This window comes from Paramormyrops kingsleyae, chromosome 24 (assembly GCF_048594095.1).
Source record: "Paramormyrops kingsleyae isolate MSU_618 chromosome 24, PKINGS_0.4, whole genome shotgun sequence".
Lineage (NCBI taxonomy): Eukaryota > Metazoa > Chordata > Actinopteri > Osteoglossiformes > Mormyridae > Paramormyrops > Paramormyrops kingsleyae.
Genome location: NC_132820.1, coordinates 3,015,941 through 3,125,379, shown reverse-complemented (window position 1 = coordinate 3,125,379; position 109,439 = coordinate 3,015,941). Strand labels below are relative to the sequence as shown.

Here is a 109,439-nt window from a genome sequence, read left to right as displayed (position 1 = left end):
ACTGTACTGAGCAGGAGGGAGATGTTTAAAGTTATTTATCTGTGTAAAAACACAGTTCAACGTTAGAATACGTGCAGATTAAGAGTAATTAGCTGGAATAAAATCACTTTCTTTCCTAAACCTCTCCCCAGTCATTCTGGTTCTGCGTTAAATTTCACCACCAGCTCATTTCATTCGTTAATTTTATTCGTTAAATGACTCAGTGGGGTATTAATTAGCCAAACAAAGTGTGCAAGTGGTCAAGTCAAAAGGCTAATTGGCGTGTTGGGTGATTGCAGCATGTACTGGGGTGATATTAGGAGGGGTATGGAAATGGAAGTTGACACAGTTTTATAGACAAAATATGTTAGTTTTACACCAACGGAAGTATCATTTAAACACAATTTCCTGTGACTGCCTATGACTTTTGCACTGTGCTGTACATTAAGGGGAGTTCCCATGTTATGTGATACAGTGTGTCCTAGGACAGTATGGTGGCGCCCCCTGCTGTACATTATGCACCCTGCGCCGGATTGGCCCCCCACCCTTGATGTCCCCCCACCCTTGATGTCCCCCCACCCTTGATGTCCCCCCACCCTTGATGTCCCCCCACCCTTGTGCCACATTCTGCTTGAGGTAGGTTCCAGTCCTGGGTAAGCACACAGATGGCTTATTCATTGCAATTTTAAGAAACACAAACATTTTAATAATTGTAAACCTAAAAATGACCAAAAAAATAATATGCCTCAATGATATTTTAGGGAGCAGATTGTAATGGGACAAAGAGAGCTGAACATATTCTATACTGTAACAACACGACGTATCTTCACTGTCCAGAGACATGTGGGTAGGCGAACTGGTGACTCTGAGCAGCACATGGTGGGTGAGGGTGGGTCCCCTGAGAGGAACTGGAATCGTTTTGGGGGGGAGCCCCAACCCCAAGCCCAGCTCTGTCCGGGACTGTACCCAGGTTTCCCCTGGACCCTGTATAGGACTAAATATTTGAAGGTAAATGGATGGATGTCTCCCTCCATCTTTTCTGTTTCCAGTGTGGTTATTTTGTCATTTTTGAATAATTGATGCGCCGAGTTTCAGCAGAAAGGCTGAATGTCTTTGAGGACTATAAATGATTTATTTTTCCACGGTGTTTTACCTGCGAGATTCAGCAAAGACATTCTCATGTTGCTGCCCGGTGCAAACAAACCGGGGACTGTCAGCACAAACACGTGCGTGTCACACGGAAACATGCCATGACGATTATTGTATTAAACGGGGATTTAATGGCCGGAAATTCCTAGCGATGTTCTAATGAGATGTTTCTATCAGAAGCAGAGAATTTCAGCCATGGTAGGGTATGCCTCTGCTCTCCCAGAGGACCCGGCAGCCCAAAATGTAATACTTACCCTGAGGTTTATTTCCAGCAGATGCAAATTCCACCGATTTTGTTAAAGTTACTGCAGTGAAACAGAAAACTGTCCCTTAAAATGTACATCCATTTAATGAAAGTGAAAAACTTTGACACAAGTACATGTCTCAGAGAAAACTTCCATAAACTTATGGTTCACCCTGCACTTTAATAGGCCAAATTTAAAAAAAGAAGAAAATAAAATGTAACAAATATAATAATGTTCCAAAATTTTTGTATTATTTTAACGGGTCAATTGTTTCTGCTGTCATGGATAATTTTTCTCTTGTGTCTTATTTTTGCGTATAATTTGCCAATTGACTTTAACGAATTCTTCAACCCCTCGTCCGTTCCATTGGGGACCGTTTCTTTATTAAGACCATGTGCGGAGGAAGGATGTCTTTGGTAGAGGGAATGAGAGGAGCTGAAGGGACAGCAGGCGGCACCTGATGGCCTTGGGTGGGAGGGATAGCCGGGGTCATGCTGCCGGGTCCTTCACCACTGAACATCAGCCTCCAACAGCCAGCCGGCTCACCGACCTGCACCCCCAGCTGAGAGCCGGTAAATTCCCCGCTAACACAATAAAGGGCGGCTTGTTGTCTGGCTTTGATGCTTTGATCTGACTTGAGTGTTTGTTCCCAGGCGCCGGTGTGATAGCTGGGGATGCAAGGCACTCGTTTGTCAAACGATGTTCGGAGAAACGCTGCCGTACCTCATATTAATAATGTATTCATTTAATAATTCAATACTCCAGGGAAGCTGATTGATAAAAAAAACTATTAATTATTAGTAAGATGAATAAGATACACAGAAAATATAATAACCTAGGTTTCGATAATTTAGTCTGTCACTCCTGGAATCACACCAGGAGCTGACTGTGGAAACCAGACTCTTTGTAATCTAAACAGCTTTGCTAATTATCTGTTGTAATTAGTGGGGGTGGGTGGAATATGTAAAAACATATGTCGCGGTCGCCTGGAAGGGCGATGACGAGCTGTGCTGTGTTTACTCACTCGGGCCGATGTCGGGGCAAACAGGCTCCGTTTGCGCACTTTAAGTGAAACTACGCTGAAGTACCGTCATGAATGTTCCGCACCTGCAGGATCCTGCTTCCTCTCCTGATTGCCACCACGTGTCACTGCCCCCGCCCCTACTCACTACCGTCCTCGTTTACCAGGCTGCAGTCTGGAAAGTGCTTTTGCTGTCCCTCACTGAGCACCGAGAGGTTCAGTAGGAGCTTCTGCCCTCAGGCCATCGCATTACTTAGCACGTAATTGGCCAGTTGTAATTTAACAGTCTGCGCCATGCACCGTATTGGGGCTATGATGCACACCTCTGGTTTTTCAGCGAAGCTGACCACCTTGCATTTGACTGCAGTTTACAGCTGTAACGTCCTGTCTCCTGCGGCCCTGTCCTGCAGCCGTTTGGCCACCAGGGGTCTCCCCTAGTAGCCATCCCGCATGCCAAATAGTCACCTCTGCCCCTCATGTAGCCCGTGTCGGATGTAATTGCAACCCTCACTTTCCTTGATTATCACTTGTCTGTTGTGATGTCTTATACCTGTCTGTCCTCGGTGCGTTTTTGTGCCCCCTGTCCTGTGCTCCTCAGTCCGGTCATTGTTTCCCTGTAACTCATCCAATCTGCTGGTAGGTCCTAGTAGGGACCTCCTACAAGCCATAATCCCCGCAATAAAGTCCCCTTTGAGGTTTAACCATCCCCCCTAAGCTGCTTTGCGGTCTCTTTGCGCCTCCAGATGCATTGTGGGCGAGACAAAAGTCAGACCATTTCCCTTGCGACTGAGAATCCGAATCCTTGAATCCGTGAATCCTAGTCTAGACCTTAAACCTCAAAGTAGCAAGCAAAAAGAAGGCCAGACACTCAAAGGCTCCACCTGACTGGGCAGAAGGTCAGCAGATCAACACCCCAGGGGTGAATAAGCCCAGTTTGGGCCAAGATCCATGCTTCACAAAGAAGATCATCCTTGATTTCTCTCCTTGAAATGTTATTTTATTATAACACATTTTTGCTTTCACTAGTGTACAAAAAAAGCATTTCAGTTTTTCTAACTATATATAGCTTATATAACTATATCTTGGGGACTTGCCAAGCATTTCTTGCTGTTGTCAATAACACTTTTATTATATGATGCTCCTTTTGTTCTGATTATTCATCTATTGTGAGAAAAAAAAAAAACCTTGGCAACAAACCGGAGACACTGCATGCTGGAGACAACCCATATAGATGCCGTTGCCATGGAGAGAAGAGAAGGATGCAGGAACGAGAGGAAAATAGTGAGGGGATTTAAGAGCAGACCTTGCTGTTCCGGAAGCTGAGACTCGGGGAGCGGAGGGAAGCTCTCCGCTCTCACTGCTCCCGTCTCCACGGTGCACCTGCACACATGTGGTAGGGTCTCATATTCTCTAGCCCCTTTGGCTCAGCACCTAGAGCACCGGAGCGACAATGGTTGTGGGTTTGAATCCCATGGAGCGCGCAAATGCTGTATGATCTTCATGTTGGTGTAGAAATATTATATCCTGTCCGTGGGATTTGAAGTGTGTCAGCCTAGCCGTTTCAAAACGTGACCACGGCACGGCATCAACCATCCAATACACCCATGGATTTTTTGACTTGACCGCTAACACACTTCCTATGGCTAATCGATACCTCACTGACTTTTGTTAACTAATTAAATAAACAAATTACGTCGGCTGGTAGTGAACTCTGATGAATACTTGGAATGGCTGAGGTGGCCCTGAGGAGAGGTTTGGGAACTGAAGCGCTGTTCATCTAGCCATCCAGCAAGATATGGTCCCATCAGGGATCGTCAGCCTGACCATACATGGACAAATGTGTTCGTGGTCAGACTCGTCTCTGCTGTGGCTGTTTTTAAATACCATGTTCATGGTGAAAATTGCATTTTGATCACAGTGTCCGTCAGAATTTCCCACAGCATTGATTCCTCTGTCCTGCTCCTTGACCCTCGAAAGTTAAACGCGCAATCCACAGATCTGTTACCGTAATCCACTCGTGGGCCTGATCCTTTTTTAAGAGATTATTTTTTTACTATTAATACCATCTGCTCCCCTTTGTGACTGGTGGCAATAAGCACAATCCGGCACACCTAAGAAAGGCAATAATCTGGGTGCGTAATTGCGAAAGCCATCAAACACTCCCAGCTGGATAAAAATTACGGTTTGGAAAATGAGATCTTCTAATGTGGTGTGAAAATCTGCAGAACAATCACGTTATTATTTTGATGACGGCTAGGTTGTTATAGAATGGGGGGTGGCAATACAGGCAGATGGGATTTCCAACTGCATTTTCAGCGGGAGCTGGGGGAGGACAAAGAGGTGGGGAGATCCGCGAGGAGGAGACTTCATTAGGATCTAATCATATTGTTACCACTGTGACTGAAGAGGAAGAAAATGTTAATGCAAAATGGTGGAAGAATATTGGAAATATCAGCCAAGGGACGCTCTGCTAAGCTCTGTGATTGAACAAGTCAGGCTATTACCAAGCCAAATGCCTCTTGCTAATGGTGTGTGTGTGTGTGTGTGTGTGTGTGTGTGTGTATCAGTATGATGAGTGTACCCTGCGATGGGTCAGCGCCCCATCCTGGGTTGTTCCCTACCCTGCATCCATAGCTTCTGGGACAGGTTCCAAGCTGCCATGGCCGTTCATTGGACCAGGTGTCAGGGGCACCGGAGGGACAAGGAGACCCCGGCAGATTCAGGGGACCCAGCACTTTATAGGGGCCTCAAAATGCACCGTTGTGGGTCCCCTAACCTGGTTCAGAAAAATCTAGCAGGGGGCCCAAGGAGACATTACACACACAATATACAGCACACACACAATATACAGTACACACACAATATACAGCACACACACAATATACAACACACACACAATATACAGTACACACAATATACAGTAAATACACAATATACAGTACAAACAATATACAGCACACACACAATATACAGTACACACAATATACAGCACACACACAATATACAGTACACACAATATACAGTAAATACACAATATACAGTACAAACAATATACAGTAAACACACAATATACAGCACACATACAATATACAGTACACACACAAATACAGTACCCACACAATATACAGTACACACACGCAGTTCTTTATAAAGAATCATGTATTTTTGTGAGATTCATAGATGAATGACTAAAAATATATAATATATAAAAATATATATATATATATTTCAAAATATATAATTCGTTGATTAGTACCGTATGAGGGTCGCAACCTTAGGGACCCATTGGGTCGCTAACCGAACCGAACCGAACCTCATATCCCAGCATGCACATCAGATCAAGGTTCAAAGGTGCAAATCGGGACTCATGTGCATTTTATCAAGGGCGTTATTTCTACAGTGCAATCACTGATCCCTTTTCCAGCGTTGAGATATGACTTCAGAAGGGAAGGGTGCTGCTGATGGCGAATTATTGCGTTTGATTTACCTGCACTTAAAGGAAAATGGTTACAAGAAAGCCGCAAACGTGCTCAAGAAACAAGGCATCAAGGTGGATTTTACGCAATAAAAACTTAATAGGCGCTGCCGACGCAGAACGTTCCTGATGGTTTTTTGTAGATGGTGAAAAATCTTAATACTTCGCAAGATAAAGCTAACCTAGCAATTTATATTCTCTGATGAAAAATACAAAAATGCATAACGGCATGTTTGGTGTTTATAATACTGTTAGCCTGGCTAAAATGTGCAGTTAGCCTTGTTGATGAATGTGATTATGCACTTTGGAGTCGGGACAGTGCTGAAAGAATTCAGTCTAGTTAAGTAATATGCATGAATGGTAAAGTAGTTTAACTTGCAGGACTGTGATTTTATACAAGATATAAATGTACAGCGTTAGTTACATTTGTAATTAAATTTGTTTCGAAGAATTTTTATCTGCTTAGCTACGTGGTTTTGCGGTCGCCCGCTTTCCAGAAGGTTCGATCGAAGGATAGAACTTTAATTTTCCCAAGGATTAATTGTATGTTTCGCTTTTATACAGAAAGAAATTGAAGTGCAAACAACACTGTTCGAAATATACGTGGCCTGGATAAAGTAAGTAGTTAAACTGTGGAATAAATTGTGCTTTTGGCGGGATTTTACGCACTGCTTTGTGCACGTGACTTGCAGAAGACCCACGTGAGAAAATCTGACTTAATCTGATCTAATCGCTCCAATCTGAACTAACTGCTCCAAGCAGGACGAAGCGGGAGCCTAAGTTGGATGTGACCCCTGCGAGGAAGGCCAGGCCACCAGGATGCACGAGAGAGGCTGAAGCTGAGACTAAGTGTGAAACAGGTATAATGGGTTGTATTAAGTTACATGCGTATTACGTCACGATTTGTGCTTAGCGGCCATTTTACCAGGGAATCTCGGAGACGTCCGTCACACAGAAGCATACATTTCTGTATTTCTTTTCAATGTTAAAGAAAGTTTTATATAAACTAAATGTATTGCGAGTGCTCAGGACTATGAAAAGCTGTATTTTGTTAAGTCAAATGCTGGCAATTCACTCATTATGATCATTTAAGAAAGCGTTAGCGCTTTCTTAAATGATCATAATGCGTGAATTTCCAGCTTTGTCTTACAGTAGGGTGCCGAACATGAACTCAAAGAAACTCTTATTTAGATATACACTCAAAAAATACAAACGGGACCAGCGACTGCGACGCAGATGATATGCAATGTCAAGTTCACCAGTCGGTTCTCCCTTTTACACAAGCTCGGTGGCTATAAAAACGCCCACGTTTAGATGATAGAAATTAACATTGTCCTTAGGAACAAAACTGGCCTGATTTATCGCTAATGAAGGTTTCCATATATGACAAACCACAATTAGATGCCACTGCCTGAGCATGTCTGTTGAAATTAACTTAATTTAGAATGCCACTAAGCTTAGGAGGCTAGCGAGTTCATTTACAAGTTCTAGAGCACAGCACTGCTGTTTGCTAATCGTCCTATACTGACATTCAGTCAGCAATATATGCCTATTTTACTGCATATACTAATAGGCAATTTGCACCGATCACCAAAGCAGCTTCTTTCCTTGGAATAATGCGAAGGATGGTGATAGGCTGTATTTAAAAGTCTGTAAGCCTAGTGATGAACGTTCTTAATGGCATTTTATTAAGTATTTTAAATACACACAATACAATCTCTCAATCTATTTTGTTACAAATTAGCCTACATCTGATTCTTTCCGTCCAGGAAAATACAAATTACAAAATGCTCAAAAGGAAATGAATGCGCATTTTTAATGCATTTAACTGAAATTCTGCCCATTCTCAGAACACAGAACGTGCCACTTCTTGACAGTCTCGTCGTTCGAGTTCTTTCGATCGATGGACCTTAGCCAAGTTTTCTGTAGCCTTCCGACAGCTCTTCGGTCTCTTTGCCTTGATTTGTACGATCCGAAGGTATACAGAAGAAACTTAGATTCGGGGTTTTCTTGCTGCTGTTGTCACTCACACCCCGGTAAAATGGCCGCCGCCTCGTTTTCGTTTATGCGTACCTTGGACAATGACGTCAATTTAATACGACCCATTGGACTAATCAGAGCTGCCAGCTCTCACGCATCTGGCATAACAATGGCGCTTTCAGACCGAGAAATCTTACGGCAAATCTATATAATTCCATTACAAACCTAATTTAGCTACATCAAAAGCTTTGGGCAGTTTGTAAATCTTACAGACTATTTACAAGGTAATAAAACTGTTACATACACGTAAATGCGTGTGCATGTGTGTGCAGACTCGTCTCAAATTGAAAATGTCACACCGGCCGGCTGGCCGAAGTTGGTGACCCTGGCTTATGGTGTAGCTGGTTATTTGGGAGAGTTCAGATTGAATTCTTCCGGGTATGTGACCGCTGCTCTCTTCCTATGAAGGTGCAGCGTTTCAGCAGGTTGTAGGATCAGACGCGGCAAGCCGACGCCCAGTGGTGACCAGCGAGACGAGGTCATCGGACGGTGACAGCGAGGAGGACACCGCTGTCCAGGTTTGTCACACCCGAGAAAGGAAGACTCCTCTTCGGTATGGTTTTCCCTCAAAAACTGCTAGTCAGTCTGGCTTCAGCTTCTCAGGTTCCAGCTGATGGTTTTCACTGGGGTCACTGGGCTGAAATGACAGTATAACTGTAGTTCCTGAACACAGGCAGCATGAGGATCTGAATCAGCCACCATCAGCTTACACTAAACACCAGCTTCGGTGGGCTTCGGAAAAGCTGTTATTTCACCAACTTTAACGTTTGATACAATCGAATCGATTGGTTACTTAAAGGGAAGAGCAGAGGCAGAGAAAGCAGTTATCTGCTGATCCCAGGTCAGGCGTGTCGACTAATGCAGTGACGGTTCTTATTCGTGCATGCTGGGTCTCCTTCATTGAATGAATGACATACAGTTCGCTGCTTTCATCACATGTTTGAGAAATATATTTAATTTTCTGTGTAAATTTGAGGGCTGGAAAATCAGCTCTCCCAGTCTCCTGGTGCAGAAAATGCAAAAATTGCATATCAGACTACATTTTTTACAGAACTGGCCCTGTTGTAGAGTAGCGAAAATTTCTGAAGTTACACCCCTGGACAATATAGAGAAATTACCGCAGTGAGTGAGATGGCCACAGTGCCAGAGGCCCCCAAGGCTGCAGCCATACCTCTCTGGTAAAAATAGCAATAATAATTTTATTTTAGAAAGCAGCTGAAACAGCAAAACCTACATTTACCAAGCCGGCTGTAGTAGGTGCCCCTGACAGCTTAGTGAAGCTGAAGGTCCTCCAGATTGAAGGTGCAGCCGGAGCGCTGGCTGTGGAGAGGCCAGCCGAGGGCGCAGAGACCGACAGCGGTGATGTGTCAGGCAGTGAAGGCCGGGGGCGCAGAGATCGACAGCGGTGATGTGTCAGGCAGTGAAGGCCGAGGGCGCAGAGACTGACAGCGGTGATGTGTCAGGCAGTGAAGGCCGAGAGCGCAGAGATCGACAGCGGCGATGTGTCAGGCAGTGAAGGCCGAGGGCGCAGAGACCGACAGCGGTGATGTGTCAGGCAGTGAAGGCCGAGGGCGCAGGGACCGACAGCGGTGATGTGTCAGGCAGTGAAGGCCGAGGGCGCAGGGACCGACAGCGGTGATGTGTCAGGCAGTGAAGGCCGAGAGCGCAGAGACCGACAGCGGTGATGTGTCAGGCAGTGAAGGCCGGGGCGCAGAGACCGACAGTGGTGATGTGTCAGGCAGTGAAGGCCGAGGGCGCAGATACCGACAGCGGTGATGTGTCAGGCAGTGAAGGCCGACAGCAGCGATATGTCAGGCAGTGAAGGCCGAGGGCGCAGAGACCGACAGCGGCGATGTGTCAGGCAGTGAAGGCACAGAAGTGCGATTTAGCGTAGAAGTGCGATTTAACATAGAAAATCTTACTAGAGTGACCATGAGCGAACATGACCGTGAACGCTTTCTTGGCCCATTATAAACCTGGCTCCCCACCAGCACTGGTCACTTTATCCAGTGGACAGCGGTGATGTGTCAGGCAGTGAAGGCAGAGAGCGCAGAGATCGACAGCGGCAATGTGTCAGGCAGTGAAGGCCGAGGGCGCAGAGACCGACAGCAGTGATGTGTCAGGCAGTGAAGGCCGGGGGCGCAGAGATCGACAGCGGTGATGTGTCAGGCAGTGAAGGGCGAGGGCGCAGAGACCGACAGCGGTGATGTGTCAGGCAGTGAAGGCCGAGAGCGCAGAGACCGACAGCGGTGATGTGTCAGACAGTGAAGGCCGAGGGCGCAGAGACCGACAGCGGTGATGTGTCAGGCAGTGAAGGCCGGGGGCGCAGAGATCGACAGCGGTGATGTGTCAGGCAGTGAAGGGCGAGGGCGCAGAGACCGACAGCGGTGATGTGTCAGGCAGTGAAGGCCGAGAGCGCAGAGACCGACAGCGGTGATGTGTCAGACAGTGAAGGCCGAGGGCGCAGAGACCGACAGCGGTGATGTGTCAGGCAGTGAAGGCCGACAGCGGCGATATGTCAGGCAGTGAAGGCCGAGGGCGCAGAGACCGACAGCGGCGATGTATCAGGCAGTGAAGGCACAGAAGTGCGATTTAGCATAGAAGTGCGATTTAACATAGAAAATCTTCCTAGAGTGACCATGAGCGAACATGACCGTGAACGCTTTCTCGGCCCATTATAAACCTGGCTCCCCACCAGCACTGGTCACTTTATCCAGTGGACACTGCCCAGCACTGTTCCTACATCTGCGCCATATCTGTTTATTACTTCTACGGCAGCCACCATATCTGTTGTGCTGTGTGGGTACCCCTAGCTCTCCTGTATGTCAGTGTATACATTCTCTATTTTTATCTATTAGCTATTATTCTCCTCTTCCCCCTCCCTCATGTGTTGCACCTGTCCTGCTTACAGTCTCTGCACTTTATGTATATATCCTGCACCGCGGCCCTGGGGAACGTTGTTTTGTGCCACTGTAAGCTGTGGATTGTACATAGATGGTATGAGAGTAATGATGCACTTGGTAATATTTGACTTGATAGTAAAGCTGATAAGCAGTAACGGTGTAGCCTCAGATCGTCCCCTCGTGACTGAGCTCACAGCTGTGGATATAATCATTGTTATCTGCTGGTCTGCCCGTGTTCGCATCACCGGGTCCGTTGACCGTATGCACTGAACGCTACCTCTACCCTCCTTCGTGGTAACTCGGCATGCACCGATGGACCCTCTCTGGAATACAGAAATCTAGTCTGACAGCCCAGGCCAAACCCAAGTCTGCCGGTCCGAGCAAGGCTGAAACGTCGACGGCCGCAGCAACAGCCAAGCCCATCAGCAGCACCACCGGTCCGGAAGCAGCAGAAAGCACCAGTGAATCGGATAGTGAAGATGGGCTTCCACCAACTCAGGTTTAGTAGTGTCTGAAGTGGCTGCGTATGTTTTGACGGTTGATGACTCATAAACAAGGTTTAATAAACATACCTAGGTCTCAATTTCATGTGAAGCATCCATTATACGCTGCTGCTATTACTAGGGTTATGAATCGATTTTAAAAAGTAACTAATTAACTGCATAGTTTTCTGTGATTAATCACGATTAATTGCAACTATAGTTAAAATTCATAATCGCAACTATACATTTAATCCCCAAATTAATGTAGAATTATCGCAAAGTTGAGTATATGGCGTACCACCATTTTCAGTGTGGCATAGGTGCACTGAAACCTTCAGGTACCACCAGAGGGTACCTTAGTTTGAGAACCGCTGCCCTAGAAGAAAAGCATAGTCACCAAAAAAACGTGTCAAAAACAATAATTCTTAAACTCCATGTTCATAAGTTGTAGCCATAGTGATAATTGTTGTAGTGTTTTTTTTTTTGGCGTGGTGTCCTGACCTGGCAATAAAGCAGATGGAGTTGTTAAGGCCATATTTACACTTGGTTTTAGAATGTTCCTTCGGCAGTCCGATCACAAGCGGACGGCACCAAACACAAGTGTAAACGACCACCAAGGCACATTGTGACCTGATCACGCAGAGCACTAGCTGAGGTGGTCCGGGACACATTTCACCATGAATCTTTTGTAGAGTAATCGTTAAGGTGTTCTGATGCGTCGTCCACAAGGACGTCACAATAACTGTCCACGGACCCATTTGACCTTCTTGCGGAAGTAACGCAATCTGAACACGAGTGATCGACTTAACACCTTGGAAACACACGACAGACACAGGTGTAAACAGTAATGTGCCTCAGCTGTGAACTTGTGATCCAGTCGTGCAAAAAGTGGAAACGATCATCAGTGTGCCTAACACTGCTAATCCATTCTCCAGCATCCAGTTTTTATTGCATGATCCCGTTTAGATAGCAGTCGTGACTTCGGTGACGGCCGGAGCTGTGACCAGGACTCCCGCTGTAGAGAGGGAGGCCGAGAGCTCGCAGATGGGGAGCAGCGCAGCTGAAGCTGGCCTGCAGGTGAGCCGCTATGGTGTGTCATCGTGATTCACCAGAAAGATCCCTAATTCATTAGCCGCCTGCGACTGTGAGGGCGTCGCATGTCTGATCTGTGAAGCGATTTTCATGGAAATTAATGTCTATTTTTGTTGTTTTTTTGTTTGTTTATAAATTGGACTGAATATAAACAGCTCCGCAGCCTCCTCCATCTGCTCATTTCTTTGGAAACTCCTGCATTTTGAAGGTGGAGGATTTACTGGGAACATGCAGTTTCATTTGTTGGGTCAGACTTTGAATTATATTATTGATAGTACCATCATGCCGTACAGCCCTGACCAGGATAAGCGATGGATGGATGGAATTTTAGAGTATTAGAATCATCACATTTGAACACATTTGTCATTTCAGTATGAGCTGGTATCCGAACTGATTCCCAAATTATTGTGGTTTTCTCATCATAAGGTATATATATGTATATATTTGTTTAATTGTATTACAGAAGGGTGACTCCATCCGTTCAAACTGACCTGTTTTGTCTGCAGAAAGTGTGAAGTATTCTTTATGTTTCACTCCCACGTTTTTGTCTGCGATGCAGGAACCAGCAAACACCCCCAGAGGCACCCCTGCCAGACGGCCGATCACCAAGATGAACCCTGCTGTCCCCGTGAAGGACAGCCTCTGTACCCCCCTCCTGCCTGAAGCTACAGCCTGGGCCCCTGCAGAGGGGGAGGCCAGGACCTCGGATGCCGGGAGCAGCGCCGGATCGGCGAGCGAAGGCCCGGCTACGCTGCAGGTGGGCTTTTTGTTATCCTTGAGTGTGTCTTTGCCTTCCTGCCGCTGAATCTCTTCAATCGTCCCCTGCAGTGTCTGCAAACATATTGGCTAATTTTTGTTGTCAGACTTGTAATGGTGATGTCAGTAACTGCTCTCATACAATTCCCTCTCGCAGCCATTTGTGTTTACAAATCCATGGAGGTCCTTTTGCGTCTTGCGTTACTAAATACCAAGGCGGCGGGATACCGCTAACCGGTCATCAGGCCTGGTATGTGCCAGCGCTTTTAGTGACATTCCCTCCCGTGGCGCAGAAATCCGTAGCGAGATCCAAAGCTAAATTGGTATCTCCAGCTCCCGGCGAGATCGACGCTGTAATTACTGCAGCTCCAGCGAAAGCTAGCATCACCTCTGCCATACATGTGGCCCCCTTCAAGAGAGGAAAGAGCTCAGACGGTGACAGCCAATCAGAGCGCAACGATGTCATCCCGCCAACGCAGTCCAGTCATCTGTGTTACTGGAGCAAAGATCGTCTCACCGCTCATTAGCTGTCATGTTGCTGTAGCAGTGTGATGTCATTTATAGATATCACTGGAACGACACAATAATTTAATATCTGTACGTCTTCAGACCATTTTGGCAATGCCACCCTAAATCAAACTGTAATCATTTAGCTTTCATTGTGAATCTGCCTAAAATCAAGCTCCAATTAGAAGGTTGTATTTCTGATTTGTATTGAAACAACTGTTTTGCTTTAGCTGAAAAGGACTTTTAAATTTTAAAATGAACCAGATGTTTTGTCATCAGATAATTGATTCTGAAACTGAGATGCTCAAGCCTGTTTTTATTTGTTTGTTTTTTTTTTTTGTTTGGGGAATAGGTATACATTAGCCAGCCTTCAGCGACCCCAGAAGTGACTGGCATAGGGGAGACTTCAGACAGTGACTGTGGCAACAGTGACCGTGGCAACGCTGATGCGAGGGAGGATGCAGCTGTCCAGGTTAGTCTCACCCGACTGCTGTCCTCAGTCTGCTACCCAATTATCACTGAGCCTCAGACTGGATTTTAGACACAAATTCATGAAGACTCGTCATGTTTTGACGTAGGCTGGACGAGATGACATTTTGGTAAATTACTACTTTCCGGAAGAAATATTTGAAAGACATATCCTGATGGTGTTGAAATTTTATACGGTACCAGTCAAAAGTTTGGGTCAGGTGGGCAGGTCATGTGATGCGACATGCTATCACTCTCCTCTGTAGGCGGCTTGGCGTGTCTAAACTTATGACTGCTACTTAATACAAGTCCAGCTCCTCAACCACCACCTGAATTCGGCCTCATGTCTTGCATTATATGAAATTGCTTTGGGGTCTGTAAGCATTAATTTCTATTTCCTTTCAACTGTACCTTCTGCAGGTCCAATCCAAAATCTGTGTCTCATACTGTATTTCCCTCCTTTTGTCTTTTGGTATAATCGATATCCGTGCTTTACAAACCTGCCAAGCAGACTCCATCCACCGGGGGCACTGTTGCTCCAGTGAAACAACTGTGTGCTTTTCCTGATGGAACAAGCAACTAATCATGCATCTATGGCTTTATCATGCCATTCGCACCAGGATGCTTTTATCAAAAAATAATTTTTATTATAAATTGAAAACTCTTGTCTTGTTTTGATATATATTCCATTGTGAATCATCCTTTTCAATTGTTCTTTGATACAGAAAACTTTGGTGGCACCCAAAGCTAAACCCTTGCCTGCTGCTCCGAAAGCGGCTGTGAGATCGACCTCCCCACCACTAGAACAGCACCCCAGCAGCAACCCTGGTCCGAGCAGAGCCCCTGCAGAAGCAGCAGGGGGCAACAGTGAGTCGCAAAGTGAAGACGGGCTCCCACTGACACAGGTGACATCATGTAATGCTTGCAGTCGGCTTGGTGCCGTTTTTGCGTTTCTTGTTCATTAATCGAGGTGGGGGGGGGGGGTTTGTTGAACAGCTGCTGTTCACCAAGGCCGCGGGCTGCGAGCCCCCTGAGAAGCCCATCGAGTGGGGGACTTTGGACAGTGACCCGGTCATGGCTGTCTTGGTCGGTCACACCTGAGTGGACAGATGATTCATTTATCATCTGTAATGTCAGAAAAGTGGCATTTCCTCTGCGTAAAATCGTTGAAAGCTAACATGTGAAAGATACGTGTTACAACGGTTTTTCTAAATCACACTGCACAGCTGTGCCCTGTACAATGTTTCTTGCCCAGTGTCTGTTTAAGGTACTTATAAACACCCCATAATGTTAATTGTCTTACACTGACTTTCCTTGGAAAATACACCACATCCAATTACAATATAAAATCAAAGTAAACCTTTGGTTTATGGCACTCACTCACTCATCACTCACTCACCCATCACTCACTCATCACTCACTCACCCATCACTCACTCATCACCCACTCACTCATCACTCACTCACCCATCACTCACTCATCACTCACTCACCCATCACTCACTCACTCACTCATCACTCACTCACCCATCACTCACTCACCCATCACTCACTCACTCATCACTCACCCATCCATCCATCTTCTAACCTTCTTCACTGATCTTAATTTTTCATTTCCAGGAAGCACCACTGACCCCCAATCCTCAGCCAGTGGGCCTGACATCCAGCAGTTCGGCCTCATCCTCTTCTATATCCACCCAAAAATCATCGGCATTCACCAAAAAGGAAGAGAGGGGGAGTGAAGATTCATCGGGCGGTGAGGATGGGGCCAAAGCAGAGTCTGCACGCCCGCTGAGGACCAGCAAGCCCACCGCCACGCTGGCTGGAGCCACACGCAGCACCCCCGCTGTAGGGAGGGGGCCCGGGTGCTGGGACACGGAGAGCAGCGCCGAGTCAGGGGCCAAAGACCGATCCGCGCAGCAGGTGACGGTTTCATTTGTTTTGCGGAATTCAAGATTCAAGAGATTACTGACATATGCGCAGTAATCCGTCAGCTATTATGCAGTGACAGTGTCTGCCTGTCCACCCAGTCACTGGTAAACACAGATTAAAAACAATAGAATTATGACAATAAATATGGTACAATGGGAACATAGTGTGTGGCTCAGTGGGTTAGGAGGGATGGGCCTGTGATCGGAATGTTGCAGGTTCAAATCCCAAGGTCAGCAGAGTGATTTCATCATTGGGATTTTATTGTTGGAAGCAAAAACGTGGTCTGTCTGGGGGTCCTTGTGGACTGATATTGAGAAGCTGCTGTAGATGATAAGGATCAGGTCTCAGGTGCTTTAAGGAGGGAGGGTCGTTTGGGATCCTTTACTTCGTTTGCTCTCTGACTCTGCAGCAGGTTATGGGGTCTCGGGTGCTTTGAGGAGGGAGGGTCGTTTGGGATCCTTTACTTCGTTTGCTCTCTGACTCTGCAGCAGGTTATGGGGTCTCGGGTGCTTTGAGGAGGGAGGATCGTTTGGGATCCTTTACTTCGTTTGCTCTCTGACTCTGCAGCAGGTTATGGGGTCTCGGGTGCTTTGAGGAGGGAGGGTCGTTTGGGATCCTTTACTTCGTTTGCTCTCTGACTGCAGCAGGTTATGGGGTCTCGGGTGCTTTGAGGAGGGAGGGTCGTTTGGGATCCTTTACTTCGTTTGCTCTCTGACTCTGCAGCAGGTTATGGGGTCTCGGGTGCTTTGAGGAGGGAGGGTCGTTTAGGATCCTTTACTTCGTTTGCTTTCTGACTCTGCAGCAGGTTATGGGGTCTCGGGTGCTTTGAGGAGGGAGGATCGTTTAGGATCATTTACTTCGTTTGCTCTCTGACTCTGCAGCTGGTTATGGGGTCTCGGGTGCTTTGACGAGGGAGGGTCATTTGGGATCCTTTACTTCGTTTGCTCTCTGACTCTGCAGCAGGTTATGGGGTCTCGGGTGCTTTGAGGAGGGAGGATCGTTTGGGATCCTTTACTTCGTTTGCTCTCTGACTCTGCAGCTGGTTATGGGGTCTCGGGTGCTTTGACGAGGGAGGGTCATTTGGGATCCTTTACTTCGTTTGCTCTCTGACTCTGCAGCAGGTTATGGGGTCTCGGGTGCTTTGAGGAGGGAGGATCGTTTCGGATCCTTTACTTCGTTTGCTCTCTGACTCTGCAGCAAGTTATGGGGTCTCGGGTGCTTTGAGGAGGGAGGGTCGTTTCGGATCCTTTACTTCGTTTGCTCTCTGACTCTGCAGCAGGTTATGGGATCTCGGGTGCTTTGAGGAGGGAGGGTCGTTTGGGATCCTTTACTTCGTTTGCTCTCTGACTGCAGCAGGTTATGGGGTCTCGGGTGCTTTGAGGAGGGAGGGTCATTTGGGATCCTTTACTTCGTTTGCTCTCTGACTCTGCAGCAGGTTATGGGGTCTCGGGTGCTTTGAGGAGGGAGGATCGTTTAGGATCATTTACTTCGTTTGCTCTCTGACTCTGCAGCTGGTTATGGGGTCTCGGGTGCTTTGACGAGGGAGGGTCATTTGGGATCCTTTACTTCGTTTGCTCTCTGACTCTGCAGCTGGTTATGGGGTCTCGGGTGCTTTGAGGAGGGAGGGTCGTTTGGGATCCTTTACTTCATTTGCTCTCTGACTCTGCAGCTGGTTATGGGGTCTCGGGTGCTTTGACGAGGGAGGGTCATTTGGGATCCTTTACTTCGTTTGCTCTCTGACTCTGCAGCAGGTTATGGGGTCTCGGGTGCTTTGAGGAGGGAGGATCGTTTGGGATCCTTTACTTCGTTTGCTCTCTGACTCTGCAGCTGGTTATGGGGTCTCGGGTGCTTTGACGAGGGAGGGTCATTTGGGATCCTTTACTTCGTTTGCTCTCTGACTCTGCAGCTGGTTATGGGGTCTCGGGTGCTTTGAGGAGGGAGGGTCGTTTGGGATCCTTTACTTTGTTTGCTCTCTGACTCTGCAGCTGGTTATGGGGTCTCGGGTGCTTTGAGGAGGGAGGGTCGTTTGGGATCCTTTACTTCGTTTGCTCTCTGACTCTGCAGCAGGTTATGGGATCTCGGGTGCTTTGAGGAGGGAGGGTCGTTTGGGATCCTTTACTTCGTTTGCTCTCTGACTCTGCAGCTGGTTATGGGGTCTCGGGTGCTTTGAGGAGGGAGGGTCGTTTGGGATCCTTTACTTCGTTTGCTCTCTAACTCTGCAGCTGGTTATGGGGTCTCGGGTGCTTTGAGGAGGGAGGGTCGTTTGGGATCCTTTACTTCGTTTGCTCTCTGACTCTGCAGCAGGTTATGGGGTCTCGGGTGCTTTGAGGAGGGAGGGTCGTTTAGGATCCTTTACTTCGTTTGCTCTCAGGTTAGTCTTTTCTCCGGGTCGTGTTTGATTTACACGTGTGCGCTGTGTTTTACTTTGCAGTCGTTCCAGAAAGCATGTTAGAGGAAATGAGGTCTGTGCTTTAATCCATGGCCGTTTCAGTCTCTTTTACCCTCATAACCAAATCTTCATTCAGACAGTCACAGCTGCCTCAAAAGTCCGTTCCAAGAGGACTTTGACAACTAGAACCAGGAACCTACTGCAGATTATTGATAGGATCTGTGGTGGTCCAGTGTCCTCGGGGAGAAATGAGACACTTCTTGCAGGTAACTGTTCTTCACAGTTTTATTTGTCATATTAATGTGTGAGCATAACGATGTCGTGACACAGTGACAGTGACATTGATAGTTATGTAACCACATTGATCTTTACGGGAAGGCCAGACATTGATGCTGACATACCTGACACTATTGTGAAGGCTTAGTCTAACCTCCCTGCAGTTTCTCCAAAAGTTTCATCATCTAAGAGCAAGAGCAGACTCACCAAGGATGAAGAGGGAACCGCATGCGTTACCGTTAAGGTAAAACACTAAGCAGGTTAAGGCGAATTATGCTACATGTATGTTTGTCTTCTGAAAAATCATGGTGATTGCTTTGACTGTGATCGACATTTTCTCCATAATTATGTTGCCTACCCATCTTCTACCGCAGTGTTTCTCAACCCAGTCCTCAGCGAACCCCAGCCAGTCCACGTTTTTGCTCCCTCCCAGCTCCCAGCCAATCAGGAACACCGAATAGCTGGTACAGGTGCGCTGGGAGCTGAGAGGAAGCAAAAACGTGGACTGGCTGGGGTTCGCTGAGGACTGGGTTGAGAAACACTGTTCTCCCGGCTTGTCCTGGTCAGAGTCATTGTGGATCTGGAGCCTGTCCAGGACCCAGCATGGGGTGTTAGTCTGTATGATGAATGCTGCATTTTTATTTGCCATTTGTATAAGTGCAGGTATACTTTGAGCACTGATTTGTGCATGATATCCCATCATGCACTGCTTTGGGACACACACACACTCATACAGGTGAGAGTGGGGTTTGGGGTTTGGGGCGTCAGTGCAGAGTTAACAAGTTACTCTGGTTTACAAGACTTTTATTTCCTTGATAATTTTTAGGTGTCAGATAGATTTACAGTAAAATAGCATGCAATAATGTTTAATAATGGGCAGTTATGTCGAGTGGTGATTTCTTTATTTTAAACAACACAATCCTAACAGTGCTTCTCAAAATGAGACACTCGTTGCTGCAAAAGGTAAACTTAAAACATTAAAAGTAGTCTTGCAGCTAAGCCTGAACAATGTCAGGGAATTTGCATTTCAATGTTTGAAATCATCGCAATAAAAATCACAAGATTTATAAAATAGAAACTGAGTTGAAAATTTACACAAGCACTATAGCCAAACAGAACTTATCTACCAATAGTCTGTATTTACTGGGAAAGACGAGTCAGTAATTCACATTTTGGTTAACTGGCCAAACTGGTACACTGACAGTTTACTCTTATTTAAGATTTCATTGAGAACGAATTTCACAAACATGAATTTGAAGAACCTTGATAACAACCATGACAATCTAAATGTAGATGAAAATGAACAGCAGCAGCCGACTCACATTCTCTCACACTCATTGCAGCAAGTTGTGCCAATAGACACAAAGCAGAGCCAACAAATTGCATATTTCCAGTCAATGAATTACAATCAGGTCGTGTTCGTCTGGCTCACGATTGTCCCAAACGCGCCGCACTAAAACAGCACATGCAGAACTAACACTAAAACAGCACGTGCAGAACTAACACTAAAACAGCACGTGCAGAACTAACACTAAAACAGCACGTGCAGAACTAACACTAAAACAGCACGTGCAGAACTAACACTAAAACAGCACGTGCAGAACCAACACTAAAACAGCACGTGCAGAACTAACACTAAAACAGCACGTGCAGAACTAACATTAAAACAGCACGTGCAGAACTAACACTAAAACAGCACGTGCAGAACTAACACTAAAACAGCACGTGCAGAACTAACACTAAAACAGCACGTGCAGAACTAACACTAAAACAGCACGTGCAGAACTAACACTAAAACAGCACGTGCAGAACTAACACTAAAACAGAAGAACGAAAAGAATGAAAAAAATCACAGTTAATGCGGACTCATCCCTAATAATTACTTAACATCTCTTTGCTTAATCCCTGCAGTACTGCTTTGTACTTTGTAAACATCATCCTCTTTTGTGTTCCTCCTGAACTGGTCATAAAATTACCTAAATTCTGACGTGTCTGATGCAACTTGCATTTTGTATCAGGCCTGTGCATGTCTGATTGGATATACGTGTGTCCCAGTGCAGTTTAAACACTGCTTTGTGTGACGACTGCGAGTGTAACGTCTGATGCTTTTTCTGATGATAACATCTGCTGCTTTTTTTTTAAATTCAAAATAAAGGTAACTGCTGTATATTTCCCTTAACAGGGCCTTTCAGCTGGGTGCAGTCCTACTTCTGGTGAGCCACCGATGTTTAGAACGTCAAAAGGTACCTTTATTTTCAGCAGTTAAAAAAGTGCAATGACCATAAGGGTTTTATACTGAGGTCATATTATATAGCTGCTTGTAATTATCCAACTAATCGATCACAGATTAAATTATACATTTAAGATGGGACATACTGTATATATAGGCTTGTTTGATGACAACCATAAAGGCTCCTTATAATGTTGGTCTGTGCTTCCTCTATATACAGTGTGATCATGTTAACTTGTCTGTAGACGGCCCATATGCATGAACACTACATGGACTTCATACAGACAAAGCAATATGAAAGAATGAATGCAGTATTTCCCCTAGGTTTACAGCTTTGGGGGGGGGGGGGGCAGACGCAATACAATACAATATACTTCTGAATAATAAAGTATTTTTAATACCAAGTACTCCAGTACTTTAACTTAAAGTAAAAGTTTGACTGAATTGAACAGCTCTTATATTGGAGTCATATTTAACCAGGAGCAACTTTATCTTTGACTCGAGTTCTATCCTTTACCCACCTGCGCATAATAATGCATAGCAAGCAGTAGCAGGTGCAGAACATTTCAGTTGCTTTGGTGATTGAAGCCTGTCAGCTCCATAGCTGTAAAATCCTCGTGATTTCAGTGAATTCAGGTTTTTGATTTGCGGTGTCTTACTGAGATACGATGCGCTAGTTTGTTACACCTTTCAAACATTACTGGCATTATGTTGTGAATACAGCCCCCTCTCATCCAAATAAAAAGACCATTCTCTCCATCTTTTAGCACTTTATTGATAAATTATAAATATTACTCATGGTTAATATATTCAGCTTCCATCTCCACTTCCTTCATGTCCTCCTGCATCATCTCTGCCTTTGCCTTAATCTGGTCCTCCACTGCTTTTTCCGCCACTTCTTCCTGCAGCACCACTCATATGTCTCCTCCACTGTCTGTTCCACCCAAAAGGTCCACCAAGATTGCCTCGATCTCAGCTTCTGTCTTCTCAATTCCTGCTTGCATCTCGTCTGTGTCCTCCGAGACCGCCAAGATCTCAGCTTCTAAGTCCTCCACCCTTGCCTTATTATCTTCCACCTGCGGCTCGCTCACTTTGATCAACTCTACTGCTGTCATTTCTCCATCTATCTCTCCCTCCACCTCAGCGTGGTTTTCGTCTCGCTCCTTGACACTAGCTTTTGATTTTTCTTGTTTTATTCCTTTCTTTTTTTTGGCAAAGGAAAACATCTTCACCCAGAATTTCTTTCTTTCTTTCTTTTATTTTCTGGGGCATTCTCTTGCTTTTATCCACAAAGTCTGCAGCTTTTGTCACTGCAGTGAATCTTTCTGGGCTTCTGGAAGAACATTTCTAGAACCTCTTGATATGGGAAGTCAGAAACGTCTGGCCCATTTATCGAGAAACAGGAAAAACTTTTTCAGGATAACGAGTCAGAATTCCGTCTAATTTCTCGCATATATACAGTGCTGGAAACTAATCTCAAGCAGGGACTGCACACTATTGGTTGTTCTCTTCATCAAAACGAATTACCTTTTCGAGCAGTTTTTAAGTACCTTGATGGCAGCAGTAAGAGTCCCACAACCTTCAGCGGCCCATTGGGTAAATTATGTGTGATTGATCACCAGGATCTGCCACAGATCAAGTTCAGAACCCTTAATGGTCCACTTGATGATATCCAGTTTCCAGATGAAACTGACTGATCTTAGCACCGACCAGAGTTGGAGTATATTCGAGGAATTTCCATTGGCAGAGTTGACCTCAGATTTGCTGCATGGAAAATTGGACCCCTCAATCATGCCAGATGGCTGACTCTAGCAATCAGGTTGATGTGTGTTTGGACGAGACTTGTTTGTCCACCAGAACTGCAAGACAAGTTGTACCACGCGGTCAAGTTCATAGTTGAGGTGTATGCAGTCAGCTGGTTTGAGGTCAAGAGGGATAACAAGTTCAGCAACCAGCAGCAATACATCTACAACATGATCCAAAGGATCAAGAACCAATCAGAAGACGTTAAAGGTGTGGCTCTCAAGAACCTGGAGCACAAGGCCTTTGCTACCGTAGAAGATGCTCTACTCCATGCTGAAGTCCATCGACCTGGCAGTGAGACAGGCTGGTCTGCAGAAAATCCTCTCAATCAGAGCTGATATCCCTCCAAAGAAGAGACTGAAGACGATCACAGCCATCAACATGAACGCAACCCACTGGTCTGACCTGATCAGTCTGTCACATCCTGGCATCTGTGAATCTGACTGAACACTTCACCGACAGCGATCGTCACGATGCGCTGGAGAACGGCACACAGCTGAAGCTACCAGATCTACCCTCACATTCTCAGAGTGTTGAGAGGGCAGTAAAGCTGACATCTGAAGCTTCTGGAATCAAGACATAGACACATTCTTGCAAAGGTTGCAAGCCGTCAGATGAGACCCGCATTTGCTTCGAAGGGGTCTTATGCTGAAAGTTTTGATGACATTTGTGGTTAGATAATAGATGTTAGACATGCGTTTAAGACTGCAAACATTTATTTCTCTGGTGTAATTGTGAAAACTTTGATTATCTTTGCCAATATTTGTGTTCTGTTTAGTAATTTGATAAATATCGGTGATTAACATGAATAATATTAGCAAATTATAGTGCACTATAATGACCCAGCCTAGCGCGCATCAGGCGGAACTCCGCTACGCGCAACACAGAGAGCAGAGGAGAATTGTAAACGCGTGACCTTGTAGAGACAAAAATGACAAGCTGTTGTGTAAATAAGATAAATAACATACGGCTATTTGGTTTGTTTAATAAAAGGACAATATACAGACCCGTTCTATAGGAAAGGTTAACTTAAATTACTTTTTGATCTGGCGCTATATAGAAAATAATACTAAATAAAATTAACTTGACCTTCAAGGGAGGGTGGGCGGGGCACCCCCCTAATATAGTGGTTGGAGAAACACTGAATGGTTTTGATATTTTTCAACACACTCAAAGCACTTTTGCAAAAGTCACAGGGAGCGGCTTCAACCCCCACCTGGATGATACAACAGTAGCCTTTCTGCACCAGAACTCTCACCACACAGTGGCTAAGGGGCAGGAGAGAATTCACCAGTTAGATACTGGGGATTATTACAAGGCCAGATCGCCCCACAGGGGGCAATTATAGTCAGAACATCTTTTATGACCTCAGAGAGTCAGGACCTCAGTTTTACTTCTTATCCAGAGGACAGCACCATTTTTACAGCCCAGTGTCCCCATCACTGCACTGGGATGCACACAGACCACATGATGGGCTAACCTACTGGTCACACCACAAGCCACTTCCAGCAGCAGCCCACTTTCCTCAATGGTCTCTCATTCAAGTACTGGTCAGGCCCAAACCTGCTTAGTTTCAGGTACATTACCTGATCTGACCTGCAGGGCACATGACTACACAGTGTTGCTAGGTGAGAATCTTACTGTGACGTCTCTGTCTCCTGCTGTTTCAGACCTGACTTGCGCCGTGGCCACAAACCTGGAGGGCAGTGGGACTGCTGAAGAGGAGCCCTCTCAGGTCAGGGAGCGACTGCAGCATCTGCCATAACCATACTAACATCATACCTCTCATGCAGGTATTTTGGTAAAGTGCAGCTGATTTTGTTTTGTAAACTCAAGAACCGACATTACACTCTGTGTTCAGTCTCTGTTGGACTCCAAGGAAGCTCCTGTGAAAAGTGGAGAGAAAAGGAAAAGAAAAGGAAGGAAACAGACCACCTTCCCGGCTGAGAAGCAGAAGAGCGGGGGTATGTCCCTCCCCAGCCCCCCAAATGCAGCGGCATGCGAAGGTGCCCCCATGAGCCCTGGGAGAGATATGATTAGATATGGGGATTTGTTATATGGGCATGTTCAGCCACTCACATTTCTGTGTGCTCATTCCTGACATGCTGAATGCGTCCTCTGTTCTCTGTGAATCTGCATCTCTTGTTCAGCAGCTAAGACCACAACAATCGGCAAGGACATCAGCCTTGAGGACTCAAAACGCTTGCAGGTTGTGACTTGCTCTTGTTCTGGTTTTTACAGGGGTGGAAAAAAATGCACAAAGTACAATTCTGAACTGCAATATATGTGTAAAAAAAATGGCATCCAATGCCTCCGATATTAAAGCACAATGTAGGTATATATTTTGTTAATGTTTCTAGCTTTTCTCTGGAACTGGGTGCCTTGATGCTGGGCGTCTCCCTTGCTCCTCTGACCTGCAGGCCTCTGAAGTGGCGCCACCTACTGAGCGGGAGGCCATTTGCACTCTGAAAACCTCAACAGGGGAGACCAAGAGGAAGAGACGGGCAGATAAAATGGACCCGCCGGCAAAGAAGAAAAAGAAGAAGAGAGCAAGATGCTCAGAGGTCGCGCCAGAGGGGCGAGGCGGAGGTGCTAAATCTGATCGCTCCCGGGATGTAGAGAAACAGAAGGAGACATGGGCATTGATTCTTTCAGGTAAGGTGTCTACAAGCTGTACAACCACAGACTGATAATGCTGCGCAGAGTCTCTGATACACATGGGTGAGCTTGCATATGGACTGATGACCTGAGACATGGGTAAACAAGACAAGCAACTGAGTCATGATCCCATCGAAACCATTGGTTTTCATTCTGCGTTAAACTAATAATTCATTCTGTATGATCAGATAGTGACACCTCAAAGGAACATCCGATGGCTTCTGTGAATACCGCTCCCACCATCATCACCCTATCCGGAGAAAAGAAGTGGAGGAGGATGAACAAAAAGAAAAAGAAGGTAAAAGTGGAGGATGCGGAGAATGGAATGAGCGAGAGCACTTGGAAGATGGAGAAGGTTACACCTGGTAAGGCAAAGAGAGACTACCCCTCTGAGGCTAGCCAGGAGCTAGTCACCGTCTCCAGGAAGATCGTGAGGAAGTCCTCATCCCTCAAGAGGGCGCTCTTCACTCTCGACACAACCAGCCAGAGCTCCAAGAAAAGGAAGAAGTCCGATGAAGGCGTCGCCTCAAAACCGGGGCCAGGAAACAAAACCAAGGTGCTTAAAAAGAAAGTCAAGAAGGATAAGCAAGCTGAAGCTGGAAGAAAGGGGGCGAAGACTGCAGGAAGTTGTGAGCCGGTCACTCCAGCTGGGAGCCTGAGTGCACTCCTCGGAGTGAAGAGGAGGGAAAAGAGTGAGTATTAGATTCCCCAGAGAGGGAAACCTATGGTTTTAGGACCGGTCGGCCACTGCCGACATTTTTCTCACTAGCATGATAACTCAAAAAGTATTTTTTGGATCTTTTTTCAACTTTGGTGACATATTATATGCATGAAGTTTAGAGCTGATTAAATTTTAAGACAAGTTGCACCAAAACTGAAACAGCGCCACGTAGTGGTAGCACAAAGGACAGCCTCAGATGCCAATCTGGTGAACCTGGTTACATTGAGATAAGTCACACAAAGCTGGGCTTTTAGTAAAGACTTTATGAAGGGGCGGGGGGTGTTCCATCTAATTTTGTTACTGCACAGTGTTATGCTTGTGTAGTATATTAACTATTAGCTAGCTCATTCGGTCCCAGTGCTCATGAAGCTGTTGACGTCTTTCATAGATCAAATCAAACAGAAGAACAGAAAACGGAAGAAGATGAAGGCAACTCCTTACAGGTTTCTGCTGGACACACTTTCACCCATGAGGACCAGTCCAGAGCCAGATTAGGCCACTGAGTGAAAGGAGTGAAATGGGGAAAACCAGCCCTTGATTGGTGATCCTTAAAATGGCAGACAACAGATCACCTATGTTCATGTTTAACATACAGGTTGTTATAAAACGTTCTCAATAAGAAAATCTACAAGCAGCACTGTGTAGTTTAATATCTGCAGAAGTTCTGTTATTCTTGTTACATTTTCTAATGTTACTAGATTTAGTTGCTATGTAAAAGAAATAAAGTTTATACAAACCCCTAATCTTACTTGTAGAGCCCTAAATATGGGGGGGATCCCGAAGGTAACACTTTAAAGACTTAGATTTCTTGATTCTCTGCCACGTTTAGTGATAATCTACCCATCCCTCATAACTGCTTAGCCAGCACAGGTCACTCTGAGCCTGGAATCGATACCGGGGAGCACATGGGGACTGGGGCTGCCCAGAATGGGGGCTAATCCCTGGCTGGACATGATTTCAAACAATAGACACTTTATTGATCCTTTCGGGCAGTTTTTCTTTTTGCCTGCCCCATCTTGCTCTCCGTGACACACATGTAGGTGAGAGCGAGCTTGGTAGTGAAGGGCAGCCACCCAAAGCGGCGCCCATGGAGCTGGGTGTTAAGGGCCTTGCTTAAGGGCCCACAAACATCACTATTCTGCCGAGGCCAGGCTCAAGCCAGCGACATTCCAGCCACAGGCACGGAAGCTTTGCCCATTGAGCCACACGCTGCCCCAAATACATTCGGCCAGGAAGCTGCAAAATGCAGTTACACAAATAAAAAGCTTCAGCTGTGTGACAAAAATGCTGACCTAAGAGCACAACATGTCACCAACTGTACAGATATGAACCAGTAGTCACCATGCTGCTAATTCACTCCTGTTTCCAGGTCACTTGCACATCTCTTGCAAAGAACAGTGCCACACTTTTTCTGGCTGCTTGTGTAACTCATGAAATTTTGAGGTTACATCAGTGAATTATAATGCAAAGAATGGACTATCAAGAAACGATGTGATATACCAGCAGATTTATTACACAGGAGAGGAGATTAAGAAATTTCACATTGTGATACAAATATCTTTAATCTTTGACATACAATGTCACGTGGTCGAGATCATCTTATGCAGTATGACCTGTCATGCTTTGACCTTAACAAGCCCCTCTAATGCCTTTGCCACCTGGTCCATGTTCATATTGTCCAGTGCCACACTGCTTTCTTTACCAAACTCTGAAAATATACAAGCAATTTAAGCATTAACATACACTTATATAAGTCCAAACTGAAATCATGTTACGATTCTGAACAATGCGTTACATTAGATACTGTCATAGTTACTCTTACCAAACCGAGCCCAGAGTTTAGGCTTGACTCCTGAACATTCCCTGATCAAAACGGGAAACTCGGGATTTGCTTTCTTTAAAGTCACGTAATGCTGTTCCACGAAGTCCCTGTTAAAGGAAATCATTAAGTAAATTTCACTAAATCATAATTTATGACCTTACACTAATTATTTATTTAGCTCTTAAACTATTTTAAGTAAAACCATATCCATTTTAAATGTGCGTTTAACTATGTTTAAATAGTTGTTATGGGTTCTGAAAAACATTAAAGCCATTGTTATTGTAACATTGCATCCAAACGGATAAGCCTAGCCACACAGAGAGATGTAATTCAGTTAATTCATCGCGCTTCAGCATACATAAAATCCATTACTCAAGGATATGCTACCTTGCCCCTTGACTCGCTGGCGACGTCTGACAAAAATGTAAGCGAACCTCCCGAAGATTTCTGCCAAGGTTAGATCCGATAGCTCTGACAACTGCGGCAGCCATGATTTTCACCTTTAGTGCAGACTGCAGAAGATGTTGTGAGCAACGCCCCTTTCTATTATAAACCAATAAAAGTTCGAGTTGCTTCTCGGTTATAAACCAATTATAGTCAGAGATTCAGAGTGACGATAAAATTACCCAATCGACAGAGCTTTTGTTTTGTCTATTGACCAATCGACGTTAGGTAGGCTTTTAAGGCTAAAGTAATCAATTTCATTGCTCGGAAAAAAAATCCTGCGCAACTACACTGTCTGTCATTTCCGTTTGAGGAATGTAGGTTAGTGATGGTTTGGTGTTGACGAGGCCTAGTATGTAAACCACGTCCAAAATCATTAAGAATTTTACTTTAATCGTTGGGGAATCGGCTTCTCTTTAGCGAATAATTAAAACGGACCATATCGAGTAGCTAACCAACGGGCAAACTCCTTTTCTCAACATGCCGGAACGAGAAAGTAAGTTGAGTTGTTTTGTTGCCCAGCCTCTGGTAGTGTGAACTACGTATGCAGTTAGCTGACCTGACAGCCCTATAATCTTTATTTGTTAAGCTTTTAATGCTATTCAGTTTGCTGATACCTAAATTTGTTAGCAGTTTATTTTTTTAGTGCACTATTATTAAGCATACGAGGCATGCTGCCTCTGTGCACTGACTCCATTCGTTTTATTTTATATGTTGTTTTGTTAAACTACATGAGCTGTACTGTATCTTTTACATTATCTTCGCAGTGAACTACAACTTTGCGTTTGGTGGAGAATCCCGTCTTTGTTTGCGATAGGAGATTATCTGCAAGGAAAATGTGTAATTCGTTGGGTGTCTTTAACAACCAGAATATAGGCTGAACCTTTAAAAGGAATAGGTCCGCATTTTCAAAACTGCGTCAGATACTTAATATTTAATATTTCAGTAATATATGAATAGAAGTAAACGGGGATGCTGTGGGAGTGGGTGGGGCGTCCGCTAGCGATCGGAGTGTCGGCGCACGTCGGGCACCGATTGTGATCATGGCAGCCGGGATGGACGGTCACTCTGTCCGATTGCTCTCCTCAGCTGAGCTCTACTCCAACCCCCTCGCCCCGGATAACCATGAGGTGGAAGATCACCGGTCAGCGCTACAGTGAGTTCCAATTGCTGTTTCAAATATCGTTGACAATTAGTAATATTTAATGCGATTTTTGATGTTGTCAGACTAGTCTGTTTGCATCTGTACAGTGAAAGTTGGTTGTGACTAACTCGTAAATCCTCAGAGCTTTAAGGTGGAATGTGTGCTGTATTTAAAAGTTAAACAGGGATAACAAAATATTGATTACTATTGATGCCCGCTGTTTATTGGGCTTATTAACAGGATTCTGGCTATTTCTCTCTAAATTCATGCCAAGTTTAGTTGAACTAGTGTTAAGATAATTTATGGTAATATGAGAAGTTGCCAGTAACGGTCCGGACCAGATTCAGTGTCCTGGTTTTCTGGTATAATGAGCAGCCTTCTTCAGTGGGATTAATAAAAGCAGTAAACTGTGAAAAATGCAGAATAAATTGAGCTCCGCATTCTGGTCATGCATTTAACAAGGGTTGTGTGCCATGCAGTTTAATCATTTGTCTTGGTATCCCTAGAATGAGTTTGCTTTATCTCTCCTCAGATCTAAGCTGACCAATGAGGACTTCAGGAAGCTTTTAATGACCCCTCGGGCTGCGCCTTCATCCGCTCCCCCATCGAAATCCAGGCACCATGAGTGAGTGACGCTTCTTTTTCTGCATCCTGCAAACATATACTGACGTCCTAAAAATGTCATACGGTAGAGTGAACAGTGCGTAAGCCCAGGTGCAGGTCTGCGCAATGAGCCCGACCGTCCCCTCATGCTTCGTGTCCCAATTTCCCCAGGATGCCGAGGGAGTATAACGAGGACGAAGACCCAGCAGCTCGCAGACGGAAAAAGAAAAGGTGCCTTGATGCGGTTGGGCCTCTCTGCTGAACTCTAACTGCAAATAAGTCGGCTGCCGTGTGCTTCTGACGTGACGCAGTAGAAACACGATACTCACATTTGGTCGTTTTCTGTAGTGTTAAGCACAGCAGACTGAAGTGCAAGTCCATATTTAATGTTTATAAACATGTAATCTGCTTAAATCACCTTTCAGTGACCGTATCAACACTAAAAATGTCACAATCTGGCATCCCGCTGTCTCCTTTGTTTGATCTTACGCAAAAATGTTCTGACGGCAAAACAAAAAATGATTGTTTCAGAGAGATAACCAATCAGGTTGTAGAGGAGGTGGGATCAACCAATCATATCTTAGCTGCACGTCCATCCCTTGTGACCTTTGACCCCCTCCCGCCTCAGTTACTATGCCAAGCTGAGGCAGCAAGAGCTGGAACGCGAGCGGGAGCTGGCTGAGAAGTACCGTGACCGTGCCCGTGAGCGTCGCGATGGCGTCAACAAGGACTACGAGGAGACGGAGCTCATCAGCACCACGGCCAACTACAGGGCGGTGGGGCCGACAGCCGAGGCGTGAGTGCCCTTGCGTCGCAGTCGCCCCCTTGTGGCTGTCGAGGCCTCGACATTCCGTTCACTGCTCATATTCTACGTCCCCAGGGATAAGTCGGCGGCGGAGAAGAGGCGTCAGTTGATCCAGGAGTCCAAGTTCTTGGGTGGTGACATGGAGCACACTCACTTGGTGAAAGGGTTGGATTTCGCCCTGCTGCAGAAGGTCAGCCTCTGCCTTTCCGTCGCATGCTTCATGCCCACCGTGAGGCACCGGTGTCTAAAGATGGCAGGATAGTAGGGCGCCCTGTTCCCGAAGCTCCTCCGGGAGAGGAACCAGGGAGCTGGGAATACCGCACTGCACAGATCAGCCAAGGGTCTTACTGGTGTCCTTGGTGTGTCGTCAGGTGAGAGCAGAAATCACCAGCAAAGAGAAGGAGGAGGAGGACATGATGGAGAAAGCGCAGAAGGAAGTGAAGTATGTACCCCCCCCCCCCACCACGCTGTGCCCGTCCTGGTTTGATGTGTGATACGGCACACTTGCACTCCATTTCCTAACTTTAGAAGAAACCTAATTTTGCAAAGGTCTGTGTCCCTACCCCAGATTTAAAAATATTTTCTGATCTCCCCCAGGAAAGATGAAGATCCAGAACAGAAAATTGAGTTTAAGACCCGTCTGGGTGAGCTCTCTCTTTTTTTTTTTGGGGGGGGAACCTAATTTTAATTAATCAAATCCCTTCCTAAAAGGGATAAAGTACACAAGCCCGTAACATAGGGAGAGGGTTGGCGGCCATTGTGCTGTCCCACCTGCTGTGTGGACATACGAAGGTGTCCTTACTGCCCCCCCCCCAGGGAGGAACATCTACCGCATCCTGTTTAAGGGCCGTCAGATGGAGCGTAACGAGCTCTTCCTGCCGGGCCGCATGGCCTACGTGGTCGACCTGGAGGACGAGTATGCAGACACGGACATCCCCACCACGCTCATCCGCAGCAAGGCCGACTGCCCCACCATGGAGGTGCGTGACCGGCCCCCCCCTGCCCGGCTCGCTCGCCCGCCCCACCGTCCGTCTCACGCCAATGTCCCCTCTCCCCAGGCCCAAACCACTCTCACCACCAACGACATCGTCATCAGCAAGCTGACCCAGATCCTGTCCTACCTGCGCCAAGGGACGCGCAACAAGAAGATGAAGAAGAAGGAGAAAGGTAGACGGGCTGCGTAACCCGGGCACACGGGCCATCTTACCGCCAGCCCGTTAGCTTCACCCGCATACGAGAGACAGTGAGCGCGATGCGTCTTAAAGGCGCGGCGTTACCGGATTCACAGACGCTGCGATTTTATCTCCTTAGGGAAGCTGGATGAGAAAAAAGCACCGGAGGCAGATATAAAGTAAGCGGCCCGTGGAGTCACTGCATCCCGTCAGTCGGGCTGATCCGACCCGTGGAGTCACTGCTTCCCGTCAGTCGGGCTGATCCGACCCGTGGAGTCACTGCTTCCCGTCAGTCGGGCTGATCCGACCCGTGGAGTCACTGCTTCCCGTCAGTCGGGCTGATCCGACCCGTGGAGTCACTGCTTCCCGTCAGTCGGGCTGATCCGGCCCGTGGAGTCACTGCTTCCCGTCAGTCGGGCTGATCCGGCCCGTGGAGTCACTGCTTCCCGTCAGTCGGGCTGATCCGGCCCGTGGAGTCACTGCTTCCCGTCAGTCGGGCTGATCCGACCCGTGGAGTCACTGCTTCCCGTCAGTCGGGCTGATCCGACCCGTGGAGTCACTGCTTCCCGTCATTCCTGCTGATACTGATTTTCTTTTAACTCATGCAAGCGTTTATTTTACTACCTTTAAAAGATGATCACTGCATGTTGTTCTTTATATGAAGGTACGGTGCTGAGCAAAAGTCTTAGGCAGTCAAAGGAAGCTATTTATCCCATTCGTATATGTCTTCTGAGCACAATTTAAGTTTAGAACATGTAAAAATTAAGAGTAACACAACAAAGGCTTACAAGAATGTCCTCCGTTCTCTAAAAAGATGCCTTGCTGGACGGCTAGATGAACACCGCTTCAGTTCCCAAACCTCTCCTCAGGGCCACCTCAGCCATTCCTTGCATTCGTTACATCTCACATCCAGCTTAATTAGTCAAAGTTAATCAAGTTAAAACGTGGGTGAGGTGTTGATTAGCTGTTCGAGGTTCGGTATCGGTTGAGTCTAAAAACTCCATGGGTGTATTGGATGGTTGCTGTGGCGACATCAGGAGCGGTTTTGAAGCGGCTAAGCTGACACACTTTGACAGACAGTTTTTCCTGCATCAAAAACACCATCTGAACGCCGTTTTCTTAGACTGCCTAAAACTTTCTCACAGTTGCTGTATGTTTCTGCATTTCTATAGTTTTTAGTTCTAGATGGTTCTGTCTCAAGCTCTTTTAAAAATTGTCTAAGGCGGGGGAGTGAAACCTGATCCATGGAGGGCCGGTGTGGGTTCGGGTTTCTGGGATGACCTCACAATCAGCCAATAAGAAAGCAGTTTTTCTCTGCTCCAGTCCTGAGGACCCACTGTTATTGGCTGACTGAGAGGTCACCCCAAAAACCCGCGTGGATCAGGGTCCCCACCCCTGTTCTAAAGCTGGTTTGCGCGTGAAACATACCCTTTGCTCTGCCCTGCAGCATATTCGACGACATCGGCGATTACATCCCGTCTACGTCCAAGAATAACCGTGACCGGGAGAAGGAGCGGTACCGCGAGAAGGACAGGGAGCGGGACAGGGAGAGGGAGAGGGAGAGGGAGAGGGAGAGAGAGAGGGAGCGAGAGCGGGACAGGGACCGCGAGGAGGAGAAAAGGAGGCACAGCTACTTTGAGAAGCCCAGGGCCGACGAGGAGGTGACCTTCCTTACGGGACATAGACCCAACGCCGTCAGCTGCTCTGTCGCTTTTCTGAATTGCTCGTTTTGTCAGTCACGGGAGATGACTCACTTCCCTTTTCTTCCCCCCATGGCAGGCTCTGGAGATCGAGAAAGGTAATTACCCCGTAGATGCATGATAAATCGACGCGGTGGTGCTGTGCGTGGGGGTGTTTGGTGTTTGTGGCTGACTTATAGCAGCCCTGATTGCGCTGCTCTTCCTCTGTACTCTCAGGGCCCGGATCGGTGAAGGACCAGATCAAGCTGATCAACGAGAAGTTCGCTGGTGCCGCGGCCGGCCAGTGGCAGGTCCAGGAGAAATATCCTTTCTGTAGAACCTTCTGGGCAGGGAGCTTGAAGGCCCAAACTGTGGCCTGAGCAGGACCGTCTTTTCGGGTTGGCGGTTGGGGGTTTGCCCGCCCCTTTATTTATGCGTTTGCCCGCCTGGTGTTGGCGTAGTGTTCCTTGACCCCCTGGCACTGCCCCGTCCCGCCGCGAGGAGAAGAAGCACGTCGGGGATTTCTTTGGGATGTCCAACAGCTACGCTGAGTGTTACCCTGCCACGTGAGTGATCCGTCTAACCATAGGGCGGGGCTTCATGTGGCCACGGCAACGGGCCCGTGTCTAGGAACGCCAGACGACGGTGCTCTTCAGGTGCACCTGGGGGGCTAAATCTCTCATCCTGTAATCAGAAGGTCGCCAGTTCTAGCCCCAGCCTCAGCAGAACAGTCACATGTCTGTGGACCCTTGAGCAAGGCCCTTAGTCCCCCACTGTTATATGGGGCCAGATTCGATGTTCGTGATCCTTTGAGCAGTCAGCGTTGTCGTTTGAAAGTGGGCCGTGTTTCACCAGCACATCCCACGTTTCGGTCACTTGGCCAGTGTTCCGAAATGGCTGCCTCTTCCCCATTGGCCCAACTCGCCTCACTCTGTCCTCTTGCCTCTTCCCCATTGGCCCAGCTCGCCTCACTCTGTCCTCTTGCCTCTTCCCCATTGGCCCAGCTCGCCTCACACTGTCCTCTTGCCTCTTCCCCATTGGCCCAGCTCGCCTCACTCTGTCCTCTTGCCTCTTCCCCATTGGCCCAGCTCGCCTCACTCTGTCCTCTTGCCTCTTCCCCAGGATGGACGACCTTGCAGTGGACAGTGATGAGGAAGTGGACTACAGCAAAATGGACCAGGTGTGCTGCCCGTGACCGCTGAGCCGCGGTTGTGGTCGTTACTCGTCACTGAAAGAGCGGATGATTAGACGTATGGGGATTGGGGCACGATGTCAGATTGACACAGCCTTTGCATGACGTGATTGGTCGATTTTTGATTGATCTTGCTCTGTCTCCAGGGTAACAAGAAGGGCCCCCTTGGTCGCTGGGATTTCGACACCCAAGAGGAATACAGCGACTACATGAATAACAAGGAGGCTCTGCCCAAGTACGTTCCCGACCAGCTTGGCTCATGGCGACATCGCTCGTGCCAAACTCTGTCATTTGGCTTCTGACTGTGCTTTCAGTTTATTAATAGATTCTCACTGTTTCTTTATTCAGGGCTGCATTCCAGTACGGAATAAAGATGTCAGAGGGACGAAAGACCCGTCGATTTAAGGAGACCAATGAGAAAGCTGAGCTGGACAGGCAGTGGAAGAAGATCAGTGCGGTGAGTGGGCAGAGGGAAGCAAGGGGCGGGGCTTCGGTTATGCGGTCACCCATGTGCTATAGGTAAGTAGGGAGGTTAATGGAAGAGGCATCTTAATGAAGTCATTAAGTGATGGCCAACACTGTGAAGGAGACTGTGCTGTAGTAAATCTCAGGAAGCGTACAGATCAGACCAACACTGTGAAGGAGACAGTATGTGCTGTGGTAATTCTCAGGAAGCGTACAGATCAGACCAGCACTGTGAAGGAGACAGTATGTGCTGTAGTAATTCTCAGGAAGCGTACAGATCAGACCAATATTGTGAAGGAGACAGTATGTGCTGCAGTAAATCTCAGGAAGCGTACAGATCAGACCAACACTGTGAAGGAGACAGTATGTGCTGTAGTAATTCTCAGGAAGCGTACAGATCAGACCAACACTGTGAAGGAGACAGTATGTGCTGTAGTAATTCTCAGGAAGCGTACAGATCAGACCAACACTGTGAAGGAGACAGTATGTGCTGCAGTAAATCTCAGGAAGCGTACAGATCAGACCAACACTGTGAAGGAGACAGTATGTGCTGCAGTAAATCTCAGGAAGCGTACAGATCAGACCAACACTGTGAAGGAGACAGTATGTGCTGTAGTAATTCTCAGGAAGCGTACAGATCAGACCAACACTGTGAAGGAGACAGTATGTGCTGCAGTAATTCTCAGGAAGCGTACAGATCAGACCAACACTGTGAAGGAGACAGTATGTGCTGCAGTAAATCTCAGGAAGCGTACAGATCAGACCAACACTGTGAAGGAGACAGTATGTGCTGTAGTAAATCTCAGGAAGCGTACAGATCAGACCAACACTGTGAAGGAGACAGTATGTGCTGCAGTAAATCTCAGGAAGCGTACAGATCAGACCAACACTGTGAAGGAGACAGTATGTGCTGTAGTAAATCTCAGGAAGCGTACAGATCAGACCAGCACTGTGAAGGAGACAGTATGTGCTGTAGTAATTCTCAGGAAGCGTACAGATCAGACCAGCACTGTGAAGGAGACAGTATGTGCTGTAGTAATTCTCAGGAAGCGTACAGATCAGACCAACACTGTGAAGGAGACAGTATGTGCTGCAGTAAATCTCAGGAAGCGTACAGATCAGACCAACACTGTGAAGGAGACAGTATGTGCTGCAGTAAATCTCAGGAAGCGTACAGATCAGACCAACACTGTGAAGGAGACAGTATGTGCTGCAGTAAATCTCAGGAAGCGTACAGATCAGACCAACACTGTGAAGGAGACAGTATGTGCTGCAGTAAATCTCAGGAAGCGTACAGATCAGACCAGCACTGTGAAGGAGACAGTATGTGCTGCAGTAAATCTCAGGAAGCGTACAGATCAGACCAGCACTGTGAAGGAGACAGTATGTGCTGCAGTAAATCTCAGGAAGCGTACAGATCAGACCAGCACTGTGAAGGAGACAGTATGTGCTGTAGTAAATCTCAGGAAGCGTACAGATCAGACCAACACTGTGAAGGAGACAGTATGTGCTGCAGTAAATCTCAGGAAGCGTACAGATCAGACCAACACTGTGAAGGAGACAGTATGTGCTGCAGTAAATCTCAGGAAGCGTACAGATCAGACCAACACTGTGAAGGAGACAGTATGTGCTGCAGTAAATCTCAGGAAGCGTACAGATCAGACCAGCACTGTGAAGGAGACAGTATGTGCTGCAGTAAATCTCAGGAAGCGTACAGATCAGTGAATAGGGCGATGGGATGGTCAGGAGTGAATAAATACTAAAGTTACTTTGTGTTTTTATTTCAGATCATTGAAAAAAGGAAGAAGATGGAAGCTGATGGGTTGGTCATGCTTTCTGTTAAACTTTCTGTGTGGTGTTTGACTGTAGAATGGCCTTTCTGCTTTTCTGATTCGGTGCCACTCATCTTGTATTGCTGTGGTAAAACCTGTGCATAAAACTATCAAGAGTAACACTGTTTTAAGCAGCAAGGTAATAGCAAAACTGGAAATGACCATTTTCAGTGGTCAACTTATTGTAGTCTAGTGGCCAGGCAAGTTAAGTATGCATTTCAGCAGTTCACTGATGCCCTTGTTTAAACTGATATCAGTTTCTTGTCTTCCCCTCCAGGGTTGAAGTGAAGAGGCCTAAATACTGAAGGATGATGGGAATTTTAACGCAGCTTTATATAACAATTGCTTCCATGCCAATAGAAACGATTTGCGTTTTGATTCCTTGTATGATAGCATTCTGTGTGTCTCCGGAGGATCTCAGTTTCATAATTGTAAGAGAAATGTTAGTGTGTCAGGAGAGACCGTGTTTTACAGCCTTGTACATAAGTCATATTCTGGCAATTGTTGGTTGTGGGAAATCCAATAAATTAAGAGCGATGTGCCCATTTCCTTGTCGTCATACTTAAAAGAAGAATTTTTGAAATCATGCCTTTCTGTCATCTTAATGTGTTGAAGCTAGTACATTGAACTGACTGCTTCCAGATTCTTAGATGGACAGTAGACTGTCTCTTAAGGCAAAGCTTCCCAATCCGGTACTTCGAGGACCTGCAGACAGTCACATGACACCCCATTCTAAATCATAGGCATCAGTATGGAGTGCCCCCCCCCCCTTTGCAGATATAACAGCTGGCACTCTTCTGGGGAGGCTTTCCACAACATTCTGCAGTGTGTCTGTGGGGGTTTCTGCCCATTCATCCAGAAGAGCATTGGTGAGGTCAGGCACTGATGTTGGACATGAAGGCCTGGCTCTCAATCTCCATTCTAGTTCATCTCAAAGGTGTCCGCTGGGGTTGAGGTCAGGGCTCTGTGTGGGCCAGTCAAGTTCTTACATACCAAACTAACCCAATCATGTGTCTGTGGACCTTGCTTTGTGCACTGGGGCACAGTCATGCTGGAACAGAAAAGGACTCCCCACAAAATTGGGAGCTTAAAAATGTCCAAAATATCTTAGTGTGCTGAAGCATTGAGTTCCTTTCACGGGGGGGGGGGCTAGCCCAATCTCTGAAAAACAACCCCATACCATTATCCCTCCCCAACCAAACTTTACGGTTGTCACAATGCAGTCTGACGTTGTGTGATTGGTTGCTATTGGATGCTTGATTTTTCTGTGTCTTTGGACCGTGAAGGAAAAAAATTCTGCACAGGCAGAATTCGAACCCCCAGTCCTGGTGGTGTGAGGCAAGTATGCTGATCTGCTACAGGAAATGATAATGTCAATAGTCCTGATCAGCTATTGGTGAGCAGTTTGCTGGTGCCTTGTTAGCGCAGTAGGTAGGGTGTCAGTTGCATAGGTCGTGAGCTCGAGCCTCACCCGGGGCAGTACTTTTTTTCTATGTTTCTGTGCAGTTATGTTAAGAACAGCATGATAAATGTAAGCATGTATAAATTTTAAATTACAACCATGGTAGTTATTTATGGTTAAATAATCTTAGGAAAAAATAAAGAGCAGTAGCCTCGTTAGCGCAGTAGGTAGCGCGTCAGTCTCATAATCTGAAGGTCGTGAGTTCGATCCTCACACGGGGCACTTGAATATTTTTCCATGTCTCTCTGCAGCTCGCACGTCAGTAACATAATAAATACAAATGGTGGTTATTTGTGGCGATGTAATACTAAGAGAACAGTTATGCATCAGCTCAGTAGAGCAGTGGTCATTTATGGTGACGTAATCGTATTTTCTATGTTCCTGTGAAGTTCACATGTCACATGCCGTGTTAAATGCAAGCATGCGACCCCGTTCTTAAAAGGAGACAATGGTAGTTATTTACGGTGATGTCATCGTAACGGAAGGGGCGTGCATCAGCCTCGTTAGCGCAGTAGGTAGCGCGTCAGTCTCATAATCTGAAGGTCGTGAGTTCGATCCTCACACGGGGCAGTGACGTACTTTTCTATGTTTCTGTCAGGGGTACCATGTTAAATGCAGACATGCAACACTTTTCTTAAATGGAGACAATGGTTATTTATGATGATTTAACCTTAAGGAAAAGCACATGTATGACGCCTCGTTAGCGCAGTAGGTAGCGCGTCAGTCTCATAATCTGAAGGTCGTGAGTTCGATCCTCACACGGGGCAGTGCTGTTTTTGCTTGGATCGTAATCAAACACACTTTAATATTCAAACTAAATATTCTTGCTTAGTGGGCTCCACAGTATTGGAGCGGTACAGAACCTGCGCTTCCGCCGCTAGACACGTCAATCTGATAATCTGAAGTAGCATGGTAAGTGTAAGCACGCTCTTATGAAGACCATAGTAGTTATTTACGGTGATGTATATCTTACGAAAAGCAGTGTGTATCTGCCTCATTAGCGCCTGCCGCAAGCCATAAATCGAGGTAACTCTTGGTAGCAACAGCCAGTCTCGTCGATTTCTGCTACCAAAATTCAAGATCTCAAATCGTGGTAGCGACAACCAATCATATTTGCCTCTCCTACCAAGTCTCGAGCCAAGGGGTTAGCCGTTAGCGCGTCGGTGGTGAGTCCGAGCCTCACACGGGGTTGTGCATTTTGATAAAATGTGCAAATTCCATTTTAATTAAATTGTTCTATTTACAAGACCAAGCAAAACGTTGTTCAAATAAGTTCTATAAACTTGCAAGAAATTTACACTGCGCATGTCTTGCAACGAAGATCCATCCTGAAAGCCAAAATACATATAGAGTTCCAGAAAAAAATACTTACACTGGTGTCATCCCTAGCATCAGTGAAGGATTATGTTTGCTTGTATATAATGTAATGCATAAAGACGCAACGTTACATAAGTATTTAAATGTTATTCTTACTAGTGTATTTATCTTTAAGCTTTCATGACCTAGATTGACTCAAGATGGCAGCCTCCACGGTAGTAACACGAGTGCATGTAATTTCGGAGGTTGTTGGCAATCTCCTCGTACCTTTTGGTTACCTGTAGACTCGTTTTATTTAACCATGTGTATGTTTCAGGAAGATCTTGATGCTTCTGTGCTGTCGGATAAATCTGATGCTGAAAACGAAAGCGACGAGGTGAGTGTCCAACGAGGGGCTAAATTGATCGCATCGTGGTTTACGATTTTCTTCGCGTTGCTTGCGGAATGTAAGATGTCACTGCAGTGTGTGATTAGCCAAGTGTTATTATTAGGAAGATGGGGCAGAGGAATCTCCAGAGCCCAGGATTAGGGAGACTCCCGAAGATATCAAATTCGATGCCATCGTGAACACCCTGGCTTTTCACCCGACGCGGGACATCCTTGCCGCCGGTGACATCGATGGTGATATCTATGTGTGAGACTCATATCCTAAGTGTATTTCTGACACCTTAATCAAAAACACATAGCGCCATAAAGTAACCAAGGATATAGTTAAACGTATGGCGACCATACGTCCTCTTCAGTGTTACCAACCGTTTGTAGATTTACGGACAGTCCGTAAAAAAAGTTTGGAACTCAGCCTGTCCGTAAATACGTAAAATCATTTCGAAGACTTCGAGAGATAAATATAGGGTAAGAAATATGGCTTGTCAGTATAAAAAAAATCTGTCTTCTAAGTAAAAATAGCAAATTTAAGGTTTGCAATCCTGGTCCCCAGACCTGTCCCATTTTTTTGTACCTAAAAATACATTAAATTTCTAGGATTTGCTTTGCTCTATGTTGACATTTGCTTTCTACACCCAAAATACTTTCTGTGTGCATATGTGAGCTGCTCTGACGCCGTCCTTTGCATCTTGCCCTCCGTGTTGTCTTTTCTGCAAAGCAAGATACGGTCACGCTAATTAAACCGTGGAACTGTTTCGATTGTGTGTTTGTGCGCTTTTGTGATGGCAAGAGCCCGTGTGTTGCTGCAGATACTCCTACTCCTGCACAGAAGGGGGAAATAAGGAGCTCTGGTCATCAGGACACCACCTTAAGTCGTGCAGGGAGGTAGCCTTTTCCCAAGATGGGCTGAGTGAGTTGATGGACACCTACACAGACATAACATTTGTTTATTGCTTTTCTATTTCACTTATCCATTTACAGAATATGGTACAATATCTGAAAAATCTTTCCTCTACAGCAATCTGCATCAGTCTCACCTTTTCTCGCATTTGCAGAACTGTTTAGCGTGTCTAAGGACAAATCCGTTCATATTATGGATGTTGAGGAGGGAAAGCTTGTCACCCGCATCCCAAAGGCTCACAGGTGAGACATTAGTAACTTTAGTCAGTTTTAAACGTATGCTTTTACAACTAAAAATCCTTAAGAGTTCTGTCCTGTCATGTTACTGTTAACTGATTGAATTTTGATTTATGTTGGCTGATGGCGTTATTTAGTCATTAATTTCCCTCTCTTACAACGTCTAGTGTTCCCATCAACTCCTTGCTGGTAATCGATGAGAACCTGTTGGCAACTGGGGATGATTGTGGCGCCTTGAAGGTGTGGGATATGCGAAAGGGGACGGCATTCATGGACATGAAACACCATGAGGATTACATAAGTGGCATCACCATTGACCAGGCCAAGAAGATCCTGTTAACCTCAAGGCAAGAACTGGAAGAGTGGAGGAATATGAATGAAGGTGTCACTGGGTGTTACAAGAGTTTATTCACACGTTTGTTTGTTTTGTTTGTTTGTTTGTTTACAGCGGTGATGGGACTATGGGTGTGTTCAACATCAAGAGGAGGCGTTTTGAGTTGCTCTCTGAGTTCCAGGATGGGGACCTCACTTCTGTGGCCATCATGAAGGTCTGTCCTGGTGGTCTCTGCTCCCTAAATCTCTAACTTTAAAGGCATACTCTAAACTTTGTTTTATCAGTCACCATGTTTGTTTGTTTGTTTGGTTTGAACACTCCAGCAGAAAATTCTATAAACAAACATTTTATTTTTGAGTTATTCATCTTTTCTGGGAGCTGACTAGAAAAATGCAAGTTCTTTTGAAGTCTTTTAGGTCAAAATACTGACTCTTGTCATTAAAAAAAAAAAAAAACGTATCTAGTCCAAGATTCTGGGCTTGTATTTTAAGAAGTCTTGTGTAATCAATTAATCATCAATTGTATTGAATTAAACTAAATCCAGTGGCTCTGTTTTTGTCTTCCCCTCCTGTTCTGCAGCGTGGGCGAAAGGTTGTTTGTGGTTCTAGCGAAGGCATGATCTACCTCTTCAACTGGAATGGCTTTGGTGCCACTAGTGACCGCTTTGCGATCAAGGCAGAGTCGGTGGATTGCATCGTCCCCGTCACCGACAGCATTTTGTGTATCGCATCCATGGATGGCGTAGTCAGGTCAGAGGTGTCGCCGCTCCGCATGCGTGCTCATCGGGGAACAGGGCTAGTACCTGACTGAGATTATCTTTGGAATAAAAAGCTACCTGAGAAATCACGTTTTCTTTCACTTCTAGCAATATTAGTGTTTTCTCACACTATGATTTTTAGAAATATAGAACTAAGTTTAGGATCAAGTTTGGTATTTTCTCAAGACACCGTTGGTTCTTGTGTTTCTCCATCTGCCAGAAAAGTGACTTATTTTGATATTTTCCTGAAATCCAGGGGGGGATTGACTACAATTTTGATGTGAAAGGAAGTTGACAGGGTCACACCCCACACATGTGAAGTCTTCTTGAAGCTCTAACTGTCCTCTTTAAGTAACAACAGGACATATATAGTATAGTATAGGAGATATGAGTAAAAACATATCCTTTTGCAGAGAACAAAAATGCATTGCTGGATATCAGGAGGGTATACAGCTATTCCTATATTTTCCACTAGAGGGATTATGGACACTACAAAAATTTTTTGTGTGATGGTGGGGAAAGGAATGATATTTGGAAATATTTAAGTATTTTCTCTTTAATATATGGCATTTTATTTGTGCAAACTTCCTTGTTTGTACTTTCAGGGCGATCAATCTTCTGCCGAACCGGGTTCTGGGAAGTGTGGGCCAGCACATCGGGGAGCCCATTGAGCAGATTGCCCGTTCACGTGACGCACGCTTCTTGGCCAGCTGCGCCCACGACCAGCAGGTCAAATTCTGGGATATCTCTGGCCTTCCCGCCATGATGGTGAGCGATTACCGGCAGAAGAAGAAGAAAAGCGGCAACCTCAAGTCCCTGAGCAAGAAGGCCTTTGGCGTGGGGGACGATTTTTTCTCTGGGCTCGCGGAGGAGACGGAAGTGAAAAAAGAAGAAAAGGAGGACGAGAGCGAAGAAGAGAGTGACAGCGATAGCGACAGCGACTGAGACAGCGACTGAGACAGCGACAGTGACTGAGACAGTGACAGCAACAGTGACAGCACTGAGGCCTCGCTGCAGATGAACACAGGCCGTCTGTACGGGACTGGATTGTTAGAGTAACCGGAGAAATTCAGCAGGATCTGCAGAAAATCAGAGGAGCAAAGTCTATAAAGAGAGATCAACAGATTTCAGAAGCTCAAACTGCTGGGAAGTTTGGTACAGCCACAGTGGCTGATCTTCCTGCATTTTCTAAAATTTGTTTCACAAACATCTTCCCCAAATGGCTGGGAATAAAAACCTCTAAGTTGTGGAGTAATGATGTTTTGCAGACGTGTGTGTATAGGGGCTGATAGATCTTCTTCACAACACTGGTTTTCATTAGGTCTTTCCATCAAAAACAAAGGTTTCTGGAATGGTTTTCCAGAAGATCGAGTAAATGCAGCATGAAAAGTGCAGCAAGTTCCGCTAATTATCAGTGGCAGTGCACACCGATAGTCCTTCAAAACCATTTCCGACTTTTTTTTGCGTTTTTTTTTTTTTTGGGCAGTATTTCAGTCTGAGGGGGGAAAAGGCTCATCAATCAGAAGTTCATCTGGAGGTAAATCAGGAGGGCCAGCACCTCTTGGAGACCAGGGCTAAGAAAGCTGGTGGAGTGAGGAGATGCCAGCCCAAAGGAGCGGGGCAACATTTAGCCCTGTGTGGCGTGTCTCAGGGGTCAGAACCTGCATATCAGCTTGGAGGAACAAATTTACTAAATCTGTTTGCTGTCACTGTCAATTGAGGATAAATATTTTTAATTGTTGTTGGGTAAATATCAGTGAAGTAATCCCCCAGAATTAAAATGTCTCTTCTTAAGAAGCTTACGTATTATTCTTTTTGAGTTTGCGCTAGACTACTGGATTGATACAAACAATCTATAGCTAGTAAAGAGTAATTATTACAGCAAGCGAACATTTTACAATAAACACTATGGCTTTATGTGCTGGTGACAATAAAAATGTATCCCAAAGCTACAGGGAGGGTAACAGTGTGGTTTTTGTGTACAGTGATGAAACTGTCCCTGTCCTGAGCTATTTCCAGTGAGTCGTGATGGTGGACAGCTGCTTTTCATCAAAGCAAATACTAAATCAGCGTGGCTTTTTAAACCATGCCTTGCTGTAATTTTGTGAAGCATCGCTCGATAACCAGAGTAGAATGACTAGTTTAAATTACCCCGTTCACGTGTGTGTATGTGCCCCGTGATGGAATTGACGTCTCAGCCGTGGGTTTCCCGTGGAACTCCAGAGGGTAATCATTACCGTTTGTTTGGCTGTAGTTCAGTGCAGTGTGGCAGCTACGCTGCTTGAATCCATCTGGAACTGGGATCTCCTTACGTTTTGGGCCATGAGGCCATGAAGAGCAGGTAAGCAGGTCAGCCGAAGAACGTCCATGGAAGGGGTGTGCGTCTGTCTTTAAAAGTCTTGGTGTAAATATTATATCTTGAGTTTAAAGAACCATAAATGACACTAGAAATGGTTTAAGAGCCTCATGACGGTGATACTGCAAGAAATATAGTAAAACTACCAGCATGAATGTTTTAACCCTTTGTGGTTTCAATGGATTTCAAAAACTTAAATCCTGAACTGAAAAAGTCTTGTGGAATAATTATATATGCGTCACTGCTGATTTGTTTAAATGCTTAATTTAATGTAAGCCAGTGAGTCCTATTAAGACGGATCAGCGAGGCTGCCTGGTTTTTAATTTGGCATCATGAACCTGTACGGGATTTGAGGAGGGGGGGCCTTAGTGACATTTCATAAGAACAGACACCCCCACGCCTTCCCCCGCCGTGGAGACCGCAGTTCATATGCGTGCCGTGCGGGCGGGCTGAGGAGCAGCACGACACTGGGTGAGCTGCCGGATTCCGACGTCACCCACACTCCGGTGTCTGGCGCGTCAAATGGCTGTGGGTAATTATAACCACCTCAGTAAGACTGCGTGTGACCGGCGCGGCACATTAATGCCCTGAACAAAACAAAAGGCGCTGATGCTTGCATAATACACAGGTATGCAAAGATGCAAAAGGCCCTTCGTTCTCTCAGTCAATCACGCTCTTCGCGTGGCTCATGAAGAAAATGCAGAACTGATTAAAGACATGATTACTAGTTCAAGAAGCAAGTGGGACTTACCACGGTAATACCACTGAATACAGCGGAAATCTATCCATCTATCTCTGTGAAACTCAGGGGCCGATCTACGGGGATCTTAGTAAATGCGTGGACCCTTGGTATATTTTGCTCGTGACGAGGGGGGATTTGGTTTAAAATGTATGATTTTACAGTATATACCATCCATCCATTTTTCCAACCCACTTATCCTTCTGGGTTGTGGGGGGGGGGGTCCGGAGCCTATCCTGGAAGCTATGGGCACAAGACGGGGAACAACCCAGGACAGAGGGCCAGCCCATTGCAGGGCACACTCACACACCATTCACAATTTAGTTACTCCAATTAGCCTCAGCATGTCTTTGGACTGTGGGGGGAAACCGGAGTACCCAGAGGAAACCCCATGACAACATGGGGAGAACATGCAAACTCCACACACATGTAACCCAGGCGGAGACTCAAACCCGGGTCCCAGAGGTGTGAGGCAATATAGGTATATACCAACAACTAATATAATCCTTATAAACATTAGGTGAATATTGCATTTATGTTCAATCAATGAACTGTACACTAAGCATATCAAGCAAACGGTAAACTTAGGGTTGTCCTTATGATGACATGAAAGGCAGAATCGCAGCTGGTATAGGGATGGAAGACAGGCAGACGGGTTTAACCCCTTTGGCACCAAATTCGGTTACTTACTGTGCATTTTCATCTCACCCACATTTATACAAGGACCCTGTATAAATATCATAGTTTTCAAAACTGACCATAAAGGCAGAAATGTGTAACAAAGATGGCCACAACATAATACCAATTCCTTTTAGATACTGATATTCTGCATGTCCTTAATTACAAAGAGAAAAGGTCTCTTGTAGTACTGCTTGCTCTGCAGGAACCCCAATGGCCTCCTAAGCCAGGGATTGTGGGTTCAAGTCCTATCTGAGGTGTAATGTTTTTTAAAAAAAGTGTTTCCTTTCATATATTCGGAGAATTCAGTAAAATTCTTGTGCCACAGAACCCCTTCTGGAAGCAGAGACGTAGCACGAGATGCAACAGATCGACAAATTGTTGTTCATTGTCCCCGTATAAACTCACACTGTTAATGCTTTAGCCTTATCCAACCTCCAGCCATCTTATTTGTGCCTTCAGAGCACAGCTCACTTGCAACATTTTTTTGCTCACTTGCAAAAATCGTGTTCTTTCCTTTCTGCTTTCTGACTATACCAAACACAACGGCAAAGTTACCCTGAACACGATGCTCTTGGATTACTTGTGCTTGGTGCTTGTCTGAGATAAGATTAGGCACATTAATCGGTTCTTGATTAATAACTTTTACTTGGAGCGTCACACATCCCAGTGTTCTGAGGCCGGACCATTCTCTGGAGCTTCCGCAACAGATAATTAATTCCCTTTTTGGGCATGGCGATGATTGACGTTTAGTTTATCCAATTGAGGTGCTCGGTTCTGCGTCTGCGGAAGTGACGCATGCAATTTCCGCCGTTTCTGTTGGCTGTTTTTTGGCGAGAAATTTAAAATCTTTTAAATGGCAACATTACAAGAAGGAGTCCGAGTTACAAAGAATTGTAAGTGCGATTCTTTACTTTGAGCTAAGCATTCCAAAAATAACACTGTCTGTCTTTGAAATTAAACAGCATTTGCAGCTCGCTGACTTTTTGTTGAATTGTAAAATGATTTTTAATTTGCGATGCAGAAAATTTAGTCTCAGCCCTGACGTCTGTAGCAACATAGAACCGCATTGTTAATATAATGTAATGTATCTGGAACAGCATAATGTTTCATTAAAAAATACTGTGTTCGCTGTAGAAGTGCATGCAAATTATAATTTTTTACAGCTTGTAGATAGAGAGGGCGTTTGTGTTGATCACAGGTACGATACTTTAGAATGAAATATTTGTATATGTGCACCTTAGTAATCATTTGATCATACCCGTTACTTGTATCCATGTACCATATAAACTTAGGGCGGTTCTCCTGACAGCCATGGCAGACCCCCCCGCGGTATGCTTTGGCCTCTCCCTTGCAGGAGCCCCTTCCCCGGACGGATTTCCCTCCCCGGTCACCGAGCTGACACAGTGCTTCACGGGGCTCAGAGCCTTTCAAACTGGGTAAACAGCTGGCGATGTTGCATTTACGTTACATAGGCGCAGTGTGGGGGACACATGAGCTAATGCCTTAGATAGCAGGCTGCGGTTTTCCAGTTTCGGTACAGACTCTATGTGGACCAGGTTACAAAGCTAATGATAAAAGGCTCAATGGGATGAAACACGAGGCCCTTCATGGCAAGATGTCCTCTTCCCATCTCCCTAGATCAGTGTTTCTCAAACCTGTCCTCAGGCATCCCCAGACTTAGGGAACTGGAAGAGAGCAAACATGTGGGCCATCTGGAGGTCCCCAAGGACTGGTTTGAGAATCACTGCCCTAGATCATGAAATGCCAATCCGCACTTCAGCAATCCTGACGTAACTCATTTCCTGCATCCACAGCTGTTTGCTGTACACTTGTGTATTTTAAAGTCGGGTCTGATTTGAATTGGCTCTTTTCCCGCTCAGCGACACCCCGTGTCGGCGCCTGGACCTCTCCAACATCAGTAACGAGAGTGTGGACGTAGCCGTGCTTTTGACGTCCCCGAAAAGCGAAGCCCACGCAGGTTTGCACACCATCGCTTCGGCAACCATCATCATTACAGACCGGTCACTTGAAACATCGGGCTGCGCTTCACGGAGAGTTCCGGGGGAGGGTGGGGGCATTTGTATCTGGGCACAGATCTGAAGCTAAAGACAACAAGCGATCTCCGTTGATGGTCTTTGTCACACCTACCTGTGAGCTGTTATTCATTATCAGAGGTGTGGGAGCCTGTTTGAGGGAACAAGTAGCTCATGTAAATTTTGCATAGAAATTAAAGCACAATGTCTCTCTTTCCCTGCGACCTCTTTTCCACGTGTCTCCAGATCAGCCTGAGTCACTGCCTGTGCCTAAGGACTCTCCAGCTGTCAGGTACCTCCTCCTAGCCTTAGAGTCATGTAATGTAAATTACAGAGTGCAGACTAACATTTATAGAGTGAGCTGTCTGAAGGTGTAATATCTTTGTGTCTTTAGGATGAGTCGCTTGAAGCAGTTTAAGCCGTTTCTGGTAAGACCATAATTCGGGAGGTGTGAACATGTTGAGGGCGTGTTGGGAGGGAGATCAGGCTGTGTGAGAGGGGTGTTTTGGGGGGGGGGTCGGGCTGTGTGTGAGAGGTGTGTGGGGGGGGGGGTCGGGCTGTGTGTTGGGGGGGTCGGGCTGTGTGTGATGTGTGGGGGGGAGGTCGGGTTGTGTGTGAGGTGTGGGGGGGAGGTCGGGTTGTGTGAGAGGTGTGGGGGGGGTCGGGTTGTGTGAGAGGTGTGGGGGGGGTCGGGTTGTGTGAGAGGTGGGGGGGGGGGGTCGGGCTGTGTGAGAGGTGTGGGGGGGGGGTCGGGCTGTGTGAGAGGTGTGGGGGGGGGGGTCGGGCTGTGTGAGAGGTGTGGGGGGGGGGGTCGGGTTATGTGAGAGGTGTGGGGGGGGGTCGGGCTGTATGAGAGGTGTGGGGGGGGGGGTCGGATTGTGTGAGAGTTGTGGGGGGGGGGGTCGGGTTGTGTGAGAGGTGTGGGGGGGGGTCAGGCTGTGTGAGAGGTGTGGGGGGGGGGGGTCCAGGCTGTGTGAGAGGGGTGTGTCACAGGGGATTGTACAGTGTTGGTGAGGTTGGGGAGCATGTCAGGGGTTTGGGCTGCCTGGTGGTGACGTAGGGGGTGTTTCACAGCAGTTAAACACTTCATTCCCACCCCCCCAAGCCCCGGCTGCTGTGCAGCAGCCCAAAGCAGCAGCTGGACAGACGAGCAGAGCAGGAGCCCCTGAAGAGCAACAAGGAGAATGTGAGTGAGACATGGCTCTGGGCCCCGAGGATCCAAGCAGCTGCTGCAGACGCTCTGACTCACATGCAGAGTCATGTAACCAAAGTAACTGTGCTGGATACAGGAGCCACCAGATGGTGATGCAGACTAGATTTTGTGTATTTAACCCTGTTAAAAAGTGCCGTGTCTGCAGTTGTCAGAATGCTGCCCCCCCCCGCTCTTCTCGCTGCTGTTCTAGCTGTACGTCTCTTTTCCATTTATAATTTCCTTTGGATGACCTTAAGTTCTCTGCATTTCATCCCTGGAGTCATTATTTTGATTCAGTTACTGAAGAGTATAATTTACATATGTATTCCCCATATATACATACACACATAAATAGTTCATCCTCTTGAGAATGCGAAGGATGACTCATGTTTCTTATTTATGTTTCTTTGAGAGTATCGTCACTAAGAGGGCAAACCGTGAGGTAGCCCCGCCCAGGAGAAGACCGGCCCTCCCTAGGCGTAGTGAGGGAGTTATTCTCCATTGGTGCGCCGGACTACTTATAGACTTGTGTATTAGTCTTAGTAGGGCTGTGACAAAAGCTTCCCTTTCATTACTGTACGCTACTGTCCAAACACGGCGTTCATTCAGTTCAGAGTGGATCGCCTGGTTTCCATGGTGACCTGGGTGTTTGCGTAGGGGTCCTGTTTATCTGGCTGCAGGTCTCCTGTTTTGTCATACGTGGCGTGAGTTTATGGGTTCTTTGAGCAAGACGGGGTTTTGTTTACGCGCGGGAATCTGATCCTCAGGTGGCCAGTTGGGGGCAGCGCAGTCGAGGCGAAGATGCATTCCAGGCAGCAGACTCGCTCCCGCCAGGCGGTGCTGAGCCCTTTGCCCTCGGCAGCCCCATCTCCCCGGCCCCCGCCCACCTCCCGGTGGACTTCCTGGGCGACAGAGATGCCAGCGACTTCATGGAGGCCTTTGCGGAGCAGGAGGAGGTAGCCAGGGCTGTTCTGGGGGTGGGAACCGCTCTGTCCCTATCTGGGCCGCTACACCACGTACTCAGAGAGAGCGGCTTTGTTCGGCTGAGCCGCTGTTCTGTCTGCGCTCTTTCTGTGACATCACTCTGGAGGTCGAGTGCCCTCCCTCTCATCTGCCGTGCTATTTACGGGAAGCAGGTCGGCACAGACGGAACGGCACAATCCGGTGTTCAGCGTGAGCCTATTCATCCTCCTTTCCTTCCCCTTTCTTTCTCGGTACTCGTCTTGTTCCTGTTATTATGTGATCGTCTTGTTTTTCCGTTGCCTCTTTCCCGTCTGCTCACCGCTACTGTTCTTTAAATCCCCCTCCCTCGCCACAGAGTTCAGTTGCGGTCCACATGTCCTCCAGCATGGCCCAGCTGTTGTCCGACCCCCTGATGAATCAGGAAGTGGATTTCTCCTCCGTGAGTGTGCCGTGTGCAGACACGTGCTGAAATGCTCTGAATGTAAAATCTCCATGTGCAAGTATGATGTCCGTCCATTCCTTTTTGCATGAACTGTTTATCAAACGCAAGGGTTGCGTCGAAACTATCCGATGAACCACAAGGCATGAGAGAAAACTCAACAGGATCACAGTTCATCACAGGATACACACTCATGCAAACTCTATAAGCCAGTGTTTCCCAACCCAGTCCTCAGGAACCCTCAGACAGTGCACATTTTTGCTCCATCCCAGCTCCCCTATTCCAGGTATCCGCTATTCTTGATTGGCTGGGAGCTGGAAGGAAGCAAAAATGTGCACTGTCTGGAGGTCCCTGAAGACTGGGTTGGAAAACACTGCTATAGACTATTTGGAGACGCCAATCAACATAAATCGTATACGGAGTGGACAAAGTAACAAACGCATAGAGATGCATTTTCATTGAAGATCTTATAGGGCTTTAGATTCACAGCCACGTTTGTGTATCTTGGAATCATACAAGCCATGAACTGTGTGCATTTTTTTTTTTAAAACTAGCTACTGTCATTGGACTAGTTAAGTGGGGGATTAAGGATGAGGAAATGCGCTTCTCACTCTGTATTCAGATCTAATCATTGGGGAGGCCGTGGAAGGGATTTATTAATCTACTCTTGAATTTATTTAGTGGTGCATATGAGGATTATATTATGCTGGAATATGGGGAGGACGTGTTAAGGGTGATGTGGGCTGGTCGTGTGAAATGGCCTCATATTCCTCGGCCATGCACAGCATGTCATTGGGCCTGATGGCTCCCAGGAGATGGCCCCCCCCCTACCGACAGAAATTGTTGGTTGGAGGTATATTTTTACTTTCTCAAACATAAACCCATTTGGATGTAGAAAGGGAGGGTATAAGATGACTCATCAGACCTTATTACTTTTCTCACTCATCAGGGATTCAACTTCTCTGTCCATTATACCAGGTTATGCGTCTTTGGGCACTGGACTCGGATAGAACTGGGTTGTAAATGGCAGCTGTGCCGGAAATGGCAGCTTTCTGCAGCTCGGAGACGTGCTGTTTCAGATCTGTACCTATTTTTGAAGCCCCTAATTTTATGTTTAACTCTCCTGTTAAGTGTAACTGCTGTCCCTTTTTACAGATGCAGTTTGTCGGCTTTTGGCGTATGCTGTCATGATTTTTGAGACCATTTCCTTTGACACCTTAAATAATCTGGTGTTTTTTTTTGTGGCCACCTGGCCTCTTTGGAACTCTTGCCTCATGTTGCTTTTAAAACTCACATATCAAAGTGCTGATTGTCTGACCCCTTATATCTGACATTCAGCGTGATATGGTTCAGCTTTGAGGGTGATTTAGTTGCTTCAAAGTGAAAGACTGTCTGCATGCAGTGTCTGTGTTATATTGCCCACCCTTTGCACCATGAGATGAAACCCACTGAGAAAACCCAAGAAGAATATGCAAACTCCATTAACACGAGGCTGGTACCAGAGCCAGACCCACGATCCCTTAATACCATAACAGCCACACCACAGAATTATCCCGGCATTAGCTGCTGTGTTAAACCTGTAACATGGTTCTGACTTTGAACATACCTCCCATAACCTTCTGTTCCTGTGGGATACCTCTGCTTACGATGGGCTTCTTTGAGGTCCGAATGCGAGAGCAGTCCCACTGACTCCCATTTGTGTAATCAGGTTCCAATAAGTCGCCAAGGAGGTCGGCACCTCTTCCGCTCCCCTTCCATGCCCCTGCGACTCAACCGGGCAGTTCTGAAACGTCCCCCTGAGTCTCCTGCCTCCAACATACCTCTGAAGCGGCACCGGACGCTGCCCGGTTTCACCGAGGATGAAAAGGACGGCCAGGGACGTGACCAGGCGTCGGCAAACCGCAAGAGTCGGAGGGTGAGTGGGTGGGGTCCCATTAGGTCGACTCGCCGAGGTAGAGGTGTCGCTCTAGTGTTTTGAGGCCTGAACCAACACTGGTGTTAATCTCATCCTCCCCAGTGTCTCCTGAAGAAGACTCTGTCACTCTGTGAGGTGGCCAATCATTTAGGAGGAGACCGCGTCAATGCAGAACTCATCGGGGACTTCAGCAAGGTCTGACATGCCGTGAATTTGAACCAAAGATTAGTTGGCATGTATCGCTCTGTCTGAAGTATTTGAGGTGGGTATGCAGCACTGGGAGAAGACCAAAAGTGTATCTTCGGTGCCTCTTCTAGGTGTTTGCACTGCCTACAGTAACTGGAAGACACCAGGATTTGAAGTATATCACCGTTGAGACAGTAAGCATTATGTCGTCATTCTCAAGCCGTTTCTGTGAAATGCGAAATGTCTAGACAGGTTTCTGTAGATCTTCTCCTCTTCCTGTCTCCAGATCAGAGTTTCACTGCCTTGGTGGTGTTTTCTCTCTGTCAGTAGTGCCTTGTGGTGACAGGCACCTCGGGAGATGTTCAGATAGCTGGCGAACATGGCGTTATGGCCGTGATTAATTCCGCAAAATTGACTGACTCATCATGCTTTTCAAGCACCTGTGACTCATTTAATGTCTTTTCCATTCTAATTGGTCCAGTCTGAGGTCCATCAAGAGGTTCACCAAGTGCCCTCAAGGCCAGGAACCTCAGGCTCCAGAACTGTCAAGTACCCAAGATTGAGTGTTGCTGAGGAAATGTCTGATCGGGGGGGGGGCATGGGGGTGCAGTAGTTAGCACTGCTTCCTCACACGTCTAGACCCCGGATTCTCTGTCAGGGTTCCATGTGTGTGGAGTTTGCATGTTCTCCCTGTGTCGTCGTGGGGTTTCCTCTGGGTTCTCCGGTTTCCCCCCACAGTCCAAAAACAAACTGACACCGACTGGAGTTACCAAATTGCCCGTAGGTGTGCGTGTGTGAGTGAATGGTGTGTGAGTGAATGGTGTGTGAGTGAATGGTGTGTGAGTGAATGGTGTGTGAGTGAATGGTGTGTGAGTGAATGGTGTGTGAGTGTGCCTGATTAATGTGTCCGATTGTGGGGGATAGGGGGTTTTTATAGTGAATTTCATGGGTACTGTACTGAATAAATGAGTGTTGTGCATCACTCTTATGTACCAGAGCATGCTCTTGCTACGCAGCATTTGGAAAAGAATTCCGACTGGTATTAACTTGAATTTTCGGGTAGGAGCTGGCTGGAATTATGTGAGATTATTGCCCAGTGAGTGTTTTGCCAAAATGTGGATCTGCAGGACTTAGGTACGATCTGTTTGTACTTTGACCTTCTGCAGTTTAGTCCAAAGACTGAAATTACTTCTGAACCGGAGTTCTCGTTATCCACCCCCCACCCCCCCCCCCCCCCCATGTAGATGTGTGCTCTCTTAAATGGCGACTTCAGCAGTCTGGTGGAGTCGTTTGTTGTGGTGGATTGCCGTTACCCCTACGAGTACGAAGGCGGCCATATTAAGGTGAGTCTCTTGCGGTTGTCTGAAGAGTCGTGGCGTTTCTATGCGTCGCCTTATTTTTTTGGTATAACTGCACATCTGCGTCCTCAGGGAGCCCTGAACTTGCCCAATAGCGATGAAGCCGTAGAGTATCTCCTACAGCAGCGACTGCGCCCCCGCCACCCCGACAAACGGCTGGTGTTGGTGTTCCACTGCGAGTTCTCCTCCGAGAGGGCGCCCAGAACGTGAGGAGGCTACCGCCGTCCCAAAGCTTGTCCGGTTCTCTCACACTTCGCCTCCTAGCTCCTCTGACCCGCTCACACTCTGCCTTCCAGGTGCCGACTGCTGCGTAGGGACGACCGCAGCGTGAACGAGTACCCAGCGCTCTACTACCCTGAACTCTACATCCTCAAGGGTGGCTACAGGGACTTCTTCCACGCCTCCAAGGTGGGCGACAAAGGACAACAGTGCTGTGAATTCTATGCCAGCGACAAAATGCGTAGCTAACCTGAGACGCTCGTGGCTGGATCCGGCGGTTCGAGGAGTCACGTCTGCTGCACTTGCGCTTTTGCTGTAAACGTGTGATTTTACTAAATAAACAACATAGCCAATAGATACTGGTGTTTGCTAAGATGATGGATATCGACGTCCGCTAAGTAAAATTATTCGATGGGCGCCAACATCCACTAATTGTTCGTAACCGACGGATACCGGTGTTCACTAAGTGGTCACGGCCAATAGACTCCAACGACCATTTAGTGGATGTTACAGATGGATACCAGTGTCCAGTAAGTGATAAAAGCCGACGGGACCCGACATCCGCTAATTGAAATTAGCCTATGGACACCAATGTCCGCTAATTGGTCGTAGCCGACAGATGCCGGCATCCATTGAACGTCATAGCCAAGTGGTCGTAGCTGAGACACTGGTGTCTACTAGGTGTTTGCAGACGGATATCGATGTCCGTTAAGTAATCATAGACAACGGGTACCAATTGTGAACGTAGGGAACAGACAGCAGCGTCGGCTAAGTTAGAGGCCGACAGGCAGCGACATCTGCTACGCGCTCATAGCCGCGTCTGCTACATGAACGAGGATCAGCTGAAAGAGCTCGTTGGCTTCCTTTCTCTCCCGTCCGCACAGGAGCACTGTGAACCCCAGGCGTACTGCCCCATGCACCATGAAGACCACCGAGACGAGCTGCTGCAGTTCCGCTCTCACGGCCGGGCGTCCGCCAAGGAGCGGCGCCGGCACCAGCATGCGACGCGGCTCATCAAGCTCTGAGCGGCTCGCCGCAGCCCGGCACCGCGTCTACAGCGGCCTCCTTCACCAGCCAGTCAAGACACTGCCTGCGTGGACTGGCTGCTGATGCAGCCCGTCCATCCACGAGATGGTAGCCGGTGTGATCAGCGATCTTTGATCCTCAAATATGTCGTCACGTGACTCAGCTGTGAGGATGAATGAAGTGGAGCCCAAGGACCCAACTCTACTATATCAAAATCATGCAAGATTAACCAGATCTTAAGTCGACTATGAAACTGCCTGCTTTATTAATTTGAAATATGTCGGGGTTTTTTTGGGTTTTTTTGTGGTTCTGCACATAAAGCCGTGATTGTAATTGGGGCTAAGGGGTTGGGGTGCCCGCGGCTCACTGCCAACCACGCTCACGACGCCTTCTGACAGCACCGCCGATGGCTCATTGTACACCATGACAGTCCCGATCCGGTTCTCTTTGACTGGTGTAAAGTCCCCTTCGTTATGACCACATGTCTCAGATGATCATAAAGCCCCACCAATCATCAGCCCCCGATGTCCGCTCTGCTCACCGTGCGCCGGGCACCACACAGGCTGTTCTTCACTGTCACATGGCCTCAGACACAACAATGGCACCTTCCTCTCCTTTAATGCCTATACGCATAGGTAATTACAGACGTATCCCAGTCTGTCAGCCTCCATCATGGTATCCTCAGATTTTCCATTGTGGTGATTTATCACCGTTTCACTACTGCTTGTCGGCTCTTTGCATTGTGCGTTTTTTTTTTCTTTCACCATTTTAGCGAGTTAGCGAGCCGCGGAAACTCGGGTGTGCGGCAGTCACTTTTTTTTAACGTACAGCCCCGTGATGTATTGTGGGGTCTCTAGCGCTCGAAGGCAGTGTCATCGTTTACAATGAAAACAAAAGGAATTTTGCTTGAAAAGGTGTATTTCATGTGCTGCATTATGCATAAGCTTTTAAAAATAAAAGGTAAATTGTAATGCTGAGTTGTATGCATGTATTACTGGAAATGTGAATATGCAGATTTTGGGAATTTCTTGAGGAACAAATTCCTGTTTGCATAGTTAAAATATTTTACATTTTTCTGTTTTTTTTTTTTGTACTGGCTCAATTAAAAAAAAAATTAATAAATTTAAAACAATGCATGTTTTAAATATCCCAAGGTCTACAAAAACTGGATTGTAGAGTTTAGTATCTGGTATGTAGACCTTTTTTCATCTTTGCCTGCTCCCACAGAACAATTAATTTAAGCGGCGTGATGGACACAATAGTGCATCTGAGCTTCCGGAGCACGTGGGAGCCATGGTTGGGTGGCCCCCTGCAGAGGAGGGGGTGGCCCCCCGCGGAGGAGGAACGGCCCTGTGGCTCCACTGCATCAGGAAATGGAAGTATCCAGAATTTCACAGTAAGAGACCATTAAGAGCTTAGCTGACTGACTGACTGACTTAACACTTTTGATGCGATGACATCGCAATCCCCCTCAGTGTGTTTCTATGGCAACATAACATGCTCGGTCCTCCCAGTACCCAATTCCCATTCTGGCCAGACCTTTCCCACTACCCACATACCCTCAGTGAATATCCAGTCATCTTTTTTTTTTGGTTCCAAATCAATCTAGCCAGTTTAGTCATATCCTGGTCACATCTACTTCCTGTTGGTTTGTATTGTAAGGTCTATTGTGTTATGCCTGAAACCCTTTCACTGCATTTGCCCATGCCTAATTCAGAGCCAGTCGTAAAACAAAATCTAAAGGTCTTCTGGTATGTTCTCTGCTTAAGATGTCCTTGAAGTGCCATTCTCTGGTTCTTTGTCTTTTATGTTTTCCTGTGTGTGTGTGTGCATGTGCGTGTGTGTGTGGGCTTCCTGTCGCAGACGTGAGCATTTCCAGCTGCACTGTAAGCCTGCCTTCATGCACCCAGCCAGTCACATTCGGCGGCGTCTTGAGCAGCTGGATTCTCGGGTTCTTTGTTTCTCGCCACAAGAGCCGGCGGTCCATCGCTGAGCAGAAGTGGGATTTCACAGGGCTATCATGCAATTCCAGCTGTGTTGAAAAGTGATAGGGTGGGAATTTCAGCGTCTAGGTCCCTGGAGGGAGGGGTGCCCACCTCCCTGAAAGACCCGGGTTTTTTCCTTATACGGCCCCAAGGAGCTGCATTTGTTCCAGTCTTGTAACTCCTGTCAACACTTAACTCAAACAGACTGTCTGGGAGGTCATGGTACAGAATGACGGGCTGATAGTGAGGCGCGAACAAGGGGCCAGAGAAGATGAAGCAGTTGTAGAGGCGACTGGCTATTTTTGTTGAGGGCACCAGACTGAGGATTTAAAGCACAAGTTTATAATGCTCTAGGCGTGACTTTAAGGTCTTCTGCTCGGATACGAGGTTCCAGTGAACGTATAAACACTGCAGATCTATTTCAATCCTGCCGTTTTCATAAACCTATAAAAAATAGGCTCCATTCCTTTTACTTGTGCACATTTAAAGGAGCAAATTGGTTTTTTTGTTTTGTTTTTTTTTTAAAAATGGCGAGAACTGTGAGAAACAGCGCATCGCTTTCACAAGACGTTTCTTTCACAGAGTGGTGATGAGTCAGACTTTGCTAGTAAGTGGCTGCTGAAGACAGCTGATGTCTCCCCCTCTTGGGATACTGGGCTCCGGGGAGTAACAGTTAATGATAAGGGGGGAACTTTTCTCATCTTTTTTTTTAGCCGTCTGCTGCGGTTATTTTTTGAGGAGAGAATCAAAATCCGCATTAAATCCATGATCAGTCGATCAACAAATCCCCAAAGCAAACAGGAAGTTAGCTGCCAAAGTGCCGGGCTCTCACCGAAAGCGGCCATATTTGTTTACGCTTTGTCGGCCAATAAGTACAGAGACACGAGAGTGTTTGCTCAGAAGGCAACGCTAAGCTAAGCACGGATAGAGTGTTTTTTTTATTACCGAACCTAATGTGAGACACTAGTAGTGGTAATGAAATGATATAGTGTTTTCATGCCTCCAGATCAGTCTGTGTCCCTGTGCACTCAGCCAATCTGCTGCCTCCGTCATGTTCTTATGTGCGGACTGGCGTCCCGTTCAGTATGTCCTCAGTTTCCGGGGTAAGCGGCTATGGATCCATGTGTGGATGGATGGATAGATAGTAGAAATTGCAATAATAATGCATCTTTTTTTCCGTGAGGCATCTTGTTTCCAAGCAACAGCACAGCTGGAAAGCGGCCGGGGGGGGGGGGGGTAACAGACTGCACCTGGACACCCCCTTCATGCTGGTGAATGGACGCCAGCGTTTCTAAGACCGCAAATGTCACATGACCTGTGTAAATCTCTTTTTATTTCATTTTGACATAGGGATTTAATCCGAAACCATATGATATTCACTCCTAGAAAGAAACATGGATTTATTTGATGATTTCGCCCAAGTAGTGACTATAATGGTATTATATTACTAACCCCATAAGCAAAAGGGTAGACAGGACATTAAGGATGACAAATTATACATAAACACACACACATGTGTACGTGTGTGTGTGTGTTTTGCTCTCTGCATCTGCCCGCTGATTCTGTCTCCCAGTAAGTTTAGTCATTTAAACATGCAAAGGAAATTGACATATAATTTTGCATAGGGACAGCTAGCTTAATCACAGACAATAAATGTCACTAACAAGATTTTCTGGGTAAACTCTGTCCGTGATGAGAATATCGCAGCGGCTGCGATGTTCGCCGGCTCTTTCACGAGGCTTGTTGGCCGAGGATTATTGGCATGGACCTTGGACAGCAGCTGCATAAAGATCTTTTAAGCTCCTCTGTGTCAGTAAACCGAATTGCAATTGAAATGACGTTTTTTTTATTATTATTATTTTGCGGTTTTCAAACCTATCGCCACTTGTCTTCGAACTGTGAGCAAACTGCCTTCATCAGCTGCTGTCGGAACGATTCAAGGATTTACGTCTTTCGGCTTGTTGTTTCCTTTAGTATGTTAAATAACGTGGGCCTCTGTCGGAAGCCAGCGCGCGACCCGCTGTTTAAAGTCACACCTAATAGCCTATAAATCCCATCAGACTTTTTCAAATGCCATTCATCATTGTGTGGGAAATGCGAATAAGAAAAATGCCAGTGAGGTGTGAAAGAGCAGGGCTGACAATGCCAGTAAAACCCTTATTGTGCTGTGGATAAATGAGATATGTTCATTAATCATGATGTAACTCGCTCAGGCAGAGATACAGTGAGGGTACGATCTGAATTACCATTGTGCCAGAGACCTGCGCTGATTAAATTACTTGCAATTGTTAAAGGAATCTATATTTGTTGTTTATTACTGTGGTTTAGTAAGTATTCCCTGTGATCCTGACCAGGATAAGGGATTAGAAGATGGATGGATGAGGTACATATTGATGATTGACAATGTTCATAAACATTCATCCAATAAATGACCCATCCATCTTCTGCACAGCTTATTATATTATATATATATAATAGTATAAATTCATATCTACTATACCATAATACTATAAAACCATACTATACTACTATACTATAATACTATATCTACTATACTATGTACAAAATAGTATAATACTATAAATCTGTATGTACTATACTATAATACTGTATATCTATACAGTGTATGCTACTATATCTACTATACTTTAATACTATAAATCTATATCTACTATATTTACTATAATAATACTATAATTACCCATCCACGCATCTATTTTCTGCAACCAGCCACCATATCCCAGAAAAGAGGACATTTTGCAGGGGTTCTTCTGGATGGGATGCCAGTCCGTCACACTAAATATATACGAATAGTTTATGTATACATGGAATATGAGTATAAAGGAAGGAACATTCTGGCATGGACACAATGAGCACTTTCCAACGTATTAATCTATAAACAAAGAAAACATGCACAATTTGTTACTAAAATGTTATGTGCTTGAAAAAAACTATTCTGTTGCTTTTCTAATGGACCCTCACTGACCGTATTCATCACACTATAGCCGGCGGCCAATGCAGCCGTGTAGAACTTACTGTTCAGCACCACAGAGGAGAAAAGCAGCTTCATCTCTGTGGCCTGCAGCCAGCACAGTCTGCCGTCCGCAGGCACGCCGTTACGTGGACCCGAAATCACCCGAGACGTGCGACTGTGTGTACCTGCTAATGGCCAGGGTACCCCCCCCACCATATGTCCTATGCTCTGGGGTCACTGTCACCCTGTACTCCATAACTGGTTATGGGTGTATAGCGATAATAGTGAACTGCATTATTTCAAATTGTTTATTTGCAGGTGGTAGTTTGTAAGGCTGAAAGGTTTGGTCTCCGTGCGTCCCTCCCCATGCTTCCCTCTGCATGATGAAGTCCTCCTCCCAGAATCCAGTGCCGCGCTGTTACAGTGAGACAGCCAGCGCGTCACGGAACTTGAGGGACTTTGACCGTACATTATCTGCACGCCGGAAACAGACTCCTAACTGGATAGATGATCAATCATACGAAGAAAGGGATGGATTCGTAGAAAAACCATATGGTCTCATAATTTACTAATAACTCTTTTCCGCGAATGGCGTGCCGGTGCTCGCTGGAGCGGCTGACTGAAATAGTATGCTGTCTCTAGGGGCGCGGAGGGGGCATGGATACCCGGGCATATGCAGGGCATCCAGCGTGTTATAGGGGACCTTGAATATGAAATAACTATCATTCGTACGCTCTGTAAACATCATACATCCGCTCTGTAGATTCTGCTTTGAGGGACCCATATTTCGTAAGATTTTGACAGGGGACAGAGAACGCATAGCTGCACTCCTCATTGTGTCACTAGAAACTCAAACCGCAAAGTGGGACAACGTTACGATGATTACAGGAGCCCCTCAGTGCCATCAGCCCTAAAAAATTTTGATCACACTTCTGCAAAGCAACGCAAAGGAGTAAAACTCTATCGCAAGGGTGTTCGGTCTTACCCGCAAAGGGCCGGTGTGTGTGCAGGTTTTTGGAGTAAGCTTTAGGTCTGCCGTTCAAACCCAGGTGTGAGGACCCTTCAGCCAATCAGTCCTCTAATCAGTAATCTAATTAGGGAGTTGCAGCGAAAACCCGCATACACAGCGGCCCTTTCTGGATAAGATTGCCCACCCCTGCTCTATAGCATAGCTTGTTCTATACTCAGGTAACGCCAATTAACTGTTTATACTAGACTTTGTGCCATTTGGGCCCTTAATTATTTACCCTTGATTGAACCGTTGATTGAATGAACAGACGAATTCAAATCACCAGACTCTGAATGTGTAACTGAGTACTTGGTATGATTTCTCAATAGTTCTTAACCCTTGAATAATCAAGTAAGGGCTTGATTCATTTAAATACTAAATTGGCACTTTTTCGTAAATAATCAAAGCAACGTATTTAAGAGTATAGTTAATGCCGTTATTACATTTATTTTTATTAATAATGAATATAAGTAATGTAAATGAGCTGTTTAGATATCTGCTTCCTTCACGTGCTTTAACTTTCGTGGTTGAACGAAGTCTTCGCAGAGGCGCAAGGGTCCATCTCGCCGTTCATTTAAACAAATACTCAATCAAGGACAATTAATTAAGAAGGCAGCTGGAAATAAAACAGGATTTCAGTGAATGGGTCGGCGATAGCTGCCCAGTGCGCTTGCATTTGTGCATGTGGTCTGTCTTGCTCGGTTATTCGAAATCATCCTTAGGAAAGGAACTGGCCGCGAGTCGTTTGCTGCCTATGTGATAAAGTGCGGCTGTTATAGAGCGGCGTTTGCCATCTTTGCACAGGTAACTTGTAAAAGTCACTCATGTTGCGCAATAATTTTGTGTTGTCACACATTTCATTTTCTTTGCGTTATCCCAGAATTAGTGGAAAATGCAGCCTTGCTCAATGGTCATGACCGTTCATGGTTTAATATGTTATTAATTCAATTATGCAATAACTGCACATTAGTATTTTGTGATAACGTGCCCTACAATACAGGGACAAATTGTCACAATGTAAGTAACTGACATTTTAAAGAAGAAATTAATATCCAACTTATTATTAATGACTAAACACTTTCAGATTAGAAAGGGTAGGCTTGTTTAAGCTTAAACTATCCTTAAATGATCATAGATGGCCTATAGCCCCCCCACTCCCATTACCCATATAATTTGAAAGTGAGATCTTACTGGGACCCAGCACATTGCATTTCATATACAATACCAGTCACGTTTGGACACACTTACTCATAGAAAGATGTTTTTGTACTATTCTCTATGTGTGCCGACCAAAAAAGAATTAAAAAAAAAAAATTGTTGTGGAGGGTAGCTCTGTAAGTTGGGACTTGGAAGGTTGCTGGTTCAAATCCCTCAGCCGCCAGAGTGATTCCACCATTGGACCCTTGAGCAAGGCCCTTAACCCCAATTGCCCCAGGCACTGGCTGCCCCTGCTGTCCCCTCTATCCCAGTTCCATGAGGTGGCCTCCTGGGATGCTTTGCCAGCCGTCCTGAAGGAGGTCCCACATATGCTGAGCTCTCATTGGCCGCTTTTCCTTCACACTCTGGTCAAACCCCTCCAAAACCATTTCTGCTGTGTTTAGGTCAGGTGGCCAGGTCATGAGATGTGACACTCTATCACTCTTTTGTAGGCGCCTTGGTGTGTCCAAACTTTTGACTGGTACTGTATATCCAGATGGCCAACAAACAGTTTTAGGGGGTAGCCTATTAAGCTCTCATGCTAACTGCTAACACAAACATGCTACCATGCTATTATGGTTTACATTAATATTTACATATTAAACCTAAACAATTAGCTCTATTTTTAAATATGATCCAGTTTTAAAATGAACCAAATGGTAGGTTTCTCAAAACATAAAAACTAACATAGCAGTTCTTCCATGTAATTGGTCAAAATTAAATAATATGCGGTTACCTTACAGCGGGGGGGTGGGGGGGGGGGGAGTTAGGACGATTCCAAGGCCCCTGAGTGACAGGGGCCCTAAAGAATTTGTAACATAACTGGATTGGTCTGGACTGGGGGGCTCAGTATGATATGCTTTCATGGGGCCCAAAATCTTTAGCAACGTCCCTGCCTCAGAGTAATGTCTTGTGGAACCTAACCGCGTGAATATGTCAAAAACAGTGGCTGCTATTTATTGTAACAGCATTTCTTACCAGTAGCCTCTGACTGTGGGACAGCTTGCCCCTGTGACGTTTAGCCCCTCCCTCTACCAGGAACACACCTCCACTAACCACACCCTGCCGCCTCGCCTCGGCGACGCTGCTCCGCTCTGCCGCGAAGCTTTTCCTTGCCGCTACTGAATGCTCTCTCCGTGTTTTCTGGGACCACGAGAAAGGGGCTTTTTTTTATTAAATTAGCAGACTGCACTTATGCCTCTACACTCAGCGCTTAGTAGCGTTATCTAGCCTCTCTGTCAAAGCCCAGGATCCCACTGCATAATACTGCTTTCAGGCCAGGCTGAGAGAGCTTTGGCGTAAGTTACTGCGGCGTCACTGTGCCGAATGCAGAGCTGAAATACGCTACCGGCCCAAAGTTTTTCCACGCACTGAGATTTTCTACAGTTGTATGTCACTCACTTAAGATTTACTAAAAATACACTCGGTATTCTTTGCTAACGAATTAACTTACAGCATGTTCACCATCTGAGTACCTTTATTAGCAAGAAAATGTCATATCTTTGATTCAGCAAAGTAACAACCTCTAGCAGTTATAACAGCAGAGAAAATGTGAGACATTCTTTCTGCAAGGGACATTAAATACTGCTGCTTCACGGGACGAAACAGGTAACTAGTGCGTTTAAAGTTAAAGGACGGCCTAGAATCTGACTCTGCCATCACCACACAACCAGTTAACAGGACGTCAGACCTGCACTGTTACATACTCGTTCCATGTTATAAAGGAAACATATTTTCATTTATAGTTGTGCAGTCTACTTTACAAAGCTCAACAAGAATAAAAAAATCTGCAGTTTATGAAATAAATGGAAAAGTGGTATAAAAGAACCTGTGATGTGTAAAAACTTCTGACTGCTGAAAAGCAGCCTCACCCGGCCTGCAGGGCCGAGAGCCTCACCCTTGAAATGTCATGTTTTTGTGTGTCTGTATTTATATTCTATGTTTTCTTGCTCATTTGCACTCTGACCAACGCTAATGCTCTCTCACCTCCGTGTATGACCCGTACATCATATATCTCAAGCGGGAAATAAAAGAGACCTTGACTTTTGACTAGTTCCAGCTGGGTGATGTTTATTTGTGTAGCTTTTCTTGATGTTACATTTTATTGTATCGCGTGCTGTTTTTCCAGTCGTCTTGCACTGTAACTGTTCATTCACTGGACGTTCAGCCTGTGTGCAGCTGTACATCGTGTTTTCCTTGATGCCTCACTTGTAAAGGAAGGATCCTTTATCGATCCACATGAGGAAATTCTCTTCGCCTACCTCAGTCCTGCTCCCCATTGTAGGCTGACATTGCTCTGGACAAAAGTATGTCACATAAATAAATGCAAATACAAAGTCAAACACTGTCTTTAATCATACAGATTTTTAAACGGAATATCTAAATAACCAGAATGAAGATGACCCTTATCAGAAGTGTCATGGGGGGGGGGGGGGGGCTTTCAAGTTTAATTTTAGAAATAATTCTCAGCTAAGCAGAAATAGGTTTGTTTAATGAATCACAAGTCGTTTATTAATCTTTTTTTTCCCAGCCATTACAATACTGATTATGTATAAATGCCTAATCAGTAGGTCAGCTTAGTTTCACAGGTATTAATATAGATGGAGCAGTTCTAAAATATTAAAGGGGAAACCCCTTGTTTACTTGCGTGGTCACGCATTAGTGGTAATGACTCCCAGGCTCTGGATTATTTACATTTGGGAGTCTCTAGACTAACGCTGCGGTATGGGGTCACTGCGGGTTACGTCATGTATAGTATATTAGTTACAGCTATGGTTATTTCCGGTCGCTAGGGAGTAGTTTTGTTTATGTTCTCGTGGTTTATTCTACGTTTTTTTTTTTGTATTAATTTTAGTTGCGTATTATGTTGTTAATTTAGATGCGTCCGTCATTTTTACACGGTGCTCATTTATTTTAAAATCTTCTGACGATGAGCAGGAGGTAAGAAAATGATCCGCAGTTATCAGCACAGACTGCGGTGTAGCCTGGTACGCTAAATAATTTCTCACGGATAGAAAAATGTCTATATATTGTATTACTTATTAAATGTTCGGTAACCCCTGCATGCATACAGCACAGAAATTCAGCCGTGGCTGAAACTTTCATTTATGTGACATGGGCGTCGTTAGGTTCGATCACGGGGGGGTTATAGCCCTGAGTATTTTAAACCTAGCCCCTAGTATTTTACCCCCGATGCCAGTCTTCCTTAAAAAAACAGGTCAAGCCCCCAGATAAACTTGACTTAGCCCCTGATTTTTTTAAACCGCCCTCGGTTATGTGTATCTCCATAATCGTGCCTCTCTTTCTAAGGGCACCGGAAGTCGCACTCAAGACACCGATAAAAACTGTTCTATGCACATGCGTGCCGGAGGACTCATTTATTGAAGTGGGGCCAGAGGAGTGCTCAGGCGCGCGCTATCGTGCCCATCAGTAATTGCTTTTCTCTCGCGCTCGTCTCCCGCGGGATTTAAGGGATGCGAAGTGGTTGCACGAGACCTCAAGTCAGGACTTTTCAAGTGATGTTCAGGGTCGCGGGCGGCTTCGAGTTGAACGGGGGGGAGCAATTATTAGGATGAAAACTTGTTGATATACTACAAGGGTGATGGGAAGAGGGGATGAGTGCCGGGAGATGAAGTTGGGGGCAGAACGCCATGGTTCCCGACCTATTCTTCCGAGCCTGATGGAGTCGCATGTGGAAACATGCACATATTAATGCGGCCCAGGGTTGGGGTCAACCGGTCAGTTACTGGCAGCAAACAATGTCACTCATTCTGATGAGTTTTCACTGCTTTTACCGACGGCTGGCAGGTCGCGCGTAAATGTTAAGCACTCCCCAGAGTTTGATTAGATAAGGCTTGGTGCTAGATAAGTTAATAATTGAATAATATGGATCTGGTTAACGCAACCAGGTCCAAGACTGAGATGATTTTGGATCTTGTGTTGTCGTGCTTTACCTTCACCTCATCTGTTTGTCACACGTGGAACAAATTCCTTTCGACGACCTGAAATTACCCTCCCCAAGAGGTTCCTGTCATTTGGGGATGTATTTCTACCACAAATCTCGCTGGATCTGCGCGCTGTTCGCCGAGATTAATGGCGCATCAAGTGGAGCGTTGATTTATGAAGCAGCGCGTCGCGCACGGGAGGCGAGGTGCGTGACTTCATAAAGTCAGTCTTCTCAAACAAGTAAAATGTGACAGTCGTAAATCTGACCGCTCTTCACTAAGATCTTCGCGAGCTGTCATGAGCGACCATTTAACAACTATAACTCTTCAAAGAACCGGCAACAATGTTGAAAGACACTGCAATACCTGCCGTCATTCTACACACGCCCAAAGTGAAATCCCTTTGTAGATTGTTCTGTTTTGGAACAGGTTATGAATTATACACCAAAATAATATTTATAACATTTTCCAAGGGTTTCGATACAGCCACACTCTATAAGGCAATGTTGAGATACAGGGGAGTTTCGAGCTACTGAAAAGATCAGCAGCTAAGTCATGTTTACCTGGGGCTTGACTTTTTTTTCCAAGGAAGATTGGTATCGGGGCTGAAATACTTGGGGAGATAGCGGACCTAACGAGGGCTGTGCTGAGAGACACATCCTGCTTTACTCAACGTGATCTCTGTTTTGGGAGTACGTGCTGTGTCTCAGATAGGCTAAATCGTATATTTTCCTGTATATCCCAGGAAGCTGCCCTATACAGAAATACAGTTGGGATGCTTGTTTTTTTCTGATAATTTTAGCCTACCTGACGAAACGCAAAAGGACCGAGGGCTTAACAGTGCTTAGGAAGCACCCGCTGGATTTCAGCGATGGCAGCTATGGTCTTACGTTAAAGAATTAGCGGTGCTGGAGCCTGGGGTTCACACCACCTGCGTGGGGACTTACAGTCTGAGGTAATTGTAAACCTCTGCTCTCTAATTTCCCATTCTGGCGCAAATGAATAGGGTAATCCCCCAACTCACGGTTCTTTTCTCTCTTTTAAATTATTTTATATGGACTCCCAATTTACTGTAATTCGTGCAAGCCCACGGCTCCCAATTTAAATGGCTTTATTTATTTTCACACTAGAATTTACTTGTGAAGATGCCGTGCTTATCTTACGTCCATCTCTAATGAAGTTCATGTTTTGATCGCCGTAACTTTTGCATTGACGACAGTCTCATTCCATCCCCCCCCCCCCCAATGAAGTTGAAACGGGCGGGAACGAGGGGGCGAAACGTAATTAAGAACTCTTTTTCTTTTTTTTACAGTGTGCTTCCTAGAGATCTATTACCCCACAGGCTAGCTGATTTGTTTTCATCATCGATCTCACCTGACATCTGGATCTCTGCGTCGCGTCGCCTTTCTGCTGCGGCCGTGCGTTCCGGAGCCAATCACGGCGCCGCCAATGCGGAGCGGACCGTAGCGGCCAGACTCCCATCGCCGCGCAGCTCCGCCGAGAGACGCCGGCCAACAGGCTCTGTGATGCCAGCGCATCTTCTCGGGGAGAATAAAAGTTTTGTAGGGTAATTCCGGTTTATCTCCTTCTGTATTTCCCACTGGTAGAAATGTGATGCATTAAATGTCTGCAGCGCTCTGGGGGCGGTCGTCGCTATTTTTCATTTTTACAACTATTTTCAGTTTTATTATAAAGGCACGCAAGGTCTGACAAGATAAATAAAATGTTTAGGCGCACGTGTTAACATTGTGGGATGGTTTTGAAATAGATTCGCAGCTGGAAATACCCTGAACTGGCTCCAGGTGGAACAGAAAGAAAGTAGCGAGAGACTGAGCGCTCAGTGACGGCCGGGGACCGAGCATGATCTTCCTCGGAATACTTCTGAACGTCTTCATCACAGGTGAGCAGGCTATCGCTTGCTATTTCAGTCATTTGGCCTTGTGGTTCATTTTCAATAATTTTAGTACTAAATTTATTCTTGTCCTCTGTTGGTCTGTTTATATATCAGACACAATCATTATCCATGTCCGGCTTTACACTCCATTTAGCGTTCATTGGTTTTATATGATCAGCAAAATCGCCGCTATATTGAATTCCGGTCATTTCTCGCATTACTGGTTGTCCATCGCCTTTTAAACAGTTTATCGGTTTATGCGAACCTTCCGTAATAACCGAACGATTGTTCACATGCAAGACGCTCCAGTGATTATTAATTGAGATTAAACTTAATAACGATTAGTAATATAAATTAAAAAATATGCTTTAAAGTGACAAAACAATATGATGCATCTGTATTTAAGGGCGAGTATATAATTGCTGTAATTCTATACAAAAATATTGCTCGAATACGGTGTCGATACATTCTCCTGAATGCAAGTATTAGAAATGTAAATGATAAAAATGTCTATTATGCGTCGTTTTTCTGGCAGTCAGCATGCCAAAATCAGTTTGATCTGCAAGCAAAACTTATGGACATTTAAGTCAACATCCGAAAGTTTTCATCGTGACATAAAATTTCACAGCCTTTTAATTACTTTGCACTCGAAAGCTCCGCACGTACGAGCTTAATGAATAAAAATCTATGCATTGTGCCGTCGTGGGTACAACATAAATGACGCGTGCATTACAAAACATGCCTGAAAGGTGTTATGAAGGACGCTTTATTTAGACTGTTGCCAGGTGATATAGCGATACATTAAGTCTGCCCACAAGATGATTAATAACTATTCAGGACCATAATGTTATGCATTACTCTTTACTTGATTTACATGTACATGCACGTGCCCTCTGCATTTGAGTAGCGCTGGATAAAAGCCGGGGGCTTTACAGACAAGCTTTGCTTCTGTGATTGATAGTTATGGCTGCCATACACAAATCGCCATGACTTCTTGGCTGCTGTAAACTGCATATATATATTGAAAAGTGCTGAAATTAAGACCAGTAGCCCCATAAATATGTAAAGAGAAATAATATATTGGCGATATATTGACAATAGTGTTACTTAGCTTGCATGTAGCCTAAAGACTAAAATAATGCAGGAATTCCGAAGAAACTGGGAGCAATTAAAGTTACATGTGCCTGTTGTGGTCGGTTACTGCCTGGTTTACGGTAATGGGAACCACAGAGAATTGGGTTAAACCAGTCAGTGAACGAGCGTTTATGTTAATCCCGACCCTGCGGTCCATGATTTCCCGCATATCTAGGTAACATTAAGTGTAATAATGTCTCTCTGCCTGCTCTTGCATGCATCAGGTTCTGTGTGTGGGTAATTTGCATGTGCTGCCTGAGCTCACGTGGGTTGGCCTGGCGTCCTCCTACGATCCGGAGACACGTTAGAAGTGTTGGCTCCGATCTGACCGTGTGACAGTGAGGACTCCGTAAGGGGCCTGCGTCATCCCGTGGATGTACCCTACTTTACGTCCCCTCCTTCTTGACAGCTGCTCAAGATCATCCCTACCTGGACACGGCTGCTGAAAATAGCAGTGCTTCTTAAAAGTACCAATCGTTGGCTATATATGATAAAATATCCAGTATTTGATTTGTTATTTACCCCGCATATACAAACAGTCGCGTGAAACTTTTTGTTACATTTTTCTTGATTTGAACCGTCTGACTACTGGTGTGGCTTCGAGAAGATACGATGTTGGCGTGAATTAAACGTCCAGCAGTGAATTCAACGTCCACCACTGGCTTTAGAAAGACACCATGTGCTTTTTCTGTTTCTCAATTAGGACACGCTACAGATTACCGTTATAGATAATAAACAGCCTTTTCCAGATCCAGCTTATATACCCAATCATTAATTCTTTATTTTTAAATAATAGCAGAATGTGCCCACCACTCATTGTACTCATTTTTCCCGCACGAAACAAATCCTACAGAATGTGTGAAAATAAGCTTAGGTGAGATGGATAGTATTCCAGCATTATCCAGTGCTTAATTTTTTAAAAGATAGCTGAACTCCATTTTGTCCCGTGAAAGATCACTAGCACCATCTAACCATGCCCGTTACTTGAACCAGTCATTTATTAGTGCAGAAAATATGCGCAGTAGTTTTTCGCAATAATTTGTAAGAAAAACTTTTACCGTATATAACAGAAACAGTGATTTAACTGGCAGGTTTCCTTATAAGTTTTTCCACTTACATTTTTTTAAAGCTCAGCTGGGCTTTTTTTAGGAGCTCGATCTGTAAACGGATGAGACAGATGTGGAGGCTTTGCGGGCTGCAGGGACCGAGTGAGCGTGGTTGGTATTCTGGTGCTAAACACCAGCCCCTTCCCTCGCAATGCAAAAGTTAGGAAGGGCTGAGGCGATGCATGAATACAGAGCGGAACCTTCCGAATCAGCCCCCGGGGCGGCGTGCTTCTGTGCTTCTGACTGACACCGTGCTGATATCCCGCCTGATATCCGTCATCGCTCGTGGTCTCCCTCACCCCTTCCTCACAGGCCTCTCCTACTTTTCCCGGTTGATATTCCCAAGAAGGTAGGGCAGCCAATTGACCTTGAACCCCCTACAGTCTTTTTTTTCTCTCTCTCCTTTCTTGCCTTCTGGCTTTCTTCCCCCTACAGATGTTCCTAATTGAACACTCTTAGCTGTCTTTTTCTGTGGGGGGGGGGGGGGGGGGTGATGTTGTAAGCCATTTCATCATCTTCCCCTTGCGATTGAGATAGGTGTTATGCTAAGGACTCAGGCAACAGCAATGACGCTAAACACTAAACAACGTGGTAACACTGTACTTGAGGGAGCACAAATAATGTAGTAGTACACTCTTACTTAATGTATTAATTAACCCTTAATTAAGTGTTAGTTACATACTGTTCATCATTAATCAATCATGACGATTCATGTATTTCATGCAGTTACTATATTTGCTCATGATTTGTACTTGAGTAGTAACTGAGTCACTAAGTTCCTCGTGCCCCCTCAAGTAAAGTCTTGCCAACAATGCTAACAGATAAGTAAGAAGGAATAGCAGTACAACCCAGAGGACAGATCAGGACAGATGTAATGACGGAACAAAGGGGGCCTGTGTGTTTGCGTGGTAGTGATGTACTTGGCTGAAGGCACGTAATTATACTGCAAAATCGCGCAGTTTGGACAATCACCAGTTAGCTTGTGCTTTCCAGGTGGAGGTATTACAAGCCGGCTCCCCCTCCAGTCCCTCATCTGTCGGGTTAATACGCTCCATGTGTGCACCATTCCGGTCTTTCTGTTAAAACACCGAACTGTACCCAGTGCTGGAAGTTGAGGTCAGATCTGTCTCTATCAGGGATTTATGGGGGCGGGGCCACTGGGGTACTGGCTCCAGGTGAATGCTGATTGACCCCCGGAGTGACCTCTCCCCTGTCAATCACTGATTCGAAACATATCATTGGTTGGCCCCTCTGTATAAATTTTGGTTCCTCTTATTCCTTCTTTACCTTAAAAAATGCTAGGATCACCCCGATGTCTCCCCATCGGGCTCTCCTCCCTTTCCCACTGACCTATTATTCAGCCTGAATGGTGCCCTGTGGTTGCGTAGCCATATTCCCCGATTACACAGTAGTCGCAGGTACTGAGTACAGAGTAATGAGTACCGAGTCCATCCTCCAGACCCTCTCAGCCATGATGACATTTTTCAGAATCATATTTTTCAGTTAGACTGCAGCTGTTCTGCATGTAACATACTTGGGAAGTAAACACTTAATGCACCATTATGTCGCGGGTTCATTACAGTCTCCTCCCTCCATTTTCCCTGAGGACTCTTGTGAAATCTGAAGTTGCTCAGGGCTGACCCTGAATCTTACTCTCAGCCTCATTTGAATCACTGAAGTGACCAAGTCACAGAAAAGCTCCAAATTGCTCTCACGCTGCTCCAGCTTTTAGGGATATACACCATCGTAGCTCTGCAGCCGTGAATGTACAAAAAAAAGTTTATTCCGGTTTTCGAACTAATTAATATAATTATGTCACTTGTATTAGTGTTTCCTGCAAGAGAAATGTCTGCTCTGAAAACATGCCTAGCTTCTTTGGCCCTGTTAATGTGGGTTGGTGTGTGGCTCAGCTAGTTAGGGCTCTCTGACTGTGATCAGAAGGTCACCGGTTCAAATCCTGTCCTCGGCCGAATAATCCGGCCCCCACTGGACCCTTAACCCCCCCCCACCCCCAAATGCTACAGATAAATGGCTGACCCTGTGCTCAGACCCCAAGCGTCAGACTCACTCTGAATATGTTTATATTTGTGTATGTCTCAAAGGAGAGTAAGATGGGGTAGGTGGAATGAAGCATTTCAATGTCCTTCTGAAAATGGCAAAAAAAAAAAGCAACAGCATCATCACAGGGCTTTTGTGTTTCAATTCTGGATGCTCAGATCCGAATAAAGACTGGAGGCAAAGATGAGAGAGTACAGCTTCCAGAGAAGTTAAGCCAGTGAGTCTATCCCAACAAAGCATCTTTGCTAGATCTGTTCAGCTCGGTCGCTGTTACATATTGCTGGCTGTACTGTATGTGTCACATATCCCACTGGCGTGCTTTTAAGTCCGCAGTGGATTCAGTCCGCTCGTCCCCACGATCAGCCGTGTCTCTCCCCCGTAATGTATTCCGTGCGAGTCAGACCCAGACCGTACGGGGTGATTGTGATTCTGACCGCGCCGCGTCTGAATCCAACTTTAATCATGATGTGTGCTGTGACCCAGCGTGCGTTTAATTAGAGTGCGCTCCCGCTTAATTGAGACACCAGATAATTATTCAAGGTGTGTTTAGCAGCTCGCGGTGTTAAAATGCCATATCGCGTTTCGAATATTTAGCTCTGCGGCAGGTAACGGAAATGTCACTACATCGCACTGTATCGATGGTCTGTTAAAAGTCAACATTCTTTAATATAAATGAAATCGGTTTTACCATCAGAGAAAATGCAATTCGTTTCGCTTACAAAAGTGACTTTATAGCTTGTAGGTTTGGGCAGTTTCTAATTTTATATACCGTCATGCTGTCCAGATATTATGACACGGTATACCGCGATAAAATTCTTGGAACGGGGTGGGGTCCCCCCAAATGAATCTCGTGACATACTGTGTTACCGTGATACCGCCCAAGTTTACATGCCAGTAAGTTCCACCGGGTTAGCATCTCTCACGCATCTGCCATGAAAGTCACGCTTTCAGACTCTCATGCAGATCTGTATTATTCCATTATAAATCTAAAATTAGCTACATCAAAAGCGCTGTTACATGCATGTAAATACGTGTGCAAGTGTGTGCAGACTCGTCTTGAATTGAAAATCTCATTCCAGCCAGCTGGCCAAAGTTGGCGACCCCTTTTCCACCATCCCGAAGCTCACGTTAACTCCCCCGACCTGCTCTCTCACCTCGCTTCGCCCGCAGGCAGCTCCCTGGCCACCGCCTCGCTCCCCCTGCCCGTGGCGGACTGCCTCGAGGCGCAGCAGAGGTGCGTCACGGACCCCGAGTGCTTGCCCGCGTACCGGGTGCTGGAATACTGTGCCGACGAGGAGGCCGTGTCCCCCCTGGCACCTGAGGCACGCCATGAGTGCCTGGAGGCACAGGGCGCCCTGTTGCAGTACCGCCCCCTGCTGGCCTGTAAGTGCCAGCGTGGCGCGAGAAGAGAAGAGCAGTGCCTGAAGGTCTACTGGACAGTCAGGTTCTCAGAGGGTGAGTTGCTTTTGTCAGTGTTATTTCTCGGGTTCGAGCACAGAAGATGCATATCGCAGGTTTAGCCATAGGTCCTACAAATCGGCACCTGAGGCCTGCGTTTAATATTTATACCATAAAATGTAACATGTTTTATTAATATTTTTATTTTATCCATTCATACACCTACATAACCGCTTACCCAGTCCAGTGGCAGAGAATCTGGAGTCTAAATTAGAAAGCACAGCACAGCCGGGCCGTGATGCCAATCCATTACGGGCAGAGATTTACTTTATTTGATGTTTAATTTAATGAATAGCCGTGTTTCCTGAGGCATTTAATTTATCACAGGCTCACACGTATCTGTATAGGCAAATATCAGGGAACGGAGGGAACGGGAAATGTCTTTCGCTGGCGCCATCCGACGGTAGATTGCACGCCTCGGCGATTTGAGAAGCACAGATACTAATGAACATCGGCCGCCCTTTGAAAAGCGTGATGCCGCTGCTGGGAAATTAGTATGTGAAGTCGCTGAGAAGTTTTTACATTGACGTTTGGGAAACCAAACAGTTGTTGTAGCTGCAGTACATGTTCTTCTTCTGTGCAGCAGCTGTAAACCTGTAATTTCCATCAGGATTAATAACATTCTATCTATCCATCCATCCATCCGTCCTGTTGCACCTTCCCTATATCCTGTCTTTATTTTTCCCTGCTTGTCACTGTCCCTTGCCCACCCCCCAGGTAAGGACGAGTATCACGTCTCCCCGTATGAAGACCTGCAGGTTGGGCTGCTGAGGCATATCGACGTGTCACACATGGCCTCCATAGTGGCAGGTGCCTGACCTTTACAATTCAGTTCATTTCTATATAGCGCCTTTCACAGCAGAGTTGCCCCTAAGGCACTTGCGTTGTGGTACATTCCTGCATCATCGGCTTTAATGCATCCTATTCTAAAACTCAGTCCAGTAACCTGTAAGTCCGGCTTCCACACCCCTGTCCCTGCCCTTCGTCCTCCCCCAGCATCCTCTCTCCCCCTGGATGGGCAAAACCACTGCCTGAAGGCGGCGCAGGACTGCGGCCTGTACGAGAAATGCGGCTCGCTGCGCTCCGAGTACGTTCTGGCCTGCACTAAGCGCGTGCCGGGCTCCGACCGCTGCAACCGGCAGAAGTGCCACCGGGCGCTGCGGCGCTTCCTGGAGCGTGTCCCCGAGGAGTACAGCTTCGGCGTGCTCTTCTGCCCCTGCGCCGACGCACTGTGCGGGGAGCGCCGCCGCAAGACCATCGTGCCCTCCTGCTCCTATGAAGAGCCCGACGGCAAGCCCAGCTGTCTCAGCCTGCAGGGATACTGCCTGAGGGATGAGCTCTGCAGGTCAGTGCAGTGGGCGTCGGCCTTTTGGGTCGGTGGGCGTCGGCCTTTTGGGTCGGTGGGCGTCGGAATTTCGGGTCAGTTGGGCGTCGACCTTTTGAGTCAGTGGGTGTCGGCCTTTTGGGTCGGTGGGCGTCGGCCTTTTGGGTCGGTGGGCGTCGGCCTTTTGGGTCGGTGGGCGTCGGCCTTTTGGGTCGGTGGGCGTCGGCCTTTTGGGTCGGTGGGCGTCGGAATTTCGGGTCAGTTGGGCGTCGACCTTTTGAGTCAGTGGGTGTCGGCCTTTTGGGTCGGTGGGCGTCGGAATTTCGGGTCAGTTGGGCGTCGGCCTTTTGGGTCAGTGGGCGTCGGCCTTTTGGGTCGGTGGGCGTCGGAATTTCGGGTCAGTTGGGCGTCGACCTTTTGAGTCAGTGGGTGTCGGCCTTTTGGGTCGGTGGGCGTCGGAATTTCGGGTCAGTTGGGCGTCGACCTTTTGAGTCAGTGGGTGTCGGCCTTTTGGGTCGGTGGGCGTCGGAATTTCGGGTCAGTTGGGCGTCGACCTTTTGAGTCAGTGGGTGTCGACCTTTTGGGTCGGTGGGCGTCGGCATTTCGGGTCGGTGGGCGTCGGAATTTCGGGTCAGTTGGGCGTCGACCTTTTGAGTCAGTGGGTGTCGACCTTTTGGGTCGGTGGGCGTCGGCATTTCGGGTCGGTGGGCGTCGACCTTTTGGGTCGGTGGGCGTCGACCTGTTGGGTCGGTGGGCGTCGGCCTTTTGGGTCGGTGGGCGTCGGAATTTCGGGTCAGTTGGGCGTCGGCCTTTTGGGTCAGTGGGTGTCGGAATTTCGGGTCAGTTGGGCGTCGGCCTTTTGGGTCAGTGGGCGTCGGAATTTCGGGTCAGTTGGGCGTCGGCCTTTTGGGTCAGTGGGCGTCGGCCTTTTGGGTCGGTGGGCGTCGGAATTTCGGGTCAGTTGGGCGTCGACCTTTTGAGTCAGTGGGTGTCGGCCTTTTGGGTCGGTGGGCGTCGGAATTTCGGGTCAGTTGGGCGTCGACCTTTTGAGTCAGTGGGTGTCGACCTTTTGGGTCGGTGGGCGTCGGCATTTCGGGTCGGTGGGCGTCGGCATTTCGGGTCGGTGGGCGTCGGCATTTCGGGTCGGTGGGCGTCAGAATTTCGGGTCAGTGGGCGTCGAGCTTTTGGGTCGGTGGGAGTCGGCATTTCGGGTTGGTGGGTGTTGGCATTTCGGGTCAGTGGGCGTCGACCTGTTGGGTCGGTGGGCATCGACCTTTTGGGTCAGTGGGGGTCGGCCTTTTGTGTGCGTGGGCGTCGGCATTTCGGGTCAGTGGGGGTCGGCCTTTTGTGTTTGTCGACCTTTTGGGTCAGTGGGTGTTGGCATTTTGGGTCAGTGGGCGTCAACCTTTTGGGTCGGTGGGCGTCGACCTTTTGGGTCGGTGGGTGTTGGCATTTCGGGTCAGTGGGCGTCGACCTGTTGGGTCGGTGGGCATCGACCTTTTGGGTCAGTGGCCGTTGGCCTTTTGGGTCGGTGGGTGTTGGCATTTCGGGTCAGTGGGGGTCGGCCTTTTGTGTGCGTAGGTGTTGGCATTTCGGGTCAGTGGGCGTCGGCCTTTTGTGTGTGTCGACCTTTTGGGTCAGTTGGCATCCTCAGTTCAGTGGGCATCGACCTCTACTGTCTGTGGGTGTTTGCCTTTCAAGTCACTGGGCATCAGCCTTTTATGTCAGTGGGTGTCGGCCTTTCTGGTCAGTGTGTGTCGACCTTTCATTTCAGTGGGCGTCGGCCTTTCAGGTCAGTGGGCGTCGGCTTTGCAGGTCAGTTTGTGTCGACCTTTCAGGTCAGTGGGTGTCGACCTTTCATTTCAGTGGGCGTCGGCCTTTCAGGTCAGTGGGCGTCGGCCTTTCTGGTCAGTGTGTGTCGACCTTTCGTTTCAGTGGGCGTCGGCCTTTCAGGTCAGTGGGCGTCGGCTTTGCAGGTCAGTGGGCGTCGGCTTTTCAGGTCAGTGGGTGTCGACCTTTCATTTCAGTGGGCGTCGGCTGTGCTTATCAGTGTGTGTCGGCTTTGCAGGTCAGTGTGTGTCGGCTGCACATCAGACACTCACAGAGTGAGATACTCACCTAAGCTGCTAATTCATGCCCGTCATGAGCCCAGGCTCTCACCCAAATGCTGTTTCTTCCCTTATTCCTTCACTTCAGGTCATGGATGTCTCTTTTCATCATCCTGAGTTCTGTCTCTTTAATCTCAAACCCCGAAAACAGTCATGGAACTGAGACACATAGACCCATATGGGTGAGAGCGATAGAGGCTGTTTTAACAAATGGAAGGTAGTTAATGTAGTTCGTTTTAAATTGAATTAAAGAGAATTAATTGCTGACAGGGAAATGTTCAGGAGACCGCTGAAAGCTTTAAAACAAGAACGTGAACAATTATGAGGTGTGTGGGTGGGGCAAGGGGCGTGGTTTCGGGTCATTGGGTGTCAGGTGACCTGGAGTGAAATTAAAGGCAAGCAGAGAACATAAATACACCTCAGTGCATACCAAGTGGCCGAACACTCGGGGAGACGCCGTCGCCGTGTGACAGATTGCCGGGCTCAGATTTTGCTAGCTGGTTTTGCAAGAGGGTGGCAGGCTTTGGTTTTTCCGGCATGACGTGAATTATAATTATATTGTCTAACGGGCACATTCGGAGTCTCCTGCCGGTTCGAATTTACAGCTTCTTGACAGCTAGACCGTGCTCAGCAGCGGCTGTGAACCTGCGGTTTCAGGCTGCAGTTCCCACTGTATAAGTGCACTTTCATACATAATAGGTATCGCAGAGCGGTCAGAGTCAGCAGCCATTGAATTCTGGGGGATTGTAAGTGATTCTGGGAATCTGTATCATCCATCCATTCATCTTCCATAAATATGTATCCAGTACAGGGTCGGGGTGGGGGGGGGGGGGCCCATCCCCAGGCACGAAGCTGGAAAAAACTGTAGACGGGATACCAGATTTTCAGAATGAACATCCTAAATTTTACATAGAAATGCACATTATTCCAATTTTTTTTTTTAACTCAGAATAATACTTTTTATACTATGAACTGCTTTTCCTCAGAGTAATGTGCCACATTCTAAACATGTTTAATTTCATTTTTAACTTATTGGTAAGTAGCACCACAGCCTGCAGTGAGCCCAAGGTGCCTGATTTGAGAACAGAACAGCATAGCAGCTGCTGTCATACAGTAGTGAAAATCTGAGAGGGGAACAAACGCCTTAAATGTTTCTCCCCCGGAGGTCAAAACAAATGATTCCTTCCCAGTGTAAACAGCTAGTTTTCAGAATCTCAGAACAGGTGCGATGTTTTTGATATGGAATGACTACGGTATCTCATAAGACACCGAACATTCACAACCAACAAAACAGTCACTATAAATGTCACTCTGCGGCACCACAAAAATATAATCAGAGGTGGAAAGTTCAGTTCCCGAAAGTACAAATCCAGACCAAGATTTTGTTTCAGTCAGCCAGTTGAGTATCTGTGACTGTGACATGCTCAACTGTTTGGTTGAAACAAAATCTTGGTCTGGATTTGTACTTTCTGGACCTGAACTACCCACCTCTGAATTTAATGATAACATTAATAGTGATTTTTGAGGTAATTACATTCCAGTAACTGGGCTGCCGCAGATCTGACTTTTACTCATTCCAGTGTAAACAGCAGCCGCTTCTTCATATAATTAATGTCTGATGTCTCTTCTTTTGCTGTTCTGACAAATAATAGAAATTCCTGGAGATTATTCCAGGAGAGAAAGTGCCAATCTGAACCCTCAAGGTTCTTACTATGCGGGCAAGAAAAGCTGAATGACGTAAACATGGTTAAATCTAAAGCAGGTGTAAACGTTACATTGGCGACGACCTATCTGCCTGATGCCACAGCCCCTCACACGCGGTTCATGCATCCTGCGTTGTCTATACACTGATTCTCTCCTCCTTCTGACTGTTTTTGATTATCCCAAGCTTGGGGGGGGGGGGGGGGTCGCCTTCAGCTTGATGATGTCATACAGAGCCCCCTGGGGACACACACATGGTGCATTAACAGCCACCGAGTGACACACCATTCTGGAAACTTCTAAACGCCTAAACTGCCCCAGTGTAAATTATGTAGACTAATAGATCGCAGAGCGAGAAGTGATCGAATTAATGATGAGTGAGCCTTTGATCCCGTCTATTTCTGTGTCTCCAGAAAGTCTCACCAGGTTCAATTAATAAAAAATATATAAATTCTATAAGTTCTAGTCTATTTGATCGTCTGAGGTGGACAACTGCTCTGTTCGGAGTTCATTTCTACTCAAAGGTGCAGGTCCTCATATGCATATAATCTGCATGGTTATCGATGTGCAGGTGACCTCCAAAGGTCCTCATTCATTGGGCCTCGTTGTCCAATAGGAATCCACGTGTCTCCTGCTCGGCGATGCCAGTGCCCGACTTCACGGGTGACCTTTCCACCCATTGGCTTTGAAGCAGACCCGGCACAGTGTAATTCTCCTGCTCTCTCGGCCGTGGGACATCTCTTATCGGTCATTTCGGAACATGGCAGACCTCAGCGGTTTGTGAGGGAAAACCAGCCACTGAAAAGAAGTTCTCAGTGCTGGAGGTCAAGTTAGATACCAGATGTATTAAAAGTAATCAGATTCCTCGTCGTTTATGAAATGATCAACAGATAATCAGTATAATTTACATTGTTTTACTCCTCCTTTTTGCAATATCGCTGTTTCTCTGTGTGTGTGTGTGTGTGTGTGTGTGTCCTTGTGTGTTTGTGTATGTCGTCGTATCTCTGTATCATTGTGGGTATGTGTTTCTCGGGGTGTTTGTAACTGTCTGCCGGTTTGTGTTTGTCTGCTTGTCTTCCTGTTTACATGTCTACCTTTTGCCTGTTTTTCCCCACTTGTCTACCTTTTTATGTACCTGATTGTATGTTTGTCTGGCTTTTTGTGTGCCTGTTTGTTTCTGCTGCTTGTTTGTCTGTTTTCTGCCTGAATTTCTGTTTCTCTGCCCATTGTCTGTTTGTCTGCCCTTTTGTCTGTTCATTTGCCTGCTTGTCTTTGTTTGTCTGCCTGCTTGTCTGTATTTTTCTGCTTGTTTCTCTGCCCATTTGTCTGCCTGTCTGTCTGTCTGCCTGTCTGTCTGTATGCCTGTCTCTCTCTCAGGTCCCGACTGGCCGATTTCCAGCATAACTGCCAGGCCTCCTCGCAGTCGCCCTCTGGGTGCCTGAGTGATAGCAGAGCTGTCTGCCTGAAAGCGTACGCTGGACTGATAGGTAAGCAGGAGTGGCCGAAGGGCACGCGGGGGGGGGGGGGGCAGGGTAAGGGCAGGTGGAGGGGGAGTGCAGGGGGAGGCCGGATAAACGCGTGGGGGGGAGGAGGGTGACAGACGGGCTGCAGGCAGGAGCCGCAATCAAGGTGACAGACTCTGTCACTGACCTGCCCTCCACAGGCACCATCATGACCCCCAACTACGTGAGCAACAGCAGCACAGAGGTGTCGCAGTGGTGCAGCTGCGAGGGCAGCGGCAACCGGTGGCAGGAGTGCCTGCGCGTGCTGCACATGTTCGACGCCAACAGCTGCCTGCGTGAGTGTCTGCCAGCCAGGCCGCCCTGCACCCACAGCCGCTCGCCGCCCACTAACCGCCCACTAACCGCCCTGCTCTCCCCTTCTCGGGTCAGGCAACGCCATCGGCGCTCTGGGAGGCTCGCCGCCCCGTCCAGTGGAGAGGACCTCGCCGCCACCCCCACGCCCCACCCCCAGGCCTGTCCCCACCATCCAGCGTGACATCATCATCGCCAACGCTCTACCTGACCTCAGCACTGTGAGTAGCTCCGCACTTGGCCCCGTGCCCAGCACTGCGCGACCTCACGCCATATGCGGGGAATGGAATATCATCCAGCTGGCTGGACAGCGCCCCCCCCCCCCGCCACCACCATTGCCATCCCCAAACTCATTTTTTAAATTACATAACATTAATTGGTTTTCAGTCTAAACTGCTGTTGCTAAAGTGATTTGTTCTGAAGCAATCTTAAATAAGTCAAACTGAAGTACAAGATGGGGGGTGTGCTATAGAGTTCATTAAAAAAAAAAACTTGCTTTCCCAGAGGGAAATTCTAGTTCTATCTAAAGAAAGTACTTTAGCTACCTTACAAAGAACAAGTCAGGGTGCTGTACAGCGACCTGTCTGTCATAAAGAGCGGATCAGGGCGGTATAAAGCGGCCTGTCTGTCATAAAGAGCGGATCAGGGCGGTATAAAGCGGCCTGTCTGTCATAAAGAGCGGATCAGGGCGGTATAAAGCGGCCAGTTGGTTATAAAGAGCAGATCAGGGTGGTATAAAGCGGCCTGTTGGTTATAAAGAGCGGATCAGGGAGGTATAAAGCGGCCTGTTGGTTATAGAGAGCAGATCAGGGTGGTATAAAGCGGCCTGTTGGTTATAGAGAGCAGATCAGGGTGGTATAAAGCGGCTCATCTGTAATACAGGGCAGGTCAGGGTGGTGTACAGCAGTCCCTCTGTAATGGAGAGCGGATCGCTGCTCATATAAAGCGGCTGTCAGTTATGGATGGTGGGTGGTATAAAGCGGCTGTCAGCTATGGATGGTGGGTGGTATAAAGCGGCTGTCAGTTATGGATGGTGGGTGGTATAAAGCGGCTGTCAGTTATGGATGGTGGGTGGTATAAAGCGGCTGTCAGTTATGGATGGTGGGCGGTATAAAGCGGCTGTCAGTTATGGATGGTGGGCGGTATAAAGCGGCTGTCAGTTATGGATGGTGGGCGGTATAAAGCGGCTGTCAGTTATGGATGGTGGGCGGTATAAAGCGGCTGTCAGTTATGGATGGTGGGTGGTATACCGGCCCATCAGAGGGCGGTGCGAAGCATACGGCAGCCGGCACCGCGTCTCCGGCTCGGTCGCCTCCCTGGCTCTCAGCTCCTGCTCTGCTTCTGTTTGAGAGGATTAGCCCGAGGTGTTTGCAGGAGGTGCACATCAATATTAATATTCATTTATTCATGCCCATCTGTCTCCTTCTCTTAGCCTCGCTCCCTCCATCCTGATCCCTTCACCACTCTCTCTACCCTTTTCCACACCGCTCAGTCACACCTCCAATTCCTCTAACCCCGCCCCCTTGCCACCTCCCGTTTTCGGGTCCGTGACCCTCTGTCCGTCCGTTGTCTGCTCCTCCCTTGACATCCTCCTCGTCTGTCCCTCAGTTTCTCATCTCTTGTCTTCATAGGTGGAAGATAGTGATGAGGAGGAGGGTGAGCAAGATCACCAAGACTTCAACGTGATCCCGCCGTACACGAAGGAGTCGAACGTGGGTTCCGGGGCTGGGGGGGTCCTTTGGGGTCCTTCCCCGCTGACTCTGCTGCTGGCTGGCGTAGCTCTGACCAGGGGGTGCCAGGGATAGAGGACTCAGCCCCCCGCCCCCCCTCCCCCACTCCCCCCAGCCCCCTTGGATCATTCATCCACAGAACAAACAAGCAACAAACGCGGAGACTCTCTCAATGACATTGAGGGAGAAGATGGGAAAGGTGGGACCAGGAGGAGGGGGGGGTGGAGAGATGGAGCGGGAAGAAGAAAAAGGAGCGCTCCGCCTGCCCTCCTGCGCTCTCGACGCCGTTCCCTCCGACTCCCGGACACGTGTCATTATCCGAGCCGATCGGAACGCCCTGGAAACAAGAAGGCTGGAGACTGATTACCGACCGCACATACAACAGCAAATAAACAGACACGGGGTAACCGGTGCGGATAATCGAGTTGTAGGTTGAATTAATGAGCGGCGAATAAACATGCTGGCTGGGTATTGGGTGAGATAACGGGGAAGCGGCCTTCTTCAGTGGACGGACGAACTCCAGGTGGGGGGGGGGGGGGGGGGGGTTGCTGGCGGGTGTATGAGGGACGATAATAGCAGCAACGATAAAGAGACCGAATTTAATGCTCGGATTACTTTTTAATTTCGGCTGTGGTTGTATTTCATGCCGCGTCGGTCCCAGTTAGCGAGGTGACCTAACTCTCGGTGTCACCACGGAAAAACAGACCGTTTCCTTTACCGGTTCGGTATTGAACCTCCGGTGAAATGACCGACCTCTGGCCAATTTAAACAATTTTTAGCACCAGGTCCTTTGACTGGGAGCGGAAATGAGGGTTACCCCTCCAGCGACGAAGGAGGGCCAAGCGGGGAGCCAGCGCACACCCCGCCCCCCCCTCCCCTTCCCCAGAAGCGTGACCCTTACGTCGGCCGTTAAACATCAGCTATCTGAGCCCGAAAGGCTCCCTTCCTGCCGAATCGAGGCTCTGAATTTCACTACTGGCATAACTGATGAAAAAAAATAAACAGCAAACAAGCAAAGTGCTCCCTCTTTTATGAGCAGAGGGTTAGATTCAGCAGCACTCCAGTGTAAACTCAGGAGGAGAGGAGAGGCAATTTGCTGCTTTTCCATTTCAGTCCGGTTCCAGGAAGTACAGCTGCCTTTTTAAGATGTTTTAAGGCAGAGGCGCTCGGAGAGAAGCAGTGAGGCAGCTTTTCAGCACAAACTTACCATGAAGCATCACTTTGTCCCTCTTTCACCCGTCGCCGATAAATCTTTTTTTCCCCCCTCTTCCTTGCTGATGCAAAAGTTTTTTTTCTTTCTTTATTTTTTTTGTCCTTGTGATTTTCATTTCTTTGCACGGTGAGCCTGCAAAAAGGACTTTCATCCGCAGGGGTGGGCGGGATGATGGAAAGAGGAAATCGGAGGAGTGGGGGGGGGGGGGGGCGCTTATACGAGATTGTGGGATCGACCGAATGTCAGCCCGTCTCTTCCCCCCAATCTGTCAGGCTTTATACGCTGTGTGTCTCGAGAGCATTTTAACACGTGAAGGACAGACGGTCGGTTTCTGAGGACGGAGAACCTCAGGACCTAGAACCACAGGTCAGCGTGATGCTTTAGAACACCCCTCTCAGGTCTAATCAGATGGTTGTTGGTTTGAATCCCAGGGTCTGCAGAATGATTTCTCCATTCTGACCCTTAACCTCAAATTTTTCCAGGAACCAGCTGACCCTGCATTCTTGATCAAATGTACATCATCTCTGGGTAAAAGCCTCCGTTATATAAATGGAATGTAAGTCGGACGTAAGGAACAAGCCCCTCCGTGCTTTATCAAACTGTGATATTTTTACCTGAACGTGAGAGGCACCCCATTGTCCCTCTGGGTCGCTGATGTGATGTCCGCATGGCGGCTCTCCTGTTTTTATCTTTCTCAGACAGAGAGGGGGAGAGGGAGTAAAGGAGGGGGTGGTGTGTGGGGCGGGGGAGGTCCACACAATGCCCCCAACAGTTTATTCCTTTGTAAGGCCAGTGACGAGCTTCCTGTTCTGTCGTGTGAGTCCAGCTTTCATGCTCAGTTCCGGCTGTCTATGTGCGTCTGTGTCAGCAGGCTGCGGGATTAGCTCCGCCCCTTTCAAGCACCTTTTTCCCAGTGGTATATTTCTCATGTTTTTGTCACATATGAACGTGCGGTGGTCCCCCCCCCGCCCCCGATTCATGAATCGTGCCCCCCTCCTGTCACAGCTCCGCGTCCTCGCCCCTCCTGCCCTGGTCCAGTCACAGGAACCACTTAGAGCAGCGATCTGACTGCTCTCAGATCTGCAGGTGAGTGTGACACTGATCCCTCGGTCTCCCCGGACCCGAGTGACTGTGAACGGATGTCGGCTTCTCTCCCGGGTATTCAGGACGCTTCCCGCCTTCCAGCTCCATGTGCCCGCCACACCCCCATGCTGTCTGCTGTGTTACGGCGCCTGAATGCGCCCTGACGTAGGGCGGGGAGGGGGGGGCTGGGGCTCTAGTGTAAAAGACATATAATAAAGGTGGCCTAGGTTTCATGTCAGTGGCTTTCCTGTGATTCTTTTGGCAGGCTGAGTGACACAGTGCCCCCGCTGTGCTCCGAAAATGTCACTCGGTGTCGTTTTCAGTGTGACACGTATGTTGGGGTCCTGGTGGCTCACATCTCCAGGGTTGGGGGTTCAAATCCCACCCTTAGGATCTCCATTCGTCTCATTTCTTCGGGATTTTTCCAGGTACTTTGGTTTTCCTCCGCGTGTGTGGGTGCGTGCGTGTGTGGGTGCGTGCGTGCGTGTGTGGGTGTGTGCGTGCGTGCGTGCGTGTGTGGGTGTGTGCGTGGGTGTGTCCACCCTGACATCCCCTCTGCGTACTCTCGATTGATTCTTCCCATTTCATTCTAAATATATGCCGTTAGGTATCTACACTCAATGACGGAGTGGTGGAAATGAAATGAATCTGGACGTGGTGAAAGGTCATGTGACTGTATCGCAACGATTATCAGATCAAACGGACAACAGGGTTGGCAGTATGGGCACACTGCTGGTCCCATGTCGGCAGGGTGTGGCACCCCTCCCCCCCCAGGCCTGGATACATGCGGCTATACGGTGCGGTGGAGTAACCGGAACCTTCCCGATGTGTGTGGGTGCCCTCACGTGCCCATAGGTTCCAACATCGGGTGACTGTGACATCTCATGCCCCACATGCTGGTCAATTGCGCGATACAACCACCCAGCCTCCATGTAAATCGAATCATTTGCATACCCATCGCTGGTCTGCACGTGTACCAATTTACATCCAAATCGGACCATTACTTCTGGGTGCTTAACTTTTTTTGTCACTGAGTGTATTTTGCTCTTAGTATATGTGTGTGTGTGTGTTTTCATCTTAAAATGCATCCTATCCATGGTGTCTCCTACTGTCCCCAAACTTCCCAGGGACAGAATCCAGGTTCATACTATTATAGATAAACGATGGATGGATGGATGGACGAACGGACAGCCTGATAGACACTGTGTAAGTCCAGGACATGTTACAGAGCCCCGGAGCCCCATGTATAATTTCATTTGCTGGACCTGCGGTTCTGGGTTGAGGTCTGTTTAATCACCTTAGCAGGACTGGTTTCTTGCCGGGGGGGTGAAATCGCGGGCCCTTCATCAGTTAGGGCTATTCTGCTGTCGCATCACAGACAGCTAATAAATTAAATCTCTGATCTCTCAGTCGGAGCTCAAAGAATCGGTAACACCTGTGGCGGCAGGGACAGCAAACAAACCGCGAGAGTGTCGCGCTCGGATCACGCTTGGAGCTGAAATGGGAAGCGACACGGAGGAAGCAGGTACAGCGTACGTGAGCAGGAAGAAGTGGAGGAATCTGCAGCGAACGTTGCTTGTTTTTCCACTGCTGCCTTGCGGCCTCATTAAATCCTAATGTGTTTTTGTGTTTTGCAGTAGCACATGTGGTCTTGATTGGTGGCCTTCTTGTATGTGCGCACACACACACACACACACACACACACAAAGATGAGGTATCTATATCTTTGTGGGGACTCTCCGTTCATTTCTCTGAGCATAACCCTAATCCTAACTATGAAAAACTTAATCCCTACCCACCCCTCACCTTTAGCATAAGTAATCAAACAAAGTACAAGGTTTTTGATTGCAGTGACAGATTTTTATGAAATCGAGTTTTGCCTTGTGGGGACCAAATAATGGTCAAAATAACAGGTCTCGATAATATATATATACACACACACACACACTTCTTACAAACGAATATGCCTATCCATCCATCCATCCGTCCAAATATTTATCTTCCATGACTGCTGGCCCAGTTCAGGGTCATAGTGTCATATATAATAATAATAATAACAATAATAATAATAACAGTAGTGAACGATAACCCACCCAGGGTTTGTCCCCTGCCTCATGCTCTGTGCCTGTTGACAGGCTCCTGATGTTCTGTAACCCAGTAATGGTAAAGCAAGAATGGAAGATGTATGTATGTATGTATGTATCTATGTGTTTATGGATAGATAACACTGGAATGAGACACAATCACATCAAAACAATCATATCAGGCTTTGCTTTTGAGGGATTCAAATCAGTACCTTCAATAAATGTAAGCCCAAAAGCCCCGCTTTTTATCTCCGGGGGGGCTTATCAACACATTTCCAATGGAGCCTGAAATGTCCCGGCCTGCCTTCGGAGCATTCGCTCCCTGCTTGTGCGTGGGAACCAGGAGCAGGTGTGCTTCTACACCCCCAGTGCCCCCACCATCCACATGCATTACACTCACTCCGCCAGGGGCCTTATCGTAGCAGGGGGGACGACCAGAGCCCCCCAGGCCTGACAGGAAGCGGCTTTTCAAAGCCAATGCTCTCCCCGTGGCCAGAATCAAGAATCGCCCCCCCCTCCCGATTTAAGAGGATAAAGCGAACAGACCAATTTTAAAGCTTTTAATCTGTTAATGGAGCATCGCAGCGGGGGGAGGCGTAGCCCGTGAAGTCACCATGTGTGCGTCTGGCTCACATTACCTGCTTAAATATTAACGATAACGAGAAAGCGGACAGCAAGAAATAATCCCAATAATGGAGATTTTCCTGCAGGTATCCTGACAGGGCGGGGGCCCTCGCCGGTGGGCTGGGGCTGAGCTCAGCGTCGCTCCCATGCGGGGCGACAGCGGGACCCTGATGGGTGCCGAGCCGGCGAGAGGTCCACACGTCCACACTCGCCTCTTTGGCTCGTGGTGCTATAGCCTTTTCACAGCAAGCGGCTACAGCTGTAATAAAGCATTTAAAGAAACGCAAGAGCCTTATATAATAAAGAAGGATGGTGTGAAACAGGTGATGTGATTCGCCTATGAGTCCCAGGCCACGCCCCCAGATCCTGCCTCCATAGTTAGTCATGTAGGAGCCTTGTGATTCGCCTATGAGTGATGGCACCTCTGTTAGGCCGTTCCTCAATCCCACTGCCTGTGTCTTTTTTGACCATTCTTGCGCTTTTTGGCTGCGTTGCAATACCGTTCATGTGCTTTTTTTCCCCACTGTGTTAGTGTGCAATCGTTCTTCGTTCCATTCCATCCTGCCATCCCTGCATTTGAGGTCAAATTTAGAGTAGTGGGGGGCCCAGGGCTAAAGTCATTGTTAACAATAACAACCAGAAAAATAACTTGGGGCCCCCCACCAACTCGGGGCCCAGGTTAGCCCATGCCCGTATTCCAATCTGGTCGCCATCGCAACAAGCTGACCCCTTACTGTCCTCCTCTACTCCCTATATTACCCAGAAACGTTCCAATTAGTAGCATATTATTAACCTCACAGGGTGATGTTACAGACATACCGCTCACAGACGGGGCACTGCACCATATCCTCAATGCCACTTTGCATATTATACATCACCACTGACAGGGACACAGAAATAAGATTTGCACCATCTGGACTGAGACGGGGTGGGGGGAGAAATATATATCAGCCGCTTCCCGGTCAGGTTTAGTCAGACCGTCGCCTCCATCAAAGGGAAGATTTGCCGTGCTTGTGCTGACGTGCTGTTTGTGAGATTGGAAGCGGAGTGTGGGGAGGCCATCGCTCAAGGCCACCGTGCCGGTCGGGGATCGGTGAGGGAGCCCCTCCCTCCCGCGAGCTGGAGTGTAACGGCTCGTTATCTCCATGCGCAGCTCCGGGAGTGAATCGACTCCTCTTATGAGACGTACATATAAAGATATAAAACTGAAAAGAAATTAATATCATGGCTCCTTTGCGTGCTTAAAATTAGATGAGATAAGACCACTTCCTGTCTGGTTGTCATGGTTGTATGCTTAACTGGAAAAATGGATGGCCCCATGGCAACACGCAAACATTAAAGTTAATATCGCCGCCCAATTTTGAAGATATAGCCTAATATATTTATTTCATAAGGAAGCTGTTACCATGCAAGATGAGGCTGCCGTCCCTGCCTCTCCATGCTGATCGGTCTCTTCCACGTAACGGCATAGAAATGGAAGTTTTACGTGAAGTCCGTTTACGTGACGTGATAAATCTCTCAGGAAAGGTCGCTGTAGGGTTGGTTGTGAAATTAGGGGGTGAAATCTTTGATTGATTGCGGGTTTTGCCATCACAGTACAGGAATGACCCTCATCGCACATAATTAGCAGGAGAGCTATTAGCCGGCTGGTTTACGATGCCGGCCTTTTTTTTACGAACGCTCAGCGATGGTACGGCGTATTACGCGGTGATGTCAGTGACGCAGGAAACGAACACTATTTTCTATGATCTGTCATGCATGTACCGCACCTGAATAAAGCATAACACAGTGTAATAATGTTATATAGCACTCATTACTGTGTGCTTTTCAGTATTATTCTCTGCATCTTGCTGGCGTTTGCTAACATTATAGCTTTAGGTCCCTTAGGTCATTTCCTGTACGTGTGTATGACTCCCTTGCTTAAGAACATTTTCACGGAATGTTCCTCGCTATTGTCCAGAATCTTTTTCGCAGCTTTTACCCTCTATCTGTTTTCTGTTCACACGGCATCTTCGGCCTGTCCTCACATCCTGAAGTTCGAAGGCGACGCTCGAGGTCTGGGGCAGCCCCACTTTGGCTGGACAAGGGCCCTCGCTCGTCCTCCCCGGCTTTCGTTTGGTCCCCGTATCTGGGGCTCCTCCTCGATCCCGAGCAGGCGGGTCGGCGTGGGCAGGAGCAGCTCATTGCCATGCCATTCGGACTCACCGCCGCCCCAATAACTATGCACCATATACTCTCGGTTATGAGCGATTTTCTGGGCCTTTCTCTGCTAGGGCTGTTGCTGGCTTTGATATAACACCTTCTGCTAGGCACCACTCATCCATGTGTGCTTCTGCATCTCACGTCTCAGCCGGCTTCTCCTAAATCTCGTCCTCCTTTGGGTCTCGGCTGTATCTGCAGATCCTCCTGCACCTTTGCGCTTGTAGTCCCATCATCCGTGCCAAGTGATCTCCCTCTTCTGCTCTAGCTATCCCTCCCTCCCTCCCTCTTCCTCTCTTTCTCTCCGGTGGCTCTCCTCTCTCCTCCAGGCTTTCTATTTTCCCATCTGGTGCCTTATCTCCCTCTACCTCCCGCTCTTTCTCCGCTCGCCCGCTCCGGTGATACGCGTGACGTGTTTCTCAGTGTTGTGACACGGAACAGCAGTACAGAGTGCAGTAATTCTCTATTTGTTGTGTTTCCTTCATCCCTTCCATTTGCCTGGAAACAAACCTGTTTCCTTCTCCCTTGCTTATCTCCCCAGCTGTGTAAGGTGGATGTAAAGCATCAGTCACCGGATGCATAAACCATTATTATGTCATATTCTGAGATCCTATACGTTTATTATTATTCCATCCATCCATCTTACAATCTCTTATCCAGCAGAGGGTCACGTGGAAGCCTGGAGCCCATTGTAGGCATTATAATGCCTGTTAATGTTGGGCTTGTGTGCAGTTCTTCAGGTTAGGACAATGTGCCTGTGATTGGTTCAAATCTCATGGTCAGCAGAGTAATTTCGTCATTGGGTCCTTGAAAAAGGCTCTTAATCTCTATTGCTTTGGTTAAAGGCATTTGTTAAATGCAAAGGTACATTATATGGTTATTGTAATATAAAGCAATGAAATATATAACAAAAATATCTATGGAACTAGTTACATTATTAATAAGGAAAAATTCCTACTAGTGTAGATAGTCAAAAAGACTAGTTGTTAATTCTGATAAGTGTGATCACCTTTAGCCATGCGAATACAGATTTTTAAAATTATCACATAAAACGTTTTAGGTGGCTTTCGTGTATTTTTTCAGCTTATCTCGAGTGCACACGCACGCACGCACGCCCAGAGATGGGACCGTTCCAGGAAAGTTGTTTTCAGTTCCGGCGCTGGCCGCTGGTTCACTTTGGCTTAAGTGGGCTTTGTTGTCATGACAGGACACCCTACCCCACCCCCCACCCCCGCTCCCCAGCTTCTCACAAAGAGGTCAAAAAAAAAAACCCTGCAGCAGACACTACATCAAGCCCTGACACAAACAATGCATCTCAAAAACAAACGGGACAGCAAGAAGAAAATGAAACAAGCGCAAATGAATAAACCTCCCTTATTGCACGTCAGACTTTTGTGTTATTTCCAGGAGGTCTTGGCTCCTCTACTGCATGATAGATGAGCAGTACCCCCCCCACGAAGGCACGAAGGGGGAGGTTGGGGCTGAGGCTGTCACCCGACACAGAAGGTATGTCTGAACTGGCCTTTCTCTGTGTGAGCTAGCTCCTTGTTAGCTTGCGGCTAACCACAACCCACTCACACGCGGCCGGGCACATAGATAGACGACTTTAAGCACATTCAAAATAGGCCACAAAAGAATCATTTGGCCGGCAGCCCAGCAAATCATTTATATTTCTCGCCCCCTCCGTTTCCTCGCAGGAATACCGGCACGATGACACGTTTGCAGCACCTGTGCATTTTATCACCTGCACTCAGTCACGAGTCCGCGCGACGATGAATACGCCTCCGAATGTAAAAGTTTAAACCTTTCGCGGAACCGAATGTCATCAGGCATCTTTCGCTAGTTCTCTTACATACTTTAACGCCAGTTTTGAAAAGCCTGAATGAGGAAAGTAACGCTCTTGATAGCGTACCAGTCCTTTCAGAACACCACACTGCTTTTCCCATTCATCTGTCCATCCATTCATCTCATAAGCACTTATGCGGTACAGAATAACGGTGATCCTAAATGCCGCCCTAGGAAACACAGGACACAAGGCAGGGGGATCAGGCACTGGACGTAAAAGAGCAGAGGGGCAACAGGAAAGCTGGGAGGATGGGTGCAGATCCAAGCGGAGGACTGATGTGGGGAAAGGAATGAAGCAGGTGCCAATGGGCAAATCTCAAGGCTTAAAAGCACAAACCCTTCATTTTTCATTTTGAACAAGCTCTTCCTCTGTCCTCTTGGTCTTCCTCCATCCTATTGGTCTTCCTTACTCCTCTTTGTCTACCTCCGTCCTCTTGGTCTTCCTCGATGATCCTGGTCTACCTCCATCCTCTTGATCTTCCACTGTCCTCTTGGTCTTCCTCAATCCTCTTGGTCTTCCTCCATCCTCTTGGTCTTCCTCCATCCTCTTGGTCTACCTCCATCCTCTAGGTCTTCCTCCATCCTCTTGGTCTTCCTCCATCCTCTTGGTCTTCCTCCATCCTCTTGGTCTACCTCCATCCTCTTGGTCTTCCTCCATCCTCTTGGTCTTCCTCCATCCTCTTTCATCAACTTTCACTCCCCAGCCTCCTGACATGTTCGGATGTCATGTTTTGCTGTACGCCACGTGAAAGATCAAGAGACGCAGGATAGCTGGGAGACACAGCCAGCAGGCAAAGCGGCCCCCTGCCCCAGTTTGCACTGACTCAGACACACCGATCCTCCCCCAGCCCAGATCTTACACCTTCTGCTATCAGTATCCGCAGAACCACCAGCTTGTCAAGAGCAAATAGCTTCCAGCTGCTGCTCCAGCTATCGATCCCTTCATTTAACGGATAGCAGATGCAGCAATAAAGTTTAAGCCATATGCCTGAAGCAACAATAATAGTAATAAAGGTTCCATAATTGTTTAGTTGTAACCTGTTGTTGGGCACGCATATAAAATCCAGGGGATATTAAGATCTTTACATTGTATCAGACACACTCACTCCCCACTGTTCAATAGAATTCTTAATTTGCTTCAGGTCTGCTGACTTAAATGTAGTTTGTTTTTTGTTAGGACTTGCTGGATTACAGCAAATAGGTGTATGAAGGGGATCACAGGTCACAACATCGCTGTTCTCCAAGGAAGTGCAGAGACACCCATAACTGCACTGGTGAGCCCTACAACGCTTTTGGTCCCATTACCTCCTGCATAAGGGAGACCTGTGTGGCATAAGAGTTTATAGCAGGGGGCAAATACAGGGGCGGGGCCCCAGGAGCAGCTGAGAGCTGATTGGGCGTCACAGTGCTCCCTCTCCTGTCACTCACCAATTCAAGTCACATCATTGGCTAATGATCAGGCTAGCCACTCTGTATGAATTATGGCCCCTCTTATGCCCCCCCCCCCACCTTAAAAACTCCTACAATCTGCCTGGTTTCCAGGTTGTGCATCTATGAATGCGATCACCACTGCTCAGCCATTGGCATATGGAGGCGTTTACCGCCACTCAATCAAGGCATTTCCTTGGGGCCCCGAGGTTTGGACTCCTGTTGGTTATAAACAGTCACTAGGGGGGGCCCCAAGGTGATGAGTGAGACAACAACAAACAGCCATATTCATAGCTTGATGCCCCCCCCTGCAATCACCAAAGTGATTTTTCCTCCAAATATTACAATAAACATGCCAGCACTTGGAAATTGCTGTTTTTCATTCCACCCCAGATGAGAAAAAAATGCAATAATAACGCAGGAAATTGAGGAAAACAATGACCTCCCCGCCTCAGCTTCCAAGTGCGGGGAGAAATGACAGGGTAGCTTTCCAAAGCGCCTTTTCTGGACGGCCCTGATTCGAGCATGCTGCATGATGTATGATGTGCGACACACACTCGGGTTTCAACAGGAAGCCTGATGTGAACCCAGGTTCACATTTACCGTGTGTGTACTCGCACAAGAGGCGATGTGCAACATGATTACACCCTGATGTCAGCCGCCATGTTACTTAAACATTATACATATGTGCCATTTCCCCATCAGTAAACGTGGGTAAGGATAATGGCTGAGCATTATGGGTAAGGATAATGTGTAAGGACGTCGGATTGGTTGATGAGGAAAGGTAATCACCGGGTCGCTTAATAGGCTTAAACCGCTTAGCATTAGCGACAATGCAGCGATTCGGCTGCCATCGGCGACGGCTTACCAACCTGCAGCAGGCCGCTTTTGCACAATTAGCTTAATAATCAACAGCAGAGAGCCCATTAACCAAAATCGACACAGATGTACCCCCACGGGTACGCCTAAAAAAAGGCATCACAGTACTATATCTGAGTGCTGCTAGACATTCATTTATGTATTTACTGACTCAGCAGCTGTAACTTGAGACTTTAACGCTCTTATCCAGTTGTATATGGAAGCGATTTTAAGGTAAGTGTCTTACTGAAAGGTGTAACGGCACTTTCTCTCTGGGGATTTTGATTCGGCTACCTTGATTTCACAGGAATTCAAACTTAATTTTTGGCCTTTTAATTCCCACTATCACACTGACAGCTCAGTCTCGGTGTGTCTTTCCCACGGACACATTGACAGCTCAGTCTTGGTGTGTCTTTCCTGCAGTCACATTAACGACTCAGTCTTGGTGTGTCTTTCCCATGGTCACATTCACGGCTCAGTCTTGGTGTGTCTTTCCTGCAGTCACATTAACGGTTCAGTCTTGGTGTGTCTTTCCCATGGCCACATTGACAGCTCAGTCTTGGTGTGTCTTTCCTGCAGTCACATTAATGGCTCAGTCTTGGTGTGTCTTTCCTGCAGTCACATTAATGGCTCAGTCTTGGTGTGTCTTTTTCCCACGGTCACATTAATGGCTCAGTCTTGGTGTGTCTTTCCTGCGGTCACATTAATGGCTCAGTCTTGGTGTGTCTTTCCTGCAGTCACATTAACGGTTCAGTCTTGGTGTGTCTTTCCCACGGCCACATTGACAGCTCAGTCTTGGTGTGTCTTTCCTGCAGTCACATTAACGGTTCAGTCTTGGTGTGTCTTTCCCACGGCCACATTGACAGCTCAGTCTTGGTGTGTCTTTCCTGCAGTCACATTAACGGTTCAGTCTTGGTGTGTCTTTCCCATGGCCACATTGACAGCTCAGTCTTGGTGTGTCATTCCCATGGTCACATTCACGGCTCAGTCTTGGTGTGTCTTTCCTGCAGTCACATTAACGGTTCAGTCTTGGTGTGTCTTTCCCATGGCCACATTGACAGCTCAGTCTTGGTGTGTCTTTCCTGCAGTCACATTAATGGCTCAGTCTTGGTGTGTCTTTCCCGCAGTCACATTAACGGCTCAGTCTTGGTGTGTCTTTCCCGCGGTCACATTAATGGCTGAGTCTTGCTGTGTCTTTCCTGCGGTCACATTAATGGCTCAGTCTTGGTGTGTCTTTCCTGCAGTCACATTAACGACTCAGTCTTGGTGTGTCTTTCCCATGGTCACATTCACGGCTCAGTCTTGGTGTGTCTTTCCCATGGTCACATTAACGGCTCAGTCTTGGTGTGTCTTTCCCATGGTCACATTAAGGGCTCAGTCTTGGTGTGTCTTTCCTGCGGTCACATTCACGGCTCAGTCTTGGTGTGTCTTTCCTGCGGTCACATTCACGGCTCAGTCTTGGTGTGTCTTTCCCATAGTCACATTAACGGCTCAGTCTTGGTGTGTCTTTCCCATGGTCACATTAAGGGCTCAGTCTTGGTGTGTCTTTCCTGCGGTCACATTCACGGCTCAGTCTTGGTGTGTCTTTCCTGCGGTCACATTAACGGCTCACTTCCTCTTCAACCCCAGCCCAGATGTTTGACTATCATATCTCTGTAAGTAATAATATTTGCTGTGAGGCCAGAGAAGTGTAGTTAAATACTAATAAGTAACGTTACTTTGCTTAAGCAGAGGAACAACAAGGATCTATACCTCTGTGACGACTGATTACTCACCCGGGGGGGATGCGACCAGCTATTTGGGATAATGAAGTCCAGCTGGCCCTAATTATCTTGGTTTAAAGGGGGTCAGCTGGACAGATGTTAGCATGTAGGAGCTTGCATGGGCTTTGCCCCTGTGGCTGCCCCCGACGCCCCCCAAGTGTTACATTTCATCCCAAGAGTGGATTGAATACCTAAGACTACATGATAAATGAATAATAAATAAATCTCTATAATAGGTTGGGTATGAGCATTCCTGTGTTGCTGGTTTCATGGCAAGGGACAGCAGACGTTGGGCCTTTATGGGCAGAGGGCATCCCCAGAGGGCACCCAGGCACTCAAAACAAACCAGTCTCTATCTCTCCCAGCACCCCCTGTCCTCCTCTAGGTCCCAACCCCCCCCCCCCCTCCCCCCCGCCCTGTCTCTCCCAGCACCCCCTGTCCTCCTCTGGGTCCCCCCCCCCCCGCCCTATCTCTCCCAGCACCCCCTGTCCACCTCTGGGTCCCCCGCCCCCCCGCCCTATCTCTCCCAGCACCCCCTGTCCTACTCTAGGTCCCAACCCCCCCCCGCCCTATCTCTCCCAGCGCCCCCTGTCCTCCTCTGGGTCCCGCTACCCCCCGTGCCGTCTCCCACTGTATCTTCCATGTTTCCCCAAAACACAGTATCTCTCTCTCTGAAATCCCTCCCCTGCCCAGCCTTTGTCCGTCACTCTGGGATCGGCAAGATAAGCACAGCACATGGGGACGTGCCAGCTGGGGAACTGGGAAACGTGGGTGTGGTTTTAATGGCAGGGATTGCTGTCACTGCACTCGATCCGGGTACTGGGAGAACCTCCCACTGGTGTGTCTGTGTGTGTGTGTCTGTGTGTGTGTCTGTGTGTGTGTGTCTGTGTGTGTGTGTCTGTGTGTGTGTCTGTGTGTCTGTGTGTGTGTGTCTGTCTGTGTGTGTGTGTCTGTGTGTGTGTGTGTGTGTCTGTGTGTGTGTCTGTGTGTCTGTGTGTGTGTGTGTGTGTGTGTCTGTCTGTGTGTGTGTGTCTGTGTGTGTGTCTGTGTGTGTCTGTGTGTGTGTGGGGTGGGGAAGTCATATGTATATTACAGGATGATTCCAAGGGTCCCTAAAAATTTTGAAACATAATTGGATTGTTCTGGGTTGGGGCCCGATATGATCTGCTTTCACAGGGCCCGAAATCTCTACCGGTGGCCCTGATGACGCGACCTGCCAGTGGCGTTTGGGAGGAACAGATGAAGACAGTAAAGGAGTGTGACCAGTGGAAAGAGGGATAGAGAAAGAGGGCAAGAATGGGGGCAACAGCTAGGGTCAGACCTCCCCCTTTTGCCAAACCAGGATCAAACTGACACAAAATTAGGAAAGGACGCAAAGGAGGTGAAGGGAGACGACTGAACGGAGTGTAAATATGAAGAGAGTGGTATTAATGCGGGCCCTAATCTCCCTGCCACTGTAATTGAGGTCATCCTGTAAGGGAGGCTGTTTAGGGAGCTGCTCTCCCTGATTCGCCTCGGTCTGGAGAGATGGGAGGAAGAGTGTACGTACTAGTGGGTGGTAATCCCCCCCAGACTGGCAGTATGGGGCTGTACCACTTCCGAGCAGCTTCACTCCTGCTGCTTTTCATGCGGGTCAGGCCACTGCGGTTTGGGGGGGGGGGTTGCGGTGAAAGGTGTCCGTCTCTGTGCCTGCTTGTCGCCTGCACACCTGCCAGTCGATGTTACCGACACTTCCCGGCCTGGGGGGCCCCCGCACCTGCGGCAGGATGTCTGTCTCTTCTCTTCCAGCAGATGCCCCAGATCAATATTTTATTAGGCCTGAAGATGAAGGCCTGGTTATGATCAATAACGGCGCATTTGGCGAGCGAGCGGGACAGGCACTGACGCAGCGCTCGTTACGAATGCGAACTCCTGCTGCAGAGGAGCCCAGCATCACCCTGGCGGGGGCTGCGTTTCTGAAACATGGACATAGCAGGATCCGCGATACAATGTCCAGCCAGGAGGGGGAGCCACGTGACATGTGACTTGGGAGCAAACTGACGGTTTCATTTATAAAGCATGAATGGCCTCACACCAGAATACCTTAGACATCTACTGGTGTCTTACAGCCATCCTCTTGCTTCAATCTCAAGGAGAAGTAGTTCAATCAGTTTCTAGAGTAGAAAGAACTAGAGCAGGCTGCAGAGCTTTCTCCTATAGAGCTCCTCAGCTGCAGAATGGTCTTCCAGCGGATGTGCGAGATTCAGGCTCACTCTCAATATTCAAGTCCAGACTAAAAACACACCTGTTTAGTTTAGCTTATAGGGACACTAGTTCTAGCTCTAACTAACTGCTCACTCCCAGTTATACCTGTAGTGTGAGGTGTAGAGCTGGGTGGGGATCGGTGCCATTGGCTTTGGATGAGCTGATCTGTCAGTCTGTCGCTCTAGCTTCACACCCCCTTGTGGAATTGCAGTGCTGACGTTTCAGGGACCCCCCATGCCTGCGATCCCACCTGCCTCTCCCTCCTACTTATGCTGCCATATCTGCCGGAGCTTACATACTGCACTCACCTGTTTGCACTGCCTCTAATCTCCCCTACTTTCCCCCTAATTGCACATTTAGTTCCCCCCCCCCCCCCGCCCCGGGTCTGCTGCCTGTGATGCCTCCACTACCTGTGACATCTTCCCGTCCTGCCGTCAGAAGCAGCATCTTCACCTGCCTCCTCTCTGCATTTAGAATCCTAAAATTTGGCTTGTATAAATGAGGATTTCCTCATCTGGTTCATCTGACTTCCTCTGCCAGCCCCTGGAGGATGGGCTCCCCCTTTGAATCTGGTTCCTTCCTTCTAGGGAGTTTTTCCTTGCTGCTGTCGCCTCTGGCTGCTCACTGGGGGCTTTGGGCAGGGATAATGTAAAGCGCTTTGAGACGATGTAATGTGAAAATTAGCTATACAAATAAAACGGAATTGAATTGAATTTATTGGTGTAAATTGTTGTAGATAGATAGATAGATAGATAGATAGATAGATAGATAGATAGATAGATAGATAGATAGATAAACTTTTCTAATCCTCTGAGGAAAATCGATACTCAACTGGAATATAACACCTTAACGATCCAGGACCTGTGTCCACTGCAGTTGGACGTTACATTTCTGTCTCTTTATATTTCCCACCTCCTCATCTCCCCTCATTCCCAACCTGCCCCTCTCCCCCTCCCCCCGTTCCCTTCAGAACATTAATCATAATAAAACACGAAACTTGGAAGCATAGACGGTAGATTGGCACCAAACTTTGACAGAACAAATGCTACTTTTCGGGGGGAGTTTGAGCATGCCAGCATTGTCCTGCCAGGGCGCGGCATCCACGGATTCTCAAATGCAGAATCACACGTCCAGCCAAAACGTCACCTTTTCCATTAGCCACGCCCCTTGTGTCATACACGAGTTACAGAGAGCTTGTGTGATGACAACAGACTGCATTTAGAAGGGACTTGTAGAACTGGGCTTATAATCAATAAAACGATCCCTGTGTTGGTATTTCATTTAAATGGTGTTCAGAAAATGCGACATCAACGTCGCGGGCATCTCAGTGGAATTTTGAGGATGCTGACGTGCTATATGTGACAGAACCCGGTGGTGAGCACAGCTAACTGAAAAGTTAGCTTCAATAATGGCCGATCCGATAACTCCACAGTTTAATTTGATAACGCTATACCGATAAACCACAAAAAAATTCAGTGGAAACTAACGGTAACTAATAACCGCTAACTTTTATTAAATGAATTTAGCTTCAGTTCGGTTTTTGACTCTGAAACCCTTAAAAACATGCCTAGAAACGCTGAAGTCCCATCTATCGGACAAGAGTGATTACCAGGGGATATTTAGGACTTATAATCCGCTAACGAGAAAGTTAGCTTCGCTAATTAGCAGTTAGCTGATTAGTGGAACCCTGCCCATCACTGATAGAACCCCAAGACAGAGAATGGAGTAAGTGACCTCATAGAGAGTCATACACAGGGCCAGCTGTGTTACTGAGGGTGGCAGAGAGAGAGAGAGAGAGAGAGAGAGACTTGCCAGCAATCAGGCTTCACTCATGTTTTATTCAGCCTGAAGCGTGCCGCGTGTTTACCTTTCTCGGTGCATCAACCGTACGGCTGCAATTATCCTCGTAATTGAGGTTGAAGTATTTTGCATTTTACCCCAAGTGGGAGCAAACAGTCAGAGGACCGACAGGGGAGGGGTCTATTTCTGAATTTCTGAGGCTTTTAGGAATAACTGCATTTCTGCCACTAACCCCCCCCCCCCCCATTCCAGCACTATCCTTCAGTGGAAAAGGCTTGGATTCAAAGAAAGTCAGAAGGGGGGGCAGACAAGGAGACAGCGAGTAAAAGGAAGAAAATTAGAAGAAATGTGGAATGGGATTCTGGGGGGGGTTTGGGGGGGGTAGGGGGATAGTGTATAAAATGTCCGAGACAAATGGAGGAGTGAGCTGGATGTGAGGAATCAAACAACCAAATGTGGAGGTAATGAATGAGATGGAAACATTAATATTGCCGTTTTTCCCAACCAAAATCACGACAGAGACATTCTCAGCTATAAGTGGAAGCGGGAGAGGGTCCATCATTAAGGAGCCGAACCGGGGGAGAGAGACGGCGCCCGGAAGAAAGTGAAAGATGAATGGACGGCAAGGACAGAGGGAGGAGGAAGAGCGGGAAGATGAAGGAGAGCCGCTGTCAGGTCCGCGCGGCGGACAGGCGAGGGATGGAGAGAGGGATGGGAAGCGGAGAGACGGAGACTGAGGAAGAGAAACTAAAGGGGCAGCCCAGCGCTGGGAGATGAGAACATTATAGTGAAATAATACCAGGGTTCCGCTCTGTCACAGTCGGCATTAGCCTGCCGTCAAGCTGACCCCAATGTGTCAACAAGCTAATAGCCTGCACATCACCCCTATTACTGTCACCGCTTACTCAATCGGACCCGCTAATAATTTACGGCGACGTCGTAAACAAACAAACGAGGGGCATGTGGACACCAGCGAGAGAGCGGACGGCAAAACTTAATAAATAAGGGGGGGGGTGATAAATGGGCGGGTCGGGTCACGGCTGGCCGACTGTAATTATGGGTATTAATGTGCGAGCGGCGGGGGGACAGGCGGGGGGACAGGCGCCAAGATGCCAATTTTAATAACACGAGGCTTGGGTGTCTGATACAGCGCAGGCTGCCCCCCCAGTCGCACCTGAAGCACGTTGCGCAGATCGGCGCTGACAAACTGCTCTGTTCTCCGGTGACGATAAACAATCTGCATTCCAGTGCACTTGGGGGGGGGGGGGGGGGCGGGGTTACCTTTTGACCCCACCCTACATCATCCTGCTTATCTACCAGAATTCAGCCTAATAAACCCGCTCTTTGCCCCCTCATTTGTCCGACTGGCTCAAAAATCCCAGTATAACCTACTGGTTCTCCCTATTCATGCACACCCTGCCATCCTCATTTAAGCTGGGCCGCCGCTCTCACCATTACTGTGAAATTCTCTCTTTCCCAGTGACATTAAATGGCAGCAGGTGGTGACTGGAAGGCTGACATGTGTGTGTGATCTGTCCACAGGGTCGTAAGAAACTGGGCACCGGGCATTGCCAAGGAGACACAACAAACTGGAAAGCAGGTGGTCTGGGCCTACGGGGGCGCACCCAACCGGCAAGACGCCAACGACGCGATGGGGAGGAACAAATAACATCGTCCAATCACAGCGGGTGTTCGGCGCGTCATGTGACATCAGACAAAAGCATATATTCAGGCAGAATCCTCAGCCAGATTTTTCAATTATAAATTCTCCGACTAAATAATAATAAGAATGACTTAAAACTGCAGTGTTCTCATGCGATTTTAAATTCATTTATTATCGCTCCGAAAGAGTGTGCATTCCAAAGTGCGGTCTTGGAGGGGGGCTGCCTCATGAAGACTTGAATCTCTGTGTGAACCCTGCCCCCCCCCCCAACCCAACCCCAACAGGCAGGCAGGCCCCCGTGGGGAATTCCTGGTGGGGGCAGACAGAACACAAGAGAAATCCCACACAGAGGCCTGGCAGAGCAGCCCGGGGGCCAGACAGGACCCCCCCCCTGGGAGAGAGTGGGAGAGCAGCCTGGGGCAGTTGAAGCATGTCACCTCGTGGTCCTCAGTGCCCCCCGCATCCACGCTGTCTTCTCATTGGACGCTGGTTCCCGTTCGCCCGACAAGATATTTAGGGAGCCGATTCACTGTACCGAATCTGGATCGTGGGCACACCGCAATTTAAAAAAAAAAAAATTGCCAGCAGTAAACTCACATCTGTGGCAATTAGACAGGAGCTGGGCGGACAGTAATAGGCATTCTCTCCCACCCACCCCCACCCCCCCCCCCCGGGGGCCTGAGTCGCAGACGCGGGTGGGCAGCCATAATGCCCCTAATGCACGAGACAGCGGGTAATGCCGCCGATTACCAAGGGGCCGCTCGTTCCATCGCCTGAGCTCTGCTTTCCGTGACGTTTCTTTTATCCGTTCCATGGAGGGGCTGCAGGACCTGGAGAGGATCTGGGTGACAGAGGATTCATCTCATCCAGAAGAGGGTGGCGGTGAACCAGTCTGTCCCAGGAGACGCCCGGCATGGGGTGCCAGTCCGCCACAGGGCACACTCTGACTGTGGGAGCAAACTGAAGTACCCAGAGGGGACCCACGAAAACACTGAGAGTTCGTACAAACTCCACACACAGCCAGGGATGGGAATCAGACCTAGAGGGGTTGAGCCAAAATGCTAGGTCAGTCCAACATGGCGCACAGTAACCCCCGTTTGAGCTGGAGGAAGACCGTCGCACATCCTAAAACATGGAGACATCATTCACTTGGTTGTTTTTAATGTCGAGCTTCGATTCCCCAGAGCTGGACTCTAGCCTGGGATGAAAATTCTCACCCTCCGGTGGTACCGGTTGCATCAGGTTGGCTGGAAACTGAATTCAGAAGGGGCCTGAGTATTTTGCCCCCGGGCTACCTTTGGTGCGAATTGCTTTCGTGACGTTGGCACGCCATGTGGATCGGCCGTCCAGTGGGCGTGAAGTGGGTGCGATTCAGGGAACGGACTAGACCAGACTCCCAGTGAGCGTAGAAAACACCCCGGCAGAGAGACACTGCTTTTTCGCCACCGTCTAAGCATGGGTGCATCGTTTTGGGCAATCATCAGGCTCCGGTGGCTTTGGGCAATCATCAGGCTCCGGTGGCTTTGGGCAATCATCAGGCTCTGGTGGCTTTGGGCAATCATCAGGCTCCGGTGGCTTTGGGCAATCATCAGGCTCCGGTGGCTTTGGGCAATCATCAGGCTCTGGTGGCTTTGGGCAATCATCAGGCTCCGGTGGCTTTGGGCAATCATCAGGCTCTGGTGGCTTTGGGCAATCATCAGGCTCTGGTGGCTTTGGGCAATCATCAGGCTCTGGTGGCTTTGGGCAATCATCAGGCTCCGGTGGCTTTGGGCAATCATCAGGCTCTGGTGGCTTTGGGCAATCATCAGGCTCCGGTGGCTTTGGGCAATCATCAGGCTCTGGTGGCTTTGGGCAATCATCAGGCTCTGGTGGCTTTGGGCAATCATCAGGCTCTGGTGGCTTTGGGCAATCATCAGGCTCCGGTGGCTTTGGCAGAGGGCTTCAAGCTGATTACACCTGCCGGACTAGCCGTCGGTGAGAGGTGAGATCCCCTGCCAGTCATTGGCTGGCTCTTGATGCTCAATCACCTCATTGTTAAGAGCAACAACCACCCCCCCCCCCCCAAAGCCAACACTACTATGGCAACGGCAAAGGCAATGTCAGCGCAAATCATGGTTCATTATTTTTGACTTTTCGCTAAAACCAAGACAAAAAGGTTCGAACCGTTTCAACATAATGACACTGATTACCAGTAAAAGATCACCAATTTCAAAATATTACCATTAAATCAGGCCCACTACGGTGGGCTAATCTACCTCCTCGTGTTCCCAATCCCCCACCCTTCCGAGACGCCCATAAGCATCTTTTGCTGCATCTTTTGCTTTTTTCCAGAACTATACACTCTGCAGGATTTTTTTTTTCCCTCGAACCGCAATAACTTTTAATGTGCGCCATTATGGAAATGTATCCATAAAAGCATCTTTTCTGATATTTATTTCAGGAATTCATCATAAGAGGTTTGGACCTCGGGGCTCGGTGAGACATCCGTCGTGGTGCATTATCGCCGGCTGGCTGGCTGGCAGCCCGGTCTGGCTTAAGCTCTTCGGCGACCAGGGTGCCGGATGCTTCCGGATCGCCCGTGCGGCTGCGGGGTCCGGCTCGCACACCACTGGACCCGGGGCCGTGACTTTGCAAGTGAAGGTGTACGATTGGTGTTAAAACACTCGATCAACCGGCAGCGTCTCTCAAACGACCTGCTTTTTATTAAATGTCCGGAGGCAGCGGGACATTTTAATCGTCCCCAGCCGTCTGTCCTTGGGTTCACATTTATTCAGCCCATTATCAGACTGCTGCAGATGCAGAGCCTCGCTAATGGCTCCCCCTGGAGGCTTCTTTGTCTATTGACATTTCATTGCCGCTGTCACCTTTCCGCCAGTCCGCGGAGGAGCCCTTCACTCCGTCACCGAACACGTATAACCGGGGTTATATGTATGTTCTTGTTTTGCCCACCGGGTGGCGTAGTGGGCGGCACTGCTGACCCCTGCCTCCCGCGATGCGGGCACAACAACGTACTGCTTTGGATTCTTCCCGCAGTCCAAAGACATGCAAATTGGCATCTGTACCATGCCCATATAGTGTGTGTGTGTGTGTGTGTGTGTAAGGGCCCTGTGACGGATAGATAATGGATGGATTCTGTCTTGGTTGCTTTGCTGGCCTGCCGAGACGCTGGGTGGCCAGCCCTGAGTACTGCATGCTCCCCCCACAAAAAATAAAAACAGCAGGAGCAATGTCCAGTTAAAAATAACTACGTCAGTAATGCAGATGTGAAATAAAGTGTAAATCAGCACAGCCCTCAGCTCCGAAGGGCACCGTTTTACCATCCCTGACTTTCTCTGGGAAATTACTGGGAGGTCTGTGCTTGTATTTCAGATTCACTGTTTCATCACTGCAATTTCGATCTGATTGATGATTAAAGAGCAGGACTTGGTGATACAATTAAAATCAATAGCTTCCTCTATGCTGCAGTCATCTCTCACTCAAGGAGTCCTTCACTATAGGTAAAATTGGCCTACATCCACCGACTTTCAGTTAACTTTGGTTTCACTGCCAAACCAGATAGAATTTGACCGGGAAAAGCTTACAGTCTCTGAAGGCTGGGTGTTTCATAAAATACATTTAAATTAGCACTGGGTTCACAGAGGAAACCACAGCAACCTACAATCCACATAACTACCTCAGCGCTGCAATTAAGAGATGAGGTGGAACAAAGATACTCTTTAGCTATCAGGGTCCTGGGAAGGCCTGCCTGGGTCTGCCACAGGAGCCCAATCATTTAACATGCTTGTTATTTAAATCTAAAATTTAAATTCTGACAAAAAAAAGGCTCTCTTGTTTTTCATCATTTCAGTTTTGTCGTGGCTGATGATTACCAAGGTAAAAAAGAAAAAAACTCAAATGTCAAGATTAATTTCCCTCAGAAGTAATTCTCCCTGGATCGTTTTCTGCCGCTGACATAACAAAAGACCGGGAACAACAATACGTCAGCGGCTGCATGGTTTACAGAAACCAGGGCATCGCATCCTCCGCCGCCGCCACCTTCCCCAGCCCTGTCTCTCCGCACAAAGCAGGCCGGCATCGCGTCCTCCGACGCCGCCGCCTTCCCCAGCCCTGTCTCTCCGCACAAAGCAGGCCGGCATCGCGTCCTCCGACGCCGCCGCCTTCCCCAGCCCTGTCTCTCCGCACAAAGCAGGCCGGCATCGCGTCCTCCGACGCCGCCGCCTTCCCCAGCCCTGTCTCTCCGCACAAAGCAGGCCGGCATCGCGTCCTCCGCCGCCGCCGCCTTCCTGCAGGTTTTACTCACGACGGGACGCCTGATTAAAACCGTTTAGCACTTTTGTTTATTATGCTAAAACCCGGCTCGTGTAATTAATTTTCCCTGCCGTTCTGCCACTCAGCGTTAAACTCCCACACTAAGGGTATGTATATATGATGTAATGCCTCTCACAGTCACTATTTACAATCTCCCATTACCCGCCTTCCCATGGGACACAATGAGCCGCACCCCCAATGGTTCAGCCCCCGCCCCCCCGGCGTACGCTTGCTCCAAAACATTAGACACCTGCCACATCCATTAGCCAAGCACTGCCACTCTCCATGGGTCACGTGCGGCAGCAGGATTCAGGCCAGGTGCCCGTTCGTCCGTGTGCAGGGTGGCCGGTGTGAGCGCGGTCAGTACAGGCCGGCGAGAGCCCCACACGCTGGCGGCCCAGGGAACTGCAGGCGTGTGACATAAACCAGAGATACAAGGGCCCACAGATTTCAGCGGGACGACAACATAACGCAAGATGAGTAATACACGAGTGTTCTTCCTGAAAGGCACGCACGTGGAGCGGAACAGCACACTACACTCTGCTGTTTATGACAGAGACAACAACAAAGCAAAAAAACAAAGAAAAGAGCAAACATACACTGTACACAGCTCCGTAAGCCACTACTAACAATCCTTCCAGAATACCACTTTGCACTTCAAATTCTATTTTTCCGCTGCAGTCCAAAACCGCGATCAAGTGTGTGCTCCGCAATGGACTGACATCCCATAATCCCTGGGATCTACCCGGTGTAACACTGCACTACATACACAGTATTAAAGGTGCATGGAGAACGACACATATTTTCTATATAATCTCTAAAGTGGTTATAAGACAGATGGATGGATGGATTACACACTTCCACAGTTCATATATTCCTATCTTTGTGGGGACTCTCCATTCATTTCTATGGGCCTAATCCTTACTAACATAACCTAACCCCTACCCAGCCCTAATAATAAAAATCTCACTTTACTGATTTCCTGCAGGGAAAGACTTTTGGCTATTTTAGTTTTTTGAGTGCAGTCACAGATTTTCATAAAGTTGAGGTTTATATTGCAGGCACACACGCACACACACACACACACGCACATGTAGGGTAAACATATTCTTATGGGGACCGCTCATTCATTTCAATGGGAAAAATGCTAACACTATCTATGACAACCTTAACCCCTACCCAGCCCTAACCATAACCATAAGTAACCTAACAAAATACAAGAGTTTTTGCATTTGTAGTTTTTTCATAGCAGTCACCGATTTTTATAAAATAGAGTTTTCCCTTATGGGGACCAGGAAACTGGTCCCCATAAGGGAAAAAAAACAGATATTTATCACGTTATGGGGACATTATGTCCCCATAAGGATAGGTAAAGCCGCTCACACACACACACAGACACACACACATGCACGCACACACACACACACACACACACACTGAACTATCATCCACCTAGCTGTAATCATTTTTTTATGCACTCAAAGTACAAACTTTTTCAAATGTTTATTTTAGATATTCAACACATTGTTTAAAAGGTTTGTTGTTGCTATTCAAAATAGTATAAGCTTATAAAAACTTCCAGGATTGAAGAGCAAATTGGTTTTAACGTGGAAACATTTTGTTCAGCTGCGCACATGAAATCCTTGTGCATATTTAAAATCTGCTCACAGTGAGTGTACAGCACGGGAATGAGAGCCACTGGCAGGGGACTGCAGACACTGTTTTTGTAAGCATTTCATCATATTTTTGGATGCATTCTGCCGTCACACATTACCTGAACCTTTTCCCAAGCACATTGCTGGCCCAGTAAAATTGTTATCTTGCCAACTAGGTTCAGAGGTTTTCCTCCTATTAAAAGGTGTTATACTTCATAATATCTAATTAAGCCGTATTTATCCTTGTTTACCATCAGCAAGCTGCACTTACTGATTCTAACGCAAAATGTAATGACCTTGTAATCACGGGAAACATTACGCTTATTTTTATGGACAGTGTTGAGCATTGGCTTGTAGGAATTTAAAAAAAATGCTTAAAATCACAGACAGCGTGGTTGGGAGAGCGAGCAGGGGGTCACTAAAGGGAGTTTCAAATTAGGGGTGAGGTAGGTCACGCATGCCTAGGGTCATCGGTTTGACTAGAAATTTATAAATAACAAGTAGAATGACCTCCAGTAAAGGTATGAAGGAGTCCTCACCTTCTTCATATCCTCTCTGATGATGATCGCTAATCGTGATCAGAATGACTATGCGTAAGCAGAGATGAGCTGCACCAGATTCCTGACGTGCAGCTGGCTGTCTGGCACTTTCTACATATGAAGCTATGCTCCTCAAACTGTCTCACTTACTCTCTGCATGTCAACAGGGATCAGTCTGTGTCTCCCTAATGGGAACATTTTAAAGAGAATTGATACAGAGCTCCAGTTCACAAAGACAACCCCTGAATTGTAAAGTTTGTTATTAAATATATATGGTCGCCCCACCGGCATCAGATCCTGGAGTCAGTACTGTCAGTGTCAAACCAAAAAATACACACAGCTGCAGCTTCTAAGACTGTGCTTTTGTAGTATTCTCAGCTATACATATCTGCACGCTCATCATGTTTTCCTTGGATTTGTAGCTAGACAATAAGACACTACCCACATAGCAAGTGATTCTGGGCCAGATCCGCCTGTGTCTCCTTAAATTTGGGCACCAGTGACATCCGGCCAGGAGAGTCTGCACCAGAATCTGTCCAGAGTTCTAAATGATACTGTTGGTCTGTATACGCTCCGAAGATCCGGCGCGCATTCGCCTGACCGTATATGTATGATCACTCACTTACCAGATGCGCAGCTGATGTGCTGAGAATCTGAAGGACGATCGCCCCACATAGTGAGATGAGTGTGAACCGGGTCTGGGCCAAATGTTGTTCAGAAATTGCCATAGATCCATAAACCGGATCTGGCCCAATGTCTTTTTACACAACGGACCAATACTGGTCCAAATTCGCTTTCTGGATACAGATAAGGGCCACATATGGGCCGGATTTACATTGAATGTTAACAAATCTGGCCCGCATGAGCACCAGAGTCAAAATCAGAGTCATTTAAAAAAAAATAAAAAATTTTCAAA

General features: G+C 47.4%; 6 protein-coding genes and 3 non-coding genes across 19 annotated transcripts; 8 read left to right on the top strand and 1 right to left on the bottom strand.

Annotated features, from left to right (window-relative positions):
• The first annotated feature begins 5,733 nt into the window (after nt 1-5,733).
• Nucleotides 5,734-26,868, top strand: LOC111850130 (uncharacterized). 8 transcript variants are annotated; one of them, XM_072706607.1, is made up of 20 exons: nt 5,734-5,944; nt 6,434-6,486; nt 6,629-6,729; nt 8,318-8,427; nt 11,147-11,311; nt 12,261-12,371; nt 12,946-13,143; nt 14,002-14,121; nt 14,843-15,022; nt 15,114-15,203; nt 15,737-16,039; nt 18,574-18,703; nt 18,890-18,957; nt 20,896-20,956; nt 24,417-24,481; nt 24,608-24,752; nt 24,897-24,955; nt 25,167-25,401; nt 25,593-26,096; nt 26,514-26,868. In XM_072706607.1, the coding sequence occupies exons 1-20, from the start codon at nt 5,828-5,830 to the stop codon at nt 26,618-26,620; spliced, it is 2,922 nt and encodes a 973-aa protein (XP_072562708.1). In that variant the 5' UTR covers nt 5,734-5,827; the 3' UTR covers nt 26,621-26,868. The 8 variants fall into 8 exon arrangements, with proteins under 8 accessions (XP_072562708.1, XP_072562707.1, XP_072562710.1 ...); XM_072706606.1 differs by having other exon boundaries at nt 5,735-5,944; nt 6,632-6,729; nt 18,878-18,957; XM_072706609.1 differs by having other exon boundaries at nt 5,735-5,944; nt 18,878-18,957; nt 24,608-24,710; nt 24,900-24,955.
• Nucleotides 26,869-27,617: 749 nt separating this feature from the next.
• ndufa2 (NADH:ubiquinone oxidoreductase subunit A2) lies at nt 27,618-28,486 on the bottom strand. The gene is made up of 3 exons (XM_023824946.2): nt 28,335-28,486; nt 27,948-28,054; nt 27,618-27,833 (listed from the first exon to the last, which is right to left on the bottom strand). The coding sequence occupies exons 1-3, from the start codon at nt 28,436-28,438 to the stop codon at nt 27,742-27,744; spliced, it is 303 nt and encodes a 100-aa protein (XP_023680714.1). The 5' UTR covers nt 28,439-28,486; the 3' UTR covers nt 27,618-27,741.
• A 184-nt stretch (nt 28,487-28,670) lies between these two features.
• ik (IK cytokine) lies at nt 28,671-37,828 on the top strand. Its single transcript, XM_023825173.2, has 20 exons — nt 28,671-28,887; nt 29,481-29,547; nt 30,068-30,160; nt 30,310-30,369; nt 30,767-30,934; nt 31,019-31,133; nt 31,315-31,385; nt 31,541-31,587; nt 31,760-31,923; nt 32,002-32,110; nt 32,255-32,294; nt 33,563-33,776; nt 33,895-33,913; nt 34,032-34,116; nt 34,277-34,360; nt 34,917-34,974; nt 35,133-35,221; nt 35,335-35,443; nt 37,239-37,273; nt 37,561-37,828. The coding sequence occupies exons 1-20, from the start codon at nt 28,872-28,874 to the stop codon at nt 37,586-37,588; spliced, it is 1,671 nt and encodes a 556-aa protein (XP_023680941.2). The 5' UTR covers nt 28,671-28,871; the 3' UTR covers nt 37,589-37,828.
• Nucleotides 37,829-38,894: 1,066 nt separating this feature from the next.
• On the top strand, nt 38,895-38,967 carry trnam-cau (transfer RNA methionine (anticodon CAU)). Its single transcript has one exon. It is a non-coding gene; the product is annotated as a tRNA-Met (tRNA).
• Nucleotides 38,968-39,242: 275 nt separating this feature from the next.
• Nucleotides 39,243-39,315, top strand: trnam-cau (transfer RNA methionine (anticodon CAU)). Its single transcript has one exon. It is a non-coding gene; the product is annotated as a tRNA-Met (tRNA).
• Nucleotide 39,316: 1 nt separating this feature from the next.
• Nucleotides 39,317-44,626, top strand: wdr55 (WD repeat domain 55). 4 transcript variants are annotated; one of them, XM_023823575.2, is made up of 9 exons: nt 39,320-39,657; nt 40,379-40,438; nt 40,554-40,696; nt 41,256-41,356; nt 41,502-41,589; nt 41,751-41,930; nt 42,032-42,131; nt 42,497-42,666; nt 43,280-44,626. In XM_023823575.2, exons 1-9 carry the CDS (start codon nt 39,655-39,657, stop codon nt 43,617-43,619), a joined length of 1,185 nt encoding a protein of 394 aa, XP_023679343.1. In that variant the 5' UTR covers nt 39,320-39,654; the 3' UTR covers nt 43,620-44,626. The 4 variants fall into 4 exon arrangements, with proteins under 4 accessions (XP_023679364.1, XP_023679343.1, XP_023679353.1 ...); XM_023823566.2 differs by lacking the exon at nt 39,320-39,657 and adding an exon at nt 40,043-40,277; XM_023823596.2 differs by lacking the exon at nt 40,554-40,696 and having other exon boundaries at nt 39,317-39,657.
• trnam-cau (transfer RNA methionine (anticodon CAU)) lies at nt 39,440-39,512 on the top strand. Its single transcript has one exon. It is a non-coding gene; the product is annotated as a tRNA-Met (tRNA).
• A 2,639-nt stretch (nt 44,627-47,265) lies between the features above and the next one.
• LOC111850200 (M-phase inducer phosphatase 1-B) lies at nt 47,266-56,752 on the top strand. The gene is made up of 15 exons (XM_023823860.2): nt 47,266-47,343; nt 47,760-47,886; nt 48,331-48,428; nt 48,730-48,775; nt 48,878-48,911; nt 49,589-49,669; nt 50,443-50,631; nt 50,994-51,077; nt 52,786-52,992; nt 53,095-53,187; nt 53,310-53,372; nt 54,423-54,521; nt 54,609-54,742; nt 54,833-54,944; nt 55,640-56,752. The coding sequence occupies exons 1-15, from the start codon at nt 47,304-47,306 to the stop codon at nt 55,778-55,780; spliced, it is 1,548 nt and encodes a 515-aa protein (XP_023679628.2). The 5' UTR covers nt 47,266-47,303; the 3' UTR covers nt 55,781-56,752.
• A 10,659-nt stretch (nt 56,753-67,411) lies between these two features.
• LOC111850453 (GDNF family receptor alpha-4-like) lies at nt 67,412-83,292 on the top strand. The gene is made up of 10 exons (XM_023824357.2): nt 67,412-67,845; nt 68,203-68,457; nt 68,659-68,790; nt 74,253-74,537; nt 75,258-75,350; nt 75,537-75,885; nt 81,051-81,160; nt 81,337-81,471; nt 81,566-81,708; nt 83,119-83,292. Exons 3-10 carry the CDS (start codon nt 68,751-68,753, stop codon nt 83,290-83,292), a joined length of 1,329 nt encoding a protein of 442 aa, XP_023680125.1. The 5' UTR covers nt 67,412-67,845; nt 68,203-68,457; nt 68,659-68,750.
• The last annotated feature ends 26,147 nt before the right edge of the window (nt 83,293-109,439 follow it).

Coding starts and splice junctions, on each gene's coding strand:
- LOC111850130 (XM_072706603.1), top strand. CDS start 5,828: ATGACTTCAGAAGGGAAGGGTGCTGCTGATGGCGAATTATTGCGTTTG. Junction 12,372..12,945: donor CAGCTGAAGCTGGCCTGCAG/GTGAGCCGCTAT, acceptor TCTGCGATGCAG/GAACCAGCAAACACCCCCAG. Junction 25,402..25,592: donor ATGGGCATTGATTCTTTCAG/GTAAGGTGTCTA, acceptor CTGTATGATCAG/ATAGTGACACCTCAAAGGAA.
- ndufa2 (XM_023824946.2), bottom strand. CDS start 28,438: ATGGCTGCCGCAGTTGTCAGAGCTATCGGATCTAACCTTGGCAGAAAT. Junction 28,055..28,334: donor CCAGCGAGTCAAGGGGCAAG/GTAGCATATCCT, acceptor TTCCTTTAACAG/GGACTTCGTGGAACAGCATT. Junction 27,834..27,947: donor TAAACTCTGGGCTCGGTTTG/GTAAGAGTAACT, acceptor GTATATTTTCAG/AGTTTGGTAAAGAAAGCAGT.
- ik (XM_023825173.2), top strand. Junction 34,117..34,276: donor CAGTGGCAGGTCCAGGAGAA/ATATCCTTTCTG, acceptor ACCCCCTGGCAC/TGCCCCGTCCCGCCGCGAGG. Junction 34,975..35,132: donor ACTACAGCAAAATGGACCAG/GTGTGCTGCCCG, acceptor CTCTGTCTCCAG/GGTAACAAGAAGGGCCCCCT.
- wdr55 (XM_023823566.2), top strand. Junction 40,439..40,553: donor CTGAAAACGAAAGCGACGAG/GTGAGTGTCCAA, acceptor TGTTATTATTAG/GAAGATGGGGCAGAGGAATC. Junction 42,667..43,279: donor TCCATGGATGGCGTAGTCAG/GTCAGAGGTGTC, acceptor TTGTACTTTCAG/GGCGATCAATCTTCTGCCGA.
- LOC111850200 (XM_023823860.2), top strand. CDS start 47,304: ATGGCAACATTACAAGAAGGAGTCCGAGTTACAAAGAATT. Junction 48,429..48,729: donor GAAAAGCGAAGCCCACGCAG/GTTTGCACACCA, acceptor ACGTGTCTCCAG/ATCAGCCTGAGTCACTGCCT. Junction 53,188..53,309: donor TCATCGGGGACTTCAGCAAG/GTCTGACATGCC, acceptor TGCCTCTTCTAG/GTGTTTGCACTGCCTACAGT.
- LOC111850453 (XM_023824357.2), top strand. CDS start 68,751: ATGATCTTCCTCGGAATACTTCTGAACGTCTTCATCACAG. Junction 75,351..75,536: donor CATGGCCTCCATAGTGGCAG/GTGCCTGACCTT, acceptor GTCCTCCCCCAG/CATCCTCTCTCCCCCTGGAT. Junction 81,472..81,565: donor CGACGCCAACAGCTGCCTGC/GTGAGTGTCTGC, acceptor TTCTCGGGTCAG/GCAACGCCATCGGCGCTCTG.